This window comes from Haliotis rufescens, unplaced genomic scaffold (genome assembly GCF_023055435.1).
Source record: "Haliotis rufescens isolate VD_foot unplaced genomic scaffold, xgHalRufe1.0.p SCAF_13, whole genome shotgun sequence".
Taxonomy (NCBI): domain Eukaryota; kingdom Metazoa; phylum Mollusca; class Gastropoda; order Lepetellida; family Haliotidae; genus Haliotis; species Haliotis rufescens.
Genome location: NW_025963813.1, coordinates 11,551,208 through 11,665,407, shown reverse-complemented (window position 1 = coordinate 11,665,407; position 114,200 = coordinate 11,551,208). Strand labels below are relative to the sequence as shown.

General features: G+C 43.0%; 2 protein-coding genes across 2 annotated transcripts; one reads left to right on the top strand and one right to left on the bottom strand.

Moving 5' to 3' along the window:
- Positions 1–42,570: 42,570 nt before the first annotated feature.
- On the bottom strand, positions 42,571–67,895 carry LOC124139091 (ATP-binding cassette sub-family F member 3-like). Its single transcript, XM_046506103.2, has 19 exons — positions 67,814–67,895; positions 65,295–65,439; positions 64,543–64,678; positions 60,162–60,256; positions 59,603–59,722; positions 58,664–58,768; positions 57,415–57,576; positions 55,581–55,727; positions 54,924–54,980; positions 54,696–54,718; positions 53,565–53,620; positions 52,994–53,194; positions 51,073–51,149; positions 50,316–50,360; positions 49,975–50,104; positions 48,814–48,994; positions 46,527–46,659; positions 45,594–45,681; positions 42,571–44,171 (listed from the first exon to the last, which is right to left on the bottom strand). Exons 1-19 carry the CDS (start codon positions 67,884–67,886, stop codon positions 44,019–44,021), a joined length of 2,127 nt encoding a protein of 708 aa, XP_046362059.1. The 5' UTR covers positions 67,887–67,895; the 3' UTR covers positions 42,571–44,018.
- A 424-nt stretch (positions 67,896–68,319) lies between these two features.
- On the top strand, positions 68,320–113,270 carry LOC124139090 (phosphoinositide 3-kinase regulatory subunit 4-like). The gene is made up of 34 exons (XM_048394185.1): positions 68,320–68,404; positions 69,443–69,556; positions 70,013–70,137; positions 70,360–70,415; positions 71,797–71,946; positions 73,431–73,532; positions 74,108–74,298; positions 74,710–74,836; positions 75,717–75,889; positions 77,682–77,802; positions 78,458–78,553; positions 78,711–78,805; positions 79,886–79,925; positions 81,210–81,292; positions 82,087–82,162; positions 82,489–82,642; positions 83,408–83,454; positions 84,939–85,040; positions 85,820–85,954; positions 86,617–86,754; positions 87,393–87,569; positions 94,305–94,361; positions 95,333–95,376; positions 96,128–96,289; positions 97,162–97,207; positions 98,010–98,244; positions 99,021–99,210; positions 99,735–99,865; positions 101,425–101,509; positions 103,009–103,100; positions 103,652–103,882; positions 108,307–108,464; positions 110,962–111,134; positions 112,557–113,270. The coding sequence occupies exons 2-34, from the start codon at positions 69,465–69,467 to the stop codon at positions 112,756–112,758; spliced, it is 4,086 nt and encodes a 1,361-aa protein (XP_048250142.1). The 5' UTR covers positions 68,320–68,404; positions 69,443–69,464; the 3' UTR covers positions 112,759–113,270.
- The last annotated feature ends 930 nt before the right edge of the window (positions 113,271–114,200 follow it).

The following is a 114,200-nucleotide window of genomic DNA, read 5'->3' as shown; positions in this document are numbered from 1 at the left end:
TTCTACCAAATGTCATGTATAGTACATTTAATTTAGTTTATTAACTTTCGAAAAATATCAAATCGTAAGATGCATGTGGAACCGTCGGGCTTATTCAAATAGATGTTGATTAAATGTGGTGGTGTGCGTGTACGTAATATTAAAGAATTATTCATACAATCACTTTTTAATTCTCAAGTTTTGTCTCCTTTATGATTAAATCGGATTTTATGAAAGTTTTGTTCGCATCGTAACAGGGTTCAGTGATTTTCTACCTGGTCTTCAGTTATCAGTTGTGTGCCACAAGAAATGACACGCCTCGGATGTTATGGTAACTGTGTTTGTCAGACGAAGTCTCGCCGAACATAGTTGTATCCAACGTGTGTTATTTTGAGAACTGTGTAGCTTTTCTGTTTCGTGTTATACGTTTGAATATCGATCGATATAATCATCCTTTTATTTCCAAATATCTGGCCCGAGAACTCACTAATCTAATAAATCTATAATGATATGGATTCAGGCGGAATATCGAGTTTCATCGGTCGTCATAGAGCTGGATTATCTGAATGCGGCTTTGGCAAGAAGACAGGCAGGTTTTAAGGTGCCGACAAATTATGCTTGTTACTGTTGGAAGAAAAATAAATTGTCTGCCACAAAAATTGCATGAGCATTTTGACATGCTGTCCCGTCAACGAACTATCTGGTGATCGAAAACCGTTCATTTGATACACAAGGGAGATAATTTCGTTGCCCATTATCGCGAAATTACGTCCCTTTTGTGCCGCTTCAACTTGATGCACATTTGAATGACCGTCGCAAACGATGGAATGAAATTTCAACGACACAATCTATTAACGATACATTAAGTTAGCTATGGTTTATTACAAAAATATTGTAGTTACAAGATACACTTATAGTATGGCTGTAGAAGTATGCAACAAATGATAGCAATGATATTTGAAGTGCAGGGCCCACTTGCACAAAGCGACCTTAGCGCTAAGATGATCGTAACTCCCATACTTTAACATAGGCTTGCGATAGTCGTAGCGCTAAGATCGCTTTATGGAACGGGTCCCTGGTGACATATGTGTCGTATACGCCTTACAATACATTTTATAGTAAACTTAGCTTCTTAGTTAGAACTGAATATTAGTGTACGATTTGCCACATCAACAAAACTATCTCACATGTTCTATTTTCATCGTGTTTCAATCAAGGTGACCGGTTTGACGCAGTGCCATACAGGTAGAAATGTGCAAAGGTTCCGCCTGTTTAACTAGTAGCAATGTATTTATACCGATATTTTCTTTTAAAGCGGGAGCTCATCATTCATTGCGAGAAACTGTTGTATGCCATCCGACACGAAATTATTATAAAATATGTTAATTTCCTTGACTTGTTTCCTAAGGCGCCGCGAATCGCTGTGCTGGGTTGCGTCCCTTTGGCACGCCAGAAACCTATGATTGTTGGTTCGAATCCTTGTTCGCCCCAATTATGTTTCTAGGTTTGTCAGCACCATACCCCTGCTCGTGGGTTTCACCGAAGTGGTAATATTTTCCTCACATATTTGGCTTAAGGGTTTCCAATTTCTGTCGGGGGCATGGGTTGCCCAGTCGTCAAAAGCGCCGCGATTCGCTGTGCAGAGTTGCGTCCCTTGGGCACGCCAGAAACCTATGATTGTTGGTTCGAATCCTGGTTCGCCCCAATTATGTTTCTAGGTTTGTCAGCACCATACCCCTGCTCGTGGGTTTCACTGAAGTGGTAAACGTCTGAGACCTGCATCACTTCGGGCTTTCCTCCCACATTAAGCTGACACGCCGTGATATAACTGGAATAGTGTTAAAAGCGGCGTTAAACCAAACTCACTCACTTACCTTGACTTGTGCAGTAGCAATGCTCAGTCAAATTTAGATTTTTGCATATTGTGTTAACAAATCACTGATTTAGCTTCAAATCCTTCAGAAATACGTATCATAGGATGGGTTTTCTCCCACTTGTCTGATTAACGTTAAGAAGAGCTCATTTTGATACCACCGTGGAGGCAGAAATTTCATTTTGGTCTAAAAAAATGGCAACTAATGAAAAGGGGTAACATTTTAAGAAAATGTTTATTTGAATTAAACCATAATATTATTGTAGCATAACAGCAGTTATCCATGGCCAAATTTAGTGCATATTCATCTAAACTGAATTTGGGGAATAGAAAAATGACTTTGAAATGAGCGAAAATGTCCGTTTTGGGGGTTAAGTTAATAACTTATTACACATCTCTGCTTCCAGGGACCGTTTCTAGAACAGCATCAACTGTGCCTGTCATTATGGGAATGTAGAAGATTTCCCTAAGCTTGAGATGACTTACCTACAACAAATATATATGAAAAGAAACATAAGGAGTCTGTATTAAACTTGGAGAAAACAATGTTTCATGATTAATCGGTTTCTTTTGTCTTTCAACAGTTCTTCACAGTCATTTTTCATGCTTTTCTCTTTTTGTGCTGCCTCTTCCAATGTGCTAATATAGAATCTTCCTAATCTTTTCTACGTATTCCTTTGAAGATTTCAGCTCTTGGTGGGTGAATTGAAATTCCTTCGAAATTTTCTTGACTTTTGAAGCATTTTTGGCTAAGTTTTAAGAATAACTGTTGACTTCGTCAATGTAACTCAACTTCGAAGAAAATTCTAAAAATAGCACCTTATGAAATGCGAACGCAACCTTTACCCTAGTTTGTGATGTACGCTGATTTTCCCGCTCTGTGCGTTAATCAATGAGTTAAGAGATGGGATTTTGAACCGACCCTCCGAGGTGTGGTGAACTAGCTTTGAGAATAATTGCAGGAAGAGTTACCTCCTCTTGCCATGTGCTACATGCAGCGTGTCATCACACACAATGTCATCCCGGCAACACCCCAGTCTGCGGCTGTCTACCAGTTAACAGCATCACCTCCGTCATCCGTACATTCGTGTTTGTTACCACATTATAATTCCGGTTTAAAGAAGAATGTCTGGCGAGAAACCGTTACTTGAGGTTGTCTTATTGATTTTATCAATGTCGTTTGTTATATCACACCCACTCTCCGTTGGTGTTAACTGTGCTTCCTATATGACAGTACATTTGCTTATCATTGGAGGGCGGTCCGTACGTGTGACGTGCAGTCAGGTCACTCTCGGAATCCGAGTGGCTACCTAATGGTTTGGTGTCTGAGCAGGTGTCCTTGGTTAGAAATCGACCATGATGCGACAACCTAATAGTCCAACATTAATATGGTATTGGTGATACGTCGGTACGATCACTGGATGACTCACCCACATGACAATTTGACCGCCTTTTGAGATAGAAGTCACCGATTATACTACCTCCAGGCTTGTGACCTGACCCCCAGGCTGCTGACATACCCCTCCGAACATCAGAATAAAGAAAAACAATTTTTTAATGTTTTTGTATCCAGTGGACAAAAAACTAATGGCTCCAAACTATTTTGTTGACAGATACTGTGCGTGCGCGCGCATTGCGCCCTCTTTCAATCATTTATTATTATTGAGCTATTAATAGAAATAAGTCCCCACATTTTGCTCTATTTCCGTTTTCCTATTATTATGAGTTATGTGATTCCACATAACTTTCATGAATTTTTAAAAAAATGGTAATGGTAATGGTATGTAATCCTATCCGCCTTTTGTCTAAAGTGCCGTTGGTGATCCTCATTGTTAATTTAATCAACAATAGCTTAATACAACACACACGTGTCTCCGTTTGCAAATACCATTTCTCTATAGGATATTATGAAAGATTTGCCATGTGAAAAAATGGTTCTTTTAATTTGAAGGTTAAATTACAGTACACAAACAAAATGCAACAGATGCACAAGCAGCTATCATTACTGGTTCTGCGTATGCTTGGTGAAGCCTTATATAGACTTTACGAAGAAACAAAAAGTGTGCACAACAAAATGTTCCCTCTCACAAATGGACCAGCAGGTGATACTCTGCAGACCAGCAGTCTGAAGACACACCGAGGTATGTTTACCTTCGGATCTGAGTGAGTGAGTATGGTTTTACGCCGCTTTTAGCAATATTCCAGCAATATCACGGCGGTGGTCACCAGAAATGGGCTTCACACATTGTACCCATGTCGGGAATCGAACCCGGGTCTTCGGCGTGACGAGCGAACGCTTTAACCACTAGGCTTCCCGACCACCACCAGGAAGATCAGCGGTTCGATCCCCTGGCTTGGTCACACCAAAATACGTTAAAAGATGGTACCTATTGTTACCGTTCCTGGCGATCAGTATTAAGGGGGTAAATAACGGAGTACTTAAGGGCCTCTGAATTGTGAATACTGGTTACAAAGCCACTGGTGCCCGGCTCCCATCACTCCGTTATTGGTCATATGTCTTAAGATTGATTGGGTGGTCAGGTTTGTTGATTTGGCTGTTTTCTTGTCATGGTCTCCCGGTGACGACGTTGATGGTTGCTGATGTTTTCAGTGACTGCTCAATCTTTCATATACCCTGAAGAGGCGGGATAGAATAGGTCTTCAGAAACCCATGCTTGCCGAAAGAGACGATTATGCTTGTCATTGTATCCCAATTTCGTGCATCGATACTCATCATATCAATTTCGGTTATTTACAGACCGCCGTAATACAGCTGCAATATTGCAAGTGCGGCGTAAAACAACAAACAAGCAAACAAGCAAACAAGCAATCTTTACAAACAGTTAACGAATGACAGACACAACATCATTTCAAAGGTTAAGTTGTTACCATTTTAAACAAAATGATCAAATACATTGCATTTAATCTTCAAAAGAAGTATGACTACATTTAATCTGATTTTGATTTTGTCCAATTGATGCAATTTATAAAAATATCACTTGAAGGTATCGATCTGCCCAAACTAATCAGTCAGCCAAAACAACCCCATGAAATCGAAAAAAGAGTAACCTTGCTAACTGATTTGCCTGACTGAGACGCCATTATTCACAGGCGGCTGTATATTATGTTTGAATATGTAAGTTTGAATATTGCTGTTTGCGGCGTAATATTCCCAACCTCCGTCCAATCGACTCACTCCATTGTTATCCCAGCCAGCATGGGCGTAAGTGCCCCTTAACTTGAGGCAAAGGTACATCGTAACCGATCGAATTAATTATCAATGACACAAGCTATTAACGATACATTTAGTTTGCTGTGATTTGTTACAAACATGCTGTTGATAGATGCACCAATAGTATGGCGGTAGAAGTATGCAACAGTTCCGGGTTCAATAGTAATAAGTGTGCAGGTGAACTGTATCACGTACGCCCATTTACACATTCTCAGTAAGGGATGCACATGCATGTACGATTTCTAGTTGATCAATGCCGTTTGTTACATCGCACCCATTCTCCGTTAGTGTGAACTGAACTTGCTGAATGGGTGTACGTACCTCTTATAATTTATAGTGGGTGGTCCGTGTGTGTGGCGTGCAGTCAGGCACTGGGTACCCCAGACGCTGCCCGGTACTCTTCATGATCAGCTTGACGTAGGTTCAGCAAACTAATAACCGAGTATCTCTGTGATTCACTGTGAATGACTCGCCCACATAACCATTTGACCACCTTTTTACGGGAGTAGGACCACAGCCTCGGGACCCGTGAAGATTCCGGGGTAGAATAGATCTTCAGCAACCCATGCTTGCCGGAAAAGGCGACTATGCTTGTCGTAAAAGGCGACTAGCGGGATCGGGTGGTCAGGCTCACTGACTTGGTTGATACCAATTGCGTGGATCGATGCTCATGATATTAATCACTGGACTGTCTGGTTCAGACTCGATTATTTACAGACCGCCGTTATATAGCTGGAATATTGCTGAGTGCGGCGTTAAACAACAAACCAACCAACCAACTAACCACAGCCTCGGGCATGTCTGCTGACTTTCTACCAAATGCTATGTATAGTACATTTAATTTAGTGTATTTACTTTCGAAAAATATCAAATTGTAAGATGCATGTGGAACCGTCGGGCTTATTCCAATAGATGTAGATTAAATGTGGTGGTGTGCGTGTACGTAATATTAAAGAATTATTCATACAATCACTTTTCAGTTCTCAAGTTGTGTCTCCTTTATGATTAAATCGGATTTTATGAAAGTTTTGTTTGCATCGTAACAGGGTTCAGTGATTTTCTACCTGGTCTTCAGTTATCAGTTGTGTGCCACAAGAAATGACACGCCTCGGATGTTATAGTAACTGTGTTTGTCAGACGAAATGTCACCGAACACTGTTGAATCCAACGTGTGTTATTTTGAGGACTTTGTAGCTTTTCTGTTTCTTATTATACGTTTGAATTTCGATCGTTATAATCATCCTTTTATTTCCAAATATCTGGCCCGAGAACTCACTAATCTAATATATCTATAATGATATGGATTCAGGCGGAATATCAAGTTTCATCGGTCGTCATACAGCTGGATTATTTGAATGCGGCTTTGGCAAGAAGACAGGCAGATTTGAAGGTGCCGACAAATTATGCTTGTTACTGTTGGAAGAAAAATAAATTGTCTGCCACAAAAATGGCATGAGCATTTTGACATGCTGTCCCGTCAACGAACGATCTGGTGATCGAAAACCGTTCATTTGTTATTTCAAGGGAGATAATTTCGTTGTCCATTATCGCGAAATTACATCCCTTTTGTGCCGCTTCAACTTGATGCACATTTGAATGATCGTCGCAAACGATGGAATGAAATATCAACGACACAATCTATTAACGATACATTTAGTTAGCTATGGTTTATTACAAAAATATTGTAGTTACAAGATACACTTATAGTATGGCTGTGGAAGTATGCAACAAATGATAGTAATGATATTTGAAGTGCAGGTGACATATGTGCCGCATACGCCTTACAATACATTTTATAGTAAACTTAGCTTCTTAGTTAGAACTGAATATATGTGTACGATTTGCCACATCAACAGAACTATCTCAGATGTTCTATTTTCATCTTGTTTCAATCAAGGTGACCGGTTTGACGCAGTGCCATACAGGTAGAAATCATCTTACCGAGGCAAGTGAGTTAATTGACCATTAAAGTCCAGTTTCCACCCTTGCCGAACTATGCTGGAATTCCTGGGCTCGATCGTAGCGCTACAAGTGGCTATTACAAGTTATGTCCTTTCTATGCCTCTCCCATGGACCAATCAGATTCAATCACTCGTATCACTTGCATTTGCTTCAAACAAAACGGGGCGCCCAGTCAAGACGATCTGATGATAATCAAGATCTCTATATTGTGATCAAACGAGTCTTACATCGCGAAGTGCATCAAATCACGTGAGCACCTTGATTAAAAACAGGAAAAGATTTAGAAAATATCTGTTGACAACGAGTTGGCGGTGCACATGCTTTGCAAATCCTTCAATCGACCGAAATCTGCATGACAGTTTACGAACCGGATTTCGATTTCGGAGCGCGATTTTGATTGGACTAAGCATAGACTCGTTAGTCCAGCCAAAATGTAACTCCATAATACCAGCCTAGTTCGGCAAGGGTGGAAACTGGACTTTTAAAGTCAGTTAACTCTCTTGCCTCGGGAAGATTGGTAAAAATGTGCAAAGGCTCCGCCTATCTAACCAGTCGCAATGTATTTATACCGATATTTTCTTTTAAAGCGGGAGCTCCTCATTCATTGCGAGAAACTGTTGTGTGCCATCCGACACGAAAGTATTATAAAATATGCTAATTTCCTTGACTTGTGGGGGAACGGGTGGCGATTCTCTGTGCGGAGTTGCGTCCCTTGGGCACGCCAGAAACCTATGATTGTGGGTTCGAATCCCGGTTCGCCCCGATTATGTTTCTAGGTTTGTCAGCACCATACCCGTGCTCGTGGGTTTCACCGAAGTGGTAAACGTCTGAGAACTGCATCACTTCGGGCTTTCCTCCCACATTAAGCTCACACGCCGTGACATCTCGTAACTGGAATAGTGTTAAAAGCTGCGTTAAACCAAACTCACTCACTCACTCACTCACTCACCTTGACTTGTGCGCACTCACGGAATCAATAGAGGCTATTTATGTGTACATGCACTGCATGTCAAATTTAAAATTTTGCATATTGTGTTAACAAATCACTGATTAAGCTTCAGAAATCCTTCAGAAATAGGATGGGTTTTCTCCCACTTGTCTGATTAACTTTAAGAAAAACTCTTTTTGACACCAGCGTTGAGAGCCAGAAATTTTTATTTTGGTCTAAAAAATGGCAACTAATGAAAAGGGGTAACATTTTAAGAAAATGTTTATTTGAATTAAACCATAATATTATTGTAGCATAACAGCAGTAATCCATGGCCAATTTAGGTGCATATTTATCTAAACTGAATTTTGGGAATAGAAAAATGACTTTGAAATGTGGCGAAAATGTCCGTTTTGGGGGTTAAGTTAATAAATTATGACACATCTCAGCTTCCAGGCACCGTTTCTAGAACAGCACCAAATGTACCTGTCATTATGGGAATGTAGAAGATTTCCCTAAGCTTGAGATGACTTACCTACAACAAAAAGATATGAAAAGAAACATAAGGAGTCTGTATTAAACTTGGAGAAAACAATGTTTCATGATTAATCGGTTTCTTTTGTCTTTCAACAGTTCTTCACAGTCATTTTTCATGCTTTTCTCTTTTTGTGCTGCCTCTTCCAATGTGCTAATATAGAATCTTCCTAATCTTCAGTTGACTTTTCTACATATTCCTTTGAAGATTTCAGCTCTTGGTGAGTGTATTCAAATTCCTTCCAAGTTTTCTTGACTTTTGAAGCATTTTTGGCCAGACTGGTTTTAGTTTGAGCATGGGCACTCTTTTCTCTGAAATATTTTCCTCTCATATTTGGCTTAAGGGTTTCCAATTTCTGTCGGGGGCACGGGTGGCCCAATCGTCTAAAGCGCCGCGATTCGCTGTGCAGAGTTGCGTCCCTTGGGCACGCCAGAAACCTATGATTGTTGGTTCGAATCCTGGTTCGCCCCAATTATGTTTCTAGGTTTGTCAGCACCATACCCGTGCTCGTGGGTTTCACCGAAGTGGTAAACGTCTGAGGCCTGCATCACTTCGGGCTTTCCTCCCACATTAAGCTGACACGCCGTGATATGACTGGAATACTGTTAAAAGCGGCGTTAAACCCAACTCACTCACACACTCCAATTTATGTCTCTTTACAGCAAATTCATCATTGGCCCTTTTTAATTTTCTTTTCAAATTGTAATTTTCTCTTTCTAGAGGTATCATTTTTTCTTTCTTGTTTTGCATTTTCGGGTTTAACTTGCTAACTTTATCCTTCAGACTATTAGGTTCCTGTCCAAGGCCTTGCAATGCCGTAACCTGACCTGGTTCTCTCTTAGGTACCGGAGTTTGTACTGGCACAAGGAAATGCTCAGCTCTGTATTTTTACTTAACTTGTAAAAACTGCATACCGCTAATGGAAATAGGGTGGGATCCGATTTAATTATTTTTTGATAGATTGTCCCTTATAAATTACATCTACAACACACTGAAAATTATAACAAAGGATTGCAGAAGAGAATAAACCTATTAACAACCGCGTATTTAAGTTTTAAGAATAACTGTTGACTTCGTCAATGTAACTCAACTTCGAAGAAAATTCTAAAAATAGCACCTTATGAAATGCGAACGCAACCTTTACCCTAGTTTGTGATGTACGCTGATTTTCCCGCTCTGTGCGTTAATCAATGAGTTTAGAGATGGGATTTTGAACCGACCCTCCGAGGTGTGGTGAACTAGCTTTGAGAATAATTGCAGGAAGAGTTACCTCCTCTTGCCATGTGCTACATGCAGCGTGTCATCACACACCATGTCATCCCTGCAACACCTCAGTCTGCGGCTGTCTACCAGTTAACAGCATCACCTCCGTCATCCGTACATTCGTGTTTGTTACCACATTATAATTCCGGTTTAAAGAAAAATGTCTGGCGAGAAACCGTTACTTGAGGTTGTCTTATTGATTTTATCAATGTCGTTTGTTATATCACACCCACTCTCCGTTAGTGTTAACTGAACTTCCTATATGACAGTACATTTGCTTATCTATTGTGGGCGGTCCGTACGTGTGACGTGCAGTCAGGTCACTCTCGGAATCCGAGTGGCTACCACTTCGTTTGGCTGAGCAGGTGTCCTTGCTTAGAACTCGACAACCTCATAGTCAAACATTAATTTGGTATTGGTGATACGGTTGTACGATCACTGGATGACTCACCCACATGACAATTTGACCGCCTTTTGAGATAGAAGTCACCGATTATACTTCCTCCAGGCTTGTGACCTGACCCCCAGGCTGCTGACATACCCCTCCGAGAAGTAGAATAAAGAAAACATTTTTTTAATGTTTTTGTATCTAGTGGACAAAAAACTGATGGCTCCAAACTATTTTGTTGACAGATATTGTGCGTGCGCGCGCATTGTGCCCTCTTTCAATCATTTATTATTATTGAGCTATTAATAGAAATAAGTCCCCACATTTTGCTCTATTTCCGTTTTCCTGTTATTATGAGTTATGTGATTCCACATAACTTTTATGAATTTAAAAAAAATTGGTAATGGTAATGGTATGTAATCCTATCCGCCTTTTGTCTAAAGTGCCGTTTGTGATCCTCATTGTTAATTTAATAAATAATAGCTTAATACAACACATACATGTCTCCGTTTGCCATTTCTCTATAGGATATTATGAAAGATTTGCCATGTGAAAAAATGGTTCTTTTAATTTGAAGGTTAAATTCTAAATTAACGCATTAACAGTACACAAACAAAATGCAACAGATGCACAAGCAGCTATCGTGGCTGGTTCTGCGTATGCTTGGTGAAGCCCTATAGACTTTACGAAGAAACAAGAAGTGTGCACAACAAAATGCTTACTGTTCCCTCTCACAAATGGACCAGCAGGTGATACTCTGCAGACCAGCAGTCTGAAGACACACACCCACGATGTATGTTAACCTTCGGATCTGAGTGAGTGAGTATGGTTTTACGCCGCTTTTAGCAATATTCCAGCAATATCAAGGCGGGGGTCACCAGAAATGGGCTTCACACATTGTACCCATGTCGGGAATCGAACCCGGGTCTTCGGCGTGACGAGCGAACGCTTTAACCACTGCAATTACATTGGTTATTTATAACAGAAAGTCACTTTAACCACAAAACGCGTACCGTTCGGTATGACTAGACTGTCAAAAGTAACAACAATTGAATATGTCTCGAGGAAACCGAGATATTACCGAGAAATATATTTACTCAAAAATAGTATTGTGTCTATGAAGCCATGTTTTTTTTTGCTTCTACTAAAACGGTACATGCGCTATGGTGTCATTGGATATTCTTCCTGGTCCATTACTTGATTGTATATAATGTCAATCCTGGATTGTCTGGTCCAGACTCGACTCTTTACAGCTAGGCCGTGGCCGGTCGGGTAGCCTGGTTGTTAAAGCATTCACTCGTCGCGCCGAAGACCCGGGTTCGATCCCCGACATGGGTACAATGCGTGAAGCCCATTTCTGGTGTCCCCCGCCATGATATTGCTGAAATATTGTTACAGACCGGCCTTATATAGCTGGAAAATTGGTGAATTCGGCTTTAAACAACAAAGAAATAAATAAATACAACCGTCGCATGAATAATTAATGGTAATGGTTATCGTAATGGTAAATTATCAGATTTGTATGTGTATGTCACCCAAGGCTTCATAGCATAATGAGGAGATATATATATAAAATATATACATATGCGTTTGTTATGATTGGAGCGCACACACAAATTTCAGTTTGCCAACTGGAGCGCACACACAAATTCCAGTTTGTCAACTGGTGCATAGCAGCATGTGCGTGTGCGCGTGCGCGTGTGTGTGTGGCTGATGCCGATTCATAGTGCTAGCCCACTGAGATACCATGCCGCAGTTTAACATGAATACCCCACTCAGACACAGTATACTGACTCTGAGCCGACCAGTCCTTGTTTTAGCCCCTAATACCAAGCGCCAGACAGGGTAACAACAAGTACCATCGTTTAACGTCTTTTGGTCTGACGCGGCCGGAGATCGAACCCCGGACCTTCCGCTCTCCGGGCGGACGCTCTACCATTAGATCACGGAGGCGGTCTATGAAGGAACGTACCTTGTCCATTTATACTGATGTATGTGGGTTCGGTGTTTCAGTAATGGCGCTGCCCCGGGGAGCCTGTGAACAGACTGTGCAATTTTGAAGTCTCTCTCGCCCACTGTACATGCGCGGCCTCACACTTAGCAAAGTGTTACAAAAGCTAAGCTGGCCGCCATTTTGGGATAACCGAATTCGAACGGAGTTCAGTTTCAATCGTCTCTTACTGAGCAGATTGGTTCAGATAGAGTTCAAACAGACGTCAAGAGACTTGAAGAAATTTAAAGCAGAAAAAAATGCTCATGACGGAAATAAGTTACAATTCAACTTTAACCAGGAAAGTTTGGATTCTCTCAAGAACATTATGGCAGCTATACAATCTTCACGTTTGGAGGAAGACGAATTTCCGTGACGTCATGACAAGGTTTGTGTTCGATTTCAAAAGCCTGGACGACCCAGGTAAACTGGTGTTGACCAAAGTACAATCCAAGTTAGCCATGGGTGACCAATGATAGCACGTGCTAACTCATTTACGTCATACTTCGGTTCACCTTAGTTGCCCATACCAACTGAACCTGAACTGAGTTAGGTTTAACGCCGCTTTTAACAGTATTCCAGTTATATCACGCCGTGTCAGCTTAATGTGGGAGGAAAGCCCGAAGTGATGCAGGTCTCAGACGTTTACCACTTCGGTGAAACCCACGAGCACGGGTATGGTGCTGACAAACCTAGAAACATAATCGGGGCGAACCGGGATTCGAACCCACAATCATAGGTTTCTGGCGTGCCCAAGGGACGCAACTCTGCACAGCGAATCGCGACGCCTTAGACGACTGGGCCACCCGTTCCCCTCAGGAAAATGTAACCAATAATACAACTTTAATGATGACTGTGCGTCTTATTGTCTGTGCGTTATTATAAACTTTGTGTGAAGCTATCGTTCATTAACACGGGTAACTACAGGTGCAATCTTATCAACCCTGGTTGCAAGAAATGTAACCTCGGTTGACCTATGTCAATCAAATTATATTTTTGTTTGTAATATTCCAGCTTTATGACCAGAAGTCCAGTGATAGACATCGTGAGCATCGATCCACGCAATTGGGCTTCGCTTACATGCATCAACCAAGTCGCCCGATCCCGTTTCTCGCCTCTTACGACAAGCATGGGTTGCTGGAGACCAATTTTAACCCAGTTCTTCACGGGTATAAAATTTAAATAAGAAAACGCACGAAGGATAAATACAAGGACCAAGCTCAACAAAGTACCAGATTCAACTGAAGGTGGGTGTGTTACAGTTAAACCATGTTTCTCCTGAGTTGGCGGATGATTCTGATGACGACACAGAGAGCCGAAGACAAAGCTGTTCGAAAACTCAAGCATAAACGTGCAAAGCAAGCGTTGTACTCAACAGCTGAGTCAAGATGTTGGGCACCGACCGCCCGTCTCGTGCAAGTTGCTGTTCCTTGTTCTGGTTTAAATCACGATCGGGCGCCTGCTTTGCACGTGGCGAATTCTCTCCCTTCAGGAAAGACTGCCTTCACTTCCGAAAAGAACAAGGGATAACAGCCGGCGTGGAGTCAAGATTTGTCAGTTGAGTGTATTTATGATAAGTTTGTCACTAATGATAGCAAGCTCACCGATATGTGATCTATTGTACTACGAACAAGGTCAAGCTGAAGTCTTCGTCAGGGACCGTTTCTTGTTGTCAACACATTTTCACAATGAGAATTGTGCTAAACCCCCTCCGCCCACTGGTCAACGTCTACATGAATACTGAGTATTTTCTGCATGTTTAGATTTAATGATGCTTTTCAGTTTTTTGTCTTTTGATTTGTCTTTAGTAAAGATTCTGAATCGGTCCCATTGAGGACATGGGAACATTGGATGATAAGGCCAGCATTCGTCACCAACTCGTGCAGGTTACGGAAAGGGACGAGTGGTGCCGAATGGTGCCCATCTTGAAGGATTTCATTTTGGCGTATGATCAGAACAATAACAACAGTAGCACTTCCATAGTGCTGTTTTAAAAAAGAAGTGAACATCGTTTATATTTTTGAAACATTGAAATCTTACGTAATTTTAAAGTGTATACAGTCAAGAGATGCCTGCATAGTGTATGTTAACATTTTAGAATCGAAAATGCGATTATAAGTTTTGTCAGCTGCAATTTTGTGAATTCCAGATGAAATATATGTATCCTGTTTAATTTAAAACTATTTATCATTTTCCATAAACCAATTATGTCGGCATCTATTGCTATATTTTGATAACATAGCTATCTTTTATAGTAATACTAATACTAATACATTTCGAATTTTCCGAGTTTGGAATAATGGGCTAGGGTTTCATTCGTCTTTGCGTATATATCTTAGGCTTAACAACATATTAGTTTGAATTATCATTATTGGGGATGGATGGGGAGAGAACATAAATTACCACTCAAATCTGTTATTAATAACGATAAATGCACCTGAGACAAAAGTAGAATTCTTTCAAGATGTCAATACTTTTGGTTATTAATAAATTTGTCTTCAATACAATGAATATGTAGCTTCCATTTATAACAATTCATAAAATGGATTAATATATCTCGGTAATCATTACCAAATTTTACACAATGGTTAATGTTTGTTTGCTTTTTTGTTCTTTAACGCCACACTCAGGACTATTCCAGCAATATAACTTGAACATTTCTTGTGTTTCCATGGAAGCAGTTTGAAAATTCGGCACAACACGGATTCAACTGTAATGCTGCTTAATGTAATGCATTAGTGAGTGAGTGAGTGAGTATGGTTTTACGCCGCTTTTAGCAATATTCCAGCAATATCACGGCGGGGGACACCACAAATGGGCTTCACACATTGTACCCTTGTCGGGAATCGAACCCGGGTCTTCGGCGTGACGAGCGAACGCTTTTAAACACTAGGCTACCCGACCGACTCTGTAATGTATAAGAATCTGTACTCTGTAAATGGTTTTGCCATTGTTTTTCGGATTTGCAAACACATTTGTTACAACTTGAAGTAATGTGTCATCATAAAGGAGTTGGGGGGAGAGAGAGAAAAAATATATTTATATATATATTATAAATAATTCTAGTTTTTTAATTCCCATCCCACACTATAATATGACCAATTCCCTGGGGTAGAATTCGGTTTCTAAGATTTATAACGTCTTTTAGGGGAAACCATCTTGTGTAAGCTCATCCCACATTCTTGGATCATCCTGGGGGCGGTCGGGTAGCCTTGTGGTTAAAGCGCTCGCTCGTCACGCCGAAGACCCGGGTTCGAATCCCGACATGGGTACATTGTTTGATGCCCATTTCTGGTGTCCCCCGCCGTGATATTGCTAAAAGCTGGAACCGTCACTGTGGCACGTCTGACAATTGGGAGTGATGGCATGGTTTTGACCACTTCTATGTACGATTCATTCGTCGATTTTGGGCTGAAAGAATGCCGATGCGACGTTTAAATTTTAACTTGCCCAAGAAGCTTTTGTTGCAAAGATAATCAAAGATGATGACCTTGCATTTTGATATGATTGCTCTTCATGTGTATTTACAGCTGCGCATGTCAGGGAGAGGGAGGTGCGGAAAAGGTTTACAGTCGCCAATGCAATGACGCGCATCCGACAGCCGTTCATGATGCACCTCTTGGCGCCCCAGAGAAAGTGCCCTCGAGAACGTATTGTGGGTTTTCCATTGACACCGAGTTCGAAATCCATTTGTTGACATCTAAAATTATGTTCTGCATTGCTTACATAAATGTTCATGTTTTGATTTCTTGCGGGCTGCAGCGGGTGGTCAGGCTCGCTGACTTTGTTGATGTACGTCATCGATGGCGTATGTCCGATATTTGCATCACTTCGATAATGTCTCTAGGTTTGTCAGCACCATACCCGTGCTCTTGGGTTTCACCGAAGTGGTAAACGTCTGATACTTGCATCACTTCGGGCTTTCCTCCCACATTAAGCCAACACGCCGTGATATAACTGGAATACTGTTAAAGCGGCGTTTAACCCAGCTCACTCCATTCATGACGCAATGTGTGAACGTCCTGGCGTGTTTAGCGGGTGTACGTTTGCAGAATTAAAGTTGTCAAAAACTGAACCAAATTACGCCACTGAACATAATAATTTACATAATAGATCTACGTAATTTATGCAAAGAAGTTTATAATCAAATGTGTGTGCAAGATGGTATTTGGAGCTTTCATCCCTCGTTGGACCCCGCAGGCCAGTGAAGATCTACGACTGGACATGCTTAGCCTCTGCGCAAACGCTGGTGCCATCACCGATCCATTCACGTGAAGACCTGGACCAGAATAGGTCTTAAGCAACCCATGGGATCGGGTGGTCAGGTCATCGTATCCCAATTGCTCATGATCACCTTATCTTTTGTATTTGAGCAGAATAAATGATTTGTACCAACCGCCAGTCTTTGTTTTCCATTACTCCAATATACTCTTGGACCTGGGTAAGAATTGGTCTTCAGCAGCCCATGCTTGTAAGAGGCGACAAAAGGGATGTTGATGCATGTCATCGTATCCCAATCACTAGATTGGGTGACCGCCGTCATAGCTGGAATATTGCTGAGGTTGGCATTCTAGATGTGATGAAATCCCGCAAAAGCAATTTCTAGCTAGCAATCGGTGTCTTTTGGGGGTCATTTCGGAAAGAATGGTGTTGCTCATGGAATAAATGTTCATGCATTTTAGTTTTCCCACATTCTTTGAAGTAAATGTCGACTTGACACGACATCATAAAACAACTGCGGCAAAAAACTGTTTTCATTGGCTGACCACTGGCATGAGGATCCGCACAGAAACACCCCAAAATCATTGTCCGACAGCACTGGTTTTCATCAGACCAAGAATAGCTACCATGTGATCTTGAAGCAACACAGACGATGATGATTGCTAGCTTGAAATTGCTTTTGCGGTCAAACATCTTGAATGTCAAACTCAGCAATATTCCAGCTAAGAAGGCGGTATGCACCGGATTGATATGATCAACACAATTGGGATACGACACCCAATCCCTTTTGTCGCCTATAGTAATAAATGTGAGATGGAAACGCCCCGAAAGAAAGTAGATTCTACGAGGTTTCTTATGATGCGAGATACATTGATACACTGAATACACAAATCTGAGAAAATGGAATTTTTACTACACACCCTTTGCGAATATGAAAAGAAATCCCAACAACAAATGCAAAAAAACAAGGACAAAATCGTACAGATAAATATTTAATTTGTTGTTTAACGCCGCACTCAGCAATATATATGATGGCGGTCTATAAATAATCGAGTCTTGACCAGACAATCCAGTGATTGACGTCATGAGCATCGATCCACGCAATTGGTATACGATGACATGCATCAACCAAGTCAGCGAGCCTGACCACCCGATCCCGTAAGTCGCCTCTAACCACAAGCATAGTCGCCTTTTACGGCAAGCATGGGTTTCTGAAGACCTATTCTACCCCGGATCTTCATGGGTCTGTTCCACTGAGGAATTCCAAAGGTTTTCGTTCAGTTGAGGCCCGGTGAACGAGCTAGCCACTCCATATGCTCAAGGAAGCATTAAGCATCAACCAATGGCACGATGGGGACGTGCATTATCGTCCATGGGGACCAACTGCACCAGCATGCGGTCTCACGTACACAGCCAAGATCTCCCTGTAACGCACACCTGTCATCGTGCCCCTCACTAACACATGGGGATCAGTTCCCCCAGCCCAGCTTATTCCACCCCAAACCATGCATTAAGGAGCCACCTCCCCGTCAATCATGTTCGGCTACGTCGATCAGTGCGGTCTAAACGGTACCGTGACTCGTCTGTGAACAGTACGGATGTCCAATCATTGATTGTCCAATTGACATCTCTCACCCAATCCAGACGTGCTTGCCTGTGAGAGCAAGAAAAACCGATCATCTCGACTACGCTTCGAAACATTTTGACAAGTTCTCTATTACAAATTTGAAACCTGAACTAAAAAAACATTCTGGAATGGCTAATAGTCTAGGATTGTATGGATTCAGTCTTTAAGTCCGTAACTATCGTTCGGAATATCCCGTGTTCACGTTTTCGAGGTTGCATGATTAGAAATCACATTCCGATGTCACTTTCGTGATCTGGAAAGCGACGCTCCGATTGGTCGGATGAAAGGTCGTTCTGACGTGACCCCTAATGGGATGTCCTCAGATCTTTGTATAGCAGTTGCGAGAACTGAGATCTGAATTTCATGAGATTGAGCATGCCTTTACCCTCTTGGTGTGGCTCCAGAAGGGTCACCCAATTATTGTGTCCGGGGTTTTATTGATATAATTTAATGTTGCATTAAAGATGTGATCCTTAGCAAACTGAGTAGTATGCATTGCCGCTCAATCATTTTGATTAAATTATCTATTTTTGGGGAGGGGATACGGGCGGAAGTCTTACCTGCAGCATGTATTTACAACGCCCAAGCGATTGATACAATAATAATTTAGGACCCTACAAAATTACGTCGAGCCGAATACCATGCACTGTAAATATCTCCTCGCTACGGAGCTTGGAGCACGTGCAACAGTGGCAGAGAACGTATTCCTTGTGCATCACGCAAGGGCGACTCACACATAAATTCAGTCTACAAAGAGTTCTGATACATTTTTTCAAATATTTTTCACAAGAGAATGTTTTGTCAAAATGTGAAAGTAGGGTTGTGTTTTAAGAAGGTGAATATCCTCGTAACTCTCCATTCCTGAAAAATAATGGAGCGTCCAAACAATGGAATGACGTCACAGATGTGTTTTAACTTTTAGGAATGGAGAGTAACGAGGACATCCCCCTCTCCATGGCCCCTATGATCAAAATTGTTTGAATACTCAACGGACAACGGACAACAGACAAATGTCTACACGTCCTGGTTGGCTCCAGCGATGCTTGTACTGACTTTTCCTGACGCTGTGAGCCGGTTTGACAATCTCTCCTGTTATGCGCGATCCCTGTTAGTTGCCTCTCTCGTGGTCTCGTTCCTGACTGACGTGTTGAGCAGGAGCAACAAGCAGCACGGACTTTCGCCCGGCCTCGTTGTGGAGCACAGACCAACTCGTGTTATTCCGGGACAAGCCGAATAAGGACTCGTGCCCATCTCGTGGCCATTTTTGCGACGGGTTCGTCTTTACGCAAATGGCCTCATAGTCCAGTAGAAATTGCATTGGACCCGGACATTTCTGATAACAGGCCAAATTTGTGTTTAAACTCACCAGAAGGGTGTTATTGGTCACCATAAAAAACCCAAAGAAAATCAAGGTTGGGGAAATATGTTTTATTTGGATGGTTCTGGCAACGGTACTATCTTCCCACAACTGCTTTCATATAGTTTGCTGAAAACAAAGCCTAGGGCCCTTTTTTGGATACCCTCAAAAACTGATTTCCCCAAGCTTGATTTTTCTTGGGTTTTGTATACACAACCAGGACACATTGAAGATTGACTTTGTGCAATAATTGGGTTATCACAAATGTCCGGGTTAATTAATTATGACGTCAATTTCTACTGGACTATCAGACCACAATTAATTTCCTTCTTTGCTATCTACAGTTACATGACAGCCCACCATTATTATTATCGGTCGTAGGCCGTTCTCCCGTTGCATGCTGACCAACCTGCCACTTGTCACTTAAAACGCAATCACCAGCTTCCTTTCGCAGTGACCACTGTCAACAGTGCTCACCGGAAGTTTCGAGCCGAAACACACAGAGCGACCTTCAACTTGGGGTCAAGTCATTGGAAGCTGGAATCAATACCTTCACAGATTGTGGCAACATACTACAATTTCTAATGTTCCATTTAAGCTATCACAAGTCATTCAAAAAAAAAATGGCACAGGCTGAACAGCCCATTTAACCAGGTCACTACATTCTCCTAGTTTCCTAAAACTTAGGGGGATAACTGTTGTCTGAGGCCAAATGGGGCACAGTTAAAAGAATTGTGAACTCGTAATTATTCACGTATATTTCCCCCACGTCATATATATTCCAGATGTTATTAAAAACACATCTCGACTTACTTGGATATCAATATTAACCATACCTAATCAACTCACAAGTAACGTAGTGGGACTTGCTGATAATATCAATCACTGGTTTGTCTGGTTCCGATTAAGGGCTCGGTGGAGTAGCCAAGTTGTTAGAGTGTCCGCACGGTACACCGAAATCTCGTCATACCAGGGTCCATTGATCACTCTCACTCCTTCAACTGGTAACATGACACAATAACCTTTGCTTTCTAACCCTGAGCAGCTTATAGCTGGGATATTGCTGGTGCGGCTTTAAGCAATATTCACTCACTGAGCAGCTAGGCGAGTATGGCATGTTTCAACTCAAGACCAAACTTTATACCAACAGCGTGGCATTAAAATGGCTTGAGGTATCCGAAAAGGGATCGAGGTATGAAAAGGAGGTTGTGACACCAAAAGGAGCCCGTTACATCCAAGGGAGGTCTTTAATGTGAAAGGAGGTCGTTACATGACAATGAGGTCGATGTACGAAAAGGAGGTCGTGATATGAAAAACAGCTCGAGCCACAAAGGAAAATCGCGGTGTAAGAATGGGTCATGGTCTGAAAGGAGGGTCGAGGCACCAAGGGGAGATTGTGGCACCTAAAGGAACTGAAGCCATCCAAATGATCTGGTGGCACCATAGGAGGTCTTTTTTTAAAAGGAGGTCGTTAAATAAATAAATTCGATGTACGAAAAGGATGTCCTGATATGAAGAGCTCGAGCCACAAAGGAAATCGCGGTATAAAAACGTCCCTAATTGTGGTACCTAAATTGGCTGAAGGCATCAAAATGTTCTCGTGGCACCAAAAGGAACTCTTCATTTGAAAAGGAGGTCTTTATGACAATAGAAATCGGTGTGCGAAAGGAGGTCCTGATACGAAAAAGAGCTCGAGCCACAAAAGGAAATCGCGGTATAAAAAAGGTCCCTGATTGTGGCACCTAAAGGGGCTGAAGGCATCAAAATGTTCTCGTGGCACCAAAAGGAACTCTTCATTTGAAAAGGAGGTCTTTAAGACAATAAAAGTCGGTGTGCGAAAGGAGGTCGCGATATGAAAAAAAGAGCTCGAGCCACAAAGGCAATCGCGGTATAAAAAAAGTCGAGGCCCCTGGGGGAGATTGTGGCACCTGAAGGGGCTGAAGGCATCAAAATGGATCTCGTGGCACAAAAAGGATCTCGAGGTACCAAAAGGATCTCGTGGCACCAAAAGGAGGTCGTGGCACCAAAAGGAGGTCTAGGTACACAGTCGGCGTTATCTTACATTTATCAGTTTCCAGAGTTGCGGATACAGAACCGACTGCCGCGGACCTCCCGACTAGAGGAGGCAATCAAGGCTTTATATACCTGACTCGCCGCCCGAGAACCGCGCTTCGGCAGCATCATATCCATACCGACCACATTTCGCTTGTAAATAATTCACTTGGACGCATAGTTCGTTACAAAATGTGTGTAGGAGTAATTGCACATATCTGTAGATTTGTGCTACTGTAGGAAACAATGAACATCGTCTTAAAGTGCAATTATTCTGTGCCGTATGTTGAAACGGTTGATGATATTAAGGGGAGCAGAAATGTATACAAACAGGTTAAACATCGCTCGCGGCGCCAGCGAATGCATATATGCTGTGCGCTGACTTACAGAAGCAGCTGTTGAAGCCGGAATGTGTCGACTCGGCACAACTCGGGAGAATCCGGGCGTGCGCTTTTTCAGCAGCCCTCGGGAGAATTCGGTTACACGGTCGGAGCTGATCATGTCACGTGAATTCACACTGTTCAAGCATAAGACAAACATGACATAAAATATTTTGATAAGAAATTATATTGGTAATATAGCTTTATATAAAAAAAATCATGTTTGATATCAATATCAAGATTAACTAAATTGTCGGCATGCACATTTCTTCCCGGGTTAGAAAGGTCCCTAGCAACCTACGCTTGTCTCCCCATGGGGATTGCGGCCGGGTTAGGAAAGTACCCAGCAACCTATGCTTGTCTCCCCATGGGGATTGCGGCTGGGTTAGGAAAGTACACAGCAACCTATGCTTGTCTCCCCATGGGGATTGCGGCCGGGTTAGGAAAGTACCCAGCAACCTATGCTTGTCTCCCCATGGGGATTCCGGGTTATAATGGTCCCCAGCAACCCAAGCTTGTTTCCCCGTAGGAATTCCAGAAGAGAAACGCCTCAAGCATCCTATTCTTGACCCCACCCCCCTTTGCGATTCCAGCAAGTTCCCAAACAACCTATTTTTTTCTTACCGCGGGGATTCCGGGTTAGAAGATAGGCTCCCAGCAAAGTGACAATAATGATTTGTTGGTTACAATCTGAGAGTTACATTTCTATAATTTTTTAATTTGACGTTTACACGATATACGGCTTTTCCATTGGACGAGAGGTCGGTCACATGGCCGCGACATTGACGTTCATAAGTGTAAGAACGACACAATTTGACGTTCATACGTTTTTCACGAGGCCGTGTTCTTGAAATGACGTAAACACTGACGGACTACTTCAACATTCCTGGGGAAACCCCTGGGAATTCCCTAGCACGAAAACATGCATAAGCGTTCTTTATGATCATTTTGAACCTTTATTCTTGGTCTCAGCGTTTCAGTATACATTGAGAAATGTCAGAGAGCGTGACTGCATGATTGTTCACGAATATCCTCGCTACGGCCCATCCAAGTGAATAAACGAAGAAATGCACATCTAAACTATCGTCAGTATCGACTCGATCTGTGTCTAGGCTGACAGTGACCGTCTCCAGCAATCTATGAAGTTTCCTTAGTGTCTGTTTGACGCATCTTTATTCACCTTTCAATGCCAGTTGATCAATGATGACTAACACATGCAACCGCAAAAGGTTCATTAACAACTTCGGAAATCTCTCCCGACACGTTTATCGTGTCGGTCATTTTAACGTCTTGTACTTGATGTAAATGTATTACGACGCGCTGTCATTGTGACTGACTTACTGAGGTAGTTCTTTACAGACCTTTCTCATCTAATGAGGATATGATTTGAACACATGCGCTGCGTAAGATGTTTCTGAAGAGCAAGTTGTGCATCCATACGCCCATGTCACCTCTCTTTTTGAGGAACTATTTTACTCCGCGATATAGCTGGTTGTTGTATGGCTGTCAGTGTAAACATGAAGTCACACGTACTAAATAATATTGTGTTTAGATCTTGACCTACATCCTTTGAGGTAAGAAATTGTGTCGCAAGCTCCGACGTTCATACAGTTTGGCCCTAACTCTATGAAGGTTCATACTCCAATGAACTCACACAAAGTGAAGGTCAATTCTTAAATAATTTCATACTTTGAAGTTTACACTGTTTCTTTCATGCTGATTGGCTGAAGGGGTAGTCACGTGATCTAATATTTGGAGTTCACACACCACTCTCCTACCCAGAGTTCCTTGCGGCCGGCAGCCAGCCAGCATAGTACCTCTGCCACAGGCCAGCGCCATGTGACGATTCCTCACATCTTTCAGACCATTCAAGATATTGCATATGCTGTTCATCCGTTTCATTTTTGACAAGCTTTCACATTGTGATAAACAAATGTCAAAGAATGGTTACGGTTCATTTAGAAGGTATCCTAAAACGTGAAAATCTACTTGCTTTTGCGTAGTTATCGTTTGTTTACATTGGTTGTACGTCTCCACGTGCTGTCATCGAAGCCCAACGGAGAGCTAGCGATATGGTCACTTTGATGTATAAATATATATTGTCATGAAATTCACTGTCGCAGTTGTAGTAGCATATCTATATAATTATGCAAAAAAATATGTTAAGCGCCCCCAAATACTTGCATTAGTCTGTTAAATACTGATTTTTGTTAACGCGCATTTGTTTACAAACAAGAGAAAAGTCCGGTCACATGATATGCAAATTAGCCTGTGGCAGTGGTGTTATGCTGAGTCACCACTGCGCCGGAGTGTGTTCACACACCTGTGAACGGACAGAAAAAGTTCACACGATGTGAACAATTTTTTGTGAAATTGATCGTGTGAACTTTTTCCGGAACTACTTTCCGGGGTTTCCCCGAATTCTCGATCGGTGTTTACGATCAACTCGTTGTTCTATTTTCTTTTCAATACCTGCATTATTCAGCAAAATAATTAATTTTGTATTTTTGCCTGGTCTTGTAACGTTTCACCTGACTTATAAATAAATATATATGCTTTGGTTATGGTGATTGATGTCGTCTAGCTGCTACATGAAACAAAAGGGATTGTCCCTGCGATGATTTGGATATGGAATGGTTATCTTTCAATACTAATAACGCAAGTGAAGAAAATTAATTCTGCAAAATTACTGAGGTGAACGAAATTGATTTATTGAGCGATATTGACTTTGATGCCTTGTTTTCGGAAATAACAGGAATTTTGCACCAATGAAAACAATGTCGTACCCTGCTCAGATGTGGCCGCTGACAGAGCAAACGCGACTGCTCCTGATCAATCCCAAACCAAAATCCAATTTATTATCGTATCGGGAAAAAATCTAAGATTTTGAGAAACCATAAAACATAAAAAATTTAAGGTAAGGGAAGAAACTAAAATTTAAAAAACACACCAAAACTTAACTTGTTTGATAGGCATTACTTAGAAGTTGGCGGATGACAAGATAGACACAATTTTATGGATAACAACTTCTTTAATACTGTAAAAAGCGACGTTTCGGTATAGATCCTTATACCGTTGTCAAGCAAGACAACGGTATAAGGATCTATACCGAAACGTCGCTTTTTGCAGTATTAAAGAAGTTGTTATCCATAAAATTGTGTCTATCTTGACACCAAAACTTGTCTACCTGTTTTATCGATTGGTCATTCGAGTCGAGAAAATATCCGTAGACAGAATCAGAAATCTACTATTCCGGTTTCTGAGTTGGCCGACCTTCTCCGTGCATTCTATACTTGGCCGAGAAGCGGCGTCACAGGAGGAATGACGGGGCACAGAAATGAAACTGGTATCGGGTCATACAGTAGGTCCATCTCAGGTGACAAGAAACACCAGCTAAGCAAAGTATTACAGCACACGCGACAAATCCCTAACTCCAAATATAACATACCCTGACGTTGAAAATTATCACAAAACACACACGTTTCAGAGCACTCGGTTCAACCCCCACCAGTCCATTCCGCATCGTCCGAATAGGTTTGCGATTATCCAAACACAAGCAACACATTCATAAATCGGTGATATTCCCAATTTGCTAGTGCCATGAGAGGGTTCACGCGTCGGGGTGTTTTCCATAACTGCTCCATGAACGTCATTTTCAACAGCAGTAAGTATCATGCTCCCGTTCGACTCGAAATACACCTCTTTACAAACTTATGTGACGTCACGTATAAATCCGCGTTTGAAAATTGACCTCGCCTCGGTGCATCGAGGTCATGTTTATATTTTTGTTCAACTTCCTGTAACCTATTTTTAAGATTTGATTTATCCCAAATATTGTTTGTAAATTTGTTCAGAGAATGAAACTATGTTGACATATTTCTAGATTATGCTGTATATATTCAAAGAACTATTTTCTTTGCGTAACTGAGTATGAGTGGGGAAACGTATGTGACCGAGAGCCGGCAAATACCGATAAAGTAACACTGTTGTAATGTTCTTCGGCGAAACCAGAGGACTTCAAATTTAAGAAAACATTGTAACAATATTATTCGGCGAGACCAGTAAACTACAAAGTCTGAAATTATAAGAATTGAACGTCAGTTTGGATGGGTTCATGGAAGTGTGAACGATTTCAAAGCGCTGGTTAAACTTTCGTGTGAACCTCTTCGCAAAGTGAAGGTCAATTCTTAAAAGTCAAAACAATGTACTTTGTGCGTGTTGCTTTTGAAATACTCATCACTGGAGTTACATATTTCAGACGTACGATAAACAAACCTGATAAAAATGATATCCTGCATTCAGCGGATAGCCAAGTGTTCGCGCGCCACGCCGGGTTCGATTCCCAAACTGCCGTGTGCAGTAAAAGGGAGGTCAAGAGTTGCCCTGAGTGAAAGACTATAAGCGTTTGACTGATAAATTAATGTTCAGAGTGCTGATAGGGAACTCAGGGCTTCGGACCTCCCGGTTACAGGGGGAGGTCCCGGGTATATATGCCATCCACGAAGGAAAAGAGCAGTTTGTAGGTGTGTTGATATACATAGACCACTTTAAAATTCGATTTTAATTTAAGCACAGAATTTCAAGCGTCGTTAATTTACATGTACAAATATTAAACCTGTGTACATATTGTGATTTAATATCGCAAGTCTAAGATGTCCCCGATAAGATTAAACTGGGGATTACAAAAAAGGAATGCTATTCCAAAAAAGAAAATCTATCTGTAGTTTTGAAGCCTCAGTGTGAGGAAGGTGCGCTGATAGCGCATGTTTGTAATGCAGCAGTGGCTTGAATCTCGCCTAGAGTTATTTATAGCTCGCAGACACTGCCAGGAATTCCTGCCACGTGACTTTTGGTGCTTCTGTTACGCGTGTTGTCTACTCACACCATCAGCATCAGCAGCTGTCGAGCTACTTGGTCGTTATGTCAGTGTTTATAGTAGTGGCTGAGTGAGTGAGTGAGTGAGTTGAGTTTAACGCCGCTTATAACAGTATTCCAGTTATATCACGGCGTGTCAGCTTAATGTGGGAGGAAAGCCCGAAGTGATGCAGGTGTCAGACGTTTACCACTTCGGTGAAACCCACGAGCACGGGTATGGTGCTGACAAACCTAGAAACATAATCGGGGCGAACCGGGATTCGAACCCACAAAGTAGTGCCTGAGTGTGACTGAGTATAGTGGAACCTTGATTGTCTGGACGACTCCGCCACGAAATCTTTATCTACCGGACACGGCATAAAGGCTAGATGTGGCCGTTTGTGAAAAAACTGTTTGAGAATACAAAGTTGCTTATTTTCAAAATCTTAGGACGAATAGCTTGTATATTGCTTGAGTGCGGCGTCAAAACAACAAACAAGCAAACAAAATCTGGAAGATTTCGGACAAAAGTGAGTGAGTGAGTTAATATTTAACGTCATATCGGCAGTATTTCAGCCATATCGTGACGAGAACTGACATATAATACAAATATTTGAATGGAATAAATATCTGTCAGCGAAGGACAGTAAAAATAACTAGAGTATCACAGTTTCAATTTTAAAACTATTTAAACATTAAAAAACATTAAACATTTAAAAGAATACATTTCAATCAACAATACAATATAAAAATGGGTTATAGATCACCAGCAACCAAAGTTAGGCCACCTTACTGGGGACCGTGGGGACTTACAATCCTTCTGCTACCTGCAGGACTCCCCAGCAGGATTTACAGAACTATGAGTGTACTTTGCAGGTCTTTACTCAAAAGGATATTTGCTCAAGGAATTCCGGCTAGGCAGATTCATCACAGTATAGGGTATTTGATCAAAGTATTCGGAATAGGCAGGATTGCGAACTGTACACGTGTACGTTTGTTTAAGGTATCCGGTTTAGGCAGAATCCGGACAATACAGGTTATGAAGATAACTGGAACAGACTCATGCTATTTGGGAGTTACCTGGAATTGGCAGATCCGAGCGTATGTATAGTATTACTGGGGTAAAATTGAGGTAACCGGAATACTCAGATTCCGATTTTTACACACTTTCAGGATAGGAGGTGAGGTGAGGTGAAATGGGGTTTAACGTCGCGTCCAAGATTATTGCACTTATATATAGCGACGTGCATGTACGTGTGTTTGTGTGGCTGCTTGTACTAGTCCGGTCTGATGCCGATTTATAGTGCTAGCTCACTGAGATACCATGCCGCAGTTTAACATGAATACCCCACTCAGACACAGTATACTGACTCCGAAACGACCAGTCCTTGTTTTAAGCCCCTTAATGCCGAGCGCCAGACAGGGTAACAACATGAACCATCTTTTGGTATGACGCGGCCGGGGATCGAACCCCGGACCTTCCGCTCTCCGGGCGGACGCTCTACCACTAGACCACGAGGGTCTTCAGGATAGGAAGATCTCACACAATATAGAGTAGATTGTGAAGGTATTCGTAATAGGTAGATTCCTCATTATATTGGGCATTTTGATCATTTTTTTCAGAATAGGCAGATTCCTCACTGTATTGGGTATTTGATCAAGGTATTCGGGATACGCATATTGCCTAGTTCATACGGTACTTGCTCAAGGTATTTGGAACAGGCATGACTACGAACTGCCCGGGTGTTGGTTGGTTTAAGGTATATCCGGAATAGGCAGAATCCGGTTATATAGCCAAGGTCACCTGACATTTAGTAAGTAATAAATATAAATGTAAACAGTAACTCATCAGTGACCTACTTGCTCATCTCGTTCAGGATGGCAGACAGTCGATGTACACAAAAATGGGGATTAACAATTAGGATTAGCATCTTATTAATAACAGCAATTAAGTGTTTCAAGGCATATGGATGTCATGGCTCCAGGGTAATGAGCCTTTGCAATCAAATGTTCTTCAGACAATGGGTGTCGTAAATCAGTCGCTATGACAATATTATAAATCTGATGTTTTTTTAGTATTATATCTCCCTATCATCTGGTGGTTCACACCCAACTGTGTTCAAGGCAGTTCAACAACATAGATCATCTCCTATACTACATTGTTAGTTTGATGTTTTACGCCGCATTTAGCAATATTCCAGCTATATGACGGCGCTATGTAAATAATCGAGTCTGGACCAGACAATCCAGTGATTGACTCCATAAGCATCGATCAACGCCTGTGGGATACGACGACGTGAATCAACCAAGTCAGCGAGTCTGACCACCAGATCCTAAAAGTCACCTCTTACGGCAAGCATGGTTTGCTGAAGACCTATTCTACCCCGGATCTTCACGGGTCTCCTATACTACAAGCCTAAGTTGGCATATATACGTCATCGTTTCTTTCGTGAATATATTAAAATATTCTTGAATGTTAGAAATAGTCGGATTTTGTGTTTTGCTGTGAACGAATAAATTGCACCTTTTTACCATGTAACAGACAGGTGAGGTGGTAGCCTTGTGGTTGAAGCATCGGTTCGCCCCGCGGAACGCCCCGGTTCAATTTCCAGGTACAATGTGTACCCTTTTCAGGTGTCCCTCATCCTGATTGTGCTGGGATATTGCTGAAAGCGGTGTTAAACCCTATACCGAAACACTCCTAGGATATTGCACAAAGCGGTGTTAAACCCTATACCCACACACTCCTAGGATATTGCTCAAAGCGGTGTTAAACCCTATACCCACACACTCCTAGGATATTGCTCAAAGCGGTGTTAAACCCTATACCCACACACTCCTAGGATATTGCTCAAAGCGGTGTTAAACCCTATACCGAAACACTCCTAGGATATTGCACAAAGCGGTGTTAAACCCTATACCCACACACTCCTAGGATATTGCTCAAAGCGGTGTTAAAACCTATACCCACACACTCACATATTGCTCAAAGCGGTGTTAAACCCTATACCAACACACTCCTAGGATATTGCTCAAAGCGGTGTTAAACCCTACACCCAAACACTCAAAGGATATTGCTCAAAGCGGTGTTAAACCCTACACCCACACACTCCTAGAATATTGCTCAAAGCGGTGTTAAACCCAACACCCACACACTCCTAAGATATTGCTCAAAGCGGTGTTAACCCAACACCCACACACTCCTAGGATATTGCTCAAAGCGGTGTTAAACCCAACACCCACACACTCCTAGGATATTGCTCAAAGCGCTGTTAAACCCAACACCCACACACTCCAATATGGCTTAAAGCGGTGTTAAACCCTATACCCACACACTCCTAGGATATTGCTCAAAGGGGTGTTAAACCCTTTACCCACACACTCTGATATGGCTTAAAGCGATGTTAAACCCTATCCCCAAATACTCCTAGGATATTGTTCAAAGCGGTGTTAAACCCTATACCCACACACTCCTAGGATATTGCTCAAAGCAGTGTTAAACCCTACACCCACATACTCCTAGGATATTGCTCAAAGCGGTATTAAACCCTACACCCACACACTCCTAGGATATTGGTCAAAGCGGTGTTAAACCCTATACCCACACACTCCTAGGATATTGCTCAAAGCGGTGTTAAACCCTATACCAACACACTCCTAGGATATTTCTCTAGGCGATGTTAAACCCTATACCAACACACTCCAATATGGCTTAAAGCGGTGTTAAACCCTATACCCACACACTCCTAGGATATTGCTCAAAGCGATGTTAAACCCTTTACCCACACACTTTGATATGGCTTAAAGCGATGTTAAACCCTATCCCCAAATACTCCTAGGATATTGCTCAAAGCAGTGTTAAACCCTATACTAACACACACCTAGGATATTCCTCAAAGCAGTGTTAAACCCTACACCCGCACACTCCTAGGATATTGGTCAAAGCGGTGTTAAACCCTATACCCACACACTCTGATATGGCTTAAAGCGGGGTTAAACCCTATCCCCACACACTACTAGGATATTGCTCAAAGCGGTAATAAACCCTATACCAACACACTCCTTGGATATTGCTCAAAGCGGTGTTAAAACCTATACCCACACACTCCTAGGATATTGCTCAAAGCGGTGTTAAACCCTACACCCACACACTCCTAGGATATTGCTCAAAGCGGTGTTAAACCCTATACCCACACGCTCCTAGGATATTGCTCAAAGCGGTGTTAAACCCTATACCCACACACTCCTAGGATATTGCTTAAAACGGTGTTAAACCCTATACCCACACACTCCTAGGATATTGCTCCAAGCGGTGTTAAACCTTATACCCACACACTCCTAGGATATTGCTCAAAGCGATGTTAAACCCTATACCCACACACTCCTAGGATATTGCTCAAAGCGATGATAAACCCTATACCAACACACTCCTAGGATATTGCTCAAAGCGATGTTAAACCATATACCCACACACTCCTAGGATATTGCTCAAAGCGATGTTAAACCCTATACCAACACACTCCTAGGATATTGCCCAAAGCGGTGTTAAACCCTATACCCACACACACCTAGGATACTGCTCAAAGTAGTGTTAAACCCTATACCCACACACTCCTAGGATATTGCTCAAAGCGATGTTAAACCCTATACCCACACACACCTAGGATACTGCTCAAAGTAGTGTTAAACCCTATACCCACACACTCCTAGGATATTGCTCAAAGCAGTGTTAAACCCTATACCCACACACTCCTAGGATATTGCTCAAAGCGGTGTTAAACCCTATACCCACACACTCCTTGGATACTGCTCAAAGCGGTGTTAAACCCTATACCCACACACTCCTTGGATATTGCTTAAAACGGTGTAAAACCCTGCACCCACACACTCCTAGGATATTGCTTAAAACGGTGTAAAACCCTGCACCCACACACTCCTAGGATATTGCTTAAAACGGTGTAAAACCCTGCACCCACACACTCCTAGGATATTGCTTAAAACGGTGTAAAACCCTGCACCCACACACTCCTAGGATATTGCTTAAAACGGTGTAAAACCCTGCACCCACACACTCCTAGGATATTGCTTAAAACGGTGTAAAACCCTGCACCCACACACTCCTAGGATATTGCTTAAAACGGTGTAAAACCCTGCACCCACACACTCCTAGGATATTGCTTAAAACGGTGTAAAACCCTGCACCCACACACTCCTAGGATATTGCTTAAAACGGTGTAAAACCCTGCACCCACACACTCCTAGGATATTGCTTAAAACGGTGTAAAACCCTGCACCCACACACTCCTAGGATATTGCTTAAAACGGTGTAAAACCCTGCACCCCATTCATTCCTGGGATATTGTTCCAAGCGGTGTTAAACCCTTTACCCGCTCATTTCCGCAATTTGAATTTCACGCCGAAATGCAAAACCAACGTCAATAATCCCATGTAAGATTGTTCATACCATACATAAAAATGAAAATAGAAGGTCAAGAAACGCCCTGGGCGAGGGATCCTATAACACGTTGACTGATAAGTTTAATGAATTATAAGAACTGAGAATGAACCCAGGGCCTCGGACCTCCCACTAGACACGGGGAACTGAACACATTTATACCACAGCAGCAACCTATATACACCGCCACACGTCCTTCATTTGCATAGCAACAAGAACCAAAGAATCTGAGCATTCCAGGAACCGGTGACATCAAATGGAATCTAATTTGGTAACAATTTATTCCCAGCCACCATGTGATTGCATTTTATTTTATTGACAGTGTTATGTCTTTATGACTGAGCTGATATCGTGCTTTGAGTTTCAGCTGAAGAGGGGGCCCTTGTGGAATTGTCTGCGAGGATCCTGCGGCGCATGTGTGAACCGTTCTGTTACAGAGATATATTTAGCGTCGTATGGAGGTTCCAGACGAGCAGGGTATGAAACAAACAGGTTGCTGCCGCCACTAATTTTTCACTTGTGCAAGATTTATTTCATTATTTATTTTACTCTCCTTACTTGTTGGCTGAGGTATCACAACATGTAACGTTTAGATAATTTTGAGATGAGGTGAGATACCATACAGTTTTCTGACTCCGAGCCGACCAATCCTTTTATCCCCTGCCGAGCGCCAGGCAGGGTAACAAGTACCATCTTTTAGCGTTTGTTGGTGTGATGCGGCCAGGTATTAAACTACAGACCCTCACTCACTGGGCAGACTCTCTGCCCACCAGACCAGAAGCGGTCGAATCGTTTCCAATGTAGGGTGTGAGAAAGAGCCATTGTATTTACCTTCCAGTAGCAGTGTGAGGGAAGAATATGTTTATTTGTTTTATAGCCGCGCTCAGCAAAATTCAAGCTATTTGACGGCGGTCTGTAAATCATCGAGTCTGGACCAGACAATCCAGTGATTTGACATAATGAGCATCGATCCACGCAATAAGGATACGATGACATGCATCAACCAAGTCCGCGAATCTGACCACCCTATCCCGTTAGTGCCTTATATGGCAAGCGTGGGTTGCTGAAGACCAATTCCACCCGGATCTTCACCTGTCGAACAATAATGTATTGTCAATAATGTTAGTCTGGATATCAAATCACTTTGCTTCACCATGAGGAGTTTCTGGTTACCAATATAAACATGTCCCGGTCTCTGTGACGATCGACCGCCTCTTTGGTCTAGTGGTAGAGCGTCCGCCCGGAGAGCGGAAGGTCCGGGGTTCGATCCCCGGCCGCGTCATACCAAAAGACGTTAAAAGATGGTACTTGTTGTAACCCTGTCTGGCGCTCGGCATTAAGGGGCTAAAACAAGGACTGGTCGGCTCGGAGTCAGTATACTGTGTCTGAGTGGGATATTCATGTTAAACTGCGGCATGGTATCTCAGTGAGCTAGCACTATAAATCGGCATCAGTCCGGACTAGTACAAGCATCCACACAAACACACACACGTACATGCACGTCACTATATTTGTGCAATAATCTTGGACGCGACGTTAAACCCCATCTCACCTCTGTGCCGATCATGAGAGCTGGCTCAATGGCTTGTGTGTTGGTCTGCTGAATCCACTCCTGTAGCAGTTTACTCTATCTGATTGTGTGTCAGTCTATCGATCCTGAAGGTATGCCTCCTGTAACCGATTGTGTGAAAGCCTACTTTTTCGGCCTACTGTACCTTAATGTGTCAGCAAAATGTACCCACTTGTGTGTTGGCTGCTATACCTGAAACCGATTGTGTGTAAACCAACTGTTCCCGATTGTGCGTTCGCCTTCTGCACCTGATTGAATAGCAGTCTACTTCATCCGATTGTGTCCCCCTGATGGACCCAATTGCGCGACAACCAACTGTAACCAAGTGTGTCCCTGCTGCATCTGTAGATCTGATATATGTCATGGTCAAGTAAGACAAATCTTGAAGACTTGAGTGAACGGGCAGTGTTAAAATATTATTTGCGATTGTTGAATTTGTCCTGTCTTCATTGAGATGATAGCTGCAAACCTTATGATGCAGTATAAACTCACTCTATCACTCCCTCCCTCACTCATTCACTCCCTCCCTCATGGCCATAATCTGGCTTCCTAGACACGATACAGTTTGGATATATATTGACCAATACAATGACCCGATTGTGTGACAGCCTACTGCTCCTGACTGTAGCCCAACTGCATCTGGGCGTCTTCAAACTGTACCCGTGACCCTACTGCATCTGTCTGCCTACTGTACCCGATTGTGTGACAGCCTACTGCTCCCGTGACCCTGCTACATCTGTCTGCCTACTGTACCCGATTGTGTGACAGTCTACTGCTCCCGTGACCCTACTGCATCTGTCTGCCTACTGTACCTGATTGTGTGACAGCCTACTGCTCCTGTGACCCTACTGCATCTGTCTGCCTACTGTACCCGATTGTGTGACAGCCTACTGCTCCCGTGACCCTACTGCATCTGTCTGCCTACTGTACCCGATTGTGTGACAGTCTACTGCTCCCGTGACCCTACTGCATCTGTCTGCCTACTGTACCCGATTGTGTGACAGCCTACTGCTCCTGTGACCCTGCTACAGCTGTCTGCCTACTGTACCCGATTGTGTGACAGCCTACTGCTCCCGTGACCCTACTGCATCTGTCTGCCTACTGTACCCGATTGTGACAGCCTACTGCTCCTGTGACCCTACTGCATCTGTCTGCCTACTGTACCCGATTGTGTGACAGCCTACTGCTCCTGTGACCCTGCTACAGCTGTCTGCCTACTGTACCCGATGGTGTGACAGCCTACTGCTCCTGTGACCCTGCTACAGCTGTCTACCTACTGTACCCGATGGTGTGACAGCCTACTGCTCCCGTGACCCTACTGCATCTGTCTGCCTACTGTACCTGATTGTGTGACAGCCTACTGCTCCTGTGACCCTGCTACAGCTGTCTGCCTACTGTACCCGATGGTGTGACACCCTACTGCACCTGACTGTGTCCCTCCTGCACCTGACTGTTTGCCTACTGTACCCAACTGTGACACCCTACTGCTCCTGACTGTGTCCCTCCTGCACCTGACTGTTTGCCTACTGTACCCGACTGACACCCTACTGCTCCTGACTGTGTCCCTCCTGCACCTGACTGTTTGCCTACTGTACCCGATTGTGTGACAGCCTACTCCTCCCATGACCCTCCTGCACCTGACTGTTTGCCTACTGTACCTGATGGTGTGACAGCCTACTGCTCCCGTGACCCTGCTACATCTGTCTACCTACTGTACCCGACTGACACCTTACTGCTCCTGACTGTGTCCCTCCTGCTCCTGACTGTCTGCCTACTGTACCTGATTGGGTGTCAACACGTTATCAACCATTGGTATTTCCTGTCCAGACTTAGTTATTTACAGGCCATCATGATATAGCTGGTACAAGCAACAAAAGACAATGAGTGAGTGAGTGAGTGGGTTTTAAGCCACTATAAGTAAAGTTCCAGCTACATCATGGGGGGGGGGGGAGAGACACACAAATGGGTTGTTGTATCCATGTGAGGAATTGAATCAATGCCTTCAGCCAACAAAGGAGAACAAACAAGAAGAATGAGAACATATGGTTTTATGGTAATATTCATTTCATATAAACAAGCTCACATATTTGTTACTCTTTAACATAACTTTGTACAGAACAAAACTATCAATGAAAATACCCTTAGATTCAGGATCCAAGAAAGTTTCAGCTGTAAAACGTTTGGACCTGTGTAAGACGTAAGTATTAAACCGATACAATTTGCAGTACAGTTGTCCAACCACAAAGACTTTCTCTTTGCTCAGCAAAAGAACATGAGTCTTTTATTAAAGTAAAAACAGTTCAATTAAGCACCACCCCTTTCTTATTTTCATAGATCACAAACATTTTTTAAAACATCTACATGACATACCTGACCCTTACAGTGAGTGAGTGAGTGAGTTGGGTTTAATGCCGCTTTTAACAGTATTCCAGTTATATCACGGCGTGTAAGCTTAATGTGGGAGGAAAGCCCGAAGTGATGCAGGTCTTCCACGTTTACCACTTCGGTGAAACCCACGAGCACAGGTATGGTGCTGACAAACCTAGAAACATAATCAGGGCGAAGCGGGATTCGAACCCACAATCATAGGTTTCTGGCGTGCCCAAGGGACGCAACTCTGCACAACGAATCGTGGCGCTTTAGACAGCCGGGCCATCCATGCCCCCCCTGACCTTTACAAATGCCCAAGATACCACTGAACCCTCATGGCAGTAAGTACAAGAGGTGAGGTGACATGGTGAATAACTCATGCCCAAGGTACCACTGAACCCTCATGGGTGGTAAGTACAAGAGGTGAGGTGACATGGTGAATAACTCATGCCCAAGATACCACTGAACCCTCATGGCAGTAAGTACAAGAGGTGAGGTGACATGGTGAATAACTCATGCCCAAGATACCACTGAACCCTCATGGCGGTAAGTAAAAGAGGTGAGGTGACATGGTGAATAACTCATGCCCAAGATACCACTGAACCCTCATGGCAGTAAGTACAAGAGGTGAGGTGACATGGTGAATAACTCATGCCCAAGATACCACTGAACCCTCATGGCGGTAAGTAAAAGATGTGAGGTGACATGGTGAATAACTCATGCCCAAGATACCACTGAACCCTCATGGCAGTAAGTACAAGAGATGAGGTGACATGGTGAATAACTCATGCCCAAGATACCACTGAACCCTCATGGGTGGTAAGTACAAGAGGTGAGGTGATATGGAGTTTAACTTATGTCCAAGTGTGAGTAACTGGAGCAGAGGAAGCAACTGAAAGGGCTGTCAAATAATGATTCTGTGGAGCAGTTACAAAACTTTAGATAGCGGGAATTTTCACCTCTTTCCAATCTCTACATCCACAAGAGGCAGATAGAAAGGTGAGGTGGGAGGTACTACTTTCTGATGTTATGGAGGTGGGGTATTCCAAAAATATAAAGGGCTTCACCCACGAATCCCAAAGACAAATGCTAATAACCAAGGACAAAATAGTACAGATAAATGTTTAATTTGTTTGTTGTTTTACGCCGCAATCAGCAATATTCCAGCTTCATGACGGCGGTCTGTAAATAATCAAATCTGGACCAGACATTCCAGTGATTGACATCAAAAGCATCGATCCACGAAATTGGGATACGATGACATGCATCAACTAAGTCAGCAAGCCTGACCACCCGATCCCGTAAGTCACCTTTTACGGCAGGCATGGGTTGCTGAAGACCTATTCTACCCTGGATCTTCACGGGTTTCTCCATAGATAGTCAAATTAGGTTTCTGTATTTCAGTATGAGTATGTCCCATTCAACACAAAAATAAATCTCATTAAAGGATAGAAACTATATTTAATTTGTGCCTAACTTTTTCCCAGGTGTATTTTTCAGTCAATGTGGGTGGAAAGCCACACATTGTACCCAAGTTGGGAATCGAACCCGGGTCTTCGGCGTGACGAGAGAACGCAAGTCTCCAAGTAAACTAGTGGTTCCCTGTTTCAGTCGTCTCTTACCATCAACTTGGGTAAAGAAGTGAATTTGGTTCAAGCTTCTTTGAACAATAATTCAGTTGCATCCTGGTTTGTCAATCTCATTTAAACAGATGTCAGTGCTCGTTACCACTTCACATAGATCTGAGGACATCCCATTACAGGTCACATCAGAACTACCTTTTGTGAACTTTGCACGAACCAAAAAATGACTGACAGGAAGTCGACATTAGCTGATCAGAAAGCAGCTTTCTCAAGCGTTATGGCATTAGTTTCAAACTTGTGACTTCCAATCACGACTACACTTTCAAAATGAGCACTAAGATATGATTTAAATGAGATTGCCAAGAATGTCAGCTCAATGAGAAATGCCCAAGATAACAGACATTTACGACTTAAGAATACACAAGCAGTGTTTGAAATTTAGAGTGTCTTGGGGTTATTCAGGTTTACTCCTATAGCATCTGAATATCAGAGGACCCCCTAAATCTTTAACTTTAATCAGTAGGACATTGACAAGGGACCCTTGACATTCATGCTTAATTTCAAACACACTGAAGGACGAGGCAAATCTGGAATTAAAATTAAAGCCAATCTCATCAGCTGCATTCCGAATTTCATAACAACTCTCAAGTCCCCAAACAGATAGTAAAACAACACTGAAAGACAATATTTACTGACAAATATTTTAACAGCCATGGCTTGCCTAAAAAACTTAATGTGCAGAAAGAAAGGAGAATTTCAAATGAATGAGATTAATATGAAAGGAAAGCCCATGCTTGAGTTACAACCTTGTAAGGACATGTACATGGCAGTGTTATAATAAAAACAAAACAATTGTCTACCAGTGAGTGAGTGAGTTGGGCTTATCGCTGGTTTTAACAGTATTCCAGATATATCACAGTGTGTCAGCTTAATGTGGGAGGAAAGCCCGAAGTGATGCAAGCCTCAGACTTTTTCCACTTCAGTGAAACCAACGGGCACAGGTATGGTGCTGAAACATTATTGGGGCAAACCGGGATTCGAACCCACAATCATAGGTTTCTGGCGTGCCCAAGGGACGCAACTCTGCACAGCGAATCGCGGCGCCTTAGACGACTGGGCCACCCGTGCCCCTGGCGGTCAGTAGAACAGTGAAATACATTAGTGAGTGAGTTGCTGCTTTTAACAGCCGAGAACAAAACAGTTGTGGGACTCATTCATTCAACATTACACATTGATTATCCAGTATCACATCTTTATTCTATTACAATATATATTTACACTGGACCAATCAACCAGAATAGCTTCATTCCGGAACTGATGTCACCAGCTCCATCTCATTTAGCAATAACATTGCACAACACTTCTTTCGCTGAAGAGCTTGAAATATTAATTCATGACCTGTATACACCCAGGAAGATGGGATTTAGGCAAGGATTAATTGCAAACAGCGTTATTTGGACAACAGAATTTATTTATATAGATAAATGAATATTTTAATTAGTGTTAAACAGGAACTGCCTGAGAAACTTTTTTAAACCCTAATTCTTACAGTATCACTAAACAACCCTTGACTGCCCAGGATTCAAGTAAAGAAAGAATTGTCGTTAAGCTTACACCAATGCAACCTGATGGACGACAGATTAACTGAGTGAGTGAGTTGTGTTTAGCACCGCTTTTAACAGTATTCCAGTTATATCACGGCGTGTAAGCTTAATGTGGGAGGAAAGACCGAAGTGATGCAGGTCTCAGACGTTTACCACTTCAGTGTAACCCACCAGCAGGGGTATAGTGCTGTCAAAAACCTAGAAACATAATCAGGCGAACTGGGATTTGAACCCACAATCATAGGTTTCTGGTGTGCCCACAGCGAATTGCGGTGCCTTAGCTGACTGGGCCACCCGTGCCCCCTCAGGTGGTCCATTACCTTTTGCTTGTATATTATATTCTTATTAGATATCTTAAGCGAGTGAGTTTGGTTTTACGCCGCTTTTAGCAATATTCCAGCAATATCATGGCGGGGGACACCACAAATGGGCTTCACACATTGTACCCATGTCGGGAATCGAACCCGGGTCTTCGGCGTGACGAGCGAACGCTTTAACCACTAGGCTACCCGACCGCCCCAGATATCTTAAGACATCAATAGCTGCCAAGGTTCAGGTGTGTTCACATCAGAGGGTGTCATGAACATCACACTTGTCATATCTACACACCTATCATTAATGCTGATATTGTGAAGTTAGAAACATTGTTTGATAATGACCATAAACCAAACATTCCACAGAAAACAAAATCATTAAATTTGATAAGCATGATCATGCAGTGAGGGAGAAAGTGACTATAACAGCCACTTTTAGCATGGCGGACCATACCGGAAATCAAGCAATAGTCATCATTGTGTATAATTCGAGGAATACTACCTTTATTACACCATAGCCATTAATCCTGCAATTGGCTAACATCCAACTAAAGAAATCCCTACATTTTCACTGTCAACCATCCCAACCAGTTATTTTGTAAACCATACCATACGGGAATCATCACCTCTTTCCAATCTCTACATCCATTAGATACAGATAGATAGGTTGAGGTGGGAGGTACTACTTCCTGATGTAATAGAGTGAGTGAGTGAGTGAGTGAGTTGGGTTTAACGCCGCTTTTAACAGTATTCCAGTTATATCACAGAGTGTCAGCTTAATGTGGGAGGAAAGCCCGAAGTGATGCAGGTCTTAGACGTTTACCACTTCGGTGAAACCCACGAGCACGGGCATGGTGCTGACAAACCTAGAAACATAATCAGGGCAAACCGGGATTCGAACCAACAAGCATAGGTTTCTGGCGTGGCCAAGGGACGCAACTCTGTACAGCGAATCGCAGCGCCTTAGACGACTGGGCCACCCGTGCCCCCCTGATGTAATAGAGGAAGGGTATTCAAAAGTATTGAGGGCTTCACACCTTGTACCCATGTGGGGAATCAAACCTGCACCTTCGGGGTTAACCACTAAGCTATCCCACAACCTCTTCATGGTCATGGAGCGGAGGGTTGTCACAGGGTCAAGTTTCACAATTTTCACAAAGCTGAAATAGCAACAAAGTTCTGGCACATTTGCATGAGCATGTGCAAAGAAATAAAGGCAGATGTCTTGGCAGTGGTGAGAGGAGAATGACTTGTGGGGTCTCATCACCACAGCTTCAACTGATTCAAGTGAGACATGCTCGAGACAATCTAGAATGGGCACGATTGATCCGCTGATCGCCACAGCTTCAAGTGAGACATGCTCGAGACAATCTAGCATGGGCAGGTTTGATTTGCTGATCACTACAGCTTCAAGTGAAGACATGCTCGAGACAATCTGGCATGGGCAGGTATGATACGCTGATCACTACAGCTTCAAGTGAGACATGCTCGAGACAATCTAGAATGGGCACGATTGATCCGCTGATCACTACAGCTTCAAGTGAGACATGCTTGAGACAATCTGGCATGGGTAGGTTTGATCCGCTGATCACTACAGCTTCAAGTGAGACATGCTCGAGACAATCTGGCATGGGCAGGTTTGATCCGCTGATCACTACAGCTTCAAGTGAGACATGCTCCAGACAATCTAGAAAGGGCACGATTGATCCGCTGATCACTACAGCTTCAAGTGAGACATGCTTGAGACAATCTGGCATGGGTAGGTTTGATCCGCTGATCACTACAGCTTCAAGTGAGACATGCTCGAGACAATCTAGCATGGGCAGGTTTGATCCGCTGATCACTACAGCTTCAAGTGAGACATGCTCGAGACAATCTGGCATGGGTAGGTTTGATTTGCTGATCACCATAGCTTCAAGTTAGACATGCTCGAGACAATCTGGCATGGGCAGGTTTGATCCGCTGATCACCACTTGAACATGCTCTAGACAATCTAGCATGGGCAGGTTTGATCCGCTGATCACTACAGCTTCAAGTGAGACATGCTCGAGACAATGTGGCATGGGTAGGTTTGATCTGCTGATCACCACAGCTTCAAGTGAGACATGCTCGAGACAATCTGGCATGGGCAGGATTGATCTGCTGATCACCACAGCTTCAAGTGAGACATGCTCGAGACAATATGGCATGGGCAGGATTGATCTGGTGATCACCACAGCTGATCAACCTTGAAGCAATTTTTTTTTTTTAAATGGTCATGTATTTTGTTAGTTTTACTGACCCAAAAATAACAGCAACAAAATTGTCTGGCCTAAGGTACAAAATAAAGCTAACCAACCATATTTTCAGAGGCCGACAAAACCGCCCATATTCTAAATAAACCTTCCCCCAGTGAATGTATTTCCAAATCCAAGATACCTGGATTTATTAGGTCTAACAGTTTTAATACAGTAATAATCACCTCTTCTCTGATCAAGTATAAAAAGCAAAGGCTGGGGCTATTTTCACTTCTGCGATAGTATTGCAATAGTACCACAATCTATTGCAATAGTCTTGCGATAGTTGTCAACTATTGCAATAGTATAATGACAGTATTAACCAACTTTAGGCTTGATATTCATATCAATAAATGTAACAGACATGAATAAAGTATTGCTGACAATGTCAAAACTAGCCATTTTCTCCATGTCACTACTCAAACCAAAGGGAAGTAACTCTAATCTCAAGATGTCTTAATCCTTCCTATCAATACATAGCAGGTTTGAAACTGAGTTTTGTGACGCCTGTGATGCAATGACACTCGATTGTCATGGATACCATCAGCAACACGATAGGCACTTTAAAATTCCTATCGATAAAGGACAATCATGGGCAAACAATTGCAATACATTGATAGTTCAATATATAGTTACACTCTTACGAATAAGTTTCAAGGGCCTGTCTATCATTCTGCAAAAGACATGATAACCAATATATAATTTACATGTATCACATTAATAATATGATTCTTAAATACAAGACAAATAATGACTCTTCAGTTTGTATATGCATTTTATTACAATAGGACCTTGCCTGCTATGAAGCCTGTTAAGACCATGTTGAGGCTGCATACACAACAACTGTTTGATGCTGAACATGGACAAACAAATACTAAATAGAGATGGGACGGGTAACTCAGGTACTCGGGTCGGGTGGGTCCTGAGTAGGACACGGGTACCCACAGTACTATCCGGATGTATAATTTAATGACAAAAACTCACAATAGCTTAGTCGTTACACTAGAAGATCCTTATGTTCACATTTTTTTCAGACGATGCACATAATCCTTTCGGCTTGTATAAGTTTGTTTAAGTAAAGATAAAACTTCAGTCAATTTCATTGTACGCATGATCTGATCGTTTTATAAATAGCTTTTGCCAGGGCTGCAGTGAAGCAATTCCCAATCAGACATTTTGTTCCCAACTCCAGAGACCTACAATGGGTGCCCGGGTAGGGTTGGGTAATAGGGGGCCGGATACCCGGGAAGACAATTTGGACTCATCCCAGCCCTAATACTTAATATAAGTTCAGGGAGAGATGATGGTGCTTGAGTTATTAAAGCCAAAATAAAGGATATGATTCTAAACTTAACAATGGAACCAAGAGCCAATACAACGCACTGATGATACGGGGAGACCGGGCACATTGGAAGAGTGAGCGAGTATGGTTTTACGCCACTTTTTACACAATAATCCAGAAATAACACTGCGGGAGACACAAGACTTGGGCTTAACACATTGTACCCATATGGGAAACGAACCCTGGCCTTTGGCAAACGCTTTAACCACTTGGCTATCCCACCGCCCAGGACACTGGTGAACACAGACATCTTGTAAAAAAATTATTTTTTATATATTTTATAGTTATTTATAGATGTGCATCGTCAAACTAAGCCCTGCATCAGCAGCTTCAGCTATCTGTCCTCAAAAAAAGATTCAGTTCGATCAAATTCTGAATCAGGCTTCATAAAACAAGCAGGTCAAAAAGTGCCATATTGCACCATGGTAACCATGTAACCATAGATACCATCACCCGTGGAAACAGACTGCATCCATGCAGTGCAGAAAGTTCATTCACAGACATAACAAGTGACTTATGGACTTGCTTCACACAATGAAGCAGATTCTTCATGTTGTGAAGTCATCTGTGTCTTTCACCGTATCCATGGACACAAACATGGAAGACCGTTGCCATGGCTACCATAAATGCATCTTGACCAAAGATATTTGAGACACTGACTCAACCTAGTCAATAATTGCATCATTGTTTTCCAAGGTCACAGTCTGACTATACGAGACGCTGTTTTCAGTCTTCGTTACAAAAATGTTTAGTTCTCATTCCGAACACTATGTATGGTTCCGGGACATTTTCGGGCCATGCAACCAATTTCCTCAGTCACATAACAGTTAAAAGTTCATATATATCACAGATCCTTCCATTTCCTAAACTTGTGCTTGTAGTTCTGCATTGACAAGCTCCTTGTATTCGTCGATGCCATTCTCCAGTGACACGACGTTCTTGTCCTTCACTACCCACAGTTCCTTGCACACTTTCCTGATCAGCCGCTCGTCGTGAGATACCAGTATCACACCTCCCTGGTGGCAGAAGAAATACAATTTATACTGAGTGAGTGAGTTTGATTTTACGCCGCTTTTAGCAATATTCCAGCAATATCGCGGCGGGGGACATGAGAAATTGGCTCCACACATTGTACCCATGTCGGGAATCGAACCCGGGTCATCGGCATGACGAGCGAACGCTTTAACCACCAGGCTACCCACCCGCCCCTGAATTAGAGTGAGTGAGTGAGTGAGTGAGTGAGTGAGTGAGTGAGTGAGTGAGTGAGTGAGTGAGAGAGAGAATTTAATGCCTCTCTGAACAGTACAGGTATATCATGGTTTGTCAGCTTGATGTGGAGGAAAGCCTGATGCTATGCATGTATTAGACATTTATCATGTTTGTCACAAAAACAGGTTAAGGGCTGACAAGCCAAGAAACATAATCAGAGTGAATTGAGATTTGAAACCCATGATCATAGGTTTCCTACACGCCTAAAGGATGCAACTGACAGCAAATTAAAGCTCCTTTGATGACTAAGCCAATCATGCTCTCCAGTTCGAACCAAAACATTTACACAGTGGCCAACTGCTGCATAGCAACCCTTTTCATACTTGAGCCTGGGACAGGCAGTTTAGTGGTTGTGAGGGAACATTGTTTAAACCGCATTCAGCAACATGTCAGACATATTTTCTGCTGGCTGTAAATAACCAAGTATTTGCCTGACAAACCAATGACTCAAAACATGAGCAAAAATCAACCCCATGCAATCAGCCATGTCAATGAACTTGATAACCTCTTACAAGTCTGGGATACTGTGGACCTGTTCTGATGCAGAAATCAAAAGCAACGATCCCACATTTATTCAACCAGTCCTCACTGTCTAGCTCAAACTTCAAGTGATGATATGTTTGTTTTTCCTGCACTCAGCAATATTCCAGCTATATGACGCAGCTTGTATATTATCAAGAAGTGAGTGAGTGAGTGAGTGAGTGAGTGAGTGAGTGAGTGAGTGAGTGAGTGAGTGAGAGTGCGTTTGGTTTAACGCAGCTTTTAACAGTATCCCTGTTATATTGCGTCATGTCAGCTTAATGTGGGAGGAAAGCCCGAAGTGATGCAGGTCTCAGACGTTTACCACTCCAGTGAAACCCACGAGCACGGGTATGGTGCTGACAAACCTAGAAACATAATCAGGGCGAACCAGGATTCGAACCCACAATCATGTTTCTGGCGTGCCCAAGGGACGCAACTCTGCACAGCGAATCGCAGCGCCTCAGACGATTGAGCCACCCGTGGCCCGATATAATCAAGGAACACGGGAACATGACAAGCTTTGACAACAAGAGATCCTTTCTTACCCAGAGTCCCCTGCTCAGTCATTGCAACGACCTGATCCTGCTAATTGCCGGAAGGAATGGTGACATATTTAACCTATTATGTTGTAAGATGCTTGTTCTCACCTTGAACTTCTTCAGGGCCTCCCCTAGAGCTTCTATTGTCTCCATGTCTAAGTGATTTGTAGGCTCGTCCAAGATTAGGAAGTTCGGACTGAAACGTGATGTTATGTATACATTATAAAGTGATAAAATATTACAGTAACCTCTGGGGAAAAACATAACCCATGAAACTTATAAATCAGTTTGTTAAAGGAATGACAGGGCATCTCTAGAATCTGCCAACTGCTCCTGTCCGGCCATGACATAGGTTTGTTTGTTGTTTAACGCTGCAGTCAGCAATATTCCAGCTATATGATGGCGGTTTGTTAATAATTGAGTCAGGACCAGACAATGCAGTGATTGACATCATGAGCAACTGGGATACGATGACATGCATCAACCAAGTCAGCGAGCTTGACCACCCGATCTCGTTAGTCGCCTCTTACGACAAGCATGGGTTGCTGAAGACCTATTCTATCCCGGACCTTCGTGGGTTTAATACAGGGTGATCAGTGAAGGAAACTGGCAGATGAGGGAGGCAACCATGTGCATAATGTGTTGCAGCATCTTGGACGGGGCAGCACATGAGAAACATGAACATAAATAGAGTACCTAAAGACAACCGTGCCGCTCAGCTACATTAAATATACTCTGTTCTGAGTAAGATTAAGTTGGTTAGTTTGTTGTTTAACGCCGCACTCAGCAATATTCCAGCTATATGACGGCGGTCTGTAAATAATCGAGTCTGGACCAGATAATCCAGTAATTAATATCATGAGCATCGTTCCACGCAATTCGGATCGATGACATGCATCAACCAAGTCAGCGAGCCTGACCACCCGATCCCGTTAGTCGCCTTTTACGGCAAGCATGGGTTGCAGAAGACCTATTCTACCCTGGAATCTTCACAGGTCGTTCTGAGTAAGAACGAGGCCAGATGGACAATGACAAACTCACCTGGCTAAACTCAAGACAGCAAAGGCAACTCGACTCTTCTGTCCTCCCGATAAACTTGAGACTGGCCTCGTAGCCAGCTCACCCGACACGCCGTACGACCCAAGCTGGTTCCGGTAATATTCAGAATTCTTGCCTGTAAGATGACACTTCATGTTACAGTCACAGAAATGTTTGTTTGATTTTTGTTACCACTGCATATAAAACATATACCAGCTACCTGTCTGGCACTGGCACTGGCACACAGGACTCACGAGGTCACTTGCACACAGGACTCGAGATCACTGGCACACAGGACTCAAGAGGTCACTGGCACACAGGACTCAAGAGGTCACTGGCACACAAGACTCACGAGGTCACTGACACACAGGACTCAAGAGGTCACTGGCACACAGGACTCACGAGGTCACTGGCACACAGGACTCACGAGGTCACTGGCACACAAGACTCAAGAGGTCACTGGCACACAAGACTCAAGAGGTCACTGACACACAGGACTCACGAGGTCACTGGCACACAAGACTCAAGAGGTCACTGGCACACAAGACTCAAGAGGTCACTGACACACAGGACTCACGAGGTCACTGGCACACAAGACTCACGAGGTCACTGGCACACAGGACTCCTGAGGTCACTGGCACACAGGACTCAAGAGGTCACTGGCACACAGGACTCCTGAGGTCACTTGCACACAGGACTCCTGAGGTCACTGGCACACAGGACTCAAGAGGTCACTGGCACACAAGACTCACGAGGTCACTGGCACACAGGACTCAAGAGGTCACTTGCACACAGGACTCACGAGGTCACTGGCACACAGGACTCACGAGGTCACTGGCACACAAGACTCAAGAGGTCACTGACACACAGGACTCACGAGGTCACTGGCACACAGGACTCACGAGGTCACTGGCACACAGGACTCACGAGGTCACTGGCACACAGGACTCAAGAGGTCACTTGCACACAGGACTCACGAGGTCACTGGCACACAGGACTCACGAGGTCACTGGCACACAAGACTCACGAGGTCACTGACACACAGGACTCACGAGGTCACTGGCACACAGGACTCACGAGGTCACTGGCACACAGGACTCAAGAGGTCACTTGCACACAGGACTCACGAGGTCACTGGCACACAGGACTCCCGAGGTCACTGGCACACAAGACTCACGAGGTCACTGGCACACAGGACTCACGAGGTCACTGGCACACAGGACTCACGAGGTCACTGGCACACAAGACTCAAGAGGTCACTGACACACAGGACTCACGAGGTCACTGGCACACAGGACTCACGAGGTCACTGGCACACAGGACTCAAGAGGTCACTTGCACACAGGACTCACGAGGTCACTGGCACACAGGACTCCCGAGGTCACTGGCACACAAGACTCACGAGGTCACTGGCACACAGGACTCACGAGGTCACTGGCACACAAGACTCACTGAGCTACATCACATCTGAAATTTGCTATATCAAAGAAAATTGTGAACTCCGAGATTGTTGCTGCAAGGATGTCTTGGATATGATAATATAAACGTGTCAAATATTGCACTCAAAGAACAACCACAGCCACCAAGATATTAAACTAAGGATGAGATTGTCAGTCTCAGCATCATTTTCAGTAGATTTTAGGGCAATTTTATCCGATATTATTAGCTCATCTTACTGGACAAAACATAAGTTTAAAGACTCGTTGACAGACCATCTGTTACACAGACAGTTATTAAATATGACTGAGTATAGGAATATGCCAGTACTTGGTTCAAACATTAACTGTAATCATGCTGGGAATCAAACCTGGGCTATGTGCATGACAAGCAAATGCTTTAACGTCTCGGACATCCAACTGTCCTGCACAGCATAAGAAATTACCGTATTCGACGTAATAAGCGCCCCGCTCTAATAAGCGCCCACAGCGATATTTGCTAATATATTGGCTAGTGAACAATCCCAATTAGCACCCCTTCCGATTGATCAATGTACACAACACTTTATATTCGCGTATAATACTCATTTTTTATATGCACTCTTAATTATGGGCAATTAACTTCTGAAAAAATGTATCTCTCGTATATAAACATTTCAGGCAGTCAGTATAAACCACAAAATTTATCTTTTTTTTCACCAAAATAATATTCTAATAAGAGCCCCCTATTTCTAATTTTGAGATCGCCCTGGGCACTTATTACGTCGAATACGGTATGTGTATCACTACCCGGCAAAGCATTAATTAAGTTATGCCCAACTCATATTGTGGTGAATCGTTCCAGTCTTTCCTACCTGGGAATCTTGCGGCCAGCAGCTCCACCGACGTCACATTCATCTCCAGCTGGTCAACGTGATGCTGACTGAAGTAGCCGATCTTCAGGTTACGATGGCCATGGCGGATACCTTTCACAGGGTCAAGGTCGCCAAGAAGGATCTTCAACAGCGTTGTTTTACCAGCACCATTGTCTCCAACCTGAAGTACACGATGTTCATGTTACCATGGTAACTGTTCCAGGAGTTACCATTTTGTCAACCAAAAGTGTTGGCCATAATGACAGGAAATAGGAAATTTGCCTGTATTTGTACAAAATGCTTGCACTGAATATGGTTCTTCCAGTGCAGCTTAGCAACATTTCAGAAGTGAACAAATTTAGGTATCAGAATTGGTAGGTTAGGTCAAATGGGGTTTAACGTCGCCTCCAAGATTATTGCACTTATATAGCGACGTGCATGCACATGTGTGTGTTTGTGTGGCTGCTTGTACTAGTCCGGACTGATGCCGATTTATAGTGCTAGCTCACTGAGATACCATGCCGCAGTTTAACATGAATACCCCACTCAGACACAGTATACTAACTCCGAGCCGACCAGTCCTTGTTTTAGCCCCTTAATGCCGAGCGCCAGACAGGGTAACAACAAGTACCATCTTTTAACGTCTTTCGGTATGACTCGGTCGGGGATCGAACCCCGGACCTTCCGCTCTCCGGGCAGACGTTCTACCACTAGACCACAGAGGCGGTAGAATTTGGGAGGAATAGGACAATAAATTTTAGCTTCATCAGTTCAGCAGAACCAAGATATAAGTTGTTTACCAGTGCCAGTGTTCGAAATAAAGCACGAAAGTCAAAGGGTCCATATCATACCCTTAATGTAAAAAGACAAAAAGATTTTGAAGATTCAAATACCATCGGCGTAAACCTGAAGGGCTGCACTAAATTTCCGAACTCTGTTTACACACAATGATGGAAGTCAGACAATTACAAACAAACAACCTTGATGAAAAACTTCTTTGACCTTAAATTTGGTCCAGGGACCTGTTCCACAAAGCGATCTCAGAACTCATGCACTCACAACTCCAATACTTTAACACAGACTTAAGATAAGTCATGGTGCTTCGTGAAACTGTACCCAGGTGAGCTAAGAAACGAAAAAATACAAAACAATGTTACTCACAATACAAATCCTGGAATCCATGTTGGCATTGACACACACTTTGTTGAAGATTGGCTGGTCTTTAGAATAGTAGAAGGTCAGTTCATCCAGTTGAAGGATAGGGGGAGATAACTTCTCACACTCAGGAAACCTGACAAACACAATAAAAAACAGAAAATATCATTCCATGTACACCAAGATTTCTGCAGGAAAAGAATTTGATAAGCTCATTGATTCTACTTCATGCAAGGTAGAAATCAAGATAAAAACCATGAAAAACCCCCAGATATATTCTTCAGAAAAAAAACCCAGATATATTCTTCAGAAAAAACCTGGATGTTATTTGTATAATATTTACTTACTTCAACACAACGTCTGTCTCCTTGGCAATAGGTACTAATGGTGGTCTGGAAAGAACAAACAAAGGTGAAAGACTGGAGTTAGTTATCAATATCAAAGGTACCCAAAGGATCTTGTAGCCATCTTGAGTGAGTTGGGCTTAACGCCGCTATTAACATTATTCCAGTTATATCATGGCGTGTCAGCTTAATGTGGGAGGAAAGCCTGAAGTGATGCAGGTCTTCGACGTTTACCACTTCGGTGAAACCCACCAGCACGGGTATGGTGCTGACAAACCTAGAAACATAATTGAGGCGAACCGGGATTCGAACCCACAATCATAGGTTTCTGGCATGTTCAAGGGATGCAACTCTGCACAGCGAATTGGGTGCCTTAGACGACTGGGCCAACCGTGCCCCCCCTTGTAGCCATGGAGAAACACAATCTCACATCCCTGCGTGAAGACAACCCTCCACAGAGGTCACATCAGGTGAAGTTTCTAATCAGTCAAACAGTGACAATATTCTAATTCTCTGCATGCAAAACAGCATACATCTAAAAAATGGGCAGTTCTTAATGGAAATAATAAAGGTTGTGCTTTTGTACTGTTGTGGATATTTATACACCCTGTGGTTTTCGAGTGCCGTGGCATATACACCAAAAAGTGTAATACATAAAAAAATACAATAAAATACCTTGGAATGAATGCAAAGCAAATTCCTCAGAAAACTGTGCAACTAGTGATTTTTAAAGGATAACTTCCCCTTCCATCATACTTACAGTTTGTCCAGCAGTTTTAGTTTGCTCTGGACTTGTGAAGCTCTGTTGGCATTGTAGCGGAATCTATCAATAAACACCTACAGGAGAGAGTAAACAACAGTGACCAATATATTGAAACTATCACATGACAGAATAAACAGAGTAAACATTGAACACTTATAACAAAACAGAATGAGTCCCATCCAGGTTTCGAACCCACACTTTCAGAGTGAGGCTACCACAAAAATGAAAGTCCGACGACTGGGAGTCCACACTTTCTAAATGGCATTGTGTATTCTTGCTTTTTTTTTACTCCCATCTTTGAATGTGGTTTATTATGGTGTGGCCTGGGGATCGAACGACCTACCTTCGGCTTTGGGGATAGACACTCTACCCACGAGACCGCGTAGACGTCAACTTACTCATAAGTTGTACGGAATAGATGTGACATTGTCTGTACGGAGTGAGTGCGCGAATGTTAGAAACACTTTAGTGAAACCCCTGAGCATGGGTATGGTCTATATGACATACAACAGGTCATACGTTACTGTATTGTGTTCTGCCCTGAAACCACCAGGTCATACTTTGCTACAACCTGCCCTGTACCCACCAGGTCATACGTTGCTACACCCTGCCCTGTACCCACCAGGTCATACGTTGCTACACCCTGCTCTGCCCTGTAACCACCAGGTCATACGTTGCTACACCCTGCCCTGCCCTGCCCTGTAACCACCAGGTCATACTTTGTTTCACCCTGCCCTGTACCCACCAGGTCATACGTTGCTACACCCTGCCCTGCCCTGCCCTGTAACCACCAGGTCATACGTTGCTACACCCTGCCCTGCCCTGTAACCACCAGGTCATACGTTGCTACACCCTGCCCTGTACCCACCAGGTCATACGTTGCTACACCCTGCCCTGCCCTGCCCTGTACCCACCAGGTCATACGTTGCTACACCCTGCCCTGCCCTGCCCTGTACCCACCAGGTCATACGTTGCTACACCCTGCCCTGCCCTGCCCTGTACCCACCAGGTCATACGTTGCTACACCCTGCCCTGCTCTGCCCTGCCCTGCCCTGTAACCACCAGGTCATATGTTGCTACGCCCTGCCCTGTACCCACCAGGTCATACATTGCTACACCCTGCCCTGCCCTGCCCTGCCCTGCCCTGCACCCACCAGGTCATACGTTGCTACACCCTGCCCTGCCCTGCCCTGTAACCACCAGGTCATACGTTGCTACACCCTGCCCTGCCCTGCCCCGTTACCATCAGGTCATACATTGCTACACCCTGCCCTGAAACGCCCACCAGGTCATACGTTGCTACACCCTGCCCTGTAACCACCAGGTCATACGTTGCTACACCCTGCCCTGCCCTGTAACCACCAGGTCATACATTGCTACACCCTGCCCTGTACCCACCAGGTCATACGTTGCTACACCCTGCCCTGCCCTGTACCCACCAGGTCATAGGCTGCTACACCCTGCCCTGCCCTGTAACCACCAGGTCATACGTTGCTACACCCTGCCCTGCCCTGTAACCACCAGGTCATATGTTGCTACACCCTGCCCTGCCCTGTACCCACCAGGTCATACGTTGCTACACCCTGCCCTGCCCTGCCCTGTAACCACCAGGACATACGTTGCTACACCCTGCCCTGTAACCACCAGGTCATATGTTGCTACACCCTGCTCTGCCCTGAAATGCCTACCAGGTCATACGTTGCTACACCCTGCCTTGCCCTGTAACCACCAGGTCATACGTTGCTACACCCTGTTCTGTCCTGAAATGCCCACCAGGTCATACGTTGCTACACCCTGCCCTGAAATGCCCACCAGGTCATACGTTGCTACACCCTGCCCTGCCCTGAAATGCCCACCAGGTCATACGTTGCTACACCCTGCTCTGCCCTGAAACGCCCACCAGAGTAGCTCCACCTACCTGTATATGGTCTCTGTACTGTTTCTGAGCTTCATATTCTCGTTGCTGGCTTTTCAATCTCTCCTCCCTGGTTTTGTGAAACACTTCATAGTTGCCACGGTAACAGTCTATTCTCTGTGAGTGTATATGCAAGATATCCGTGGCAACCGCATCAAGAAACAGCCGATCGTGAGAAACTACTAAAATAGTCTTTGGCCAGTTCTGGAAAGAATGATCGCAAACTTCATAAAAAAATCCATGCACAATTGGATAAATGAAAATCATTGTCTTTGATTTAACATGTGAAACATGCTTAGAATCATTTTCTTAATTTTAATGTTTCTATATGCATCTGCTTTGTGTATTTGCCACAACTTAAAAATAAATACAGTACAGTGAGTGAGTGAGTATGGTTTTACGCCACTTTTAGAAATATTCCAGCAATATCACGGCGGGGGACACCACAAATGGGCTTCACACATTTTACCCATGTCAGGAATCGAACCCGGGTCTTAGGCGTGACGAGCAAAGCTTTAACCACTAGGCTACCCGACCGCCCCAAATACAGCACAGAAACAAGTGACATGCCTACCTGTAAATAATTCTCCAACCATATAATGGCTTTCATGTCCAACATGTTTGTAGGTTCTGGAAATGGAAAGCATTTGATTGAACTTCCGAGCCAATGACATCAAATTCATGAATGGGCAATCAAAAATTTCAAATCACAATAGCCACCAACTGATTGAACAGACGCATCACATGATCAACAGGAAGATGATATTTATGGAAATGTACTTCTTCCTCAATCATTGTCAGTGGTCATCAGGAAATACTGACACATGAATGTACAACTATCGGTAATAACATGAAGAGTTCCAGCCAGCAACATTCAAGCGACTTCACCAGCCTGTAATCAGTGAATACCAGTGGTTGACAGCATCAGCAACATATCATGGTATCATCATCGAGGTTTGATGATGCACAGTGAGTGAGTGTGTGAGTGAGATGGGTTTAATGCCGCTTTTAACAGTATTCCAGTTATATCACGGCGTGTCAGCTTCTTAATGTGGGAGGAAAGACCGAAGTGATGCAGGTCTCAGACGTTTACCACTTCGGTGAAACCCACGAGCATGGGTATGGTGCTGACAAACCTAGAAACATAATCGGGGCAAACCGGGATTCGAACCCACAATCACAGGTTTCTGGCGAGCTGATAGAATGCAACCCCAGATGCACAATCAGCAAGACCACACGTACATTGTGTTACCCTGTCACATTTAGGCAGCGTCAACATAAACATTGGGAGCTGATGTCCTGGGGGCGAGGAGAGATGAAAGGAGGTTTAACGTCACATTCTAGGTAACTGCTCAACACAGCGATGTGCGTGGAAGCAGGTCTCCGCTTGCACTAGCCCAGACTAATGAGTTTGATGTTGCTAACCCACTGTGATACCATGCCTCTATTTAACATGAATACCTTCCTCAGACACAGTATCATGACTGAGTGAGCCGACCAGTCCTTGTTTTAATTGTTGTAATGTCGTGAGGCAGGGTAACAAATACAATCTTTTAACATGATGCTGCCAGGGATCGAACCCCTGACCCTTCCGCTCTCTGGGAAGACACTCTATCCACAAGACCAAAGAGGCGGTCAAGCTGGAAGGAGAGACAACACATGAAATTCAATCAAAATGTTTTCTCATCAATGTTGTTGAACTTACCATCGAGTAGCAACAAGTCTGGTCTGAAAAGGAAAAAAACCTCACATTTATATAATAATCCACTTGAGAATCATTCTCTAGGAAAATTGATTTAGTGTACACATCTTTTACAAACAACAATACAATAATTGATAATTAGTCATGTTAGTTAGAGACTACAAAAAAGTTGTTCAGTCACATTATTTTGTCTGATTTCCAACACTTGAACAAGGGGTTTCCACAACTTACTCAGTGAAGAGAGCTCTTGCAAGGGCTAATCTCATCCTCCAACCTCCGGAATACTCTCTGTGAAACAGACATAGGACATAGAACCAGGAACACGTCACAAACTTGACAAGCAAAAACTGAGTGACAATGCCATTTCATTACCCTATGCACTACTGAGGACAAAACTCTTGTTCTTGACACAAGTATGATGTATACTGTCTATATTTTTGGAACCAACATTACAACCCGTGAAGATCCGAGTTAGAATATATCTTCAGCAACCCATGCTTGTCGTAAGAGGTGACTAACGGGATCAGGTGGTCAGGATCAATGACTTGGTTGATGCATGTCATCGTATCCCAATTTCGTGGATCGATGCTCATGGTGTCAATCACTGGAATGTCTGGTCCAGACTCGATTATTTACAGACCACCGTCATATAACTGAAATATTGCTGAGTGCAGCATTAAACATCAAACAAACGAAGCTTTCTACAACCAAGCCACCAATGTGACATATCATGACATAGAGAACAAAAAATCACTGGCTTAGTTTCCTGACAAAATGCATAATGTATTGACAGAATTTGGTCAATACATTTGTTTCATGATTTTCTGCCAAAATTGTAATGGTGTGCCTCTCCGCTTATATCTTTGACTAAGGAAGAGCCGTCCTTACCTTGTTGGCCTACTCTGCCCCTCGGACGAAAATCCCAGACCTGCCAGAATAACTGCTGCTCTGGCCGGGGCTTTGTCCGCTTCAATCTCCTCCAACTCGCGGTAAATCTCACTCAGTCTCACTGAAACATCTTTGTCCGCTGCAGAACTGAAAACCAATGTCAAAAGTCAATTATAACAAGACAGAAAGTAAGCAGGGGTCACAAATAACCCTGACCTCTACTCCAACATCAGCTGAAGAACTATTTTGATTTATTGGGACATATATTGCTGCCGTAACGTTTGAGTCAGTTTCTCTTAAAAAGCACAGTAATATAACATAGTCATGGCATGATTCAAAGATGCACTGGTGCATCATTGAAGGTCGAGGGCATAAAAATATTTCTAAGTTCAAAACATGAAAAAAGCAATATTTTTTCAGAAAATCCACTCTTTAAAATCAACCTTTGCACTGTTGGTATAAAAACTGTACCCCAATTGGAAAAGAATCCATGAAGTAGTTTTCAAACTAAAGGTTGCACAAATGTTGAAGTAAAAAAATATTCTATGAAAAATAGCTGTATTTTTTTTAAAACATACAAATATTGAAATCGAACTTCGCACTGCATCTCTCCTGTTGGTATGGTAAGTGATCACTAAGTCACTAAAGAATCTATGTCGCAGTTTTAAAGTTATAGACCAAACAAATGATGAAGTAAAATAAAATTCTAAGTTCAAAACTTTGGGTATTTTTGTGAAAATTCAGAAAATACACATATCAAAATCAAACTCTGCACTGCACCTCTTCTATTAGTATGGAAACTGTTTCCTAAATTTGAAAATAATCCATTAAGTAGTTTTCAAGTAATAGGTCGCACAAACAAATGTCCTTGAAAGTACAGACAGAATTTCTTGGCATAACTCTATACAACCACCCTTTTAGGATGGGGGTATAATAATCAATAATTATTTAATTTGAAGTTTACACTATATACGGCTTTTCCATTGGACAAGAGGTCGGTCACATGACCGCGAAATTGACGTTCATACAGTTTGGCCCTCACTCTATGAAGGTTCATACTCCAATGAACTCACACAAAGTGAAGGTCAATTCTTAATTATTTTATTACATTTATTGACACCATCATACTCTCGCATGGTGTTCGTGTCATCAATGTGCCAGGTAATTCATTGGTAATTACACTGCATCAGAATGAAAACACATGGAATCCCACAAGTGCATTTTCAACTTGAAAACTCACAAACATAAACATAAAGTGTCCTTGCAGTGATAAAACCTAGCACCATACCTTCGAACATACTTTGAGGAGTGTTTATTACGAAAAATGTTCAGTGGGTGAGTGAGTGACTAGGGTTTTCCTCATTCCACACATGCTTCTTGTCCATAATAGTTCTTTCAATAGTATGGGTACATAGAGGGCGCATTTTATCAAAAGTTTGTTGTTTAACGCCGTACTCAGCAATGTTCCAGCAATATGACGGCGGTCTGTTAAAAAAAAAAAAAATCAAAAAAAAAAAATCAAGCATGGACCAGACAATCCAGTGTTTAACATCATGAGCATCGGTCTGATCAATTGGAATACAATGACAAGCATCAGCCATGCCATTACGACAAGCATGGATTCCTGAAGACCAAGAATACCAACACTGACAACTGAGCACACACTGAACTCGGCTATTTGATACAATGTGTGAGATCATTTCCAGTACAAAGGGCAGTCAATCCTCACAAACATTCAGCTCAACTGGTCAGTGAACAAATGTCTCTCTCAAGGCTGAAGGTTCTGGGTAGTCATATCATTACTGCTTACAGTAAATTGAATCTTAAACATTACCCTGTGGAGTTAAGCTGTACGTTCAACTGGCGTTCTTCATTCAGCAGTCCTTCTCGCCTCTCGTCACACTCGAGGACACTCTGCAGGGCCAGGGTGTCGTCCCCCACCACCTCCTGCTCAACATGCAGCACTGAGATGTGGGACGGGATTAACAGCTGATTGCTGGGGAGGACAAATTTATCAATAAGAGTAAATATAAGTTAAAAACTTTGAGTGAGTGAGTGAGTTGGGTTTAATACCGCTTTTAACAGTATTCCAGTTATATCACGGCATGTCAGCTTAATGTGGGAGGAAAGCCCAAAGTGATGCAGGTCTCAGACATTTACCACTTCGGTGAAACCCACGAGCATGGGTATGGTGCTGACAAACCTAGAAACATAATCTGGGAAAACCGGGATTCAAACCCACAATCAGAGGTTTCTGGCATGCCCAAGGGATGCAACTCTGCACAGCGAATCATGGCGCCTTAGATGACTGGGCCACCCGTGCCCCCTAAAAACTTTGAGCTAGCTAATATATCTGATATCAAAAGACGCAAGGGTGAGATATCTATATATCAATTAAAATCATACTTCCAACTTTTTTCATTTTGTAAACAGTAACAACCAGTGTCTTGAGTGTAAACATAACCCTAACCCTAACCCTGGCTACCATGGCAGAGAAATTAGTGATGTTATTTGATTGTGACATCATGAAAACCATTGACGTCACAAAGGTCTGCAAAGCATTGTGATGAAATTTCATCGAAGCGATATCTACAAGGAGACATGAAAAAGCATTGCCAAAACTATTGTTATACTTTTTTTCTGTGTTTTTATTTCATTTCACAAGTGTTTACCATTGTGCCTACATTGTTTCGTTGTCTCAGTATGGACAGGTTAATCTCGTATCTCGTATCTCGCATCTCGCATCACTTTCTCAGCATCAGACCGTATCATTTCATGATTTTACTGTTGGCACAATGGGAGACATCGCTTTACCTTACCCAAGTAAGATTTTGGTGAATAGACACTTCGCCTCTAATGACGAGGAAGAGGAAGAGGTGGAAGAGGTATGGTTCAGAACCAGTAACCTAGTCACAGCATATCAGCTGAATCTGGGAGGAAAGCCCTAAGTGACAACACGTGAACCAGGGTTCATAATCAGACAAAATCTAGAAATCAACCCTCAACCAGGAGATCCTGGCAGCAAAGGGACACAACTCTGAACAGCAAATTATAAAGCAGATTACAAAGTGATAGTGTCCTACCTGGAAATCATCTTGAGTAGTGTGGTCTTTCCGAGGCCATTTCTGCCGACAAATCCATACCTGCGTCCAGTTATCAGATGGATACTTGCCCCAGTCATCAGCACCCTGCATCAGTTGGAACTAGGGATTAGACACACAACGACAAGAGGCACACACCTAGATCTGTAATCCTCCAACTAATAGTCAACTAATACTAAAAACACACCTAAAATTCATAAACATTATTGTTCCATTAACAGGATTAATTTTGGTCCTGTTGCAATGAATGTTTTCAAATCATCTAAAAGTGAGTGAGCATTGTTTTGCACTGTAGTCACCAATATCCTTCCAGTTACATCATGGCAGAGTATTTCTAGTACGGACTTGGCAAACCATGAACTGATATTCTTGATTCATGATGTCGGGGTACACTGACACAGACACAACAGAAAGGTCACACATTGTAACCATCTGATCGTCATTGCTTGTTGTGGTATAGTCTACTTTGGCAATAGGGTTAGGTGAGGTGAAATGGGGTTTAATGTCACGTCCAAGATTATTGCACTCATATAGCGACGTGCATGTACGTGTGTGTGTTTGTGTGGCTGCTTGTACTAGTCCGGACTGATGCCGATTTATAGTGCTAGCTCACTGAGATACCATGCTGCAGTTTAACATGAATACCCCACTAAGACACAGTATACTGACTCCGAGCTGACCAGTCCTTATTTTAGCCCCTTAGTGCGGAGCGCCAGACAGGGTAACAACAAGTACCATCTTTTAACGTCTTTTGGTATGACGCGGCCGGGGATCGAACCCCAGACCTTCCGCTCTCCCACCAGACCACGGAGGCGGTCTTGGCAATAGGGAATACCCACAGATGTTAAGGTGAGCAAAAAAACATTTACATATTTCAGCTATACACATATGACGCAACCAACAAAAGAGAAAGACCATCACCTTTCCCCAAATGCTATATCAAAGTCTTCTATACGGATGTCGTAGCTGCGGTTAGTTCCTGAAGCATCAAGCTTGGCATCCTTCCTGTTGATCTGCTGACTAGCACTGGCAGTTTCCAACCTGAAAACACACATAACAGTTGGTGTACACTGAGTGAGTGAGTTGGGTTTAACACAGCTTTTAACACTATTCTAGTTACATCACGGTGTGTCAGTTTAATGTGGGAGGAAAGACCGAAGTGATGCAGGTCTTAGACGTTTACCACTTCAGTGAAATCCACGAGCACTGGTATGGTGATGAGATGAACCTAGAAACATAATCGGGGCGAACCGGAATTCGAACCCACAATCATAGGCTTCTGGCGTGCCAAAGGGACGCAACTCAGCACAGCGAGTCGCGGCACCCGAGACGACTGTGCCACCCGTGGCCCCTTTATACATTAAGGGGTCAACATGGTTGAAAATAGCAATAGTAGGACATTGCAACAGTCTTGGCAGATATATCGATGTGATAGGCATGTCACTATTCTCTTATGAAACAATCAATGTTCCTGGCTTACACAATCTCTGCAGGTTTAACCGGGTTCTCAGATCGTTTATCCAGCTTCTTTTGTCTGATCGCCTCAGCTTTCACTAGCTTCTTCTGGTTCACTTTCTACAACACAATACGTCCATGATTCAGTGAGTTAACGTGGAGTTAGGACAATCAGCAATATCCTAACTATGTGGCTGCTTGTATTAGTCTGACTTACCGTATTTGACGTACCGTATATGACCGCGTATAAGCTGAATTTTGAGGACCAGAAAAAAGATTCTGTAGAAAAGGGTCGGCTTATCCACGGGATACACTTTCATGATAGTATTTTTCAGATCGTGATCTGTCAGAAACATCGCCTGAATGACGGTCCGATAGATAACAACTTCCCAAAAGTTTGGAAGTTGCAACGACAAGAGCCATTATTGTTATAAATTATCAATAAAGTTATTAGTATACACCAATGTTGTCATTATCAAAAAAAATATTATGCATGTTACTACTTCCGATAATAATTTTTCAATTGAATGTTCAAAGTTTATCGTTCTTCATAAACTCCACAATCTTTACATGTAGCAATATATGTAATTCACAGCTATAATATATAATCCCCAGATGAAATCGCCAATAGCTATCACGTTCGTTTTGCAAAGTTCATAAATTGATAAGGAACAAGTGTCTACCTTTATTGAAAGAGGCAAATAAACAACTGTAACGGCGAGTTATTCCGTTCGCCATTTGCAAAAACATGTGATCAGCTGTTTCCTGTGACGTCACAAACGGTGACCACTGTGATTGCTTCCTGTTGTTTAAAAAGCAACACGGTACACAAGGAAATGAGCACTGATAATAACGGGCCGATTGGTATTGTCATGTTGTTTACAGAAACATTTTCAAGGTGTGGGTGCTTAGCGATCGTGTTGGGAGTAGGGGCTTAATTCCTTAGTTTTCGAGAGATTAGTTTAATAAACTGGAGAAGCCTGTAAGTAAGTGATGGTCATTCAATGTGTTCATAGTTTATTTAATTCAATTGGATTAACATACAATTGTGGTATAAAGGGGGGTATAAAAGTGGGTATATTTGTACTGACTGACACACGTTGACACAACACTACATAAGATATTCCAAACACACCCAAACATCACAACAGCTGAGAAGACACGACTAACACTCAATCACCTGCACACGGCCTGGCCAACAACCACTCACATATACACGGCATTTACCTGTCTGGCATTATGAACTCACCTAAAGGAGAGATTAAGATCTGGAGCAGAGGTAGTATAAATGAAAGGGGTAGAGCTTTAGGGGATTAGGGGACTTAAAGGAAAGTTAAAAAAAAAAAATTAATGTAAGTGTAATGAAAGATGCCTGTATGATGAGAAGACAATTTTTAGAAATTACAAACAACAATAGGAAGAAACAATTATTACACTGAGAAACTGAGATGAGACGATTTACAGTTGAGATGAAAAATGAACATTTTGTTATAATGTATTATGAATTTTGAAAAATGAACCTTTTATTATAACGTATTATGAATTTTGAAAAATGAACCTTTTATTATAATGTATTATTAATTTTGAATAATATCGTAATCGTAATTAAATATTTATCTCAATCTGTTCGAGTTTCTTGGGTTGTTCCATTGTATGAAATAGGTAACAGACTAGGGATTAGCAGTGCCATGGACCGTGAACTTTGTAGTCTTAAGCTGTAGGGGAAATGGGATGTAGGGGTTTTGGGAGGTTACCATATACACAGACGCCTCCCAAAACACTAACCATAAAACAGGGATAGGAATACACATGGACCACAACCCCCCCATCACAACAAACCTCCATTACAAAAAACACACTAACAACAACACTGCAGAACTCCTAGCAATACTCACAGCAATACACGCTACCAAAACTTCCTTATCATCTCCGATTCACTTAGCGCACTCACACAAATCAAGATCAAACGCTCAAAAACTAGACCAGATTTAATAAATAACGTAATACACCTAACTAATCAACTAAAAACAAGCAACAAACATATCCAACTACTATGGTCCCCGGGACACTCAAACATCTCAGGCAATCAAACAGCGCATACATCAGCCAAGACAGCCACCTCCCAACCATCACTGGAAAAATACTTCCACACATCTAAATCCGAAACTAAAAACCTCTTTAAAAAATCTATCAAAACCCACAACCACAACCAAACTCTGCAACATACCAACTCTCATTGGATCAAGACCCTTTTCATCAAACCCAATATCAAATGTCGCAACTACAGAAAACACACACACATGGACCAAATTATAACAAGGATCATTAGTGGTAATATAACTCTTAATCTCAATGTCTTCAAACAAAACAGACACACAGATGGTAACTGTAACCACTGCCACACACCCGAGGACCTAGATCACAAATTTAATATCTGTCCTCTCTATAGCACACAGCGTTCTCAACTTTTTAGTCTATCCCCTCTTCCTATCAATACAACATCTCCAAACTTTTCTCCCCAGACAACCCCCAAAACATCTTCGACGCCATAGCCTCATTTATTTCAAATGCAGATCTCAACAAACGCTTTTAGACCCCCCCCGTATCCAATTCTCAATAACACACTAATTATTACACTCATCAAATATTTTAGGATCGGGATCCAAATTCACAAGCCAAAGCTCACTTCTCCTACGTCCACCCCTCTAATCGCGTTCAACCATACAACTCTCTCGTAGTTCACTCACCCAGCCACCAGCCACCAGCCACCAGCACCCCACGCTCACAAGCCACGTGTCAACACACGAATAACCAAATCAACTCCCACCCACCCCCAACCCCCCCACCCCTCAACTTACCCTAACCAAACCAGCAACTTTATAACCCTTTTTCTTTCTTTAACAAGGCCCCTTTATTTATAGCAGATTAACTGCTACACTAAGTACCCTGCCCATTACTCCCACTCCCAGCCACTTACAATAGTTTTTCACCCACCCCACCCCACCCCACCCCACCCCACCCCACCCCACCCCACCCCATCCCACTTTACAGTTTTTTGGGTACGGTGTTTATCTATTCATAACCTATTATTCTTTATTAAGGCCACCTACCCCGTCCGCGAAATACAATCAATGTGAAGCGGACATTAAACCACTTAATACGAACGAACTGACTGACATTCCCATCATGAGTTTGAAACGAAAACGCCATGTTTACGACGCTGATATATTTTCTCACGGGTTCATAATTCTATATACATCAATTCACAAAATGGCGCTTCGTTGTTGATGGCAACATATAACGATCGTTATGAGATTAAAAAAAACCAAGAGAAACAGCTTCCCAAATTTTGAAAGTGGATGACTGGTTTGTTAAATCTTTATTGGAAATAATAATGACTTTTTCAATATAATTACAACCTTTTTCATCTTATATTTTTGAATATCTGCGAGTACCAGCACATGTCTTGCAGTCCGACTTTGCAGTGTTTTTTTGCCTTTCACTTCCTGGTTCGGCTTATCTGCGGGTCATATCATTTTCTTTCATATTTCAATGGTCAAGTTAACACCTCGGCTTATCTACGGGTCGGCTTATCCGCGGTCATATACGGTAATAAGCGCCCCGCTCTAATAAGCGCTCATGGCGATATTTGCTAATATATTGGCTCATGAACAATCCCAATTAGCACCCCTTCCGATTGATCAATGTACACAATACTTATTTATTCGCGTATAATACGCACTCCTGTGTTATATGCACCGTTAATTATGGGCTATTAATTTCTGGAAAAATATATCTCTCATATATAAACATTTCAGGCTGTCAGCATAAACCACGAAATTTATCTTTCAACTCTCTTTTTTTCGACAAAATACAATTCTAATAAGAGCCCTCTATTTCTAATTTTGAGAGCGCCCTGGGCGCTTATTACATCGAATACGGTATGCCGGTTTTACAGTGCTAGCTGCGATACCACACCATTCAGAGACCGCATACTGACTGAGCCAACCAGTCCTTGTTTCATCAATTTACTGACAAGCGCCAGACAGGTAACAACAAGTACCATCTTTTAATGATCGACCCTGACCTTCCTCTCTTCGGGCAGACGCTCTTTCCACAAGACCACGGAGTCAGATCACCACACTTCGCAAGACGGACACGATTGAATTATATGGAAGTTCAGAGGTAGACACCATCATTAAAGGAAACTGCTCTGCAGTTCATTTCAAACTTCAGTCATATGTAAAAATAACTTGGGGGATAAACAAGGAGTCCTTCCCAAACTTTCACTGGTCAAAAATTAGAGATGTAGCTTTAGTGGTTATGCTTCTCTGTTGATTAATTTTTTGCAAAAAGTACACGACAGGGTCTGATTTCAAAATATTTTCCCCGGAGGATGAACTCACTGAGCCCATGTCCCTCTTCTTCAGCCAGATGCTGCTGTCCTCATCGTTCATCTCGGTCAAGTCTAAGGATTTGGATCCGATGTGGACGGGGGCATCCAGGACACGGTGCTGACCGTTCATCGATATCCTAGAGTCACTGTTTACAAACGAAAACACAGAAATAAATACTGTAACACTGTAAAAAAATACTTCTTACATAGTCGCATCTTGGGGTCACACAGGATTGCAGTGGTGCGTGACCCATAATCACAGTGGTGATTGTTGTGTGATGCATGGGATGAGTTGTTTTTTTAAGCTGGAATTTGGACGTTTCCACACAAGGATCGAGTGAGTGAGCAAGTGAGTATGGTTTTACGCCCCTTTTAGCAATATTCCAGCAATATCACAGGGTTAACATGGGTGAAAATAACAATAGTAGGACATTGCAACAGGAATAAAGTCTTGGCAGATATATCAATATGATAGATTCGGATTTACTAGGTTCAAATGTGTCTATTCTCTTATGAGTGAGTGAGTATGGTTTTACGCCGCTTTTAGCAATATTCCAGCAATATCACGGCGGGGGACACCAGAAATGGGCTTCACACATTGTACCCATGTCGGGAATCGAACTCGGGTCTTCGGCATGACGTGCGAACACTTTAACCACTAGGCTACCCGACCTCCCCTCACCAGGATTGACGAGCACAGAGAAATGCATAGTGTGACAAAGGTTAAGTTAAAAAATTAACTACTTCCAACACTCAGGTTACCTTGCCAGGAGGCTGTGGAGTTTCTGACATATCTCCATGACGTCGTCCTCCGACTTCTCCCCATCAGCCTGCAGCAGCATAATACCCACTGCATCAAACAGGTCATCTGCCGTATCAAAGTCATCACAGCAATCCTCCAATAGGCCTAAAAAGCAAACGACCATACAGCAATATTATGATTAGCAACAGACTTTTTTCGTATTTTTTCATGTGTGCACATAGTCTCCACCGCCGAGGAAATCTAAACCAATGAAGTTGGCATGATCATTACAATGGTCAATATTTAGAAGATCTGACAAATTTTCCATAAGGTGGTGAAATGGAGTTAAACGACGCAAGTGCGTGCGTGTGTGCGTGCGTGTGAACATAAAATCTACACAGAAATTCATCCAACAATAGTTATCGTTGTGTATAACTCCAAGAATACTACCTCTATCATGTCTATTAAATCATAGCCATTAATTCCTGTTTGGGCTGCCAATCACATTATAATAAATTATTTTAAATTTTCAAAAGACGTCCTCTTCACTGCTAACATATCTAATAGTTGTGAGGAAAACCCTGTCCTCTGCAGGAAATGCAACTGCACATGCACGAGGCAGAAAACATAACATTTGTTACGACTCATGAGACGCTAATTGTTCAGTTGGTGACAACTGTTTCTGGTCAGCTAATTTATATACCCTGTCTATAAAGCGAATCAGAATGAAGCACATCTTCAGCGCATACACAATCCCTACATTTGCAAGAAAAACGTCTTCAGCAGAAAAAAATAACATCATTTCCCTTCAGCGCATTCAGGGAAACGAACAGATCATAACAACTAAACTTGGTCAATACAAATTTAAAACATAAAACATGATCATTTACCGATCAAATTGTATTTCCTGTTCTGATTAAGATTACTGTGTGTATTTTCTCATAAACCAAGCCGGAAGTAGCAATCAGCTGTACACACGTTTCTCGAAATCAACCGGTGATTTTGTTAATAATTACCCAATAATATAACTTGATACAATAAATGAAAGAATTGAATCTGAAACTAAAATTTTTTTCGGAATCATTTATTCCAATATCATGTTATTTTAGTAGTATTTTACGATATATATTTGAAATAATTTAATAACCATAAGCATAGCACTTTGGTACTGCTGATCGCTGTTTCCAGATATTTTATTCGCATGGAATAATTTGACCAATCACCGCTGATGCTTCTGCGCTCGCGATATGAAAACATTATGCTGACAAATAATAGTCAAACTACAACAAATATGACTTTCAGCCAGTCACAGTATGGCATTTATGATATATGTATATCCATTCTCTATTCACTAAAGTTTGTTTCAAGGCATCAATGAAGGTAATATGACCGTGGTTGTTGTAAATAACAGTGAGTTGTGCGATCTTCCGATCACTTCACATACAATTTTGCCAAAATGAAAATAAACAATATATTGAATGAAATTTTGAATAAAATTAATAAAATAGATTACAAAGATTAAGGTAAGTCCAGATATATAATGAACTGTTTTTATAACCAGGCAGTGTAACAACATCATTAGTTTGCGTACTTCATTATGGATTTGTTGATTTGTTATTTCTGGTGTTACATGCTCACAGTTGTCTGTGTTGGGGGGAAAAACATCAAAGCTCTCCAACCCTGTGTATAAGACGAGCCCCCTTGAAAGCCCCCTAATTTGAGGTACGAAAAACTTGCCTTATACACAGCTATATACGATACCTTCAACTTTATGGGAAAGCAGAATGATCTGATTTGTTTCTGAATGCAGAGATATCATGGATATAGGCTTCTTGACGATAACTATGATAAAAACATTCTGTCATAAATGAAATAATAGGTCAGTCAGTTTACTGGAAACACAGGTATTTCTTTTAGGACCTGATCAGAAACAGCAAAGAAATGTACCAAAATGGGTTAAGAAATGGTATTGGTCATTTTGGTTGGTGACAGACGTTTCCAAGAAACTATGAACAAACAGTAGCCAGTTGCAATATGCAGCACATGGAATATTTGCTGCTTTCGAGCTGCTTCCCAGGTGATTTTTTTCCCAACTTGGGAAACTGACTTCACCCATTTAGAGGGTGTGCTCAACATGCCAATGATCAAAGAGGCAATCAAGACGAGTGAAGCATGAGCCTCAGTTGGACTCATTTAATAATAAGCTTCGCATAAGCTGCAGTCTTGTCACTTAGAATGCCTCAGAATGTTCCTCTCTTTTTTCGCATTTAGTCTTTGGAACGTCTTTATTATCTTTGTTGAATATTTACTCGTTAGTGTGCAATTAGTTTAAGTCGTTAAATATTGTGTAGTTGTTTTTTTTTTAATCTAGTCGGTTCAGAACTCTACCCAACATTGCACAACAGATAATAATGACAGGGGACCGGTACCGCACGTGTCAATCATCTGGTCTTTCGGGGAAGTCCATGCGAGAGTTCATCTACAAAAGGAAAAAGACAAGAAACAGAATACGAGCATAATAATCAAATTAATTAAAAACCTTTCACGTAAGTTGACACTTCCTCGTCAATGTTTGGAAAGGCATGCGTGAGAAGTTCTTCGCAAGCCGCCATGTTGGCAAATAATATATTCTCTAACATTAAATGGCGGCATTTTGTCGTATTTGGTTTTAAACATAGTATTTATGAAACCCAAGACCTGAACAGATATTTTTATATGTATTTTGTAAAGTGTTTGAGTAACTTATAATTGAATATATTGTTCAAAATGTTCAACAAATGTGAAAAAATGACTGTGATAGGTGGTAACAAGAGTAGAAAAGATTGAAACTGTATCCTATGTAACTAGTTGAAATTCAGAAAAATAAATGTGAAAATATATTTGAATATTAATAAATTGTATGAAACAAAAAAAACAGCCATATCAGCTTCTATTACTTGATTTATAACATTGTTCCTTAAAATGTTTTTGCTGTCTTTTTTTGAGGATGTTTGACATAGGACATAATAAAGATGTAATGTGTTTCTAAGAAAATAGTATCCTTTACCGGAAGTGATCAGTGCTCTGAAAAGGAAGAAAACAACAGTTTTACTGTTGTGATTTTTACGTTTATTTCTTCTACCCATGAGCAGTATGTTATTTGTCTTATCTCCTGTCCGATAAATATTCATTCTGAGTTTGGTGTATGTAAGGATGTCATTACTGTGTTGCAGATTAATCTTTAGTACAGATCTATATGATTCCATTGTAAGTCACTGCCTCAAAACTCAAGCAGACGAATTTTATTTGCCCTGTTGGTCTCAATAGAAGTTTGTGTTTGGTTTACAAACGATTAGTTTGAGGTTAATGTTATTAAAAGGATTTGCCAGAAAATTATTCAATAGTACCACAACATACACATGCTACATGTATGTCTGATCTTTAGACAGCTGCACTTACTTTTGAAGGAAATTCTAGATTACTAGTGTTAATTCACTTATGCAGATATGTTGCTAAGAGGGTTAGGCAAATGCTAGGTCTTTGCAAAGAAGCAAAATGATTTAAGGGAGGGTTCAGTATGTAATACTGTCATGACATGATGATCGACACCTGTTGTCAAAATTGATGAGAAAAATATGTTGACAGATAAGTGGGCGTTTCCATTTCAAATGCTTGTCTTCTGTTTCTCATTTTGATATTAAAAAATAATCAGGTAAATAGTGCTTACCAAAGTTATTTCTGAAAGAATGTTATGACACATTCTGTGTTCTGGGGATTAACAAGTGTTTTGGCCAATCTACCAGTCTGTGATGAAATACATTCATTATGAAATGTTCAGCATGTATTTCAAATTTTGAGGAGGAATTCTTTTTATGATTTCTGTGACAGTTGACTAAGGCTATATTGTAATGTGTTCAAAATTGAGAATGAAATTAAGTTTTTTTTGTCATAAACATATGATAAAACTAATGTTAGGAGGTCCCTACTAATAATAAGGCAGAAAAACGCAGGATTACAGACCTATCTGCAATGTCTGACAGCATGGGAACCCTATTATGTAATAATATGTATGGTGATTGATTAGTATATTCAAGAGCTGATAGGACTGAGTGTGTTGTCAGATTATAATATTAAGATGGAAGGGGCGTTTTCATCATTTCCTAATGTTTGTTCTGTCATTTCCAAACAGTAAGTGGAAGCTGACGTAAACAATGGGCAACCAACTGACTGGGATTGCTCCATCCCAGATTCTTCCAGTGGAGCAGTATCTGTCAGATGTTCCTGACTATGAGTTTGAGACCAAGTGAGTCATTATCCTTCCCTTTTTTTCTGATTGGAGATTATATATTACTCGGCCTGAATCAGTTTCCTTATAAACTGTATCTTACACCATGCACACATGGTCAGAGGTAGTGAAATGTTTATCTATCCTATCATGGTGTTTCATTATCAAGGTAATGGTTGGTAATTAATGGATATGAATGGAATGTATTTTGTATAATGTCGAGACCTATAGGATGTTAAGATAAGTATCATATTGCAAGAATGTGCATTATTACAGCTTTAGGCATGGGTTCTGGAAGGATTTATAAAATATCAATGATTGGGCTATGAAAGCATTGATTGGATTACATTTTTGGAGATATATTTTTGTTAGAATGAACTATGTTTTTAGATTTATTTCATCATATCCATCTAAAACAGTCATATATTTCAAGGGCTGTTGTGTGATAAATTTATGCTGTATTAACCATTTCAGCCAAGGAAGCACAAGGTTTTTCAAAGTTGCACGAGCACGCTGCAAAGAAGGACTTGCAATTGTTAAAGTCTTTGTTATCCATGATCCCTCACTGCCTCTGTCAACCCACAGGGATAAGCTGGAAGGTAGGTTTACTCTTGATTTTGATATAAAATGGCATGGACCAAAGCTAATAAATTAATTGTTGTATATAGGCAAATTCTAAAATATAATTCTATTTTTAACAAATGCCTTTGTAACTGTATTCACAAGTCTACATTCTATCCTTTCTACTTATACGTTTCAGGAGCAATTAATCTGGATTAAACATTTTACAATAGTAATTTTGGATGTGATTTCTCTTTCAGAAATAAGCCAGCGTCTGAAAGGAACATCAAACTGTCTTCCATTTCAAAAAGCCATTGTGAGTTCAAAACAGTTAAATACTTGGGTTTCTTAGCACATCTTTATTTTGAGCTCTGTTGTTTCCATTCCAGCAAGGGGCATGGTGCCCTAAGGTTATAGGACTCAGCAATACATTGTGAAGAGTTGTGTCTCTTGGCCAGGCCAGGATCCATCGATTGTTGGTTCATATCTAAGACTTATATCTCTACGTGTATTATGATCTTGGGTCTGCCAGCACTGTCACCCTGCGAATGGGCTTCTCACCAATGTTGTAAACATCTACAACATCTGCAACATTTACAGTGCACATGGCTTTCCTACCACACAGATGTGCTACATACAACTAAAGTATGATGTGTTAAACACAACTGATTCCCTGCATCAATATACAAAGCTCATTCTTTGTGACCCCTATTGGAATATTGCTAGAACGCAGTTCCAAAACATACAATCATTCACTCTAACTTTCACAGAAAATATCATATCTGTACTTTCGCAGAGTACCAAATAGATCCAGTGGTGCTTAAATATAGCATTGTGTGTATTTGGAAAGTGTAGCTTGTATAGTATATTCTATGTTTGTTATCCGATACTGGCTCCCACAGGAGATATTGCTGGTGAGATTAAAGGAGAGTTTTTCTGTATTGCAAATATCATATTTTAAGAATAAGAAAAGGCTATTCCTTAGATAAGATATTAATGGAATGGAAACTTGGTTAATGATCTCTCTCACATTTTTCTTTAAGAAGTATTTACCATATGACTTGTTCCACATGACAGTATATGATTTGTTCCTCATAATAGCACATGATTTGTTCCTCATAATAGTATATTATTTGTTCCACATAATAGTATATGATTTGTTTCTCATAATAGTATATGATTTGTTCCTCATAATAGCACATGATTTGTTCCTCATAATAGTATATGATTTGTTCCACATAACAGTATATGATTTGTTTCTCATAATAGTATATGATTTGTTCCACATAACAGTATATGATTTGTTCCTCATAATAGTATATGATTTGTTCCACATAACAGTATATGATTTGTTCCACATAACAGTATATGATTTGTTCCTCATAATAGTATATGATTTGATCCACATAACAGTATATGATTTGTTCCTCATAACAGTATATGATTTGTTCCTCATAATAGTATATTATTTGTTCCACATAATAGTATATGATTTGTTCCTCATAATAGTATATTATTTGTTCCACATAATAGTATATGATTTGTTCCTCATAATAGTATACGATTTGTTCCACATAATAGTATATGATTTGTTCCTCATAATAGTATATGATTTGTTCCTCATAATAGTATGTGATTTGTTCCTAATAGTATATGGTTTTAAGAATGATGTAAATAATGACAACAATTTGTTCCAGCAATCTGAGAAAGCTGCTTTGCTGTTCCGACAGTATGTTAAAGACAGTTTGTATGATAGGATCAGCACCCGGCCATTCCTCAACAGTATTGAGAAGAAGTGGATAGCGTTTCAGATGTTGTGTGCCCTAAATCAGTGTCACAAAGTCAAGGTAGACCTTTTACTTCTTTAATAAAACGGGCAAGGTGGCACTATACTTAATTATAAAGAGTTGCATTCATCAGTAAGGGTGCACGGTATTACCAGTAATATCGGTAAATTGAGGTTCATTCTTTTGACGATACGTATCTCACTGTCATTATTTAATGCTCGGTATATCGGGTGAATTAAAAAAGCAATTTTTATCATGTGTTTAATGTTATACACTTGCCAAATACATGAACCTTTGAAATGTTTTCTTAATTCCAAAATGCAAGTTCGCATTCTGGATTTCACAGTTGTGTAACATCAAGTCACCACTGTCCCAGAGCCTGCATCTATGTGTATTTATTGAATGAGTAAACATTATGTTCTACCAGCATCTTGTTTTCTTTCATTTATGAACTTCAATTCACAAACTGGTGTTTCAAATTGCTTCTAAATTCAAAATTTAGATATATACAATACTGGATATGTATCCCAATACATCCTTGTGCATTGTAAAATATTGTGATACACTTTAAACATCCAGTACCCATCCCTATAATCCTCAGCCAGGGCCCCGTTCCTCAAAGCGATCTTAGCGCTAAGGTGATCGTAAGTCCCATACTTTAACATAGGCTTATGATCATCGTAGTTCTAAGATCGCTTTGAGGAACGGGGCCCTGGCCAGGATTTGTGAGTTGTTTCTCAAAAGTAGTTACATCTATGACCTGAGTCACGATGGGCTTCACTTGCACATTCATTTGACAGGCCATGATATGAAAAACTTTTGACGAGGCTGACTCACTATCACATTGGTCATAATGATAGCAAAATAATGAGGTTACCGTAAACTATGGTTATAACGAACTCAAAGGGACCACTAATTTTAGTTCGTAATAACCGTAATTCGTTACAAGCATATTGACAGCACATATGCAACAAATGGCCAGGACTAAAAAATAAGTTCGTTATAAGCGTGTTCGTTATAAACGTAGTTTACTGTATTTTGATGGTGTATTTATATGAATATATATGCATATAATTGTATCTATGGTCAAATGACTGGTTCAGAAAATAACCATTACGCATATTAGTCAAATGTATGCATTTAATTTTGGTCAGTAATACAAATGGGATGATACTGTGATTGATGGAATTGCATGTATTGGTCCCCAGCAAGCTATGCTGGTCGTAAGAGGTGGCAGTGGATCCTGGACTGGGCCCACTTGCACAAAGCGATCTTAGCGCTAAGACTATCGTAAGCTTATGTTAAAGTATGGGGGTTAAAATCATCTTAGCGCTAAGATCGCTTTGTGCAAGTGGGCCCAGGTCTGACTCACTGACTTGGTTGATACATGTCATCGTATCCAAATTGCGTAGATCGATGCTTTTAATGTCAATCACTGGATTGTCTGGTCCAGATCGATTATTACCGTAACAGACCGCTATCATGCAGCTAGAAGATTGCTGACTGGTGTTTACACATTTATTGCACAAGATGTCTTTTTTCAGGTTTGCCATGGGGATATTAAGTCTGAAAACATCATGATCACTGGCTGGAACTGGGTGTTAATCACAGACTTCGCCAGCTTCAAACCAACATACTTACCTGATGTAAGTGACAGGGCTCACACAGATTTAGAAGTGTTGGAATGTTGGATTGAGACATGCTTGAATTTATTATCTGTGCTCAGATTCCGAGTTAGTATAGGTAGCAAATGTAGCAAAATAGGGCAAATTAAGGTGAAATTAAGCTGGAGACTTGATATTTCTCTGAGAGAATTTGTACAATTTACATGATTAAGAAATAGAGTATGTGTCTCAAGTGAAATTCTATTATTTCAAGGTGGCCTCCCATAGGAATTCTGGGACAGAAATGGCCCCGCTTGCCTCCTACTTGTAATAGGAACTGACTATAATCTAGGATTGATGCCAAAGTGTTACCCTGTGAACCATATTATAACTGTGGATTTATCAGCCATTTTTTTTTTCCCCGGGCCAGACCTGATTGTTTTACAGGCCACAGTGATATTAGTTATGTTGCTGACTTACACAAATAAGAGATAAAGGGATATAAATCTGCAATTTATTGTATAATTTTCAGTTATTGGTCGGCAAACAAATTTTTGATAATTAAATTTAGCCCGGAATGTTGCACTATGGCAATACATGACTTTGAATTATTTCAGGATAATCCGTCAGATTTCTCGTACTTCTTTGACACTTCCCGGCGGCGGACATGTTACATTGCACCAGAGAGGTTTGTGGAGAGTGGTTTGAAGAACACTGACAATGCTGGTCAATCAGGGAACATCGATCTGACCTCAAGTGAGGTCAAGACTGGTGATCTTAATCCTGCTATTGACATATTCTCTCTAGGGTAAGAATAACACACATGATAATAATGTTAGATAGTGACTGAAAGTGTTTTGGGGCCTTTGTTTATATTCAGTTTATCAATTTTTTTCCAAGAACATTGGGTTGGTGGTTGAAATAAAAATCGTCTTCCTTTTTTTCTGAAATCGTCTCTCTAACACATTACGAGTAAAAAAGAACAATATGATTTTTTTCAGATGAATTGTTACTTTCCTTTTCATACTGACCTACTTTTAATATTTCGTTTTGGCTATAAGTTAGCTCTGCTGGTGGGTAGAAAAGAAACTGAATTCAAAGATTTCTTTTTGTGCCACATTGTAACATATGAGTTAGCAGATCCCCATACCAAGTGTTAAAATTGCAGAAATAAACAAGCCCAAATGGATGATATTGAGGTATTTACTGTGTGTTACAGTTGTGTCATCACGGAGCTGTTCACGGAGGGCACCTCACCATTCGATCTGTCCCAGCTGCTGGCATACAGGAGTGGGGAGTACAGCCCCTGGAAGATCCTGGAGAAGATCGAAGACCCAAGCATCAGAGTAAACACAGTTTATCAGGATAATGATTCATATTTGTCAGCATGGCCCAAATGATACTTACATACAGACAGATGTGAAATATAAGAAATTTCCACTTGCCCAAAGGCTATCTTTAACCATCATATTGCCTTACTTTCTCCCTGTACTCTCATCATGGTAGAGGAAATACTCTTGTTACGATGGGTTGAAATGTTTTTGTTGTGCAACAATAGGTATACCATGCACATTTATGGGCAAAGGTCTTCCAGTATGTTCCCTGATTGATCTTCACATCCTTGTTTGGTGAACTATCACCCGACCTACATTCCATGTTGGGAATAACACTGATCTTCATGGACTGCCTCCGTGGTCTAGTGGTAGAGCGTCCTCCCGGAGAGCGGAAGGTCCGGGGTTCGATCCCCAGCCGCGTCATACCAAAAGACGTTTATATATGGTACTTGTTGTTACCCTGTCTGGCGCTCTGCATTAAGGGGCTAAAACAAGGACTGGTCGGCTTGGAGTCAGTATACTGTATCTGAGTGGGATATTCATGTTAAACTGCAGCATGGTATCTCAGTGAGCTAGCACTATAAATCGGCAACAGTCCGGACTAGTACAAGCAGCCACACAAACACACACACACGTACATGCACGTCGCTAAATAAGTGCAATAATCTTGGACGCGACATTAAACCCCATTTCACCTCACCTCACCTGATCTTCATGGACTCCGAGGGCAGCATTATCACAAGGGATGTTGTATTATGAATAGAGCTATGTTTTAAATATATTCATGCATTGTGATACATTTTATGCTATCCGTGCTTCATGATACTTTGTCAACGGATTTGATTCTACTATTTTTACCAAAGGAGTCAAATGTGATGTTTATCCTTTACAGGAGCTAGTCCGTCACATGATGCAGAAGGATCCAAACCACCGCCTCTCGGCGGAGGAGTATTTAATCAAGCAGCGCGGCAAGGCCTTCCCCGAGTACTTCTACACATACCTGAAGCTGTACCTGCAGAAGTTTGCTGTGTCTCCCATCATTCCTGCTGATGACAGGATACACTTGTACGTAGCTGCTATACAGAGTCAGTGAATGGGGTCGATGTTCTTGTTGTTTTGTTGGTTAACACCGCACTCAGCAATTTTCCAAATATGATGGCAGCCTCTAAATAATCATATCTGGACAAGACAATCTAGTGATTGATAGAATGAGGACCATCAACGATGTTGTGGTATGATGTTGAGTCTGACCATCTGATCCCTCTTACGACCAGCAATGGTTGCTGAGGGCCAACGGTGGTGGGTTCTATGTAGTTGTAGCCAGAATAACACTGCTTGTATAGTGTCAAGTTTTAGGAGGTGAGGCATGATATATAATCACTTCACACTTGTCATGTGAAGGAGCCATGTACCATCATCAACATAACCATGGTAACACGCTGAGACCAAAGTTAAAATATAAATTATACCTCTATACCTTGTTTTCTGAATAAGCAAGTCTTCTTGCAAAGGTAAATGCAATGCCTCAGTACTTTAAAAATTTGCAATGCTTGCATACTTTCACTTTCAGCAATGCTTCAATACATTGTTTAACTATCAGCAATGCTTCAATACATTGTTTCAGTATCAGCAATGCTTCAAAACATTGTTTCAGTATCCGCAATGCTTCAATATATGGTTTCAGTATCAGCAGTGCTTCAGTAAATTGGTTTCAGTATTAGCAATGCTTCAATATGTAGGTTTCAGTATCAGCAATGCTTCAATATGTAGGTTTCAGTATCAGCAATGCTTCAATACGTTGGTTTCAGTATCAGCAATGCTTCAATACGTTGGTTTCAATGCTTCAATACGTTGGTTTCAGTATCAGCAATGCTTCAATACATTGGTTTCAGTATCAGCAATGCTTCAGTATGTTGGTTTCAGTATCAGCATTGCTTCAATACATTGGTTTCAATGCTTCAATATGTTGGTTTCAGTATCAGCAATGCTTCAATACATTGGTTTCTGTATCAGCAATGCTCAAGTACGTTGGTTTCAGTATCAGCAATGCTTCAATAAGTTGGTTTCAGTATCAGCAATGCTTCTATATGTTGGTTTCAATGCTTCAATACGTTGGTTTCAGTATCAGCAATGCTTCTATACGTTGGTTTCAATGCTTCAATATGTTGGTTTCAGTATCAGCAATGCTTCAATACATTGGTTCCAGTATCAGCAATGCTTCAATACGTTGGTTTCAGTATCAGCAATGCTTCAATACATTGGTTTCAGTATCAGCAATGCTCTAGTACGTTGGTTTCAGTATCAGCAATGCTTCTATACGTTGGTTTCAATGCTTCAATACGTTGGTTTCAGTATCAGCAATGCTTCTATACGTTGGTTTCAATGCTTCAATACGTTGGTTTCAGTATCAGCAATGCTTCAATACGTTGGTTTCAATGCTTCAATATCTTGGTTTCAGTATCAGCAATGCTTCAATACATTGGTTCCAGTATCAGCAATGCTTCAATACGTTGGTTTCAGTATCAGCAATGCTTCAATACATTGGTTTCAGTATCAGCAATGCTCTAGTACGTTGGTTTCAGTATCAGCAATGCTTCTATACGTTGGTTTCAATACGTTGGTTTCAGTATCAGCAATGCTTCTATACGTTGGTTTCAATGCTTCAATACATTGGTTTCAGTATCAGCAATGCTTCAATACGTTGGTTTCAGTATCAGCAATGCTTCTATACGTTGGTTTCAATGCTTCAATACATTGGTTTCAGTATCAGCAATGCTTCAATACGTTGGTTTCAGTATCAGCAATGCTTCAATACATTGGTTTCAGTATCAGCAATGCTTCAATACATTGGTTTCAGTATCAGCAGTGACTTGCCGCAGAGTCTGAAGAGTCTGAAGATAGACGAGACGGACGTGGAGAAGAACAATGCACTTGTCCTGCTTATCTCCCTTGTTGGCTCCAGCTCACGGGACATTCATGTATGTTAACAACAAAAGGTCACATACTGGGTTGTTTCTAGGTTAGATAGGCCCTCAAATATGGACCGCTGTCCCACTGTCTATGTATATAAGGCAATACCTTTGTTTGAAAAGTAAATCGGTGGAAAAAAGGATCTAGGTTAAGAAACATATAACATAAGAAGCCAAATTTTTTAAGAACAGATGTCTCAGGTGTCCTTTTTATAATGTGGGGGAATATTGTTGACGCTGTCCATCTATATTCATTTGGTTTCCGGAGTGTAACTTGCAGACCTTTCGACTGTTTTCAACAAATATTTGGGAGATATTTCTTGCAGATCCTGAAGTGGTGCGGATTTTTAATAGGCATTTCTTTTCTCAATTTCCATTGATTAGTTTTTACTTAGTCTCATAAAAGGGTGGATTACATTTTAAGAGCACAACTAAAAAAATGTTCAATATCTTTCACCACAATTTGGCAGATAGCAAACATCCTGAAGTGGTTCCTTTTGCTATTTGTGGATTTTTGGCATTATTTTTCTCAATGTCCATAGAAACAGTTTGGACTTAGACTCAAGGGTGGGGGTCATTTCCAGAGCATAACTTGAAACTGAACAAACAGCCTTGATTGTGACTTTAAACCCCATTTCACCTCACCTTTATTTGGCTGTTTCAGTTCTATGAATCACGGTTAACAGGACTGGATTTACTGCTGAAATTGTCCAAATACGTCAGTGCTGACATCATCCTGGACAGGATCATACCATATATGGTAAGTCTGGGTACATGTTTTTGGAAAACTGTTTGTGGAAATGGATGTGGGTAGTTTAATACATTCATTCATCTTGGAATTCAAGAAGCTAGTTTTCACAGATTTATTTCAGTGACAAATGTTAATAGTTTCTGTTACACAATGTTTTTTCTTACAGCTGCACTTTGCCAATGACCCGTTTCCCCGTGTTCGTGCCAAGACCATTGAGACAATCACAGACTGTCTGTCAGATATGAAGAACGTCCCAAGGAGGTAATAACTTACAATTTGGTCTTTCCATCTTCGCGACCACCTCCGTGGTCTAGTAGTAGAGCGTCCGCCCAGAGAGCGGAAGGTCCGGGGTTCGATCTACGACCGCGTCATACCAAAAGACGTTAAAAGATGGTACTTGTTGTTACCCTGTCTGGCACTCGGCATTAAGGGGCGAAAACAAGGACTGGTCGGCTCGGAGTCAGTATACTGTGTCTGAGTGGGGTATTCATGTTAAACTGCACATGGTATTTCAGTGAGCTAGCACTATAAATTGGCATCAGTCCGGACTAGTACAAGCAGCCACACAAACACACACACGTACATGCACGTCGCTATATAAGTGCAATAATCTTGGACGCGACGTTAAACCCAATTTCACCTCACCTCACCTTTCCATCTTCGCTGGTCAATTCATTCAGAATGATATGTAGTCTAAATGTCTTATATGTTCAGGATGTCTGAATACACTAGTGCGGAAAAGTTGTCAGAAGGATCTCAAAAGTCTACTCTTGGTCCACCTGACAATTACTCAACCTTTCAGCCCTGTTTGTTTGATGCTTCTACGATATTGTCATTTGCAACTTAGGTTCATACAATTCAGAGTAATAACACACAATAGCACTGCAGGCTGAGTAGCATGGCCCTGTCGTCTAAGTTGCAGCGATTTCGCTGTGCAGAGTTGCATCCCTTGGGCACGTCAGAAACCTATGATTGTGGGTTCGAATCCTGGTTACTGGAATACTGTTAAATGCGGTGTTAAACCCAACTCACTCACTCACTCACTCTCTCAGACTGAGTAGCAAGGTGGTTCATTAACATGGAACAACACCACTTAGACAAGTACATTTTCAGAAAGGAAGTAATTTGTGGAAAACAAATCTATTGAGTCTACTAAACTGAATTTGGCTATATATATAAAATAAAGATCATTTTCTGTAGATTCTGATATTATTATTACTGGTAGACAATTTCTAGCTGAGCTTACTAGACTGAACAAAATTTTACTAGAATCTTATTTGAGAATAGTGGCCACCGTCGCAGACTGTTATACTGAAAATGCAAACTTTGAATCTTTTTCAGTGACTCCAACGTCTTTCCAGAGTATATTTTCCCTAATCTTGTAAGTACACGCTTATGACATAACTATGTTGAGGTGTATAAGAGATATAGAATACTAAACGAGCTCCCGTGTAATACCAATTTTATGAAACGAGTGAATAGTTGTGGTATCTGACGAGCGAAAGCCAGTCACTGGCCATTTATAACGGTTTTAGAATTATACTGTTGAGTGTGAATAGGCTGACACCTACACGGTCCATGGCATAGTCCAATTGAGTGTAACAGAATAATACTTCAAACACGTCAAAAATTGAAACGTATGAATTTAATACCATACAACGGTCCACCTTTAGAATTCACAAAATTATCGTAGGGCTAAGACTATCGCAACTCACATACTTTAACAGACTAACGACTGTCTTCGCGCTACAATACGATCGCTTTGTGGAACGGGCCTTGCGCCTCAAAGTTCACAATAACGTCACAATACCCGATGACGTAATTTGTGGAATTTTGTTGCAAGATCCATCGGCGAAACAGTGCCATGTGACGTCAGCCTAGCAACAAGGTTGCTGGGGTCATCGAGTGTGCATAAGCTCCTCTCAGTGATCTATCATCTCCACACGCAATGTCGTTGAATAAGCCAAGGGATGTTGAGAGCTTTCAATATTTGTTCATGAAAACGTGTTCCGAGAGTACATAAGCACACGTTTTGGTATTACACAATGTGTAATACAGCTGTATGTTTATTAAATGGGTGATCTCTTCACGGGCAAGTAATAAATATATATATCAGGCGAAAAGGTTTCAGGTCAGGTTTTGTTTGTTGTTTCATGCCGTAATACTCCAGACAGCTGTCTGTAAATAATCAAGTCTGGACGTGCCAATTGAGTGATTGACATGATGAGCATCGATCTACGGATTTGGGATAAGATGACATGAATCAACTAAGTCAGCGAGCCTGACCATCCAATCATGTTAGTCGCATCTTACGAGTGTAGCCTGGGGAAGACCTTTTCTAAACCGATTTTTAGGGAAATGTGGATACATATGATAATATAGAATTTGCTATTACATCTGTGTAATATGGAGTTTTACTTTCATTAAATCAATGCCATTTTTGAAACGGTATATCTGAAAAATTACCCTTACTTGTTTTTGTTTTTTCTTGTATGTAATTAGTGTATTGGTTATGAATCTTGCAAAACTATGACTTTTAATTATCGAGGAAATAAGATTGGTTTTGTTTTATGTTAACTGAGTCATTATCATCCCCAATAACTTGCCATTTAAATGGAAAGAAAAGAAAATTGTTCAGTCTACATTACTCATTGTGTGTTGACAGACCCATCTCGTTCATGATGAAGTTGCCCTGGTCAGAGCAGCGTATGCTGAAAACATAGCTCACCTGGCAGAAACAGCTCTCAGGTAAGTGCAGAGTTAATATCTATAAACAAGGATATGTCCCAGTATAGTAGAATGCCCCCGTGGCCTAATGATTGGGCGTTCACCCGGAGAGCAGAAGGTTGGGGGTTCAATCCTCAGCTGCTTCATACCAAAAGATGCTCAAAGATGGTACATGTTGTGACCCTGCTTGTCGCTCGGCATTAACAGGCTTAATCAAGGACATGTGCATGTGCATAGCTACATAAGTGCAGTGCATTTCACCTCACCCTCACCCCAGTATATTGTAATGATGAAGTAGGGCACTTATAACAATACTACAAGTTCTTGGTCAAGTTCTTGTTGTTTAACGCAGTCGGCAGTTTTCCATCTATTTCACAGTAGCTTGTAAATAATCGAGCATGGATTGGCAAACCAGAAAACGATAGCCACTGGTGACACACTATCAGACATTTCAAAGAGCCTGGCCACTTGGTCCAAATGTGTTGCCTCTCATGACAAGCAAAAAAATGCTAGGGACATTGCATGACAAAATCTTGAACATGCTTCTTACATTTACATAGCTGATGGCCCAACTGAATCAAGTTACTGTACTCGAACACAAAATTAATAAATATATCATAATGCCACAGCACTGCATATAACATGTCATTTCATTAATTTGGCTCGTCACGCTGAAGACCCGGGTTCGATTCCCGACATGAGTACAATGTGTGAAGCCCATTTCTGGGATCCCCCGCCGTGATATTGCTGGAATATTGCTAAAAGCGGCGTAAAACCTAACTCACTCACTCACTCATTTCATTAATTGTCTGCAGAGTTTTGGAGATGACCCAACTGCAGGAGCTGTCTGAGATCGACATACAGGAGGACTCTGAAGACTCACAGTATATGGTGAGGGACCATCTCAATATTCAAACTAACTAAAAATTAAATTTTCAAGTTTAGTTCTTTTTAAATGAATGATTTGATTTGATGCAATAATGATGTGTTATACTCCAGAGATGCATGTAATCATTGCTTCACTGTAAATAATAATAATAATAATAATATGAAAAAAATAAAAATATAGGGGTTGTGGTTTGTCTGCACCATGAAGGTAGACGGGTAGAGTTGTGCAGTGAACACAAAACCATACGAGCAGACATAAAACTCTTCATTTCTGTCCAAAGTCAAATAAGGTAATTAATAACACCAGGATGGGACACTTTCCCTTTCAGCTGGAGTCAAGCTATGACGTGGAGCTTCAGACGCTGCAGGAGATGATACAACAGAAGGTGGTCACTCTGCTGAGTGACCCAGACAACTTGGTCAAGCAGACACTACTGCAGTCAGGCATCACTCGACTTTGTGTCTTCTTTGGCCGACAGAAAGGTAGGGCACCTGCCATGGCCCTTCCCATTGTCTAGCTCGAGCATGCCATGACTCTTTGCTATAGAACTGTGGATATTGCAGTCATATCTGTGGCATTGGGGAATATTTGTGTATTTTCGGTTGGTTGGTTGGTTTGTTGTTTTACGCCGCACTCAGTAATATTCCAGCTATATGACAGTGGTATGTAAATAATCGAGTCTGGACCAGACAATCCAGTGATTGACATCATGCGCATCAATCCACGCAATTGGGACCAATGACATGCATCAACCAAGTCAGCGAGCCTGACCACCTGATCCCGTTAGTCGCCTTTTACGACAAGCATAGTCGCCTTTTACGGCAAGCATGGGTTGCTGAAGACCTATTCTACCCCGGAATCTTCACGGGTCGTGTATTTTCGGTGACGTCAACAATCTTCAGCTGTGACGTCATATCTTGTGTGATGTAATTCCGTCACATTGAGATTCAAATCACGACAACAATGCCATCTGGATGACAAAAACAATGCCCTAGTGTGGGAGAAGGGATATCTGCACTGGTTCACATACAATTTTTATTAACTCGGTTATTTCTAACCCTGTGGGTGATAAAAGGTGTTATGATACAGGTAGAATATTACTGACCACAGCGTGAGACAAAACCCCAGGGAGAATTTATGTTAACACGGTAATACCATGCTTAGTTTTGTCTCATAAAATATGGAGATAAAAACGATTTTCAATCAATTGGATAGATAATAAATTAATTGCGTTTGATTGTTTTCAGCAAATGATGTCCTGCTTTCTCACATGATCACATTTCTGAATGACAAAGTGAGTATTTCATGTACAACAGATATTGAAGCTGGTGGACAATAAGCAAACAGTGATATTTGACCACTGCTTTCAATAACAGACGCGTCACCAACAAATTGAGACATGCAGTGAACTGTTAGGATGTAACTGTATTGTCAAAGGGATCCAAGGGCGATAGGAAAGCCTCGTGAGAAAGGCATTTAGCTCATCATGCCGAAGAACCGGGTTCGATTTCCAACATTGACACAATGTTTGAAGCCCATTTCTGGTGTTTCCCTCTGTGATATTGTTGGAATATTGCTGAAAGCAGCATAAAACCATACTTACTGACTCACTCATTCAAAAACCTCCAGGGTTCCATTCCACAAAGTGGTCTATGACTATCAAAAGCTTACATTAAAGTGTAGGAGTCCTTGCGCTACATCTCCAAAGACCTTGTGAGGAATCTAGGTCCGAATCCCTCCTCACTAATGGATGTTAACTAAAATGTTTATCAAGTGGCTACAATGTCCAACCTGTTACATCACTTGTCGAAATAATTTAGCCGGGATAATGATTACTGTGGCACTAAACAACATTCTACCATGAATTTGGAATTTACTCGATTCTGATTGGTCAATCAGAGGCTATTAAATCACAATAAACCCCCTCTGATTGAAACAGCAGGTTTGATGGCCGCTTCACTGCGGAAGCTAATACTCATAGAATAGTACTATTTTCAGTCATTGTAGATAGGCATATTTAAATAGTTATATCTACAATTACAGGTTACAAAATGCACAGATTCGGTTACTACAATATTCAAAGGATGTGTGGCAATACATTTCGTGCAAAAAACATGATAGCAATCTACAAAGGGAATGTATTTACGTTTTGGAGACAACAGAGAGCTTGGAATTTTGGCGCTTTTCTATGTACGATTGTGACGTCATATATTTTGCGTCACAATGAGCGGAATGTCGTCATAATGGTGACGTGTGATGTAGAGCGAAAGCCTTGCAAAGCTTGCTTTGTTTTCTTTAGGGATTTCCACCTCATGTTTGCTTACCAAGTTGCCGTGCTTATATGCTTTAAATGCCTGTCACATGCCTTAGCGCGGTTAAATCTCCAGGTAACCTAGCTCTACATTGAAAACACAGTATGTTTATCTCCTTATTCATTCACTCACATTCACTCATGTCAACAATATCATACAATCCTATCTGTTCTCTTTTCTTTCCATCAGTATATGTACTACTAAGAAGTGAAAGAACACACAATGTTTTCATATGCCATGACAGATTAACTGTGGTAAAATGAAAGAATCAGGTGTTCTTTAACTTCTTTTGAGTAGTATATTAAACCAACAACCAGTACAACAGCAAGACTAGACAGTGTTGAAGAGATTGAGAAGCATATGCGCATGAGTTATGTACAAAGAGACTCAGATATATATTATAGAAACATGACTTTTAAATATTGTAACAGTTTGCTATATTTTGTGGTCATGATATTTTTTTCAGTATGACTGGAAGCTACGAGGGTCATTCTTTGAAAATATTGTGGGCGTGGCAGCGTACGTAGGCTGGCAGAGTTCGTCCATCCTGAAACCTCTGTTAGAACAGGTAGGCCTTGGACAGTGATGGTGTCTAGTGGTCAGTACACTGGCAAGCCTGATTGCTTTGCATATCTACACTCTAGCTCTGTTAATTTGATGAGATATTCCACCTTGCTATATGGCTATCTGATGATATTGATGCTGCATTTCGTTCTGCAGAGTTGTGTTGCTTGTGGGTTTCACTAAAGTGGTAAACATCTAAGACTTGCATCCCCACATCAACGTGATGCACCATGATATAACTGAAATACTGTTCAAGGCAATGTGAAGCCAGACTCCTCACCCTGTTATATGACTATTATAAGGGTAACGCTATTTTTCAGGGCATTATCATTAGCAGAAGCCCGAGGTCTTCCATTAACTGGCCGTCGAAGGAGCGCAGTTGAAAAGATCGAGGGCTTCTGCAAATGATAATGCCCTGAAAAATAGCGTTACCATTATTATAGCTAAAATGGACAGAATTTGTTATCAAATAAAAATATACAACAATATAGGTTTTGAAACATTTACTGCTATAAACACTGATTTCACTGAACCCCTTTTACGAATATGGAAATGTCATGGAACAAAGCAGATGACGTCACTATTGAACGTGACGTCACCTTTCCCTATCCCCTCACAAGGGGTGTGATACTGGCCCGTTGTCAAGCAATATGAGGGCATTATCAAGTTACAGTGGCCCACTCATTTCTGATAACATGCGGGTAGTTTAATGATAATTTTATCCATTTTAGCTATATAAATATCTAATGATATTCCCCACCTTGCTGATGATTTTGCCCACAGGGCCTGAGTGACCCAGAGGAGTATGTTGTGCACAAGACCCTTGGGGCCATCAAGTCTCTGTCAGAGCTCGGTCTGCTACAGAAGCCCATGCTGCAGGAGTTTGTTCAGGAGATAGTCCCCTTCCTTGCTCACCCGGTAAGAGGATTTCAGTTACCCTATCACATAACACAGTAATGTCTCACCAGATTCAAGTGTCTCGAGTGATAGGTGTGACTGATATCCGCAGTTTCTAGAATTTTGTCCTGTAATGTCATCATATGGGACCTTATAAGAATAGTCCTAGCACTCCCTTGCTTGTTGTAAGCGGTGATTAAAAATCTATTTTTGAAAAAAATTCCATCAGGTTGCCAGAATTGGTGACTTGGTCAATTGCATGTACAATGTTTCAAAGACGATGTTGAAGTTGCTCCTAATGTCATTTACTGGATTGTCTTTCCCAGACATGGGGGCACGGGTGGCCCAGTCTTCTAAGGCGCCGCAATTCGCTGTGCAGAGTTGCATCCCTTGGGCACGCCAGAAACCTATGATTGTGGGTTTGAATCCCGGTTCGCCCAGATTATGTTTCTGGGTTTGTCAGCACCATACCCGTGCTCGTGGGTTTCACCGAAGTGGTTAACATCTAAGACCTGGCTTTCCTCCCACATTCAGCTGACACGCCGTGATATGACTGGAATACTGTTAAAAGCGGCGTTAAACACAACTCACTCACTTTCCCAGACTTAGTTGTTTACAGGCCATGAGATAGAGCTTGGATATTGTGTAAACAAAAAGCAATACATGTCAATACTTTTCGTCAGGGCATCTGGATCCGGCAGGGTGCAGTCGGATTTGTTGCGGCGGTGGCTCGGATCATGAACATTGCGGACCTCCACTGTAACCTCCTCCCGCAGGTGGTGCCCTTCCTTAAACAACAGGTGCTCCAGCTGGATAAGGAGGTAACACTGACTTCATCACAACCTGCATCATCTGTGTCTCATCCAGCTTCAAATGTTTTGTACCGCCTCCATGGTCTAATGGTAGAGCGTCCGCCCGGAGAGCGGAAGGTCCGGGGTTCGATCCCCAGCCGCGTCATACCAAAAGATGTTAAAAGATGGTACTTGTTGTTACCCTGTCTGGCGCCCGGCATTAAGGGGCTGAAACAAGGAATGGTCGGCTCGGAGTCAGTATACTGTGTCTGAGTGGGGTATTCATGTTAAACTGCGGCATGGTATCTCAGTGTGCTAGCACTATAAATCGGCATCAGTCCGGACTAGTACAAGCAGCCTAACACACATACACGTGCATGCACGTCACTATATAAGTGCAATAATCTTGGACGCGACGTTAAACCCCATTTCACCTCACCTCACCACCTCAAATGATTTGTTGCTGGTAGCCAGAGCAGTATTTTAATGATTTATTCATGAAAAGTGTTAATCTCATCCTTGATTATATTATTACCTCTCCCAAACATAAAAATTACTGATAGCCTGATACCACTGTTTGTATAAATAGAAAATTACAATAGAACTACTTTTTTGCCAGTCTGTTTTTGAACAAAACAACTGTTTGATAATTACAATTTCCTTTTTAGCCTATAGTGCTGAATGCACTAGATGAACCCATCCCACGGACAGTGTTCGACTACGTGTTGAGATCGACATCCATCGATGCTATGTTTGAAACCCTCAACAACAGGAAGTACATCCGGAGCATCAGCAGGTCTGGGCACAGACCAGGCTACCCCGAACTGGAGGAAAACTTGGCTCAGGTACAGAACATAGCTGCTCCCATTCTCGCTACTATCTTCATAAGCATGACAAACAGGCAAAACAAGTAAACAGGAATTATTGAAACATATAGAACATTACATTAAGTAATACGTTACCACTGTTATACCGAGGCTGTTGTCTCCCACAACTGCTGCTATAGCGAAATCTACCACAGAGATCTCAATTACCTCATGCAGCAGTGCGTAGCCACCTAGCTGCCATGTGACACCCTTCACTCTTGTCTCCTTCGTCTGCTTAGCAAGACGTGTTTTCTCCTGCTGAAGCGTTCCTGGAAGATTTGGTGATATTTATTATAGTTTATTCTCTAATAAACTGTGCTTTTATGGGGCGTTGCGGTAGCTACGCTTGGTTATAATTTTCCCGCCAAACGGAAAATTTTTCCCGCCCTTTTTTCTCTATACTTGCGGGGTTCGCGTATGCACGTTGTGTTTTACGTTTCCCCTGTTCTTGTATGTTTTGGGGGTTAACATAACTTATTTCTTTAATAAAAGTTATATGTGTATGTTATATGTTCACATTGCTCGTTTATTTTCTTGTGAAAATGCTCGTTTGTGAATCGTTGTGGTGCGTGCGTTGTAACCATGTTTTGTTCTTTGTTTATAGCAAACAATGTCTGACATGGATATGTCCCCAGTATCCACCCCCTCTACCCCTGCTCCTCGGAGTTGTGGGGTGTGCAGAAAGTTTTTGTCATCCCGGGATCCCCACGATCGTTGCCCGCGGTGCAGGGTTCCTTGCGGGGACACCCGGTGTACCCTGTGCGAAGGTCTGGGGCCTGCGGAGTTTGAGCGGTACCGGCTGTACGTACAGTCCGTCTCCACCCCTGTGGTGGCCGGTTCGTCCGGCCGGGGTCCCCGTGCGGGTACCACCTCCTCGGCTGCGGCGGATCCCCTTGCGGCCCTCGGGCTGTCTGGGGCTTCCGTCGCCGCATTATTGTCGAAACTTGTGGACTCCAAGCTGGCGGCCTTATCGCAAGATAGGCCGCTGGCTGTTCCGTCCCCGGCCTCTTCGGTGGCCGCGGGTTCGGACGCGGGGTCCACCGGTACGGCGGCGGCTGCCGTGGTTACCGGTCCTTCCCCCGAACCGTTGCTTCCGCTATCGGTTAAGGACCGCGTTGCCATGGTGTATGACCTCTTCGAGGACATGCCAAAGCCCCTGCCGATACCGCGGGGAATCCACGGTTCCGTGGGTTCCTCCGAGGTATACGACGAGACGTCCGACAAGGCTTTCCCGGCATCAACCTTGCTGCGCGGGATTAAGCCTTCTTTGGAGAAGGCCTTCACGGCTGCCTCCGGTCGGGGTCTCCCGTTACCTCCCCCGTCGTGGAGAAAAGGGTCTTTCCCAGTACATGACCTTGCCTTTCCCGAGGCTGGTCCTTCTGCGGAAGCCCATGTGGAGCGTTTGGGGGTCCGTGCCCCACCGGTTGCCACGGTACCACAAGGTACCTTGCAACAGCTGGACACCCTCGCTCGACACTCCATGCTGGCAATGTCTCACGGAGACACTTACCTGGCTGCAGCGGCCAGTCTGGTTGAAGGTTCTCCCACGGACCGAGACCAGCGCATTTACAACTGCTTGCTCGGTTTGAATGCTTCCCTGGAGTACGTTGCCGGGGCTTCGGCCTTTGTTTCCGGCACGTGCCATTTTCTTCGGCGCCAGTCATATCTGGTTGCTTCAGGGTTGGACGCTGCTAATCAGGAGGTGCTCCTTTCGCAGCCTTGGTCTGCTCGGACCCTGTTTAATAACAAGATCCCTGGGGTTCTGAAGGAACAACAGGCCGCTGTGTCTGCCGAGGCCTCTCGGCACACACTGGATCTTGTGGGGTCCTTGCATAGGCGCCTGGGTGCCGCTCCGAAGCGGAGCGCGCCCCAGGATGCTGCGTCCGGCAGGCCTAAGGGGTCGGGTCCTTCTTCCTCCGGGAAGAAGCCCCGCTCTGAGGGCTCCGGTAAGGGTTCTCAGCAGCCCTTTCGCGGGAAGAAGGGGAACTGGGGGAAGCCCAAGTCGTCTAAGGACGGCAAGGGCCCCTCCAGGTGACTCTCATTGGAGGGGTTCGTATGCCGACAGCGCCAACTTCGGTTGGCCCGTAGGCGAACCCGAGTCACTTGGCCCTGGACAGTTGCGCCTGCCGCAGCCCGTCCAGCCCCCCTCTCTTTCCCCAGTGGGAGCCAGACTCCAGACTTACTGGGAGAATTGGGAACAAGTGTTCGACGACCCGTGGGTGGTCAACACGATTCTGTACGGCTATCGGCTCGATCTCATAGCGAATCCGCCGCTCACCGTTGCCCCGTCGGCAGGTTTCTATTCGGAAACCGATCTTCCCTTCCTCGCCGATGCCATCGGCAGGTTGGTGGAGAAGAGGGCAGTTCGGGAGTTAGCTCTACCAGAAATAACACCGGGGTTTTACTCCAGGATATTTCTCGTTCCCAAGAAGGACAGTGCCGAACTCAGAATGATTCACAACTTGAAATCGTTCAACGAGTTCTACCTGCGCAAACCGCCCAAGTTCAGAATGTTGAGCTTGACGGACCTGAAAGCACTGATCATGCCGGCCGACTGGCTAGCTTCGATCGACCTGAAGGATGCTTATCTGCATGTTCCGATTCACTCGGATCATCAGAAGTATCTCAGGTTTGTCTTTCAAGGCAGGCACTACGAGTGGGTTGTACTCCCATTCGGTCTTTCATCCGCTCCCTGGCTGTTCACCCGGTTAACCACCCCCATAGTGGGGTTCCTCCACCGGAGGGGTGTCCGGTACTTCGCGTACCTGGACGACTCGCTAGTAGCAAATCGAATGTCGGACACCCTGTCACGCCATCTCGTTTTCGCACGTCGGCTCTTGGAGCAATTGGGGTGGATTGTCAATCTCCCCAAGAGCGAGTTAACCCCTTCTCAGAACTTGCAGTTCATCGGAGGTCGGTTCAACACGGTGTCCCATCGCCTATTTGTCCCCCCAGACCGGTGGCACAAAATTCAGGCGATGATTGCCAAAGTCTTAGCGGTGCAACAGACTGTTCACTTTTGGGAACAGCTGTTAGGGCTACTTGTATCAGCCCAGGACTGCATCGAACGGGGTCGTCTCCAACTCCGCCCGCTGCAACAGTTTTTAATCCAGTTGTTAGCAACGGAGGTGAACAGTGCGACCGTCGCCCTCCCGGATCGGCGCCGACCGCATCTGGAGTGGTGGACGCTCCCTTACAATGTCTTATCAGGAGTCTCTATGCGGCCCTACCGGGCCACGTTGAACCTGTATACAGACGCCTCTCTAGTGGGCTGGGGCGCCCATCTAGAGGGGGAGGTGAGCTCGGGGCTGTGGTGCGTAGACGAACTAGGTCTTCACATCAATTGTCTCGAGTTCAAGGCAGTGATCAACGCAGTCAATCACTGGAAGCATCGTCTCGTCGACGCCCGGCTCATGCTGGCGACCGACAACACGACGGTAGTGTCCTATGTGAACAAACTGGGGGGAACCCACAGTCACTCGCTACTCGATCTCACGTTCGAGTTTTACGCTCTGGTGGACAGTGTCCCGTGCCAGATACGCGCCCGTCACATCCCAGGTGTGCGGAACGTACTGGCCGATGCTCTATCGAGGCCTCAGGATCCGAGCCCCACAGAGTGGATGCTGAACCCAGTGGTGTTTCAGTGGCTGTGCGAACGTTTGGGTCGTCCGATGGTCGACCTGTTCGCAACACGGTTCAACAATCAACTCCCGTTGTTTGTATCACCAGTCCCGGACCCGAGGGCCATCGATCACGATGCTCTTGCGTTAGACTGGACGGGCTTGGACGCTTATGCTTACCCGCCGACAGCGTTGATACCACACATTCTAAGCCGGCTTCGAGGAGTTCGCTGTCGAATGTTACTGATCGCGCCCATGTGGCCGAACAGATCGTGGTACCCCGACTTGCTGACCCAGGTCACGCAGTCGCCACTCCCACTGCCTGTGAGACCGGATCTCTTGATCCACCCTCACACCCGTCAGCTTCATCCAAACGCAGGGCAGTTCAATCTGCACGCGTGGATGTTGTCACCGAGCGTCTGAGGAGTAAAGGTTTTTCTCGCCGGGCGTCTCGGGCATACGTTAGTATGCATCGTGATTCTACCCAGAAGGTGTATAATGCACGTTGGGTTATTTTCACGAAGTGGTGTTGTAAACATCACATTCATTCGCCAGATAAGGTATCTGTGCAGGATATTGCTCGTTTCATGTCTCACTTGCGAGAGACCCGGAAACTCTCCGGGGGTTCCATTGCCAACTATGTCTCGTCCGTTGCTACGGTACGGGACGTTGCTATGGGTACCAGTCTCTCCAAAGAGCCGGTGATACGGGGTATTATCAAGGGTTTCAAACAGCACGATCTTAAGAAGGGCCGCCTTCGGGCACCGGCCTGGGATCTTTCCCTAGTGTTGCAATCACTCACGGAAGCTCCGTATGAACCCTTGCATAGTGCTTCGTTCCGGCATGTGACTTGGAAAACAGCATTTCTCCTCTCCTTTGCCACGGCGGCACGTGTATCCGAAATTCATGCACTCGATGTCGCCAAGGTACGATTCGATAGGGGTGACGAAGGAGCGGTCCGCCTGGGCCTGCTCATGGGCTTCGTCGCCAAGAATCAGAGAGTCGGGCAAACGGAGAGAGAATTCACTGTAAGATCCCTCAAAGAAATCTTACATCCTGCTGATACTGAGGACAGAGCGCTGTGTCCGGTTAGGGCCCTTAAGTATTATCTTAAGGCTTCGAATGAACGTAGACAAGGGCGTGACCGTCTGTTCATATCGTGTAACCCTAATCGCACGGTTGACATAACTCGCAACTCGATTGCGTTGTGGCTTCGTTCTGTCATCAATCTGGCGTACCGGTCTCGGGGGTTACCGGAAGCGGGGTCAAACCCGCACGAGATCAGGGCGCTAGCGGCAACATTTGCCCTACACTCGAATATCTCTGTTCACAGAATATTACGAGGTTGTTACTGGCGTTCTGACTCGGTTTTTGCCAATCATTACCTCAGAAAGGTTTCTGATGAAGACGTGGAGGGGGTGCACCGTCTTGGGCCGCTGATCGCGGCACAAGCGGTCATCTAGGGGGTGTGTCCAGCGCAATTCCAAACTCCGCAGTCGTCAGTCCTTGCACGGTGGTCAATCTGGGTCGTCTCCAATGTTCCCACGCCGTGGGTACAGGAGTGGGGGTCCTGCAAACCAGCGCACTCACACCACAGGTGAGGCGGCTTTTTGTGTGTTTTGTACTTATTTGTATTTTGACAATTATGCATTTAATTGTCTGTCGTGTATTCCAACCTTGCGTTACATGCTTACGAATACTGGAATTAGGTCACGCGCCTAATGTATACTTTAAGTAGGCTTGCTCTGGGATATACGGTCTGAAGGAAATTAATTTCCCTCTTTTCGACTGTTTAACCTGATCTAAGATTTAGCTCACGCGGATACAGTGTTCTCATCCGCTGCGGCGATGAAATACCTATCCAGTGGGGCCGTTTGGAGTCACCAATCGTTTTGGCATTGACGATTGAGCCTTACGGTATGCGCTTGACAGTGCTTTGGTATTCCTATAGGGTAACGCCTAGCTAGGTGCATGCGCATCGAGTGCTTCCGCCTTGGTGTTTACTTCCGCTGGTCGGAAGGAACGCTAGCAGTCAGGATTCGGGTTGTAGGTGCTCCCCACCGCCTACTGTGGTAGTCAGCCTCGGTATAACAGTGGTAACGTATTACTTAATGTAATTTGTAGAATTTTCCTATTCGGAATATTCTATAAGTAATACGTTACCACTGGGCTGCTGCCCGCCCGTCCGTCCCCCGAGTACTTGCTCTCGCAGGAGACAAGAGTGAAGGGTGTCACATGGCAGCTAGGTGGCTACGCACGTGCTGCATGAGGTAATTGAGATGTGGTAGATTTCGCTATAGCAGCAGTTGTGGGAGACAACAGCCTCGGTATAACAGTGGTAACGTATTACTTATAGAATATTCCGAATAGGAAAATTCTACAAAATTTTAGCATCCCAGAATCATTGTATTTCCTAAATGTTGCTACATTTTGTGCACAAAATACTGAATTTACCCATACTCCCTTTGTTTTTATGTTATTTCTTTTGTTTCTGGACTGTGTGGTTGAGTTAGGTTAAGAGACATGTACTGAGGAAATTCTAGCTCTAGAATTAATACCATATCCGACGTAATAAGCGCCCCACTCTTAATAAATGCCCATGGCAATATTTGCTAATATATTGGCTGGTGAACAATCCCAACTAGCACCCCTTCCGATTGATCAATGTACACAAGACTTATTTATTTGCGTATAATACGCACTCATGTGTTATATGCACCCTTAATTATGGGCAATTAAATTCTGGAAAAATATATGTCGTGTATAAACATTTCAGTCTGTCAGCATTAACCACAAAATATATCTTTCAACTCTGTTTTTTCCACCAAATAATATTCCAATAAGAGCCCCTATTTCTAATTTTGAGAGCGCCCTGGGCGCTTATTACGTCAAATAGGGTACACCTATTACAGTTTTCATGTTAGTTTCAACTGGTATTAATCTCCAAATTTCTCTCTATATTTTCTTGTTTGTCCTAATACTTACCCACTATATTTGTCTTTGATGCCTTTGCCATGGTATATGGTGAATGAAAGAGGTTAGGAGGCCAGTTCTTACAGTTATTAAGATGTACTTCAATTTGTGTATCTTGTAGGTTTTCCGCAAACTGACATCACTGGGCATGACTGAGACTCATGAGACAAAACTGCTGGTGAGTGAGCATCATGCGTCAAGTTGATCATGGCGTGATTCACGACTTTCGGAGTTGGTAATGTTTAGGGATTAAAGGGGTACTTGACCCTGGCCAAGTGGCAGTCCCAGCAAGTTTGATTCATCATTTTCTTGGTCTTCTGCCTCAAATTGTATTATGTGTATTTGCCTTACACAGAGACGATGTGTGAATTTCACACAGGACTCTAATTGAATGGTTGAGTGAGTGAGTGAGTGAGTGGTTTTACGCCGCTTTTAGCAATATTCCAGCAATACCACAACGGGGGACACCAGAAATGGGCTTCACACATTGTACCCTTGTTGGGAATCGAACCCGGGTCTTCGGCGTGACGAGCGAACACTTTAACCACTAGGCTACCCGACCGCCCTTGAATGGTTGAGACCTAGACTGGCAACGGCACCCTGAGTCTCCCTTTTGCCTTTATTATGAGAGCAGTCAGGACAGATTTTGTCCCAGTACTCTGTGCTTGTCGTAACAGCCAGACAATATTATTGGAGTTTGCAGTGTTTGACTTGTCTTATTGTGTGTCATTGTACTTGTATGGGATGTATTGTTGCTCAAACCACAAGTTTCCCACGGCAATACTTTTTATCATTTATAGGCATAAATATTGGTGACTGCAGCGTAAAACAACATTCACTCGTTTATTACAAGAGAATAAAATATTACAAGGATACCAAACCCTGCTGCATGAATGGAATCAATGATATACCAGATTACCCTAAGCTATACACTCAATGAATTGGGGGCGGTCGGGTAGCCTAGTGGTTAAAGCGTTCGCTCATCACGCCGAAAACCCGGGTTCGATTCCCGACATGGGTACAATGTGTGAAGCCCATTTCTGGTGTCCCCCGCCGTGATATTGCTGGAATATTGCTAAAAGCGGCGTAAAACCATACTCACTCACTCACTCACTCACTCACTCACTCAATGAATTGTTCTATTTTCAGGCAATGAAAGATTTTGTAACCAAGCTTCATCGATCAAGAGCTGGGTGAGTATTTGCCATAATTTCCCTCTCTATATACTACGAAACATTGACTACCAATTACTGGACTTTTATCAATTATCACAGGAATATAGAATGAACACGAAAAAGACCACATCTGTTGAATCAAACGCTAATACTGTATAAACAAGAGAGATCTTGTCTTCTACTATCAGGTAGTCTGGCTTTGTGACTTGGTTGATTGCATGCTATCTATCTAAATTGCGTGAATAGATGCTCATGATGTCAATCACTGGATTGTCTGGCCCAGACTTAATTATTTACAGACCACCGTCATATAGCTGAAAAAGTATGAGCACATCGTTAAACAATAATCAAACTAACAACAGAACTTTTCTTTGAAAATCTGTAAACAAAAATAAATTATAAAAAATGGCCTAAATACATATTAAGCCAATCAGAGTACACACACACTGACAGATGTCTGCTCCTACTCATCTAGGGGGCAGGGGTGGCCCAGTCGTCTAAGGCGCCGCACTTCGCTGTGCAGAGTTGCGTCCCTTGGGCATGCCAGAAACCTATGATTGTGGGTTTGAATCCCGGTTCGCCCCGATTATGTTTCTAGGTTTGTCGGCACCATACCCATGCTCGTGGGTTTCACCGAAGTGGTAAACGTCTGAGCCCTGCATCACTTCGGGCTTACCTCCCACACTAAGCTGACACGCCGTGATATAACTGGAATAGTGTTAAAAGCGGCGTTAAACCCAACTCACTCACTCCTACCCATCTGTTGCAGGTCCATAGAGAACTCAGCCTCCTCCAGCAGCGAGGAGGGCCAGCGGGCAGGGGTGCTGGCCTTACAGCACGTCCCCTACACGGGTCGCTTCCTCACTCGCAGACATGCGGACCTACACAAGCCCAAGGATCAAACCACAGATGGACAGACTTCACCAGGAACGTAAGTAGACAGACATATTTTACCTTGTCCTTCACATGATTTTTGACGCCGCGATATGACTGGAATACTATTTAAAGCGGCGTTAAACCCAACTCACTCACATGAGTTTTGGTTGTAGAGATAGTTTCAACTGTTGAAGAAAATACCAAAACAAAATTGTCAGAACTGGAACACTTACAAGATGAAACTTTGAGGAAATGAGAGTGTTGGCGAATCATGATCAGTGTGTATTGAACAATATTCATTTATCCATTACAGGCAACAAAAGTAGAAAGTTGCACATGACCAATGTTCATTTGTCTATTGCAAATGGTGAAAAGAGGAGGTTGCACATGGCAGATTTTCATTTGTCTGTTACAAATGGTGAAAATAGAAGGTTGCACATGGCACATGTTCATTTGTCTATTGCAAATGGTGAAAAGAGGAGGTTGCACATGGCAGATTTTCATTTGTCTGTTACAAATGGTGAAAATAGAAGGTTGCACATGGCTAATGTTCATTTGTCTATTACAAATGGTGAAAAGAGGAGGTTGCACATGGCAGATTTTCATTTGTCTGTTACAAATGGTGAAAATAGAAGGTTGCACATGGCACATGTTCATTTATCTATTACAAATGGTGAAAATAGAAGGTTGCACATGGCAGATGTTCATTTATCTATTACAAATGGTGAAAATAGAAGGTTGCACATGGCAGATGTTCATTTATCTATTACAAATGGTGAAAATAGAAGGTTGCACATGGCAGATGTTCATTTGTCTATTACAAATGGTGAAAATAGAAGGTTGCACATGGCAGATGTTCATTTGTCTATTACAAATGGTGAAAATAGATTGTTGCATATGACCAATGTTCATTATTTTTCATTACAGGCGGAGAAAAAAGAAAGTTGCACATCAGGATTCTTCAGCTGCCATGGTAATTCCTTCAACATGATTTATCAGTTAAGATGATGTCATGTTATGTCCTGTCAGAATCCTTATGGGTGTCGGAGTAGCCTCGTGGTTAAAGCGTTCGCTCATCATGCCAAAGGCCCATATGGGTACTCTGCCAGTCATGGGTTTAAATCCTAGATTTACCCTGATTATCACCCTTAGTCTGTCTGGACCGACTCTGTGGTGTAGTGGATAGATAGCATCTACCCGGAGAATGGAAGGTCGGTGGTTAGATCCCCTGGCCCCATATACTGTAACACTATTTTTCAGGGCATTATCATTTGCAGAAGCCCGAGGTCTTCCATTAACTGCCCGACGAAGGAGTGCAGTTGAAAAGACCGAGGGCTTCTGCAAATGATAATGCCATGAAAAACAGTGTTACCGTAATTATAGCTAAAATGGATGGAATTTTTTATCAAATAAAAAGAAACAAAATATCTACTGCAATCAACACGAATGTCACTGACCCACTTTTACAAATACGGAAACGTCATAGAACAAACCAGATGACGTCACTATTGAACGTGACGTCACCTATCCTATCCTATGACGTCACCTAACAACAGGCGTGATAGTGGCCCGTCATCAAGCAATATGAAGGCATTGTCAGGTTTCTGATAACTTGCGGGCGGTTTAATGATAATTCTATCCATTTTAGCTATAATTGTTGTTACCCTGCACTGTCTGGGTTGGTTGGAGAGAATTTAAGCAAGTAAAACCAGAACCATTCATTCACAATCAGAACACCATCTTAGGTCAGACACTAACAATATTTATTTTTTCAGAATGCTGAGTGGAAGAAGATGTTTGGCTCCTCGGAATCAGACAAATCTCTCTCCTCGTCCCCAAAGGCCAAATATGGAGGGGACAAATACGACTTTGACAAGCGGTCCACATCAACGCTGTCCAGCCAATCAGCATCCAGTAGTATGGTGAACGTGTCCCATGTCTCGTCCAGTGGGGAAGCAGGCCTGAAGCGCTCCACAAGCCAGCAGCCGGCCGACAAGCAGTCCCACCAGAGTGAGCTCAGAACGTTGTTAAATGTTCCAGCGGACACATCTAATCAACGTCATATAAAAAATTAGATCCATGAACTTTTCTGTATTAAAATAGCCACAAAGCCACTAGTCTGCATCTCAAGTCTAGTACCATTTTGTCAAGTAATCACAGTCTAAGACTAAAATATTCTTAAAATAATGCCACATTCAGGAGGGTAGATATGATCTGTTTGGCACACAATGTTAAAGTGGAATAACCAATGAAGCTCATTTATATGAATATCGGAAATGAAAGATTTCAAATATTCAAATCATTATAATGTTTGTTTACTTTGAGAAAATGTTCCAGTTTTATGGTAATTTGTCCTTTGAAGGGGTCCAGGCTCGGATAAATTGGCATTCATGGCAAATTTGGTTCAAGTCATAATGGGGGATTTATTCAGCCTGCACTACAGTTTTGCACAAACACAGTGTAATATATTGAAGACACTCAAAGTTTGCTGAATTTGAATTTGATCTTAGCGCTAAGATGATCGTAACTCCCATTCTTTAACATAGGCTTACAATAGTTGTAGCGCTAAGATCGCTTTGTGCAAGTGGGCCCTGGAATGTATGCTGATGGTGAAGATTTGGGGGTAGATTTGGTCCCGAGCAATCTGTGATGGATGGCTCGGTGAACTGGTTGATAGCATGTGGATGGCCTGGATCGCTGTTCACAATATCAATCACTGAATTGCTGAGTGCAGTGTTAAACAACAAATAAAACAAAACAAAACCAAAATCACAATGTACTTCCAGCTCGATATGCGTCATGTAAGTGGGATCTGCGCGGCCTGGTCCACAAGCGGCGGGAGCAGTACAAGGTGGATGTTCTCACCAAGGACCTCCTTGAGGGCATCGCCTGGGACAGCCGGCCACCGCCCGACAACTGGAAGCCTCGAGGTCTGCTGGTAGCACATCTCCAGGAGCACAGGGCTGCAGTCAACAGGTAACAAGCTTACCAATAAACATGGCGAATACAGCCTTACATATACGTCTTTTTTTTATAGTCTGATGCTGAATATGGACTAGTACAGCATAGGCGTTAAAGAAAGCAAAATGCTTGATTATATCCATACCGCCGTGATACAGCTGGAATATAGCTCACTGCAGCATTGAACAACAAACAATACATTCCCTTTGTTGATTTCTGTCTTGTTTTTCTGCATGAAATGTATTGCCACACATACTTTGAAAATTGTAGTAACCGCATCTGTGCATTTTGTAACCTGTAATTGTAGATATAATTATTTAAATATGCCTACGGAAAATGACTGAAAATAGTACTATTCTATGAATATTTGCTTCCGTGGTGATGCGGCCGTCAAACCAGCTGTTTCAATCAGAGGGGGTTTATTGTGATTTATTAGCCTCTGATTGACCAATCAGAATCGAGTAAAATGCAAATTCATGGTAGAATTTACAATAAAAAGACTGTGTTGGGTTATAACAAGGATGTTGTTTTGCCTGCAGAATCCAGGTGTGCCATGATCACAGCTACTTTGCCACATGTTCTAACGACGGCTCGGTGAAGCTGTGGGAGTGCTCCAGGCTAGAGGGGAAGAGTGTGGTCAACAGGTCAAAACACACTCTCACCAAGCAAGGTAAGACCGCCAGGTAACGGCCTCATGGCCTGATCTTTTATGGAGGTGCACCGCCTCCGTGGTCTAATGGTAGAGCGTCCACCCGGAGAGCGGAAGGTCCAGGGTTTAGATCCCCAGCCGCGTCATACCAAAAGACGTTAAAAGATGGTACTTGTTGTTACCCTGTCTGGCGCTCGGCATTAAGGGGCTAAAACAAGGACTGGTCGGCTCGGAGTCAGTATACTGTGTCTGAGTGGGGTATTCATGTTAAACTGCGGCATGGTATCTCAGTGTGCTAGCACTTTAAATCGGCATCAGTCCGGACTAGTACAAGCAGTCACACACACACACATACACATGCATGCACGTTATATATATAAGTGCAATAATCTTGGACGCGACATTAAACCCCATTTCACCTCACCTTATGGAGGTGCCCTCGGATCAAGAGTACAAAATCGGATTTTATTGAGATTGGCTGATGGAATGTGTCAAGAGATTTATGTTTGCTGAGACAGAAAGTTTCAGAACCCAGTTGATTGTACCAGCAAGGAATGGATTTTTTTGTTTTTTGCATACACTAGATTGTTTACTGTTCAAAATTCAGCATTCGCCTATATAATGTTAATGTTAGTAGGTAAAAGATGCTTCAAAAATATTACCAAAACATATGATAGTATTATATATTATAGAATTTGACACTATATGGTAACAGTGAGTGAGTGAGTATGGTTTTACGCCGCTTTTAGCAATATTCCAGCAATATCACGGCAGGGGACACCGGAAATAGGCTTCACACATTGTACCCATGTCGGGAATCGAACCCGGGTCTTCGGCGTGACGAGCGAACGCTTTAACCACTAGGCTACCCGCCCGCCCCCTACATGGTAACAATTTTCATGCCCATTTGTATGCAAGCAACTCATCTTTGAATCGGTATTGGAAATTTAGTTTGCATATTTTATGCAAATACACAGCTTGGCTGGAGCTCAGTGAAGACATGTCATTAGAACACACATATACACAGTGACTTAACTTCACAGCAATCTCATTAAAATCAGACCTTAGTTCTCGCTACCGTAAAACAAAGATCTGAAGACATCCCATTAGTGGTCATGTCAGAACAACCTTTCATCCGACCGTCTGAATGTGATTTCTAATCATGCAATCTCAACAACTTTAACATGGGGTATTCCGAACGATAGTTAGGGTTTAACGACTGAGTCCTTACAATCTAGACCATCTATTAGTCATTCCAGAATGTTTTTTTGTTCAGGTTTCAAATTTGTAATCGAGAATTTGTCAAAATATGTTTCGAAGCGTAGTCGTCAATTTGAAATTTGTGCCGTAAAGCACGAGAAAGCTGCCTTCTGATTGGTTATTCCATTGGTCGGTCAAAGATCGCACAAGGTCAGTCTGACTTGACCCATAATTGGATGTCATCAGATCCTTGTTTAGCGGTAGTGAGAACTATGATCTGATTTTAATGAGATTGAACTTCACAGGGAACACAATGTCATACCAGCAGAATCTTTAGTATTGATATCTAACTGAACCACACCACTCTCTTCTGTTTGCAGGTGGTAGGATCAAGTGCCTGACGTTCTGTGAGGCATCACACTCCGTAGCCTCCGCATCAGACAATGGCACGATACACGTCAACAAGTAAGTTTCATCCACATTGTCTTGAGATGAACATAGAAATCCCAAGTTTGGATTCCAAATGTGAAGTTCAGTATCCTGCCATGGTTGATCATATTTTACATCATTTATAGGATGAACATATTGCCCTATTGTTTTCAGCTTGGCCTATTATATGTGTTATATTAAAAAAATGGATTTTCATAACTAAAGGTGATATTTAATCTATGATATTCTTTGAAAACTCCATCAATATATTTTGCGTTAACTCAGTTACCATCACAAGTAGCATCTCAAACAATGCAACAACAAACTGAAATGTGTGCACCGAAAGAAACAAAAAAAATCACTGTAGAGGCCTCAAAATTACGACTAAAACGGTCGCTAATGCGACCTAAATTTCAATTTGTCTTCTGTCTAAAATTCAGAGGTAGCCAAATGACTACCTTGAAAAATATCTAGTGGCGACTTAATTCTATTGCTACACACAAAAATAAACATGTCTGCTACAAATTGTACTCGCAAATAATTCCTCCTAAAGTCAACAATGAACAGAGATACATGTACATAAATTAATGTAATTAGTATTTTATTTTAGTTGATAGTTTTTTGGAGAAGCAAGGATATACCCATATAATCTAGTAACATAAATTGTATCATTGTTTGAGTACAGTTTCTACTTATATACAATTCCAAGACTAGTGCTATGACTTGTATATATAATAGTTATTTGATAAAAGATAATTTCAAATGCTTTTGGCTACCTTCAAAATTGGCTTGACTGCAACAGTGCAGGAGGAACAGGAGGAACACCCTTATCCTGGGTGATGTAACAACGAGGGCTGGGATGGGTATCTCAGTTAGTGAGGTGAAAATTGGGTTTAACGTCGCGTCCAAGATTATTGCACTTATATGGCGACGTGCATGTACATGTATGTGTTTATGTGGCTGCTTGTACGAGTCCGGACTGATGCCGATTTATAGTGCTAGCTCACTGAGATACCATGCCGCAGTTTAACATGAATACCCTGCTCAGACAAAGTATACTGACTCTGAGCCGACCAGTCCTTGACACGGCCGGGAATCAAACCCCGGACCTTCCGCTCTCCGGGCGGACGCTCTACCATTAGACCACGGAGGCGGTCGTAACTCAGTTAGTCACGTGATATACTGTTTCATAACACTAACAATAATCTTCATGGTTACACTACAACTTGCCAATGTTCACATTTCTTTCTGACAGTGCCTACATTCCCCCTGACTTTTAAATGTTTGAGTAAAGATAAATCTTCAGTCAACTTCAGCATGTGCATAATCAGATCATTTTATATGTATATCAAAACAGTTATTGCCAGGGCTTGAGTAAAATAATTGACATTCAGACATTTTGTACCCGACTCTTGAGACCTGCAGTGGGCACCCTGGGTAGGGTCAGATAATAGGGGGTCAGGTACCTGGGTAAGAAATTTGGACTGAACCCAGCCCAAGTAGCAAATGTACTGACAAACTTCTCATTCCTTCAGGATAACAACAGACAGAGTCCAACCAGAGGAACAGATTAACGTGGACATCGCCAAACATGGTCATGTGGTCGACCTTACTCACTTTGATACAGGTAAGGCTTGTTACAATACGTTGCTTCTCATGCTTCTATATCTATGATTTTAGGCAGTGTTGGGAAACATTTTCTACTCAAATTTCGCCTTTCATGTTTGTAATAAATTATAAAAGATGATTATGGATGATATATCATTTCTCTATAAGGCAAAAAAATAATAGTCTTGGTTCTCAGGCACCGCCCGCATCATCATAAAGTTTGGTGGGCATTTCGTTTTTATTTCCATTTTAAATATTTTTTTTTTAAATCCTTAAATAAAGGAATACATTTATGTTGAGAGGCAATTTTCACTTTGATTGTACACAATTCTTTATTTGGTTACATTCTAGTTTCAACAACCCCCTCCCCCCTCCGCCCGCACTATATTTTCAAAATCCATTGCCTGAGAACCAAAGCCTAATGTTGCATAATGACCTCTGGTCACTTTCACATGTTAACATGTTAACATGAACCTTCAGAATGGCCAGTGAATTCATGGCTCAGAACCAACTGCAACAACAATAGCGTGACATCATCATTATGGTTAATTCATTAACACTCCATTTCAGGGGCTCAGTCAGTGTTGGCGTATGCAACAGTGAACGGCCACCTGATTGGTTGGGACCTTCGAGCTAACCGGAATGTATGGGAGCTGAAGAACAACCCCCGGGATGGCCTCATCACCAGCTTTGCCGTGAATCACACCCAGTGTTGGCTGGCCCTGGGGACCAGCAGTGGAGCCCAGGTGTGCTGGGACATGAGGTTCCAGCTGCCCATCAACACCATCACCCACCCTGCCAGTAAGACACAGGATAGTTAACCCATCACCCCACCCTGCCAGTAAGACACAGGATAGTTAACCCATCACCCACCGTGCCAGTAAAACACAGGATAGTTAACCCATCACCCTTTCCTGCCAGTAAGACACAGGATAGTTAACCCATCAACCCCGCCCTGCCAGTAAGACACAGGATAGTTAACCCATCACCCCACCCTGCCAGTAAGACAGAGGATAGTTAACCCATCACCCCACCCTGCCAGTAAGACACAGGATAGTTAACCCATCAACCCCGCCCTGCCAGTAAGACACAGGATAGTTAACCCATCACCCCACCCTGCCAGTAAGACAGAGGATAGTTAACCCATCACCCCACCCTGCCAGTAAGACAGAGGATAGTTAACCCATCACCCCACCCTGCCAGTAAGACACAGGATAGTTAACCCATCACCCACCCTGCCAGTAAGACACAGGATAGTTAACCCATCACCCCCTCCTGCCAGTAAGACACAGGATAGTTAACCCATCACCCCCACCCTGCCAGTAAGACACAGGATAGTTAACCCATCACCCCACCCTGCCAGTAAGACACAGGATAGTTAACCCATCACCCCCTCCTTCCAGTAAGACACAGGATGCTTAAACCCATCACCCCACCCTGCAAGTAAGACACAGGATAGTTAACCCATCACCCCCTCCTTCCAGTAAGACACAGGATAGTTAACCCATCACCCCCTCCTTCCAGTAAGACACAGGATAGTTAACCCATCACCCCCACCCTGCCAGTAAGACACAGGATAGTTAACCCATCACCCCACCCTGCCAGTAAGACACAGGATAGTTAACCCATCACCCCCTCCTTCCAGTAAGACACAGGATAGTTAACCCATCACCCCACCCTGCAAGTAAGACACAGGATAGTTAACCCATCACCCCACCCTGCCAGTAAGACACAGGATAGTTAACCCATCACCCTTTCCTGCCAGTAAGACACAGGATAGTTAACCCATCAACCCCGCCCTGCCAGTCAGACACAGGATAGTTAACCCATCACCCACCCTGCCAGTAAGACACAGGATAGTTAACCCATCACCCACCCTGCCAGTAAGACACAGGATAGTTAACCCATCAACCCCGCCCTGCCAGTAAGACACAGGATAGTTAACCCATCAACCCCGCCCTGCCAGTAAGACACAGGATAGTTAACCCATCAACCCCGCCCTGCCAGTAAGACACAGGATAGTTAACCCATCAACCCCGCCTGCCAGTAAGACACAGGATAGTTAACCCATCCTCCACCCTGCCTGTAAGACACGGATAGTTAACCCATCCTCCACCCTGCCAGTAAGACACAGGATAGTTAACCCATCACCCCCACCCTGCCAGTAAGACACAGGATAGTTAACCCATCACCCCACCCTGCCAGTGAGACACAGGATAGTTAACCCATCACCCCACCCTGCCAGTAAGACACAGGATAGTTAACCCATCACCCCCTCCTGCAAGTAAGACACAGGATAGTTAACCCATCACCCCCTCCTGCCAGTAAGACACAGGATAGTTAACCCATCACCCCACCCTGCCAGTAAGACACAGGATAGTTAAGCCATCACCCCACCCTGCCAGTAAGACACAGGATAGTTAACCCATCACCCCCACCCTGCCAGTAAGACACAGGATAGTTAACCCATCACCCCCTCCTGCAAGTAAGACACAGGATAGTTAACCGATCCTCCACCCTGCCATTATGACACAGGATAGTTAACCCATCACCCCACCCTGCCATTAAGACACAGAATAGTTAACCCATCACCTACCCTGCCAGTAAGACACAGGATAGTTAACCCATCACCCCCTCATGCCAGTAAGACACAGGATAGTTAACCCATCACCCCCACCCTGCAAGTAAGACACAGGATAGTTAACCCATCACCCCACCCTGCCAGTAAGACACAGGATAGTTAACCCATCACCCCACCCTGCCAGTAAGACACAGGATAGTTAACCCATCACCCACCCTGCCAGTAAGACACAGGATAGTTAACCCATCACCCCACCCTGCCAGTAAGACACAGGATAGATAACCCATCACCCCCACCCTGCCAGTAAGACACAGGATAGTTAACCCATCACCCCACCCTGCCAGTAAGACACAGGATAGTTAACCCATCACCCCACCCTGCCAGTAAGACACAGGATAGTTAACCCATCACCCCACCCTGCCAGTAAGACACAGGATAGTTAACCCATCACCCCCTCCTGCCAGGAAGACACAGGATAGTTAACCCATCACCCCCTCCTGCCAGTAAGACACAGGATAGTTAACCCATCACCCCCTCCTGCCAGGAAGACACAGGATAGTTAACCCATCACCCCCTCCTGCCAGTAAGACACAGGATAGTTAACCCATCACCCCCTCCTGCCAGGAAGACACAGGATAGTTAACCCATCACCCCCTCCTGCCAGTAAGACACAGGATAGTTAACCCATCACCCCCTCCTGCCAGTAAGACACAGGATAGTTAACCCATCACCCCCTCCTGCCAGTAAGACACAGGATAGTTAACCGATCACCCCCTCCTGCCAGTAAGACACAGGATAGTTAACCCATCACCCCACCCTGCCAGTAAGACACAGGATAGTTAACCCATCACCCCCTCCTGCCAGTAAGACACAGGATAGTTAACCCATCACCCCCTCCTGCCAGTAAGACACAGGATAGTTAACCCATCACCCCACCCTGCCAGTAAGACACAGGATAGTTAACCCATCACCCCACCCTGCCAGTAAGACACAGGATAGTTAACCCATCACCCCACCCTGCCAGTAAGACACAGGATAGTTAACCCATCACCCCCTCCTGCAAGTAAGACACAGGATAGTTAACCCATCACCCCACCCTGCCAGTAAGACACAGGATAGTTAACCCATCACCCCCTCCTGCAAGTAAGACACAGGATAGTTAACCCATCACCCCCTCCTGCAAGTAAGACACAGGATAGTTAACCCATCACCCCCTCCTGCAAGTAAGACACAGGATAGTTAACCCATCACCCCCACCTGCAAGTAAGACACAGGATAGTTAACCCATCACCCACCGTGCCAGTAAAACACAGGGTAGTTAACCCATCACCCCCTCCTGCAAGTAAGACACAGGATAGTTAACCCATCACCCCCTCCTGCAAGTAAGACACAGGATAGTTAACCCATCACCCCCTCCTGCCAGTAAGACACAGGATAGTTAACCGATCACCCCCTCCTGCCAGTAAGACACAGGATAGTTAACCCATCACCCCACCCTGCCAGTAAGACACAGGATAGTTAACCCATCACCCCCTCCTGCCAGTAAGACACAGGATAGTTAACCCATCACCCCCTCCTGCCAGTAAGACACAGGATAGTTAACCCATCACCCCACCCTGCCAGTAAGACACAGGATAGTTAACCCATCACCCCACCCTGCCAGTAAGACACAGGATAGTTAACCCATCACCCCACCCTGCCAGTAAGACACAGGATAGTTAACCCATCACCCCCTCCTGCCAGTAAGACACAGGATAGTTAACCCATCACCCCCTCCTGCCAGTAAGACACAGGATAGTTAACCCATCACCCCCTCCTGCAAGTAAGACACAGGATAGTTAACCCATCACCCCCTCCTGCAAGTAAGACACAGGATAGTTAACCCATCACCCCCACCTGCAAGTAAGACACAGGATAGTTAACCCATCACCCACCGTGCCAGTAAAACACAGGGTAGTTAACCCATCACCCCCTCCTGCAAGTAAGACACAGGATAGTTAACCCATCACCCCCTCCTGCAAGTAAGACACAGGATAGTTTACCCATCACCCCCACCCTGCCAGTAAGACACAGGATAGTTAACCCATCACCCCACCCTGCCAGTAAGACACAGGATAGTTAACCCATCACCCCCACCCTGCCAGTAAGACACAGGATAGTTAACCCATCACCCACCCTGCCAGTAAGACAGAGGATAGTTAACCCATCACCCCCTCCTGCCAGTAAGACACAGGATAGTTAACCCATCACCCACCCTGCAAGTAAGACACAAGATAGTTCACCCCAATGTTTGCTCAAGAATCAATAATTTACAGGCTGCCGTCATGTGTAGAATAATACCACAAAAATACAAGACATAGTTAAAAATGGATGATATTAAGACCCTCTACTGCAGTCTTTTTGGTTATTTTCGAAGGAAATGCAACAAAATTCATCACTTTTGATTTAAAATGAAGTTACCTCAGGCCTACCTTATGATAACTATTATCATTTTACATACAGATTAAAGTGTCTTTCAGGTTTTGATGTGTACAATTCAGCCTGTGATATCAATATTTCTTGCAAATCAAAGTTTCAGATTGCTGACTAATCCATGAAATATGACATTAAACATGCAATTAAGGACACCATGTTCAATTTGCAGATGCACGTGTTCGGAAGCTCATCATGCATCCCAAGGATCAGCCGTGGATCGTGTCAGCTTTCCAGTGGAACAACGAAGTGTCCATGTGGGATGTTGAGACCGGCGCCAGACAGAAGTCTCTGTGGGCCAGTGCAGCTCCTCCCCTCTCCGTTTCACAGGTAGGTCCAGCTCCTCCCTCTCTGTGACACAGGTAGGTGCAACTCCCCCCCCTCTGTGACACAGGTAGGTGCAGCTCCCCCTCTCTGTGACACAGGTAGGTCCAGCTCCTCCCTCTCTTTGACACAGGTAGGTGCAACTCCCCCCCCTCTGTGACACAGGTAGGTGCAGCTCCCCCTCTCTGTGACACAGGTAGGTGCAGCTCCTCCCTCTCTTTGACACAGGTAGGTGCAACTCCTCTCTCTCTGTGACACAGGTAGGTGCAACTCCTCTCTCTCTGTGACACAGGTAGGTGCAACTCCTCTCTCTCTGTGACACAGGTAGGTGCAGCTCCTCTATCTCTGTGACACAGGTAGGTGCAACTCCCCCCCCCTCTGTGACACAGGTAGGTGCAACTCCCCCTCTCTGTGACACAGGTAGGTGCAGCTCCTCTATCTCTGTGACACAGGTAGGTGCAACTCTCTCCCTCTCTGTGACACAGGTAGGTGCAACTCCCCCCTCTCCGTGACACAGGTAGGTGCAGCTCCCCACTACCGTGACACAGGTAGGTGCAACTCCCCCCTCTGTGAGGTGAGGTGAAATTGGGTTTAACGTCGCGTCCAAGATTATTGCACTTATATAGCGACGTGCATGCACGTGTATGTGTGTGGCTGCTTGTACTAGTCCGGACTGATGCCGATTTATAGTGCTAGCTCACTGAGATACCATGCCGCAGTTTAACATGGATACCCCACTCAGACACAGTATACTGACTCCGAGCCGACCAGTCCTTGTTTTAGCCCCTTAATGCCGAGCGCCAGACAGGGTAACAACAAGTACAATCTTTTAACGTCTTTTTGTATGACGCGGCCCGGGATCGAACCCTGGACCTTCCGCTCTCCGGGCGGACGCTCTACCACTAGACCACGGAGGCGGTCCCCCCCTCTGTGACACAGGTAGGTGCAGCTCCCCCTCTCTGTGACACAGGTAGGTGCAGCTCCTCTATCTCTGTGACACAGGTAGGTGCAACTCCTCTATCTCTGTGACACAGGTAGGTGCAGCTCCCCACTACCGTGACACAGGTAGGTGCAGCTCCCCCTCTCTGTGACACAGGTAGGTGCAGCTCCTCTATCTCTGTGACACAGGTAGGAGCAGCTCCTCTATCTCTGTGACACAGGTAGGTGCAGCTCCCCTCTCTCTGTGACACAGGTAGGTGCAGCTCCCCTCTCTCTGTGACACAGGTAGAAGCAGCTCCTCTATCTCTGTGACACAGGTAGGTGCAACTCCCCTCTCTGTGACACAGGTAGGTGCAGCTCCCCCCTCTCTGTGACACAGGTAGGTGCAACTCCCCTCTCTCTGTGACACAGGTAGGTGCAGCTCCCCACTACCGTGACACAGGTAGGTGCAGCTCCCCACTACCGTGACACAGGTAGGTGCAGCTCCCCCCTCTCTGTGACACAGGTAGGTGCAGCTCCCCTCTCTCTGTGACACAGGTAGGTGCAGCTCCTCTATCTCTGTGACACAGGTAGTTGCAGCTCCCCTCTCTCTGTGACACAGGTAGGTGCAGCTCCTCTATCTCTGTGACACAGGTAGGTGCAGCTCCCCTCTCTCTGTGACACAGGTAGGTGCAGCTCCTCTATCTCTGTGACACAGGTAGGTGCAGCTCCTCTATCTCTGTGACACAGGAAGGTGCAGCTCCCCTCTCTCTGTGACACAGGTAGGTGCAGCTCCTCTATCTCTGTGACACAGGTAGGTGCAACTCCTCCCTCTCTGTGACACAGGTAGGTCCAGCTCCTCCCTCTCTGTGACACAGGTAGGTGCAGCTCCCCACTCACCGTGACACAGGTAGGTGCAACTCTCCCCCTCTCTGTGACACAGGTAGGTCCAGCTCCTCCCTCTCTGTGACACAGGTAGGTGCAACTCTCCCCCTCTCTGTGACACAGGTAGGTCCAGCTCCTCCCTCTCTGTGACACAGGTAGGTCCAGCTCCTCCCTCTCTGTGACACAGGTAGGTGCAACTCTCCCCCTCTCTGTGACACAAGTAGGTCCAGCTCCTCCCTCTCTGTGACACAGGTAGGTCCAGCTCCTCCCTCTCTGTGACACAGGTAGGTGCAGCTCTCCCCCCCTCTGTGACACAGGTAGCTGCAACTCCCCTCTCTGTGACACAGGTAGGTGCAGCTCCCCCCTCTCGGTGACACAGGTAGGTGCAGCTCCCCCTCTCCGTGACACAGGTAGGTGCAGCTCCCCCTCTCCGTGACACAGGTAGGTGCAGCTCCCCCTCTCCGTGACACAGGTAGGTGCAGCTCCCCCTCTCCGTGACACAGGTAGGTGCAGCTCCCCCTCTCTGTGACACAGGCAGGTGCAGCTCCTCCCCTCTCTGTGACACAGGTAGGTGCAGCTCCCCTCTCCGTGACACGGGTAGATGCAGCCACCACCCCCCACCATCCCTTTGTAACACAGGTGAAGGACAGGGTAAACTTCACTGTTTTCCAGCAGATAATGAGATATTTTCTATTTACAGAACAACAATCATGCCGTGCATGGGATGCACATCGCAGCCACAGACACCAAACTGTTCCTGTTGACGGGAGGCTCAGACATGAGAGTCAGATTCTGGGACCTGACATACCCTGCCAACTCATTCATCATGAGTCATGGAGCAGTAGACTTGCCCAACGTCTCCTATAGCTACAGGTAGGAGAGGTAGACTTGCCCAACGTCTCTTATAGCTACAAGTAGGGGAGGTAGACTTGCCCAACGTCTCTTATAGCTACAGGTAGGAGAGGTAGACTTGCCCAATGTCTCTTATAGCTACAAGTAGGGGAGGTAGACTTGCCCAACGTCTCTTATAGCTACAGGTAGGAGAGGTAGACTTGCCCGTCTCTTATAGCTACAGGTAGGAGTGGTAGACTTGCCCAGTGTCTCTTATAGCTATAGGTAGGAGTGGTAGACTTACCCAGTATAGTATAGCTATAGTTTGGAGCAGTAGACTTGCCCAATGTCTCCTATAGCTACAGGTAGGAGTGGTAGACTTGCCAAACATCTCTTAAAGCTATAGGTAGTAATGGTTGCCTTGCCCAATGACATACCCTGCTAACTCATTCATCATGAGTCATGGAGCAGTAGACTTGCCCAACGTCTCCTATAGCTACAGGTAGGAGAGATAGACTTGCCCAGTGTCTCTTCTAGCTATAGTTTGGAGCGGTAGTCTGCCAAACGTCCCCTTTAGCTACAGGATGGATGGGTAGACTTACTCAACATCTCCAAAAGTTACACATTGTAGTGGTAGACTTTCCCAACATCTCTTAAAGCTAAAGGTAGTAATGTTACCTTGCCCAATGTCTCCTATGGCAATAGTTAGTAGTGGTAGACCAATGTCAAAATGTCAACAGTTTCAGGATGAAATGTTCAAACAGTTCAAGTGAAATGAATAGTTTAATATACAGTCAAGTCCCCTTAATCTGACATGGTTGGTTGCATATGATTGTGTCGGATTAACGAGTATGTCGGATAAACGAAATTTGGTCGTATCAAAGTTTGTGATCGAAAATTTAACAACTTTCGAAATACTTTTTAAAGCATAGTCTGGAATGGAAGTCGCTAATTTGAAACTAGTGCCACAATGCTTAAGAAAGCCGCTTTTTCGTTGGTGAAAGGTCGTTCTGACGTGACCTGTAATGGGATGTCCTCAGCGGTAGCGGGAACTTGTATCCGATTTTAATGAGATTGAGGTAATCTAGGCATGTGATTAATCCTGTTTTGTTTCTTTAAAGCAGTAATTGTTTATTGTTAAGCAAGTTTATCTCTGCAGCCGTTGAAATATGCAGCTCCTCGCCGACTCGTCTTGCATCAAAACACAGGTCTGTGTACTCGCGGGCAGATGACCACGGAGTACGCTGATCGCTGTGTCAGATTAACAAGACTGATTAATGAGTGATTTCAGCATTTCGTTGCAAATTAGGTGTGTCGGAGTCGGAGTGCGAGACTGTCGGATTAACGGGTCTAAATAGCACTGATTAAATGGGTTCCCATCATTTGTGTCGGATAAAGCCGATTGTCAGATAAACGAGTGTCGGATTAACGAGACTTGACTGTATGATGCTTGTTTTTCGGCAGGTCTCAGCTGATAGACGGTACGGAGGTGATTCAGGAAGTCTGCACAAAGAAACAAGCCAACTCCGACGACATCCCGAGACGTGTTCCTGAAGCTCCTCCCACCGGCCATCACGACATCATCAGCGACGTCAACATCTGTCAGTCGTCACAGTGTCTCGTCATCACAGGATCACGAGACGGAGTCATCAAAGTTTGGAAATAAATAAAATAAAATCAGGGCCAGAGTCAGTACCGATTACAAGGTCCTGAGGAATTTATTTGGGATCAATTTGGTTGAGTTGGATTCACATTTTGGTAAATTTTAGTTTCAGTTTTTGTTACTGGTACAATAGGTTTAATAAACAAATCATTGCAGACATTTCAGTGGAGGTGTTATTGTAGACAAAGAAACTATTAGTGTAATAATAATTAATATTTACTTTTTATGTTGGACTTCATTTTATTTTATGAAAAAAATTGCATCTATGTAGCTATTAACTAGGAAAATTCTGAAATAATTTAACTGATCATATATTGTGTAACTATAAGTTTTGTAGCTTTTTGACGTCCTGCATTACTATGTCTAAGGATGCCTAAAGGAGTAATGCCAAATAAGTATACAAATTTTAAAAATATTTAGATTTTACTACATCTACTTGCAATAGTGAGTAAGTGAGTTGGGTTGAACGTCGCTTTTAACAGTATTCCAGTTATATCGCGGCGTGTAAACGTAATGTGGGAGGAAAGCCCGAAGTGATGCAGGTCTCAGAGGTTTACCACTTTGGTGAAACCCACGAGCACGGGTTTGGTGCTGACAAAACTAGAAACATAATCGGGGCGAACCGGAATTCGAACCCACAATCATAGGGACGCAACTCTGCACAGCGAGTCATTGCACCCTCTTAGATAATTCTTAATGGTTGTGTCCAATTATTATTGATCATGTATTTAATTTCCTGGATAATAAATTCAAACCAAAGAGGGAAGAAGGGGATTACTGAATTTGTAAATCAAATTAATTATTGTAATTTAATTTCAGAATCCCGTTTTTTATTAATTGTTTATATGCTGAGTGTGCAATCATTCCAATTTGAATCCAAATGTTGCATATTGTTATTTATGTATCAGATGTAAGTGCAATATTGAATGTCTGTTTTGTACATAATATACGATCGAACTTGGTATAAATATGAACAAGAGTATGAACCAGTATAAATAATATTGTATTGTTTATTGTGACGGTTGTTAAATTATGACCAGGTTGTATTGTTGTGATGTGCTCGACACGGAAATGTGAGAACATCTCTATGATCGAGTGAAGTATACTACTCAAAAGAAGTTAGAGAACACCCTATTTTTTCATGTGACTATAGTTAATCTGTCATACTCATGGTTTTAGTTTCAAACAGTGTAACAAAGTTATGGTTGAATTCACCGAGAAATACATGATGGGTTTGAATATGGAGTGAGTGAGTGAGTGAGTGAGTTTGGATTAACGCCGCTTTTAATAGTGTTCCAGTTATATCACGGCGTGTCAGCTAAATATGGGAGGAAAGCCAGAAGTGATACAGGTATAAGACGTTTACCACTTTGGTGAAACCCACGAGTATGGGTATGGTGCTGACAAACCTAGAAACATAATTGGGGCGAACCGGGATTCGAACC

Coding starts and splice junctions, on each gene's coding strand:
- LOC124139091 (XM_046506103.2), bottom strand. CDS start 67,886: ATGGCGGCTTGCGAAGAACTTCTCACGCATGCCTTTCCAAACATTGAC. Junction 53,195..53,564: donor GGTTGGAGAATTATTTACAG/GTAGGCATGTCA, acceptor CATTCTTTCCAG/AACTGGCCAAAGACTATTTT. Junction 50,105..50,315: donor GAGACAGACGTTGTGTTGAA/GTAAGTAAATAT, acceptor TGTGTTTGTCAG/GTTTCCTGAGTGTGAGAAGT.
- LOC124139090 (XM_048394185.1), top strand. CDS start 69,465: ATGGGCAACCAACTGACTGGGATTGCTCCATCCCAGATTCTTCCAGTG. Junction 69,557..70,012: donor GACTATGAGTTTGAGACCAA/GTGAGTCATTAT, acceptor TAACCATTTCAG/CCAAGGAAGCACAAGGTTTT. Junction 94,362..95,332: donor CTCATGAGACAAAACTGCTG/GTGAGTGAGCAT, acceptor TTCTATTTTCAG/GCAATGAAAGATTTTGTAAC.